Genomic DNA, 137,053 nt, shown 5'->3' on the forward strand with positions numbered 1-137,053 from the left:
CCTGAAGGACGAGCTCGATGAGATGGAAGGGGCCGAAATCATCGCGAAAGTGACCGAGCCTACAGACTGGGTGAATGCACTGGTGGTAGTAGAGAAGCCACATACAGGTAAACTGAGAGTATGCCTAGATCCCCGCGAGCTAAACAAAGCTATAAAAAGACCTCACTACCCACTCCCCACTCTGGAGGATGTCACCCCAAGACTGGCAGGCGCACAGTTTTTCAGCGTCATGGACGCAAGTTCAGGCTATTGGGCCATTATACTAACCGAGGATTCATCCATGCTTACGACGTTCAACACTGTGTTCGGCCGATACAGGTTCCTCCGCCTTCCTTTCGGCATCGTATCAGCCCAGGATGAGTTTCAGAGAAAAATAGACGAGACGTATGAGGGCCTGAAAGGCGTCGCTGCAATAGTTGACGATATCCTGGTCTACGGGCGAACCAGAGAGGAACACGACGCTAACCTGCGGGCCATGCTGGAGAGGACCAGAGAGAGAGGTGTACGGCTCAACCCCGAGAAGAGCAGGATCTGCGTCACAGAGGTCAAATACTTTGGACACAGGCTCACACGAGAAGGTATCAAGCCAGACCCTGACAAGGTGAAAGCTGTAAAAGAGATGGAGCCACCCCAGAACAAAGCCGAACTGGAGACCATTATGGGGATGGTGAACTACCTGGCTCGATTTGCCCCAAGTCTGTCTGAAATAAACGCACCCCTCCGCCAGCTACTGAAGCAAAGCAGCGAATTTGTGTGGGATGAAACACACAACTCCGCCTTCCAGCAAATGAAGGACCTCATCACACGGGAGCCAGGACCTGTGCTCACCTACTTTGACCCAAGCAAGGAGCTGAGGCTCCAGGTCGACGCGTCTAAAAGTGGTTTGGGGGCTGTGCTCCTGCAAGAAGAAAAGCCCGTCGCCTACGCTTCAAAATCACTCACAGCCACAGAAGAAAACTATGCTCAAATTGAGAAGGAACTGTTCGCTGTTCTCTTTGGATGTAAGCGTTTTCACCAGTATGTCTACGGGCGCCAGGTTGTCGTCGAGTCCGATCACAAGCCATTGGAATCAATTGAGAAAGCCCCTCGCAGCGGCCCCACCACGCTTACAACGGATGATCCTGCAGCTGCAGAAGTATGACATCACCATCATCCACCGCCCAGGTAAACACATCCCTGTCGCAGACACACTCTCCAGGAAGTCATTACCCTGCAACGACCACACTCTGAGTGAGGGCATGGATACGCAAGTCCACACGGTTATCAGCAACCTCCCTGTGAGCGACAGAAAGCTTACAGACATCAGAACAGCCACCGAACAGGATCCTCAGCTCACCATGCTGAAAGAGTATGTACTGTCTGGGTGGCCTGAAACCAGGAAGAAATGCTCACCCACCACTGCCGAATACTGGAACCACAGGGATGAAATATCAGAGATGGACGGAATCCTATTCAAAGGGGAAAAGATCATAGTCCCACACTCTCTCCGAGCCAGCATGCTTACAGCAATACACACTCCGCACCTAGGCATGGAAAAGAGCAAACTACGAGCGAGAGACATCCTTTTCTGGCCAGGAATGGGGAGAGAAATAGAGGCCATGGTGGAAAAGTGCACCATCTGCCTGCAACACAGGAAGTCAAACCCAAAAGAGCCAATGCTATCTCATGAAATCCCCGACAGACCATGGCAGGTCATTGCAACTGACCTGTTTGCATGGAATGGAGAAGACTATGTTGTATCGGTGGATTACTACAGCAGGTACTTCGAAATCGAGAGGCTGTATTCCACTACTTCATCAGCAGTAATCCGAAAACTGAAAGCCATGTTCTCCCGTAATGGCATCCCCGAGAAGGTGATCTCGGATAATGGCCCACAATACAGCTCACAGGACTTTAAGAACTTTGCAAACACATGGGATTTCAAACACACAACGACAAGCCCGCACTACCCCCAAAGCAATGGGCTCGCAGAAAAAACTGTCCAGACAGCCAAGATTATACTGGACAAGGCACGGGCAGAAAAGAAGGACCCGTACCTCAGCCTACTGGAATACCGGAACACTCCAGTGGACGGTTTCAAATCACCGGCCCAGCTGCTCAACAGCCGCAGGCTGAGATCCATCCTTCCTACCACAGCAGCGCAACTACAACCCCAGGTCATCAGCCCAACCGCCGCCAGAAGGAGGCGGGAACACATGCAACACCAGCAACGCCGGTACTACAACCGGAGCGCCAGGCCGCTGTCGACTCTGCAGGCTGGGGACAATATACATTACCGGCAGGATAATGGACTGTGGAGACCTGCAACCATCATGCAACCGGCACATACTGACAGATCGTACCACATCAGCACTAGTGAGGGTCAGACCTACCGCCGCAACCGCCGCCACCTCCTACCGACCAAGGAACCTACACCAGAACACACCGCTGAAGTGAGTGACAGGTCTGATACTCCTGCGCCAGAACACACAGCTGTAATGAATGACAGGCCAGACACTCCGGTGTCAGAGAACCTACCTACGGACACCACTAACACTGGGGGCCTTGCCAGTGATGGGCCAGCGCCATATGCCCACACTAGGTCTGGGCGTCTGGTGAAGCCGAGACAAGTGATGGACCTGTGATATTAAAGTGTAGCGTTAAAAAAAAAAAAAAAAAAAGGAAACATGTATGTAAAGTGAACACTGAAGTTACCTGTTGATAACCTACCTGTTGATAACCTACCTTTTACTTATAGGATATGTCTGAAAAGCTTACTTACCTGTTATTACCTCTGGTATTTGTTATGGAGCCACTGTTATGCGTGTTAGTTATGTTCATTGTTTATTACAAAACAATAACCTTGATAACCTACCTTTTAATTATAGGATATGTCTGAAAAGCAGTTATTACAGTTACTGGACTTACCTGTTATTACCTCTGGTATTTGTTTATGAGCCACTGTTAGGCGTGTTAGTTATGTTCATTGTTTATTACAAAAGAAGGGAGATGTAATATCCTACAGATAGATGGGTTACTGTGATTGGTCAGATGACACCTCATTTGCATATGTGAAGGGTGAGGCGCGAGATGTATCGTTTTGTGTGTCACAAGGAAATGGACGCTCGAATAAAGTACCCGTCATGTTAAATCGGTCCCGTCATTTAACAGCTACAACATAAGAATATTACAGCCCTGTTTTAGAAACAGTGACATATAAGACAACTCTATTTAGTTTACCCAAAAATCTGTCGGTAGTATTTGCTCATTGTCACATAATTTCTGCTGCTTGATCTGAGGGAGGAGGGATTATGAAATTACTAAACCAGTACTGGCCCACAGACTAGTGAGAGACAACTATGCATTTTGAGTGAACTATTCCTTATTCCTGGAATGACACCTATTCTCTCACTTGGCAAGTCAGTAATTTATTTGGTAAACTGTGTCTTTGAACAGCTGATTTGCAACACATAGCATGGGCCAGAGTGTGCCACTATTATAAAATTAACATGACCTGATCAGGAGCAGTTTGTAGGTATTACTGGTCACACAGGCAGCCTGCATGAATGTAAAATATAGATAAGGCAAACATGGTGTTTCAGTAATTTTTTGAACATTTATTTAAATAAAATACTTCAGATCTGAATTTGACAATGCATCCTTGTTCATATTTCACCTTAGATTAAAAAAAACGCACATCATTCCACATCAATCATCTTGTTAGATATATATAACATCAATATATATATAAATATCATATGATGATTGAACATCATCATTGAAATTATTCAACAAAACAATATGTAACAAAACAACAATATTTAGTTTACAAAGAAAAAAAAAATGCATTTACAACACATCAACAGTGATATACTCTCTGAACCCAGTACTGGGTTTCGAACCTTGCTCATACCACAGTATTTTCCAGACAGACTTGCTTTCTGCAGGAGTTTTCACACTGCACTGTCTAGAACGCACAGAAGAGGCAGCACGATAGCCCTTCAACCAGGTCCTTGTGTACTTTCTAGGATCAAACTTGGAAGTAGGCGGGCCATTGATATTAATCATCATCAAGTTTGATATGTTTGAGATCAGTAGGACAGCCCATTTGTCTGAGCTTATATTGTTCATAAGGCTAAATTTCCTCTCAAACTCTGCTGCACTGACAGGGAATGTTTTCATACAGTTCATGAGTGGTTTCAGGTCCTTGGGCTCACTAGTGGGCTGTTCCAGTAGGTCCCGCATCCCATTCAGTGCTTGGTCTGTGCACAGGTTAAATCACTTGCACAGTCGCTTAATTTGTTCTTCACCATGGCGGATGCTGGGCTTTGATGGCCATTTACTCTGATCAAGGATGCTGAGGTCCTTGATGGTCTCATCCTCAAAAGACAAGCATTTCTCCAGATTGTTCACAAGGCTTTGTAAGAACTGGCCTGGATTGATAGAATTCAGCTTTGCCATTGTTTTCAGTGTTGTAGACCGATACTCCCCAGTCTTTTTTGCTTCTAAAGCCTCACTATATTTCTCACCTGGACTCTCTTTGAATGACTGGATCACTCTGATTGAGCGTTTCAGCAGATGCTCAGCTCTGAGCAGAGTTATCGAACGAGACTGAAGCTCCTGTGACAGGAGACTTAGTTCATGGAGTGTGTCATACATGAGCCCAAGGTCACAAATAAATTCTGGACTTTGAACACGGTCTAGTAAACCTCTGTACATTTGCCTGTCTTTGGTGGACCTCGTCTCATCACAGCAAGCATTTTTAAAGTGCTGCACAAGAGCTCCCAGGGATGTCCAAACAGCACGAACAGTCCAAAAGCTACTGGCCACCCAGCGTACATCCAAGATTCTGCCAATGCGAAGAAGTTGTGAGCCTACTTCAACTGCTGCATTTATGAGTTCACGCTCTCGAGGTCAGCCTGGTTGCTACTCCTGACTTCTTTCCTAACATGACACTGGCTCCATCAGATACAAATGTTACCCAGTTTTCATGTAGCCACTGTTCTGTAAAGCCAGCATTAGTTAAACAGGTGACTAACGCCTGTTCTATGCCATCTGCTCTCTGATTTTCCAGTTCAACAAGTTCAATGAATATGAACTCAGGGCTTTCTTCTTGAATTGATGCTTTAATTGAAACTGTCATGACAGCTTTGTGACTTAAAGAAGATGCCTTGTCAATTAGGACAGCCAACTGACTGGATGATGCTATAATGTTACTGACAATTTTACTCTGCATCTCACTGGCAACATGTTGTATTATTTGTGTTGCACTGTAACGTGAATGAAGTATTGTGCCCATTTTTAGACCATTAAGTTCCTGCAGCTCGATGAGGCTCTCATGGTCAGAAAAGGGTCGGTTTTTTTTGGCAATATGGTAGGCTGTTCGAAACACGGCTTCAGTTTCCTTCATGTAGGACTCAGTCAAAGCCTCCATTGCATTCTCAATGGCAGCTTTGTCCTGTTGCTCTGCCACGTTCACTGCCTGAGTGTGGGCCTTGGACAAAGCATGTTTACTCACCTTCTTTCTCAAGGCAGACAGACTTGTTGTTCTACTTCCCTGGCCAGACACTTGAATTTCAAAGTTCATCCATTCTCTTGAGAGTGATACACCTTGCTCCTTGTTGATCCAAATGGAGTACACACTTCTACAGACCAGACATCCTGTGAAGCATAAACAAACAATGCAAAATTACATACAGACAGTACAAAAATGTGGTAACACTTTATATTAAGGTACACCTATTAACCATTAATTAGTTGCTTATTAGCATGCAAATTAGTAACATATTGGCTCTTCATTAGTCATTATTAAGTACTTATTAATGCCTTATTCTGCATGGCCTTATTATACAACCAGTAAGCCATTAACTAAGAGTTTTCCCTCAATAACCTCAGAATTATTGCTTATTAGCAGTAAGTAAGGAAGTTGTTGCATATGAATTATGATCTCAATATGCTTTGCTTAGTATGGACTTTATAAGGTGGTAGTACCACAAGAATAGTTATTCTCCCTTAATAACACTTAATGAATATGGTCTGTTCTTACATAAAAAATACACAAAACTACAAGTGTTAATAGTGTCCAAATAACTCTAAATTAAGTCTTTGTTACTTAGAATATGTTCCCCATACTAAAGTGACATCTTGATCATTACTAATTCACTAGTAATTGAACACTTATTAACCAACACATGTTCCCTAATCTAAAGTTGCCTCCTTTTTACACTTAGTTAATATATTATAGCACATAACTACTGCAATGAACAAGCGATGGGTTACACCTTTGAAAAAAATGGATCTATCTATAGGTTCCCTCTCATTCAGTGGTAGAATAACAAAGACAGCACAAGTACAAATACCTCATTTATTAAACCACTGGTTCAGGTTTTCCCAAGGCTGACAACAAATACTGCCTGAAAATTCAAACACTGACAAGTATCAATGTTTATAAACATGTCATACAATATGGTATCAAATGTATAAGCAGGTCATACTGTATGATAATACAGGTACTCTATTGTTGAACATCTGTGTGATCCTTTAACCAAAATCTGCCTGCTTAAAAAAAACACAATATAAAATACTGCACAATATTAAGTACAAAAATACAATAAATTGCACAATCTAAAAAATATAAAACCTGCACAGCTCAACACGAACTTGCTCTTCATCAGCTAAACTACACTTGTCAAAGCTTAGAACAAATGTACTGAACTGTACAAACATTGCACTTTCACAGCCTAAACTTGCTCTATAATTACTGCATCAGGTGATTTATTTCCCCTGTGCACTAACAAGGATATAACTAAATCTGCACAGGTTAATATTTCACGTTTCCAATACAATACAACCGATCTTTAACTGAACAAAGCAGATCACTTAAGTCTTTCATATTTCATCAACAAGGGGAGGAGTTGGCCTTTGGCCTTCATGTCCTCTATAATGCTCTTCTTCTCAGGGGTAATGTGCGTTGCACACCTCTTAGCAAAGGACTGCAGGGTCTCAGTTGCAGGATCATACTTCAGGGTCTTGAAGGTTTCAGGATCCACAATGCTGAGCCCATTGATTCTGAAGGCTTCAGTCATGGTGCGGACTTTGCTTAAGCTTTTCAAGACTTTTTTATATCTGCTGATAACCTCAGCTGGTCCTTTTGCTGAAAAATATATAAAACAAAAACAAAAGAACACGAGAAATGAGCACAAACAACGGCTTAAGGTCAGCTGAAATTGCTCAAACCGGTCACTTCTCTTTTGATAAAAGTATGAAGCATATTCTAGGAATGGGACAATCTGCTCATCTACTGATATGATTACATGCACAATATGTGGTTCAGAATTCAATACAAAAATGATACTCTAAGATCTGTTTAGTTGGTAAGTCTTACGGTTCAGAATTATGTTTACTTCTGAGAGACAAATCTTTCTAGCAATACATTTGATGTTGAATAATAATTAGTGTGAATGCTGCAAAATAAAATGAAGCTTTATTCGTGATGAAAGCCACATTTTTTACTTTAGACATTTAATTTTTATTTATCATCAAATTCCTAGTATATTCAGACTCTAGAACTGAAGATCTGTATTTTTGCCTCATAATTACTTCAGAACATATATTTTTAACAGCTCTTCCAATGCTTTTATTAATAATTACTTTTCATGACCACTTGTTGCTAACAGGGCAGGTGGTTCAAGTTATGCCATTCTTACCTCTCACATGAGCTTTTCCAAGCACAGCCACAGTTGCAGATGCAGGTGGCTGTGTCCAACGTTTCTTCCGTCTTTGGATGACAACATCACTGTCCGAGGACTCACTGATGTTTGGAGAAGATGGGGGAATGACGTCATCTTCATCCATGTTACCATCGTCATCCTCGTCGTCGTCCTCCAAAGTAAATACTTTTGGTTGAGCTTTGATCAAATAGGAGGATAGATGAGACAAAGATCAGATTGTTATGAAGACATATCACACCTTTCATTACAATTACATTACATTTTGCAGATACAAGTTGCTCCCAAATCACTCACATGATTTCTTCTTTCCCATGATTTGCTCACGCAAGAAATTGCGCTCTTGCTCAAGATCCTTTATTATTTTTTCTTGCCATTGGATCCTTGCTTCTAGGAACTCCACTTTGGAGATTGATCCTTAAAAACAAAAATGAGAGCAGGATACAAAAAATATTATGATTTGACAGTATTGAGTGAGTGAGTGAGTGAGTGAGAGAGAAAGAGAGAATGACATGCATGTAACAAAGGTAGTGGACCAGATATGGTGTGTGCGGCTGCCTCAACTTGATTTGTAAGCACATGTATACTGACAAAATCTGCCAACAACTTTAATCTCAGGCAGGAAAAATCCCTAGCAAAAAATCAAACTCTGCTAAGATACACTGCTAGAAAATGAGAAATCATTACCTGATCCAATGCTGCTTATGCTGCTGCGACTTGGAGCAGAGCTTCCTTCAACTTCAGGACCTACAGTATGGCATAGGTACAACAAAATCAACATATGAATAGAGGACTTTCAATGGACTTTCAAAACACATTTGGACAAGCTAATTATTTAGGTATTAAAGTTACTTGAAAGTTGACAAAGAAAAATTTACCATCCAAATCATTTTTGGTCACCTCTGTCATCGAGCCATTTTTAGGGACTTTTAGGGACATTTTCTTCTTGGCCTTAGGCTGTAAAAATATAAATAAATTCATGTCACTATAACCGGCAAAATGTAACTTAAATAATCTACACAAGATTCAAAAGCTCTTCTTGTTCGAATGACTGCATAGTGCATCATTTATTTTTCATTACAAAATATGGTTCATACTAAAGCATTACATATGCACCTACTTTCACATTTTATGTTAATGTTAGTTTCTTTCCTAATATTCACCCAGCTCACGTGCACACTCACGCACTCAGCTAGCTTAACGTTACATTAGCTAATTAGCCTACACACTGCAGATAAATAGGAGGGTTTACTACTCTTTAACTATGTAAACGGCCCGAGGACGGGCGTTATGATGTGCTTACAAAACTCAGGGGGAGTTTCAATTAACAGGCTAGCGCTTAACTTACCATTTTTGTCACACGAATTTCCCTCTTCACTCTCCAAACTGTGAACGAAACGGCAAATACCCACCTTCTCCGAATCTTTGACGTGACTGGTGGCTCCCTTTGGATGATTGGATGAGGATGTCACATGACAGCATAGTAACAGTCAATGATTGGATGAGAGCAACGGCGAACACGGCTACGGATTGGTAGATTGTTATGTCAATTACTGTAATGGCACTTCGCGCCATTCTTTGATGCAGGACTGCGAGACTGTTTACACATTTAGACATCAAAGAAGACGGGTGCGCGGGGCAATATTATGAGCTTTGAATCTAATATTATTCCATAGGTATAGGTTTAACAAATATGTTGTTGGGTTACGAGTTTTTGAGTCGAATACATTTTAGACGGTGCCCCAAGGAAAACTACAAGTTCACCAGATGGTTAATGAAAGAAGGCCTACTTCGAAAATGGATGAAATGCCCCTCTTGCTCTCATGTTATGAAGTTGAAACGGTCCTACGGCAAAAAGGAGGCAGCATGGTGAGTAGAACAACTAGACATGTGCCTTATTTATTAATTCTTTCTTTGTGTGTAAGCATAGGGGAGTGTGCAGCATGCAGCCATCCAATTATATCTGCTAGAATTCAGTGGCAAATCCTATATTTTACGACAATTTTTTTAATACAGAAGTTATGAGTGGTGTACACACAAAATATGCTAAGTCACATCTAGACAGTCACAATACAAATCACACACACAGCTGTAAATTTAAATTTTTAAGTAAGCTACTGTTTATTTGGTAGAGATAGGGGTGTTAATGTTTCCACAAAGTTCTATATGTGTACAAAATCTGAAATGAAAAATGCCTTTTTACCAATTTTAGATCACATTCCTGGTCATATTGTTCACCTATTTAACAATACATGCCACCAATCAGCTTGACTTTAAACTTGTACATGCACAGGGATTAATTGATTGATATCACCCTTTTCATGCTGCGTGGCACGTAAGCACAAGTGGTGACAAGTAGAGTAGAGTAGACACAGCTAAATTTACTCAAATGTCCCAATTTAAGGTGTAACAGTTGTAGATATTACTTGTCAAGTAGGCCTAGAAATGGGACTGTTCTGTTGTGCTTTGAGATTGCATGGGGGGAGGGAATCACAAGGACTACTACCTTGTTCAATCCCAATCTTAGCTGTTTCAACACTTATACATAAACATCTATGTCCCCCTCTCCATCTTCATTTATGTTACATTTTTATTAAGTGAAATCAGCACAGTATCATAGGTTTTTATTTTGTTACATTAACCTTTGGATTTAATCATCAGGACATGCCGAGATTCCTGTCACAAAGGGAAAACGGTGTCGAGGTCCATCCGAAGTGGCTCAATGTTTGAGAATTCTCACATTCGACTGCATACGTGGATGCATTACATCTACAGGTGCGTGGTTTTACATTGTATAATAACAAAAGCCATCAAAGACAAACTCGGACCATATTGTTTTCTTTGAATGTTCTCACTATACTGTTGGTTGGGATGGGTCCTATAAGAGCCAATGCTTACGAGACATGAGTTTATACATTAAATGGGAAGAATTCTGAACATTGGTCGAATTTATCAACTATGTGTAATTGTATAAGTACTGGGTTGTGAAGAGTCCAATGTAGTACAAAGGTCTTGTGGATTTTTAGGTTTTAGGTGGTTCCCGGAAATTGTCTCAAAATAACTTAATTCATTGGCGAGAAAAAAACCCACACAAGTTCAAAATAACTTAACTTTTCTAAACAGACACTTCACTGTGCTAATTTACTCAGTATCCATTTTTTCGGTTGTTTCTTAAAACTCTTCAAAGATACAGCAGATTTAATTTGTTTTGGGATTTTATTCCATTCCTCCCCTCATACAGGGAATGTTCTTCACCCTACTTTGCTTTTGAGATTTGTTGTTTCCGGTTAAATACACTCTTGTATTCAGGCTATGAGTATCTGCTGTGTCTGCAAGTGGGACTGCAAATGAGAAATTATGGTTATAATTATGACAACTTAAGAAATTGGTTTTAACCCCCCACTTCTAAATTGTGTCATTGAAATATTTATCTGGTTGATCTATTACAGATTCGCCCAAGGCCTTCGACTGAGACAAGTGGACATGCTGCAGGAAGGAATTACTCGGAGTTCTGCAACTCTGAGTAAACTTGCAGACAAGCTGCGGAGAGTTTGCAAATCAGGAATGAAAAGAATGAGAAGAAGAGGCAAGCAGACTGTTGGACAAAGAGCAGAGATTGTTATGATAGATGAAAGCAAATTTGGCCATAAAAGAAAGGTATGAAAGTTACTTAAACAATTATGAGTATTACTTTGATGCCAAATACATGATTTTGTGTCTAAAAACATGTATTCGATGTTGGTTAAGTCTGAGCTAAACTCAGCTACTGAAAGTAGAGACAATACATACATTTAAAACCTGTTTTTGCCTGAGGTGCTTGGAGGTGTATCTGCTGTATCTCGAGAAGTAACTACTGCATTATGAAATAAGATACATTGTAGTTCATTGATGCAATAGAGGGGAATGTCAGTTTTAAGAAACCACATTATTCCTACACCCCAGAACAGTTCAATATTTGTAAACATGCACCACTACTCCAAAGCTAGAGAGAACTTTTGAATTTTTGACTTATGATTTATTCTCTCCCATTTCCCACCATTATTGCAGAATCATTGTATTGTGAGTGCCATTGTCCTCATTTTGAAATATTTGCTCTTGTGAATTTCAGTACAACAGAGGACGGGCAAGCAACAGGAGTTCCTGGGTGTTCGGAATGCTAGGGATTAAGAATGACAGGAGGAGACCCATTCTTAAGATTGTGCATCACCGTTCAGTCAGGCATCTCTTGCCTCTAATAAAGAAGTATGTTCGTCGTGGAAGCTCTGTCATTTCAGATGGGTGGAGGTCTTACCGCCGTCTTCAGGATGAAGGGTACAATCACCTGACTATCAACCATCAAGATTTTTTTGTCGACCCTGTTACAGGTGCACATACACAAAACCTGGAGAGATTTTGGGTTATTTGCAAGTCAACTATCTGGAGACAAAGAGGGAACCGCACACAAAAACTGTTGAGGGATCACTTAGATGTAATTGAGTGGACTTATTGGCATGGAAAACATCACAATAACGGAACACTTGGAATGCTTTTGCATGACATTAGGAAAAAATATCCAGTATGAAACCTGTCTGAAATGTAGATGCAGATATCAAGTTGATATTTATACTACCAGTCAAAAGTTTCGACACACTAAATGTACTGTTACCTCTGAGAAAAATACTATTATCATGGACATGAAGGCCAAAGGCCAACTCCTTCCCTTGTTAAAGTATTAAAATGCAAGTGAGCTTCTTTGTTCAGTTAAAATTCTGTTATATTGTATTGGAAAAGTGAAATATTTGTGCACGGGAAATAAATCAACCTGATGCAGTAATTATAGAGCAAGTTTAGGCTGTGAAAGTGCAATGTTTGTACAGTTCAGTACATTTATTCTAAGCTTTGACATGTGTAGTTTAGCTGATGAAGAGCAAGTTCATGTTGAGCTGTGCACGTTTTATATTTTTTAGATTGTGCAGTTTATTGTATTTTTGTACTTAATATTGTGCAGTATTTTATATTGTGTTTTTTTTAAGCAGGCAGATTTTGGTTAAAGGATCACACAGATGTTCAACAATAGAGTACCTGTATTATCATACAGTATGACCTGCTTATACATTTGATACCATATTGTATAACATGTTTATAAACATTGATACTTGTCAGTGTTTGAATTTTCAGGCAGTATTTGTTGTCAGCCTTGGGAAAACCTGAACCAGTGGTTTAATAAATGAGGTATTTGTACTTGTGCTGTCTTTGTTATTCTACCACTGAATGAGAGGGAACCTATAGATAGATCCATTTTTTTCAAAGGTGTAACCCATCGCTTGTTCATTGCAGTAGTTATGTGCTATAATATATTAACTAAGTGTAAAAAGGAGGCAACTTTAGATTAGGGAACATGTGTTGGTTAATAAGTGTTCAATTACTAGTGAATTAGTAATGATCAAGATGTCACTTTAGTATGGGGAACATATTCTAAGTAACAAAGACTTAATTTAGAGTTATTTGGACACTATTAACACTTGTAGTTTTGTGTATTTTTTATGTAAGAACAGACCATATTCATTAAGTGTTATTAAGGGAGAATAACTATTCTTGTGGTACTACCACCTTATAAAGTCCATACTAAGCAAAGCATATTAAGATCATAATTCGTATGCAACAACTTCCTTACTTACTGCTAATAAGCAATAATTCTGAGGTTATTGAGGGAAAACTTAGTTAATGGCTTACTGGTTGTATAATAAGGCCATGCAGAATAAGGCATTAATAAGTACTTAATAATGACAAATTAAGAGCCAATATGTTACTAATTTGCATGCTAATAAGCAACTAATTAATGGTGAATAGGTGTACCTTAATATAAAGTGTTACCAAAAATGTATTACTACAGTTACTATTGTCACTGCTTTTTGTCCCTACAATTAGGGCATTTGCCAGACGCTTTTATCCAAAGCGACTTACATCGGTTAATACACACATTGACACACCGATGGCAGAGTCAACCATGCAAGGCGACAGGCAGCTCGACAGGAGCAGGTAGGGTTAAGTGTCTTGCTCAGGGACACATCTAACACTCAGCTAGGAGGAGCTGGGGGTCGAACTAGCAACCTTTCGGTTACAAGACAACTGCTCTACCTCCTGAGCTAAGCCGACCCCCTCGCAACAAGTGTAGTTGTTGCTAGTGTCGTTGCTATGCAACTCTCTCTCTCTCTCTCTCTGTCTCTCTCTCTGTCTCTCTCTCTGTCTCTCTCTCTCTGTCTCTCTCTCTCTGTCTGTCTCTCTCTGTCTCTCTCTCTCTCTCTCTCTCTCTCTCTCTCTCTCTCTCTCTCTCTCTCTCTCTCTCTCTCCCACCTAGAGCCAAAGGATCTGTCCTAGGTTTCTGGCTCTTAAAAGGCAGTTTTTCCTTGCCCCTGTTGCCAAGTGCTTGCTCATAGTGGTACTGTTGGGTCTCTGTAAATGTTATAAGGAGTTTGGGCTAGACCTTCTCTATTCAAATAGTGTCCTGAGATAACTTGAAGTACTTTATCCACAGCTGTATGTGTGCATGGTCCATTTCTTCCACATACATCCAAGGACACACACACAGACACACAGACACACAGACACACACACACACACACACACACACACACACACACACAATATTTCTCTGTGTCCACTGTTTCAGAAGTTACCCAAACTAGCAATCTACCTAAACTTACCCATTTTTTGGTATTTGGATCCCAACCAGGGGTTCTTGGATTTAAAATCTTCTTTTTGTTTGGCAGTCCACAAGTCTGGCCAGTCATTATTAATGTCTACAGAAAAACAACAAAAGTGATTGAATTACAGGTTATAAAATAACTAAAGTGATTGAATAACAGGCTATAAATTTAACAAGGGAAACAATGACCACAACCCAATCGAAAGTGTAAAGTTGCATAATCCCTTTCGTTTTATTTATTATCCCCCCCCCCCCCCCCCCCCACCCTAAACAGTCAACTACTATGGAGCCCTGGAGGTGACATGGATGCTGTCTTCATGTAACTTACACATGAAGCTGATGAAGCACATGATAGCCGTAGCTATATCCGTGAGTGTCGAGCCCTGATATGTTATTAACATAATTTACAAGGTCCAGCAATAAAAAAAGGGCCCATGCCCACCTACCTTAGTTAACGACTTCATCCGAAGTTGTTCCGGCATCTTTGGCCATGGGCCGAGAGGCAGCATCTCCTTCACTGACAGCATCCTCTCCGACGGGGGTGGGGGGCAGAGCGGGCGTCGACGTTAACTGTACCGGTGTAGCATCGCTAACATTAGCTGAGCTGCTGGCTGATATTGAATCGCGAGGACGTTTGAAATTGTCAAATTAAATTTTTGTTTGGATAGCTTGCTTCATCTTACCGGATTATTATAGCAAATCATTTAAAGTAAACTTGTAAAAGTAAATTTGTCTTTTGCAATATTTACCTCGGCATGACCCGCCCTTCTCTCCCTCCGATTGGCTCATTCGTCGTCATGCCTACAGTTAACCAATCTAATCAGTAAAGGCAGCGAGTATTAGCCAGTAAGAGGCAAAGTAGCGTGGGTCATGGCTTCACCATCCTAAGGAATAAGTGGGCGATTTGGCTTGCAGATACTACTGAATGGTGCGCATCTGGGGGGATTTAGAAGTGGGTATACGCAATGCTGACTGAAAAATAAGTGGGTATACGCCGTATACCCTAGACTACACCAGTGCTTGGGAGACGAACCCCGCACACAGAAGTTCAAGACTGACGCGCTACCTCCAGTCTACCACTCTCTCACGGAGACACACTGCGCAACAGTAAGCTACATAAGGTCCAACAAGGACGATCAAATAGTGAATACCCTCTGATGAGAACCTATAACTCTCTTAAAGAATATTCTCAGGCAATGCCAAGGTATTGAATCTGTCCCGAAAGACACTCTGTCTCCGGAGAGACCCCTGTACGATAAGGAGGTGCTAGGAAGCTGCGCACCCCGATCTAACCCGAAAGTCTTAGCTGATTCCCTGCTCCCGACCATGTTTGGTTGGCAGCATAAGTCACCATGGTGATACAGCGACACTAAAAGAGAGCGACTTTCGTGTCACAGCTAACCCAGGCTTTGAGCGCAACATACCTCGCTTACCCACTAATCGATGTTCGTAGTAGGTGGACCCCACTGTTCACCCAGAACTGAACAGAGCCTTATTCACAAACATATTCTAAACAATACTTCTCGAAATAGATGTGTAACCACAGAATAAAGTCAACGCTGTAAATTTGATTACGTTTATTCATTTTGGTACACTGGTTTACATCAAGGTTCTACATATTTTAGAGCAGACCTTTGATAAACATAAAGAAGAAGGGTAAACAAACAGCAGTTCTGATGGTCATTTTCAGAGTTGGTCCTCCTGAGGTGGTAGCGTCACTCGATGTTGGTCCTGTTGTACTTTGTCCTTGAGTAGAAGGGGGTCCTGCAGTGGGTGCTTGTCCTGAAGTTATTGTAGTTGGTCCTACTGAGATTGGTCCTACCAAGGCAGGTCATGCAGAGGGTATGATTTTATATTTAAGTATATTATCTTGAGATGAATTAAAACTTTTACAGTACTTTTTTACAATCCACCCAACTTGCTTTGCTAACGAAGTGTTTAAACTAGCAATAGATGTAGAATTGTAATTTACATAATTGATGTAAAATGTATAAGTTATGGTTACCTGCAGCAATAGTAGTAGTGTCCACATCGAGGAAGGTGATTTGATCTTTAATTGCATCCTTCAACACCTGCACTGCACGGCTTTCAGTGGGAACAGCAGATTCTTTGTTGAAGATCAGCATCATTTCCACAAAGACTGATCCCTTACTAGAAATGTAAAAATGAAAATGAAACGAAAACATCACAATTAGGAAAAACTAGTTTCAATGCTTTTTTTTTTACCTGTATCATATTGATTGGCTATCATCTATGTGATTTTCATAAAGGTATTCATTAATAAATAATGAAAGTAATTCAATAAAATTAGTTGTGCTTACGCAAAAATAATTCAATAAAATTGGTTGCACTTACGCAAAATAGTTGATTGTACTCCTGGAATATGTTCCAGGAAAATTAGGTTTGAAGCCATTGTTAACCTATGATAAAAAACAAATACTCAACATGTTTTATGTTTTTAATGTCCAAATACAGGAATTCAATGTTTTTCATAATTCAAACTGAATTTAATCTTCATAACATTATCTCACCTCTGTTGTAACATTAGCAGCCAACTCCTGATAGGCAGTCGAGCTTGGATCTAAGTAGTCTTCTATAAACGTACGTCTCATGCTGAATCTCAAATCAATCGTCCATTCATTTCCTGTAGATGGCTCAGTAGGCTCTGAGGGGATGGTAGTTTCTGTTACAGTAATTCTGACTGAGGAAGAGGAAGTCGTGGGAGCTATAGCATGACTCGTTTGTCCAGCTATAGTAGTTGTAGAAAATGTGGTCCCCAACATAGATGTGGGCCCTACTCTGATAGCAGTAGATCCTTCATTTGTAGATATGAGTCCTGATTGGCATGGTGTAGACCTTCTAGTTGTAGCTGAAGATACTGATGTCATTTTTGTGCTTGTTGTTCTAGCTGTTCCTTTTGTTGTTGTAGCAGAAGTGGGTCTGACATTGGTAGTCATTTTTGTTGTCGTTGTTGGTCCTGCGGTTGTTGACCCTATATTTGTTGTTGCTGGTCCTCCCATTGTAGTTGTGGGTCCTGCTGTAGTAATTGTTGGCCCTGTAATTGCTATTGTTGACCCTGCGGTTGTTGTATTTGGTTCCGCAATTGTCATTGTTGTAGATCCTGCTATATTAGTTGTTGGTCCTACAGTTGATTCTGTGTTTCTCAGAATAGTAGTTAGTGGTTCTACAATAGACGTTGTAGGTCCTGGAGTTGTTGTTACTTCAGAGATTGTCGTTGTTGGTCCTACAGTTGTTGTTGTGGGTCCTGCGGTAGTAGCTCTTGGTCCAGCAATTGTTGTGTTTGGTTCAGGAGTTGTCAATGTTGAAACTGTTGATGATCTTACAGTTGTTGTTATTGGTTGTCCTGCAGTTGTTTCTCTTGGTCTATCAATTGTTGTTGTTGGATCAGCATTTGGCGTTGTTGGTTCAGCAGTTGTCGTTGAAGACACTGCAGTTGCTGATGATCCTGCAGTTGCTGTTGTGGGTTCTGCAGTTGTAGCCCCAGATCCATGAATTGTTGTTGGTTCAGGATTTAGCGTTGTAGGTCCTGCAGTGGTTGTTGTTGGTCCTGCAGTTGTTGTTGATCCAGCGGTAGTTGTTAATGTTGTTGTTGATGGTCCTGCACATGGTGTTAGTAAAGCAGTTGTCATTATTGGTTCTGCAGTTGTTGTTGTTGGTTCAGAATTTAACGTTGTTGGTCCTGCAGTTTTTATTGGTCCTGCAGTTGTAGCTTTTGGACCATTAGCTGTTGTTGGTTCAGCAGTTGGCGTTGTTGGTCTGGCAGTTGTTGCTGTGGGAACCGTCATAGTAGTTAATGGTCCTGCATTCCTTGTTTCTCTTTCTGCAGTTCTTGATCCTACAGATGTTGTTGGTCCTACAGTTGTTGCTTTGGATACAGCTGTAGTAGTTGTCGGTCCTGCAGCCGTTGGTTTTGTTTTTTCAGCAGTTGCTGTTGTCGGTCCTGCAGTTGTTGTTATTGGCAATGCAGTTGTTGGTTCTGCAGTTGGTGTTGTTTTTTCAGCAGTTGGCGTTGTTGGTCCTGCAGTTGTTGATGTTGGTCCTGCACTTGTTGTTGGTCCCCCAATATAAGTTAATGGTGCTGTTGTAGCAGTGGCAGGTACTGCAGTTGTTGTTGGTTCAACAGTTGTAGTTGTTGGTTTTGTAATTGTTATTGGTTCAGCAGTTGTCGCTGTTGGTCCTGCAGTTTTTGCTGTTGGTCCTGCAGTTGTGGATCTTTCTCCAGCAGTTGTTGTTCGTTCAGCAGTTTGCGTTGTTGGTCCTGCAATTGTTGTTTTTGGCACTGCAGTAGTTGGTACTGCGGAAGCTGTTGTTTGTTCAGGAGTTGTCGTTGATGGTCCTGCAGTTTTTATTGGTCCTGCAGTCATAGCTTTTGGGCCATTAGCTGTTGTTGGTTCAGCATTTGGCGTTGTTGGTCCTACAGTTGTTGCTTTTGGTACAGCTGTAGAAGTTGTAGGTCCTGCAGTCGTTGTTTTTGGCAATGCAGTCGTTGGTTCTGTAGTTGGGGTTGTTTTTTCAGGAGTTGACGTTGTTGGTCCTGCAGTTGTGGATGTCGGTCCGGCAGTTGTTGGTCTCTCCATAGAAGTTAATGGTGCTGTTATAGCAGTGGCAGGTACTGCAGTTGTTGTTGGTTCAACAGTTGTAGTTGTTGGTTTTGTAGTTGTTGTTGGTTCAGCAGTTGTCGCTGTTGGTCCTGCAGTTTTTGCTGTTAGTCCTGCAGTTGTGGATATTTGTCCAGCAGTTGTTGTTCGTTCAGCAGTTTGCGTTGTTGGTCCTGCAGTTTTTATTGGTCCTGCACTCGTAGCTTTTGGACCATTAGCTATTGTTGGTTCAGCAGTTGGCGTTGTTGGTCCGGCAGTTGTTGCTGTGGGAACCGTGATAGTAGTTAATGGTCCTGCAATGTTTGTTTCTCGTTCTGCAGTTCTTGATCCTGCAGATGTTGTTGGTCCTACAGTTGTTGCTTTTGGTACAGCTGTAGAAGTTGTAGGTCCTGCAGTCGTTGTTTTTGGCAATGCAGTCGTTGGTTCTGCAGTTGGTGTTGTTTTTTCAGCAGTTGGCGTTGTTGGTCCTGCAATTGTTGTTTTTGGCACTGCAGTAGTTAGTACTGCGGATGCTGTTGTTTGTTCAGGAGTTGTTGTTGTTGGTCCTGCAGTTTTTATTGGTCCTGCAGTCGTAGCTTTTGGGCCATTAGCTGTTGTTGGTTCAGCATTTGGCGTTGTTGGTTCCGCAGTTGTTGCTGTGGGAACCTTGATAGAAGTTAATTGTCCTGCGATACTTGTTTCTCGTTCTGCAGTTCTTGATCCTGCAGATGTTGTTGGTCCTACAGTTGTTGCTTTTGGTATAGCTGTAGAAGTTGTAGGTCCTGCAGTCGTTGTTTTTGGCAATGCAGTCGTTGGTTCTGCAGTTGGTGTTGTTTTTTCAGCAGTTGGCGTTGTTGGTCCTTTAGTTGTTGATGTTGGTCCTGCAGTTGTTGGTCTCTCCATAGAAGTTAATGGTGCTGTTGTAGCAGTGGCAAGTACTTCAGTTGTTGTTGGTTCAACAGTTGTAGTTATTGCTTTTGTAATTGTTGTTGGTTCAGTAGTTGTCGCTGTTGGTCCTGCAGTTTTTGCTGTTAGTCCTGCAGTTGTGGATCTTGGTCCAGCAGTTGTTGTTCGTTCAGCAGTTTGGGTTGTTGGTCCTGCAGTTTTTGTTGGTCCTGCTGTCGTAGATTTTGGACCATTAGCTGTTGTTGGTTCAGCAGTTGGCATTGTTGGTCCGGCAGTTGTTGCTGTGGGAACCGTGATAGTAGTTAATGGTCCTACAATACTTGTTTCTCGTTCTGCAGTTCTTGATCCTGCAGATGTTGTTGGTCCAACAGTTGTTGCTTTTGATACAGCTGTAGCAGTTGTAGGTCCTGCAGTCGTTGTTTTTGGCAATGCAGTCGTTGGTTCTACAGTTGGTGTTGTTTTTTCAGCAGTTGGCGTTGTTGTTCCCTCCATATAAGTTAATGGAGCTGTTGTAGCAGTGGCAGGTACTGCAGTTGTTGTTGGTTCAACAGTTATAGTTGTTGGTTTTGTAATTGTTGTTGGTTCAGCAGTTGTCGCTGTTGGTCCTGCCATTTTTGTTGTTAGTCCTGCAGTTGTTGCTCTTTGTCCAGCAGTTGTTGTTCGTTCAGCAGTTTGCGTTGTTGGTCCTGCAGTTTTTATTGGTCCTGCTGTCGTAGCTTTTGGACCATTAGCTGTTGTTGGTTCAGTAGTTGGCGTTGTTGGTCCGGCAGTTGTGGCTGTGGGAACTGTGATAGCAGTTAATGGTCCTGCAATACTTGTTTCTCGTTCTGCAGTTCTTGATCCTGCAGATGTTGTTGGTCCTACAGTTGTTGCTTTTGATACAGCTGTAGCAGTTGTAGTTCCTGCAGTCGTTGTTTTTGGCAATGCAGTCGTTGGTTCTGCAGTTGGTGTTGTTTTTTCAGCAGTTGGCGTTGTTGGTCCTATAGTTCTTGATGTTGGTCCTGCAGTCGTTGGTTTCTCCATCGAAGTTAATGGTGCTGTTGTAGCAGTGGCAGGTACTGCAGTTGTTGTTGGTTCAACAGTTGTAGTTGTTGGTTTTGTAATTGTTGTTGGTTCAGCAGTTGTCGCTGTTGGTCCTGCAGTTTTTGCTGTTAGTCCTGCAGTTGTTGCTCTTTGTCCAGCAGTTGTTGCTCTTTGTCCAGCAGTTTGCGTTGTTGGTCCTGCAGTTTTTATTGGTCCTGCAATCGTAGCTTTTGGACCATTAGCTTTTGTTGGTTCAGCAGTTGGCGTTGTTGTTCCTGCAGTTGTTGGTCCCGCCATATAAGTTAATGGTGCTGTTGTAGCAGTGGCAGGTACTGCAGTTGTTGTTGGTTCAACAGTTGTAGTTGTTGGTTTTGTAATTGTTATTGGTTCAGCAGTTGTCGCTGTTGGTCCTGCAGTTTTTGCTGTTGGTCCTGCAGTTGTGGATCTTTCTCCAGCAGTTGTTGTTCGTTCAGCAGTTTGCGTTGTTGGTCCTGCAATTGTTGTTTTTGGCACTGCAGTAGTTGGTACTGCGGAAGCTGTTGTTTGTTCAGGAGTTGTCGTTGATGGTCCTGCAGTTTTTATTGGTCCTGCAGTCATAGCTTTTGGGCCATTAGCTGTTGTTGGTTCAGCATTTGGCGTTGTTGGTCCTACAGTTGTTGCTTTTGGTACAGCTGTAGAAGTTGTAGGTCCTGCAGTCGTTGTTTTTGGCAATGCAGTCGTTGGTTCTGTAGTTGGGGTTGTTTTTTCAGCAGTTGACGTTGTTGGTCCTGCAGTTGTGGATGTTGGTCCGGCAGTTGTTGGTCCCTCCATAGAAGTTAATGGTGCTGTTATAGCAGTGGCAGGTACTGCAGTTGTTGTTGGTTCAACAGTTGTAGTTGTTGGTTTTGTAGTTGTTGTTGGTTCAGCAGTTGTCGCTGTTGGTCCTGCAGTTTTTGCTGTTAGTCCTGCAGTTGTGGATATTTGTCCAGCAGTTGTTGTTTGTTCAGCAGTTTGCGTTGTTGGTCCTGCAGTTTTTATTGGTCCTGCACTCGTAGCTTTTGGACCATTAGCTATTGTTGGTTCAGCAGTTGGCGTTGTTGGTCCGGCAGTTGTTGCTGTGGGAACCGTGATAGTAGTTAATGGTCCTGCAATGCTTGTTTCTCGTTCTGCAGTTCTTGATCCTGCAGATGTTGTTGGTCCTACAGTTGTTGCTTTTGGTACAGCTGTAGAAGTTGTAGGTCCTGCAGTCGTTGTTTTTGGCAATGCAGTCGTTGGTTCTGCAGTTGGTGTTGTTTTTTCAGCAGTTGGCGTTGTTGGTCCTGCAATTGTTGTTTTTGGCACTGCAGTAATTAGTACTGCGGATGCTGTTGTTTGTTCAGGAGTTGTTGTTGTTGGTCCTGCAGTTTTTATTGGTCCTGCAGTCGTAGCTTTTGGGCCATTAGCTGTTGTTGGTTCAGCATTTGGCGTTGTTGGTTCCGCAGTTGTTGCTGTGGGAACCTTGATAGAAGTTAATGGTCCTGCGATACTTGTTTCTCGTTCTGCAGTTCTTGATCCTGCAGATGTTGTTGGTCCTACAGTTGTTGCTTTTGGTATAGCTGTAGAAGTTGTAGGTCCTGCAGTCGTTGTTTTTGGCAATGCAGTCGTTGGTTCTGCAGTTGGTGTTGTTTTTTCAGCAGTTGGCGTTGTTGGTCCTTTAGTTGTTGATGTTGGTCCTGCAGTTGTTGGTCTCTCCATAGAAGTTAATGGTGCTGTTGTAGCAGTGGCAAGTACTGCAGTTGTTGTTGGTTCAACAGTTGTAGTTATTGCTTTTGTAATTGTTGTTGGTTCAGTAGTTGTCGCTGTTGGTCCTGCAGTTTTTGCTGTTAGTCCTGCAGTTGTGGATCTTGGTCCAGCAGTTGTTGTTCGTTCAGCAGTTTGGGTTGTTGGTCCTGCAGTTTTTGTTGGTCCTGCTGTCGTAGATTTTGGACCATTAGCTGTTGTTGGTTCAGCAGTTGGCATTGTTGGTCCGGCAGTTGTTGCTGTGGGAACCGTGATAGTAGTTAATGGTCCTGCAATACTTGTTTCTCGTTCTGCAGTTCTTGATCCTGCAGATGTTGTTGGTCCAACAGTTGTTGCTTTTGGTACAGCTGTAGCAGTTGTAGGTCCTGCAGTCGTTGTTTTTGGCAATGCAGTCGTTGGTTCTACAGTTGGTGTTGTTTTTTCAGCAGTTGGCGTTGTTGTTCCCTCCATATAAGTTAATGGAGCTGTTGTAGCAGTGGCAGGTACTGCAGTTGTTGTTGGTTCAACAGTTATAGTTGTTGGTTTTGTAATTGTTGTTGGTTCAGCAGTTGTCGCTGTTGGTCCTGCCATTTTTGTTGTTAGTCCTGCAGTTGTTGCTCTTTGTCCAGCAGTTGTTGTTCGTTCAGCAGTTTGCGTTGTTGGTCCTGCAGTTTTTATTGGTCCTGCTGTCGTAGCTTTTGGACCATTAGCTGTTGTTGGTTCAGTAGTTGGCGTTGTTGGTCCGGCAGTTGTGGCTGTGGGAACTGTGATAGCAGTTAATGGTCCTGCAATACTTGTTTCTCGTTCTGCAGTTCTTGATCCTGCAGATGTTGTTGGTCCTACAGTTGTTGCTTTTGATACAGCTGTAGCAGTTGTAGTTCCTGCAGTCGTTGTTTTTGGCAATGCAGTCGTTGGTTCTGCAGTTGGTGTTGTTTTTTCAGCAGTTGGCGTTGTTGGTCCTATAGTTCTTGATGTTGGTCCTGCAGTCGTTGGTCTCTCCATCGAAGTTAATGGTGCTGTTGTAGCAGTGGCAGGTACTGCAGTTGTTGTTGGTTCAACAGTTGTAGTTGTTGGTTTTGTAATTGTTGTTGGTTCAGCAGTTGTCGCTGTTGGTCCTGCAGTTTTTGCTGTTAGTCCTGCAGTTGTTGCTCTTTGTCCAGCAGTTGTTGCTCTTTGTCCAGCAGTTTGCGTTGTTGGTCCTGCAGTTTTTATTGGTCCTGCAATCGTAGCTTTTGGACCATTAGCTTTTGTTGGTTCAGCAGTTGGCGTTGTTGTTCCTGCAGTTGTTGGTCCCGCCATATAAGTTAATGGTGCTGTTGTAGCAGTGGCAGGTACTGCAGTTGTTGTTGGTTCAACAGTTGTAGTTGTTGGTTTTGTAATTGTTACTGGTTCAGCAGTTGTCGCTGTTGGTCCTGCAGTTTTTGCTGTTGGTCCTGCAGTTGTGGATCTTTCTCCAGCAGTTGTTGTTCGTTCAGCAGTTTGCGTTGTTGGTCCTGCAATTGTTGTTTTTGGCACTGCAGTAGTTGGTACTGCGGAAGCTGTTGTTTGTTCAGGAGTTGTCGTTGATGGTCCTGCAGTTTTTATTGGTCCTGCAGTCATAGCTTTTGGGCCATTAGCTGTTGTTGGTTCAGCATTTGGCGTTGTTGGTCCTACAGTTGTTGCTTTTGGTACAGCTGTAGAAGTTGTAGGTCCTGCAGTCGTTGTTTTTGGCAATGCAGTCGTTGGTTCTGTAGTTGGGGTTGTTTTTTCAGCAGTTGACGTTGTTGGTCCTGCAGTTGTGGATGTTGGTCCGGCAGTTGTTGGTCCCTCCATAGAAGTTAATGGTGCTGTTATAGCAGTGGCAGGTACTGCAGTTGTTGTTGGTTCAACAGTTGTAGTTGTTGGTTTTGTAGTTGTTGTTGGTTCAGCAGTTGTCGCTGTTGGTCCTGCAGTTTTTGCTGTTAGTCCTGCAGTTGTGGATATTTGTCCAGCAGTTGTTGTTCGTTCAGCAGTTTGCGTTGTTGGTCCTGCAGTTTTTATTGGTCCTGCACTCGTAGCTTTTGGACCATTAGCTATTGTTGGTTCAGCAGTTGGCGTTGTTGGTCCGGCAGTTGTTGCTGTGGGAACCGTGATAGTAGTTAATGGTCCTGCAATGCTTGTTTCTCGTTCTGCAGTTCTTGATCCTGCAGATGTTGTTGGTCCTACAGTTGTTGCTTTTGGTACAGCTGTAGAAGTTGTAGGTCCTGCAGTCGTTGTTTTTGGCAATGCAGTCGTTGGTTCTGCAGTTGGTGTTGTTTTTTCAGCAGTTGGCGTTGTTGGTCCTGCAATTGTTGTTTTTGGCACTGCAGTAATTAGTACTGCGGATGCTGTTGTTTGTTCAGGAGTTGTTGTTGTTGGTCCTGCAGTTTTTATTGGTCCTGCAGTCGTAGCTTTTGGGCCATTAGCTGTTGTTGGTTCAGCATTTGGCGTTGTTGGTTCCGCAGTTGTTGCTGTGGGAACCTTGATAGAAGTTAATGGTCCTGCGATACTTGTTTCTCGTTCTGCAGTTCTTGATCCTGCAGATGTTGTTGGTCCTACAGTTGTTGCTTTTGGTATAGCTGTAGAAGTTGTAGGTCCTGCAGTCGTTGTTTTTGGCAATGCAGTCGTTGGTTCTGCAGTTGGTGTTGTTTTTTCAGCAGTTGGCGTTGTTGGTCCTTTAGTTGTTGATGTTGGTCCTGCAGTTGTTGGTCTCTCCATAGAAGTTAATGGTGCTGTTGTAGCAGTGGCAAGTACTGCAGTTGTTGTTGGTTCAACAGTTGTAGTTATTGCTTTTGTAATTGTTGTTGGTTCAGTAGTTGTCGCTGTTGGTCCTGCAGTTTTTGCTGTTAGTCCTGCAGTTGTGGATCTTGGTCCAGCAGTTGTTGTTCGTTCAGCAGTTTGGGTTGTTGGTCCTGCAGTTTTTGTTGGTCCTGCTGTCGTAGATTTTGGACCATTAGCTGTTGTTGGTTCAGCAGTTGGCATTGTTGGTCCGGCAGTTGTTGCTGTGGGAACCGTGATAGTAGTTAATGGTCCTGCAATACTTGTTTCTCGTTCTGCAGTTCTTGATCCTGCAGATGTTGTTGGTCCAACAGTTGTTGCTTTTGGTACAGCTGTAGCAGTTGTAGGTCCTGCAGTCGTTGTTTTTGGCAATGCAGTCGTTGGTTCTACAGTTGGTGTTGTTTTTTCAGCAGTTGGCGTTGTTGTTCCCTCCATATAAGTTAATGGAGCTGTTGTAGCAGTGGCAGGTACTGCAGTTGTTGTTGGTTCAACAGTTATAGTTGTTGGTTTTGTAATTGTTGTTGGTTCAGCAGTTGTCGCTGTTGGTCCTGCCATTTTTGTTGTTAGTCCTGCAGTTGTTGCTCTTTGTCCAGCAGTTGTTGTTCGTTCAGCAGTTTGCGTTGTTGGTCCTGCAGTTTTTATTGGTCCTGCTGTCGTAGCTTTTGGACCATTAGCTGTTGTTGGTTCAGTAGTTGGCGTTGTTGGTCCGGCAGTTGTGGCTGTGGGAACTGTGATAGCAGTTAATGGTCCTGCAATACTTGTTTCTCGTTCTGCAGTTCTTGATCCTGCAGATGTTGTTGGTCCTACAGTTGTTGCTTTTGATACAGCTGTAGCAGTTGTAGTTCCTGCAGTCGTTGTTTTTGGCAATGCAGTCGTTGGTTCTGCAGTTGGTGTTGTTTTTTCAGCAGTTGGCGTTGTTGGTCCTATAGTTCTTGATGTTGGTCCTGCAGTCGTTGGTCTCTCCATCGAAGTTAATGGTGCTGTTGTAGCAGTGGCAGGTACTGCAGTTGTTGTTGGTTCAACAGTTGTAGTTGTTGGTTTTGTAATTGTTGTTGGTTCAGCAGTTGTCGCTGTTGGTCCTGCAGTTTTTGCTGTTAGTCCTGCAGTTGTTGCTCTTTGTCCAGCAGTTGTTGCTCTTTGTCCAGCAGTTTGCGTTGTTGGTCCTGCAGTTTTTATTGGTCCTGCAATCGTAGCTTTTGGACCATTAGCTTTTGTTGGTTCAGCAGTTGGCGTTGTTGTTCCTGCAGTTGTTGGTCCCGCCATATAAGTTAATGGTGCTGTTGTAGCAGTGGCAGGTACTGCAGTTGTTGTTGGTTCAACAGTTGTAGTTGTTGGTTTTGTAATTGTTACTGGTTCAGCAGTTGTCGCTGTTGGTCCTGCAGTTTTTGCTGTTGGTCCTGCAGTTGTGGATCTTTCTCCAGCAGTTGTTGTTCGTTCAGCAGTTTGCGTTGTTGGTCCTGCAATTGTTGTTTTTGGCACTGCAGTAGTTGGTACTGCGGAAGCTGTTGTTTGTTCAGGAGTTGTCGTTGATGGTCCTGCAGTTTTTATTGGTCCTGCAGTCATAGCTTTTGGGCCATTAGCTGTTGTTGGTTCAGCATTTGGCGTTGTTGGTCCTACAGTTGTTGCTTTTGGTACAGCTGTAGAAGTTGTAGGTCCTGCAGTCGTTGTTTTTGGCAATGCAGTCGTTGGTTCTGTAGTTGGGGTTGTTTTTTCAGCAGTTGACGTTGTTGGTCCTGCAGTTGTGGATGTTGGTCCGGCAGTTGTTGGTCCCTCCATAGAAGTTAATGGTGCTGTTATAGCAGTGGCAGGTACTGCAGTTGTTGTTGGTTCAACAGTTGTAGTTGTTGGTTTTGTAGTTGTTGTTGGTTCAGCAGTTGTCGCTGTTGGTCCTGCAGTTTTTGCTGTTAGTCCTGCAGTTGTGGATATTTGTCCAGCAGTTGTTGTTCGTTCAGCAGTTTGCGTTGTTGGTCCTGCAGTTTTTATTGGTCCTGCACTCGTAGCTTTTGGACCATTAGCTATTGTTGGTTCAGCAGTTGGCGTTGTTGGTCCGGCAGTTGTTGCTGTGGGAACCGTGATAGTAGTTAATGGTCCTGCAATGCTTGTTTCTCGTTCTGCAGTTCTTGATCCTGCAGATGTTGTTGGTCCTACAGTTGTTGCTTTTGGTACAGCTGTAGAAGTTGTAGGTCCTGCAGTCGTTGTTTTTGGCAATGCAGTCGTTGGTTCTGCAGTTGGTGTTGTTTTTTCAGCAGTTGGCGTTGTTGGTCCTGGAATTGTTGTTTTTGGCACTGCAGTAGTTAGTACTGCGGATGCTGTTGTTTGTTCAGGAGTTGTTGTTGTTGGTCCTGCAGTTTTTATTGGTCCTGCAGTCGTAGCTTTTGGGCCATTAGCTGTTGTTGGTTCAGCATTTGGCGTTGTTGGTTCCGCAGTTGTTGCTGTGGGAACCTTGATAGAAGTTAATGGTCCTGCGATACTTGTTTCTCGTTCTGCAGTTCTTGATCCTGCAGATGTTGTTGGTCCTACAGTTGTTGCTTTTGGTATAGCTGTAGAAGTTGTAGGTCCTGCAGTCGTTGTTTTTGGCAATGCAGTCGTTGGTTCTGCAGTTGGTGTTGTTTTTTCAGCAGTTGGCGTTGTTGGTCCTTTAGTTGTTGATGTTGGTCCTGCAGTTGTTGGTCTCTCCATAGAAGTTAATGGTGCTGTTGTAGCAGTGGCAAGTACTGCAGTTGTTGTTGGTTCAACAGTTGTAGTTGTTGCTTTTGTAATTGTTGTTGGTTCAGTAGTTGTCGCTGTTGGTCCTGCAGTTTTTGCTGTTAGTCCTGCAGTTGTGGATCTTGGTCCAGCAGTTGTTGTTCGTTCAGCAGTTTGGGTTGTTGGTCCTGCAGTTTTTGTTGGTCCTGCTGTCGTAGATTTTGGACCATTAGCTGTTGTTGGTTCAGCAGTTGGCATTGTTGGTCCGGCAGTTGTTGCTGTGGGAACCGTGATAGTAGTTAATGGTCCTGCAATACTTGTTTCTCGTTCTGCAGTTCTTGATCCTGCAGATGTTGTTGGTCCAACAGTTGTTGCTTTTGGTACAGCTGTAGCAGTTGTAGGTCCTGCAGTCGTTGTTTTTGGCAATGCAGTCGTTGGTTCTACAGTTGGTGTTGTTTTTTCAGCAGTTGGCGTTGTTGTTCCCTCCATATAAGTTAATGGAGCTGTTGTAGCAGTGGCAGGTACTGCAGTTGTTGTTGGTTCAACAGTTATAGTTGTTGGTTTTGTAATTGTTGTTGGTTCAGCAGTTGTCGCTGTTGGTCCTGCCATTTTTGTTGTTAGTCCTGCAGTTGTTGCTCTTTGTCCAGCAGTTGTTGTTCGTTCAGCAGTTTGCGTTGTTGGTCCTGCAGTTTTTATTGGTCCTGCTGTCGTAGCTTTTGGACCATTAGCTGTTGTTGGTTCAGTAGTTGGCGTTGTTGGTCCGGCAGTTGTGGCTGTGGGAACTGTGATAGCAGTTAATGGTCCTGCAATACTTGTTTCTCGTTCTGCAGTTCTTGATCCTGCAGATGTTGTTGGTCCTACAGTTGTTGCTTTTGATACAGCTGTAGCAGTTGTAGTTCCTGCAGTCGTTGTTTTTGGCAATGCAGTCGTTGGTTCTGCAGTTGGTGTTGTTTTTTCAGCAGTTGGCGTTGTTGGTCCTATAGTTCTTGATGTTGGTCCTGCAGTCGTTGGTCTCTCCATCGAAGTTAATGGTGCTGTTGTAGCAGTGGCAGGTACTGCAGTTGTTGTTGGTTCAACAGTTGTAGTTGTTGGTTTTGTAATTGTTGTTGGTTCAGCAGTTGTCGCTGTTGGTCCTGCAGTTTTTGCTGTTAGTCCTGCAGTTGTTGCTCTTTGTCCAGCAGTTGTTGCTCTTTGTCCAGCAGTTTGCGTTGTTGGTCCTGCAGTTTTTATTGGTCCTGCAATCGTAGCTTTTGGACCATTAGCTTTTGTTGGTTCAGCAGTTGGCGTTGTTGTTCCTGCAGTTGTTGGTCCCGCCATATAAGTTAATGGTGCTGTTGTAGCAGTGGCAGGTACTGCAGTTGTTGTTGGTTCAACAGTTGTAGTTGTTGGTTTTGTAATTGTTATTGGTTCAGCAGTTGTCGCTGTTGGTCCTGCAGTTTTTGCTGTTGGTCCTGCAGTTGTGGATCTTTCTCCAGCAGTTGTTGTTCGTTCAGCAGTTTGCGTTGTTGGTCCTGCAATTGTTGTTTTTGGCACTGCAGTAGTTGGTACTGCGGAAGCTGTTGTTTGTTCAGGTCCTGCAGTCGTTGTTTTTGGCAATGCAGTCGTTGGTTCTGTAGTTGGGGTTGTTTTTTCAGCAGTTGACGTTGTTGGTCCTGCAGTTGTGGATGTTGGTCCGGCAGTTGTTGGTCCCTCCATAGAAGTTAATGGTGCTGTTATAGCAGTGGCAGGTACTGCAGTTGTTGTTGGTTCAACAGTTGTAGTTGTTGGTTTTGTAGTTGTTGTTGGTTCAGCAGTTGTCGCTGTTGGTCCTGCAGTTTTTGCTGTTAGTCCTGCAGTTGTGGATATTTGTCCAGCAGTTGTTGTTCGTTCAGCAGTTTGCGTTGTTGGTCCTGCAGTTTTTATTGGTCCTGCACTCGTAGCTTTTGGACCATTAGCTATTGTTGGTTCAGCAGTTGGCGTTGTTGGTCCGGCAGTTGTTGCTGTGGGAACCGTGATAGTAGTTAATGGTCCTGCAATGCTTGTTTCTCGTTCTGCAGTTCTTGATCCTGCAGATGTTGTTGGTCCTACAGTTGTTGCTTTTGGTACAGCTGTAGAAGTTGTAGGTCCTGCAGTCGTTGTTTTTGGCAATGCAGTCGTTGGTTCTGCAGTTGGTGTTGTTTTTTCAGCAGTTGGCGTTGTTGGTCCTGGAATTGTTGTTTTTGGCACTGCAGTAGTTAGTACTGCGGATGCTGTTGTTTGTTCAGGAGTTGTTGTTGTTGGTCCTGCAGTTTTTATTGGTCCTGCAGTCGTAGCTTTTGGGCCATTAGCTGTTGTTGGTTCAGCATTTGGCGTTGTTGGTTCCGCAGTTGTTGCTGTGGGAACCTTGATAGAAGTTAATGGTCCTGCGATACTTGTTTCTCGTTCTGCAGTTCTTGATCCTGCAGATGTTGTTGGTCCTACAGTTGTTGCTTTTGGTATAGCTGTAGAAGTTGTAGGTCCTGCAGTCGTTGTTTTTGGCAATGCAGTCGTTGGTTCTGCAGTTGGTGTTGTTTTTTCAGCAGTTGGCGTTGTTGGTCCTTTAGTTGTTGATGTTGGTCCTGCAGTTGTTGGTCTCTCCATAGAAGTTAATGGTGCTGTTGTAGCAGTGGCAAGTACTGCAGTTGTTGTTGGTTCAACAGTTGTAGTTGTTGCTTTTGTAATTGTTGTTGGTTCAGTAGTTGTCGCTGTTGGTCCTGCAGTTTTTGCTGTTAGTCCTGCAGTTGTGGATCTTGGTCCAGCAGTTGTTGTTCGTTCAGCAGTTTGGGTTGTTGGTCCTGCAGTTTTTGTTGGTCCTGCTGTCGTAGATTTTGGACCATTAGCTGTTGTTGGTTCAGCAGTTGGCATTGTTGGTCCGGCAGTTGTTGCTGTGGGAACCGTGATAGTAGTTAATGGTCCTGCAATACTTGTTTCTCGTTCTGCAGTTCTTGATCCTGCAGATGTTGTTGGTCCAACAGTTGTTGCTTTTGGTACAGCTGTAGCAGTTGTAGGTCCTGCAGTCGTTGTTTTTGGCAATGCAGTCGTTGGTTCTACAGTTGGTGTTGTTTTTTCAGCAGTTGGCGTTGTTGTTCCCTCCATATAAGTTAATGGAGCTGTTGTAGCAGTGGCAGGTACTGCAGTTGTTGTTGGTTCAACAGTTATAGTTGTTGGTTTTGTAATTGTTGTTGGTTCAGCAGTTGTCGCTGTTGGTCCTGCCATTTTTGTTGTTAGTCCTGCAGTTGTTGCTCTTTGTCCAGCAGTTGTTGTTCGTTCAGCAGTTTGCGTTGTTGGTCCTGCAGTTTTTATTGGTCCTGCTGTCGTAGCTTTTGGACCATTAGCTGTTGTTGGTTCAGTAGTTGGCGTTGTTGGTCCGGCAGTTGTGGCTGTGGGAACTGTGATAGCAGTTAATGGTCCTGCAATACTTGTTTCTCGTTCTGCAGTTCTTGATCCTGCAGATGTTGTTGGTCCTACAGTTGTTGCTTTTGATACAGCTGTAGCAGTTGTAGTTCCTGCAGTCGTTGTTTTTGGCAATGCAGTCGTTGGTTCTGCAGTTGGTGTTGTTTTTTCAGCAGTTGGCGTTGTTGTTCCCTCCATATAAGTTAATGGAGCTGTTGTAGCAGTGGCAGGTACTGCAGTTGTTGTTGGTTCAACAGTTATAGTTGTTGGTTTTGTAATTGTTGTTGGTTCAGCAGTTGTCGCTGTTGGTCCTGCCATTTTTGTTGTTAGTCCTGCAGTTGTTGCTCTTTGTCCAGCAGTTGTTGTTCGTTCAGCAGTTTGCGTTGTTGGTCCTGCAGTTTTTATTGGTCCTGCTGTCGTAGCTTTTGGACCATTAGCTGTTGTTGGTTCAGTAGTTCGCGTTGTTGGTCCGGCAGTTGTGGCTGTGGGAACTGTGATAGCAGTTAATGGTCCTGCAATACTTGTTTCTCGTTCTGCAGTTCTTGATCCTGCAGATGTTGTTGGTCCTACAGTTGTTGCTTTTGATACAGCTGTAGCAGTTGTAGTTCCTGCAGTCGTTGTTTTTGGCAATGCAGTCGTTGGTTCTGCAGTTGGTGTTGTTTTTTCAGCAGTTGGCGTTGTTGGTCCTATAGTTCTTGATGTTGGTCCTGCAGTTGTTGGTCTCTCCATAGAAGTTAATGGTGCTGTTGTAGCAGTGGCAGGTACTGCAGTTGTTGTTGGTTCAACAGTTGTAGTTGTTGGTTTTGTAATTGTTGTTGGTTCAGCAGTTGTCGCTGTTGGTCCTGCAGTTTTTGCTGTTAGTCCTGCAGTTGTTGCTCTTTGTCCAGCAGTTGTTGCTCTTTGTCCAGCAGTTTGCGTTGTTGGTCCTGCAGTTTTTATTGGTCCTGCAATCGTAGCTTTTGGACCATTAGCTTTTGTTGGTTCAGCAGTTGGCGTTGTTGTTCCTGCAGTTGTTGGTCCCGCCATATAAGTTAATGGTGCTGTTGTAGCAGTGGCAGGTACTGCAGTTGTTGTTGGTTCAACAGTTGTAGTTGTTGGTTTTGTAATTGTTATTGGTTCAGCAGTTGTCGCTGTTGGTCCTGCAGTTTTTGCTGTTGGTCCTGCAGTTGTGGATCTTTCTCCAGCAGTTGTTGTTCGTTCAGCAGTTTGCGTTGTTGGTCCTGCAATTGTTGTTTTTGGCACTGCAGTAGTTGGTACTGCAGAAGCTGTTGTTTGTTCAGGAGTTGTCGTTGATGGTCCTGCAGTTTTTATTGGTCCTACAGTCAAAGCTTTTGGGCCATTAGCTGTTGTTGGTTCAGCATTTGGCGTTGTTGGTCCTACAGTTGTTGCTTTTGGTACAGCTGTAGAAGTTGTAGGTCCTGCAGTCGTTGTTTTTGGCAATGCAGTCGTTGGTTCTGTAGTTGGGGTTGTTTTTTCAGGAGTTGACGTTGTTGGTCCTGCAGTTGTGGATGTCGGTCCGGCAGTTGTTGGTCTCTCCATAGAAGTTAATGGTGCTGTTATAGCAGTGGCAGGTACTGCAGTTGTTGTTGGTTCAACAGTTGTAGTTGTTGGTTTTGTAGTTGTTGTTGGTTCAGCAGTTGTCGCTGTTGGTCCTGCAGTTTTTGCTGTTAGTCCTGCAGTTGTGGATATTTGTCCAGCAGTTGTTGTTCGTTCAGCAGTTTGCGTTGTTGGTCCTGCAGTTTTTATTGGTCCTGCACTCGTAGCTTTTGGACCATTAGCTATTGTTGGTTCAGCAGTTGGCGTTGTTGGTCCGGCAGTTGTTGCTGTGGGAACCGTGATAGTAGTTAATGGTCCTGCAATGCTTGTTTCTCGTTCTGCAGTTCTTGATCCTGCAGATGTTGTTGGTCCTACAGTTGTTGCTTTTGGTACAGCTGTAGAAGTTTTAGGTCCTGCAGTCGTTGTTTTTGGCAATGCAGTCGTTGGTTCTGCAGTTGGTGTTGTTTTTTCAGCAGTTGGCGTTGTTGGTCCTGCAATTGTTGTTTTTGGCACTGCAGTAGTTAGTACTGCGGATGCTGTTGTTTGTTCAGGAGTTGTTGTTGTTGGTCCTGCAGTTTTTATTGGTCCTGCAGTCGTAGCTTTTGGGCCATTAGCTGTTGTTGGTTCAGCATTTGGCGTTGTTGGTTCCGCAGTTGTTGCTGTGGGAACCTTGATAGAAGTTAATGGTCCTGCGATACTTGTTTCTCGTTCTGCAGTTCTTGATCCTGCAGATGTTGTTGGTCCTACAGTTGTTGCTTTTGGTATAGCTGTAGAAGTTGTAGGTCCTGCAGTCGTTGTTTTTGGCAATGCAGTCGTTGGTTCTGCAGTTGGTGTTGTTTTTTCAGCAGTTGGCGTTGTTGGTCCTTTAGTTGTTGATGTTGGTCCTGCAGTTGTTGGTCTCTCCATAGAAGTTAATGGTGCTGTTGTAGCAGTGGCAAGTACTGCAGTTGTTGTTGGTTCAACAGTTGTAGTTGTTGCTTTTGTAATTGTTGTTGGTTCAGTAGTTGTCGCTGTTGGTCCTGCAGTTTTTGCTGTTAGTCCTGCAGTTGTGGATCTTGGTCCAGCAGTTGTTGTTCGTTCAGCAGTTTGGGTTGTTGGTCCTGCAGTTTTTGGTGGTCCTGCTGTCGTAGATTTTGGACCATTAGCTGTTGTTGGTTCAGCAGTTGGCGTTGTTGGTCCGGCAGTTGTGGCTGTTGGAACTTTGATAGCAGTTATTGGTCCTGCAATACTTGTATCTCGTTCTGCAGTTCTTGATCCTGCAGGTGTTGTTGGTCCTACCGTTGTTGCTTTTGGTACAGCTGTAGCAGTTGTAGGTCCTGCAGTCATTGTTTTTGGCAATGCAGTCGTTGGTTCTGCAGTTGGTGTTGTTTTTTCAGCAGTTGGCGTTGTTGGTCCTATAGTTCTTGATGTTGGTCCTGCAGTTGTTTGTCTCTCCGTTGAAGTTAATGGTGTTGTTATAGCATTTGCAGGTACTGCAGTTGTTGTTGGTTCAACAGTTGTAGTTGTTGGTTTTGTAATTGTTGTTGGTTCAGCAGTTGTCGCTGTTGTTCCTGCAGTTTTTGCTGTTAGTCCTGCAGTTGTGGATATTTGTCCAGCAGTTGTTGTTCGTTCAGCAGTTTGCGTTGTTGGTCCTGCAGTTTTTATTGGTCCTGCAGTCGTAGCTTTTGGGCCATTAGCTGTTGTTGGTTCAGCATTTGGCGTTGTTGGTCCGGCAGTTGTTGCTGTGGGAACCGTGATAGTAGTTAATGGTCCTGCAATACTTGTTTCTTGTTCTGCAGTTCTTGATCCTGCAGATGTTGTTTGTCCTACAGTTGTTGCTTTTGGTACAGCTGTAGAAGTTGTAGGTCCTGCAGTCGTTGTTTTTGGCAATGCAGTCGTTGGTTCTGCAGTTGGTGTTGTTTTTTCAGAAGTTGGCGTTGTTGGTCCTGCAATTGTTGTTTTTGGCACTGCAGTAGTTGGTACTGCGGATGCTGTTGTTTGTTCAGGAGTTGTTGTTGTTGGTCCTGCAGTTTTTATTGGTCCTGCAGTCGTAGCTTTTGGGCCATTAGCTGTTGTTGGTTCAGCATTTGGCGTTGTTGGTCTGGCAGTTGTTGCTGTGGGAACCATGATAGTAGTTATTGGTCCTGCGATACTTGTTTCTCGTTCTGCAGTTCTTGATCCTGCAGATGTTGTTGGTCCTACAGTTGTTGCTTTTGGTACAGCTGTAGAAGTTGTAGGTCCTGCAGTCGTTGTTTTTGGCAATGCAGTCGTTGGTTCTGCAGTTGGTGTTGTTTTTTCAGCAGTTGGTGTTGTTGGTCCTACAATTGTTGTTTTTGGCACTGCAGTAGATGGTACTGCGAAAGCTGTTGTTTGTTCAGGAGTTGTCGTTGTTGGTCCTGCAGTTTTTATTGGTCCTGCAGTCGTAGCTTTTGGGCCATTAGCTGATGTTGGTTCAGCATTTGGCGTTGTTGGTCCAGCAGTTGTTGCTGTGGGAACCGTGATAGTAGTTAATGGTCCTGCGATACTTGTTTCTCGTTCTTCAGTTCTTGATCCTGCAGATGTTGTTGGTCCTACAGTTGTTGCTTTTGGTACAGCTGTAGAAGTTGTAGGTCCTGCAGTCGTTGTTTTTGGCAATGCAGTCGGTGGTTCTGCAGTTGGTGTTATTTTTTCAGCAGTTGGCGTTGTTGGTCCTGCAGTTGTTAGTCCCTCCATATAAGTTAATGGAGCTGTTGTAGCAGTGGCAGGTACTGCAGTTGTTGTTGGTTCAACAGTTGTAGTTGTTGGTTTTGTAATTGTTGTTGGTTCAGCAGTTGTCGCTGTTGGTCCTGCAGGTTTTGCTGTTAGTCCTGCAGTTGTTGCTCTTTGTCCAGCAGTTGTTCTTCGTTCAGCAGTTTGCGATGTTGCTCGTGTAGTTTTTATTGGTCCTGCTCTCGTAGCTTTTGGACCATTAGCTGTTGTTGGTTTAGCAGTTGGCGTTTTTGGTCCGGCAGTTGTTGCTGTGGGAACCGTGATAGTAGCTATTGGTCCTGCAATACTTGTTTCTCGTTCTGCAGTTCTTGATCCTGCAGATGTTGTTGGTCCTACAGTTGTTGCTTTTGGTACAGCTGTAGAAGTTGTAGGTCCTGCAGTCGGTGGTTCTGCAGTTGGTGCTGTTTTTTCAGCAGTTTTTGTTGTTGGTCCTGCAGTTTTTATTGGTCTTGCAGTCGTAGCTTTTGGACCATTAGCTGTTGTTGGTTTAGCAGTTGGCGTTTTTGGTCCGGCAGTTGTTGCTGTGGGAACCGTGATAGTAGCTATTGGTCCTGCAATACTTGTTTCTCGTTCTGCAGTTCTTGATCCTGCAGATGTTGTTGGTCCTACAGTTGTTGCTTTTGGTACAGCTGTATAAGTTGTAGGTCCTGCAGTCGGTGGTTCTGCAGTTGGTGTTGTTTTTTCAGCAGTTTTTGTTGTTGGTCCTGCAGTTTTTATTGGTCCTGCAGTCGTAGCTTTTGGGCCATTAGCTGTTGTTCGTTCAGCATTTGGCGCTGTTGTTCCGGCAGTTGTTGCTGTGGGAACCGTGATAGTAGTTAATGGTCCTGCGATACTTGTTTCTCGTTCTGCAGTTCTTGATCCTGCAGATGTTGTTGGTCCTACAGTTGTTGCTTTTGGTACAGCTGTAGAAGTTGTAGGTGCTGCAGTCGGTGGTTCTGCAGTTGGTGTTGTTTTTTCAGCAGTTGGCGTTGTTGGTCCTTTAGTTGTTGATGTTGGTCCTGCAGTTGTTGGTCTCTCCATAGAAGTTAATGGTGCTGTTGTAGCAGTGGCAGATACTGCGGTTGTTGTTGGTTCAACAGTTGTAGTTGTTGCTTTTGTAATTGTTGTTGTTTCAGCAGTTGTCGCTGTTGGTCCTGCAGTTTTTTTTGCTAGTCCTGCAGTTGTGGATCTTTGTCCAGCAGTTGTTGTTCGTCCAATAGTTTGCGTTGTTGGTCCTGCAGTTTTTATTGGTCCTGCACTCGTAGCTTTTGGACCATTAGCTGTTGTTGGTTCAGCAGTTGGCATTTTTGGTCCGGCAGTTGTGGCTGTGGGAACTGTGATAGCAGTTAATGGTCCTGCAATACTTGTTTCTTGTTCTGCAGGTCTTGATCCTGCAGATGTTGTTGGTCCTACAGTTGTTGCTTTTGGTACAGCTGTAGCAGTTGTAGGTCCTGAAGTCGTTGTTTTTGGCAATGCAGTCGTTGGTTCTGCAGTTGGTGTTGTTTTTTCAGCAGTTGGCGTTGTTGGTCCTATAGTTCTTGATCTTGGTCCTGCAGTTGTTGGTCTCTCCGTAGAAGTTAATGGTGCTGTTATAGCAGTGGCAGGTTCTGCAGTTGTTGTTGGTTCAACAGTTGTAGTGGTTGGTTTTGTAATTGTTGTTGGTTCAGCAGTTGTCGCTGTTGGTCCTGCGGTTTTTGCTGTTGGTCCTGCAGTTGTGGATATTTGTCCAGCAGTTGTTGTTCGTTCAGCAGTTTGCGTTGTTGGTCCTGCAGTTTTTATTGGTCCTGCACTCGTAGCTTTTGGACCATTAGCTGTTGTTGGTTTAGCAGTTGGCGTTGTTGGTCCGGCAGTTGTGGCTGTGGGAACTGTGATAGTAGTTAATGGTCCTGCAATACCTGTTTCTCGTTCTGCAGTTCTTGATCCTGCAGATGTTGTTGGTCCTACAGTTGTTGCTTTTGGTACAGCTGTAGAAGTTGTAGGTCCTGCAGTCGTTGTTTTTGGCAATGCAGTCGTTGGTTCTGCAGTTGGTGTTGTTTTTTCAGCAGTTGGCGTTGTTGGTCCTCCAAATGTTATTTTTTGCACTGCAGTAGTTTGTACTGCGGATGCTGTTGTTTGTTCAGGAGTTGTTTTTGCTGGTCCTGCAGTTTTTATTGGTCCTGCAGTCGTAGCTTTTGGGCCATTAGCTGTTGTTGGTTCAGCATTTGGCGTTGTTGGTCCGGCAGTTGTTGCTGTGGAAACCGTGATAGTAGTTAATGGTCCTGCGATACTTGTTTCTCGTTCTGCAGTTCTTGATCCTGCAGATGTTGTTGGTCCTACAGTTGTTGCTTTTGGTACAGCTGTAGAAGTTGTAGGTCCTGCAGTCGTTGTTTTTGGCAATGCAGTCGTTGGTTCTGCAGTTGGTGTTGTTTTTTCAACAGTTGGCGTTGTTGTTCCTATAGTTCTTGATGTTGGTCCTGCAGTTGTTGGTCTCTCCATATAAGTTAATGGTGCTGTTATAGCAGTGGCAGGTACTGCAGTTGTTGTTGGTTCAACAGTTGTAGTTGTTGGTTTTGTAATTGTTGTTCGTTCAGCAGTTGTCGCTGTTGGTCCTGCAGGTTTTGCTGTTAGTCCTGCAGTTGTGGATCTTTGTCCAGCAGTTGTTGTTCGTTCAGCAGTTTGCGATGTTGCTCCTGCAGTTTTTATTGGTCCTGCACTCGTAGCTTTTGGACCATTAGCTGTTGTTGGTTTAGCAGTTGGCGTTTTTGGTCCGGCAGTTGTTGCTGTGGGAACCGTGATAGAAGCTAATGGTCCTGCAATACTTGTTTCTCGTTCTGCAGTTCTTGATCCTGCAGATGTTGTTGGTCCTACAGTTGTTGCTTTTGGTACAGCTGTAGAAGTTGTAGGTGCTGCAGTCGTTGGTTCTGCAGTTGGTGTTGTTTTTTCAACAGTTGGCGTTGTTGGTCCTATAGTTCTTGATGTTGGTCCTGCAGTTGTTGGTCTCTCCATAGAAGTTAATGGTGCTGTTATAGCAGTGGCAGGTACTGCAGTTGTTGTTGGTTCAACAGTTGTAGTTGTTGGTTTTGTAATTGTTGTTGGTTCAGCAGTTGTCGCTGTTGGTCCTGCAGGTTTTGCTGTTAGTCCTGCAGTTGTGGATGTTTGTCCAGCAGTTGTTGTTCGTTCAGCAGTTTGCGATGTTGCTCCTGCAGTTTTTATTGGTCCTGCACTCGTAGCTTTTGGACTATTAGCTGTTGTTGGTTTAGCAGTTGGCGTTTTTGGTCCGGCAGTTGTTGCTGTGGGAACCGTGAGAGAAGCTATTGGTCCTGCAATACTTGTTTCTCGTTCTGCAGTTCTTGATCCTGCAGATGGTATTGGTCCTACAGTTGTTGCTTTTGGTACAGTTGTAGAAGTTGTAGGTGCTGCAGTCGTTGGTTCTGCAGTTGGTGTTGTTTTTTCAGCAGTTTGCATTGTTGGTCCTTTAGTTGTTGATGTTGGTCCTGCAGTTGTTGGTCTCTCCATATAAGTTAATGGTGCTGTTGTAGCAGTGGCAGGTACTGCAGTTGTTGTTGGTTCATCAGTTGTAGTTGTTGCTTTTGTAATTGTTGTTGGTTCAGCAGTTGTCGCTGTTGGTCCTGCAGTTTTTGCTGTTAGTCCTGCAGTTGTGGATGTTTGTCCAGCAGTTGTTGTTCGTTCAGCAGTTTGCGTTTTTGGTCCTGCAGTTTTTACTGGTCCTGCACTCGTAGCTTTTGGACCATTAGCTGTTGTTGGTTTAGCAGTTGGCGTTTTTGGTCCGGCAGTTGTTGCTGTGGGAACCGTGATAGTAGTTAATGGTCCTGCAATACTTGTTTCTCGTTCTGCAGTTCTTGATCCTGCAGATGTTGTTGGTCCTACAGTTGTTGCTTTTGGTACAGCTGTAGCAGTTGTAGGTCCTGAAGTCGTTGTTTTTGGCAATGCAGTCGTTGGTTCTGCAGTTGGTGTTGTTTTTTCAGCAGTTGGCGTTGTTGGTCCTATAGTTCTTGATCTTGGTCCTGCAGTTGTTGGTCTCTCCGTAGAAGTTAATGGTGCTGTTATAGCAGTGGCAGGTTCTGCAGTTGTTGTTGGTTCAACAGTTGTAGTGGTTGGTTTTGTAATTGTTGTTGGTTCAGCAGTTGTCGCTGTTGGTCCTGCGGTTTTTGCTGTTGGTCCTGCAGTTGTGGATATTTGTCCAGCAGTTGTTGTTCGTTCAGCAGTTTGCGTTGTTGGTCCTGCAGTTTTTATTGGTCCTGCACTCGTAGCTTTTGGACCATTAGCTGTTGTTGGTTTAGCAGTTGGCGTTGTTGGTCCGGCAGTTGTGGCTGTGGGAACTGTGATAGTAGTTAATGGTCCTGCAATACCTGTTTCTCGTTCTGCAGTTCTTGATCCTGCAGATGTTGTTGGTCCTACAGTTGTTGCTTTTGGTACAGCTGTAGAAGTTGTAGGTCCTGCAGTCGTTGTTTTTGGCAATGCAGTCGTTGGTTCTGCAGTTGGTGTTGTTTTTTCAGCAGTTGGCGTTGTTGGTCCTCCAAATGTTATTTTTTGCACTGCAGTAGTTTGTACTGCGGATGCTGTTGTTTGTTCAGGAGTTGTTTTTGCTGGTCCTGCAGTTTTTATTGGTCCTGCAGTCGTAGCTTTTGGGCCATTAGCTGTTGTTGGTTCAGCATTTGGCGTTGTTGGTCCGGCAGTTGTTGCTGTGGAAACCGTGATAGTAGTTAATGGTCCTGCGATACTTGTTTCTCGTTCTGCAGTTCTTGATCCTGCAGATGTTGTTGGTCCTACAGTTGTTGCTTTTGGTACAGCTGTAGAAGTTGTAGGTCCTGCAGTCGTTGTTTTTGGCAATGCAGTCGTTGGTTCTGCAGTTGGTGTTGTTTTTTCAACAGTTGGCGTTGTTGTTCCTATAGTTCTTGATGTTGGTCCTGCAGTTGTTGGTCTCTCCATATAAGTTAATGGTGCTGTTATAGCAGTGGCAGGTACTGCAGTTGTTGTTGGTTCAACAGTTGTAGTTGTTGGTTTTGTAATTGTTGTTCGTTCAGCAGTTGTCGCTGTTGGTCCTGCAGGTTTTGCTGTTAGTCCTGCAGTTGTGGATCTTTGTCCAGCAGTTGTTGTTCGTTCAGCAGTTTGCGATGTTGCTCCTGCAGTTTTTATTGGTCCTGCACTCGTAGCTTTTGGACCATTAGCTGTTGTTGGTTTAGCAGTTGGCGTTTTTGGTCCGGCAGTTGTTGCTGTGGGAACCGTGATAGAAGCTAATGGTCCTGCAATACTTGTTTCTCGTTCTGCAGTTCTTGATCCTGCAGATGTTGTTGGTCCTACAGTTGTTGCTTTTGGTACAGCTGTAGAAGTTGTAGGTGCTGCAGTCGTTGGTTCTGCAGTTGGTGTTGTTTTTTCAACAGTTGGCGTTGTTGGTCCTATAGTTCTTGATGTTGGTCCTGCAGTTGTTGGTCTCTCCATAGAAGTTAATGGTGCTGTTATAGCAGTGGCAGGTACTGCAGTTGTTGTTGGTTCAACAGTTGTAGTTGTTGGTTTTGTAATTGTTGTTGGTTCAGCAGTTGTCGCTGTTGGTCCTGCAGGTTTTGCTGTTAGTCCTGCAGTTGTGGATCTTTGTCCAGCAGTTGTTGTTCGTTCAGCAGTTTGCGATGTTGCTCCTGCAGTTTTTATTGGTCCTGCACTCGTAGCTTTTGGACCATTAGCTGTTGTTGGTTTAGCAGTTGGCGTTTTTGGTCCGGCAGTTGTTGCTGTGGGAACCGTGAGAGAAGCTATTGGTCCTGCAATACTTGTTTCTCGTTCTGCAGTTCTTGATCCTGCAGATGGTATTGGTCCTACAGTTGTTGCTTTTGGTACAGTTGTAGAAGTTGTAGGTGCTGCAGTCGTTGGTTCTGCAGTTGGTGTTTTTTTTTCAGCAGTTTGCATTGTTGGTCCTTTAGTTGTTGATGTTGGTCCTGCAGTTGTTGGTCTCTCCATATAAGTTAATGGTGCTGTTGTAGCAGTGGCAGGTACTGCAGTTGTTGTTGGTTCATCAGTTGTAGTTGTTGCTTTTGTAATTGTTGTTGGTTCAGCAGTTGTCGCTGTTGGTCCTGCAGTTTTTGCTGTTAGTCCTGCAGTTGTGGATGTTTGTCCAGCAGTTGTTGTTCGTTCAGCAGTTTGCGTTGTTGGTCCTGCAGTTTTTACTGGTCCTGCACTCGTAGCTTTTGGACCATTAGCTGTTGTTGGTTTAGCAGTTGGCGTTTTTGGTCCGGCAGTTGTTGCTGTGGGAACCGTGATAGTAGTTAATGGTCCTGCAATACTTGTTTCTCGTTCTGCAGTTCTTGATCCTGCAGATGTTGTTGGTCCTACAGTTGTTGCTTTTGGTACAACTGTAGAAGTTGTAGGTGCTGCAGTCGTTGGTTCTGCAGTTGGTGTTGTTTTTTCAGCAGTTGGCGTTGTTGGTCCTTTAGTTGTTGATGTTGGTCCTGCAGTTGTTGGTCTCTCCATAGAAGTTAATGGTTCTGTTGTAGCAGTGGCAGGTACTGCAGTTGTTGTTGGTTTAACAGTTGCAGTTGTTGCTTTTGTAATTGTTGTTGGTTCAGCAGTTGTCGCTGTTGGTCCTGAATTTTTTTCTGTTAGTCCTGCAGTTGTGGATCTTTGTCCTGCAGTTGTTGTTTGTTCAGCAGTTTGCGTTGTTGGTCCTGCAGTTTTTATTGGTCCTGCACTCGTAGCTTTTGGACCATTAGCTGTTGTTGGTTCAGCAGTTGGCGTTGTTGGTCCGGCAGTTGTTGCTGTGGGAACCGTGATAGTAGTTAATGGTCCTGCAATACTTGTTTCTCGTTCTGCAGTTCTTGATCCTGCAGATGTTGTTGGTCCTACAGTTGTTGCCTTTGGTACAGCTGTAGAAGTTGTAGGTCCTGCAGTCGTTGTTTTTGGCAATGTAGTCGTTGGTTCTGCAGTTGGTGTTGTTTTTACAGCAGATGGCGTTGTTAGTCCTATAGTTCTTGATGTTGGTCCTACAGTTGTTGGTCTCTCCATAGAAGTTAATGGTGCTGTTAGAGCAGTGGCAGGTACTGCAGTTGTTGTTGGTTCAACAGTTGTAGTTGTTGGTTTTGTAATTGTTGTTGGTTCAGCAGTTGTCGCTGTTGGTCCTGCGGTTTTTGTTGTTAGTCCTGCAGTTGTTGCTCTTTGTCCAGCAGTTGTTGTTCGTTCAGCACTTTGCTTTGTTGGTCCTGCAGTTTTTATTGGTCCTGCTGTCGTAGCTTTTGGACCATTAGCTGTTGTTGGTTCAGCATTTGGCGTTGTTGGTCCGGCAGTTGTTGCTGTGGGAACCGTGATAGTAGTTAATGGTCCTGCGATACTTGTTTCTCGTTCTGCAGTTCTTGATCCTGCAGATGTTGTTGGTCCTACAGTTGTTGCTTTTGGTACAGCTGTAGAAGTTGTAGGTCCTGCAGTCGTTGTTTTTGGCAATGCAGTCGTTGTTTCTGCAGTTGGTGTTGTTTTTTCAACAGTTGGCGTTGTTGGACCTATAGTTCTTGATGTTGGTCCTGCAGTTGTTGGTCTCTCCATAGAAGTTAATGGTGCTGTTATAGCAGTGGCAGGTACTGCAGTTGTTGTTGGTTCAACAGTTGTAGTTGTTGGTTTTGTAATTGTTGTTGGTTCAGCAGTTGTCGCTGTTGGTCCTGCAGGTTTTGCTGTTAGTCCTGCAGTTGTGGATCTTTGTCCAGCAGTTGTTGTTCGTTCAGCAGTTTGCGATGTTGCTCCTGCAGTTTTTATTGGTCCTGCACTCGTAGCTTTTGGACCATTAGCTGTTGTTGGTTTAGCAGTTGGCGTTTTTGGTCCGGCAGTTGTTGCTGTGGGAACCGTGAGAGAAGCTAATGGTCCTGCAATACTTGTTTCTCGTTCTGCAGTTCTTGATCCTGCAGATGTTATTGGTCCTACAGTTGTTGCTTTTGGTACAGTTGTAGAAGTTGTAGGTGCTGCAGTCGTTGGTTCTGCAGTTGGTGTTGTTTTTTCAGCAGTTGGCGTTGTTGGTCCTTTAGTTGTTGATGTTGGTCCTGCAGTTGTTGGTCTCTCCATAGAAGTTAATGGTTCTGTTGTAGCAGTGGCAGGTACTGCAGTTGTTGTTGGTTTAACAGTTGCAGTTGTTGCTTTTGTAATTGTTGTTGGTTTAGCAGTTGTCGCTGTTGGTCCTGAATTTTTTTCTGTTAGTCCTGCAGTTGTGGATCTTTGTCCTGCAGTTGTTGTTTGTTCAGCAGTTTGCGTTGTTGGTCCTGCAGTTTTTATTGGTCCTGCACTCGTAGCTTTTGGACCATTAGCTGTTGTTGGTTCAGCAGTTGGCGTTGTTGGTCCGGCAGTTGTTGCTGTGGGAACCGTGATAGTAGTTAATGGTCCTGCAATACTTGTTTCTCGTTCTGCAGTTCTTGATCCTGCAGATGTTGTTGGTCCTACAGTTGTTGCCTTTGGTACAGCTGTAGAAGTTGTAGGTCCTGCAGTCGTTGTTTTTGGCAATGTAGTCGTTGGTTCTGCAGTTGGTGTTGTTTTTACAGCAGATGGCGTTGTTAGTCCTATAGTTCTTGATGTTGGTCCTACAGTTGTTGGTCTCTCCATAGAAGTTAATGGTGCTGTTAGAGCAGTGGCAGGTACTGCAGTTGTTGTTGGTTCAACAGTTGTAGTTGTTGGTTTTGTAATTGTTGTTGGTTCAGCAGTTGTCGCTGTTGGTCCTGCGGTTTTTGCTGTTGGTCCTGCAGTTGTGGATATTTGTCCAGCAGTTGTTGTTCGTTCAGCAGTTTGCGTTGTTGGTCCTGCAGTTTTTATTGGTCCTGCACTCGTAGCTTTTGGACCATTAGCTGTTGTTGGTTCAGCAGGTGGCGTTGTTGGTCCGGCAGTTGTTGCTGTAGGAACCGTGATAGTAGTTAATGGTCCTGCAATACTTGTTTCTCGTTCTGCAGTTCTTGATCCTGCAGATGTTGTTGGTCCTACAGTTGTTGCTTTTGGTACAGCTGTAGAAGTTGTAGGTCCTGCAGTCGTTGTTTTTGGCAATGCAGTCGTTGGTTCTGCAGTTGGTGTTGTTTTTTCAGCAGTTGGCGTTGTTGGTCCTCCAAATGTTGTTTTTGGCACTGCAGTAGTTTGTACTGCGGATGCTGTTGTTTGTTCAGGAGTTGTTGTTGCTGGTCCTGCAGTTTTTATTGGTCCTGCAGTCGTAGCTTTTGGGCCATTAGCTGTTGTTGGTTCAGCATTTGGCGTTGTTGGTCCGGCAGTTGTTGCTGTGGGAACCGTGATAGTAGTTAATGGTCCTGCGAGACTTGTTTCTCGTTCTGCAGTTCTTGATCCTGCAGATGTTGTTGGTCCTACAGTTGTTGCTTTTGGTACAGCTGTAGAAGTTGTAGGTCCTGCAGTCGTTGTTTTTGGCAATGCAGTCGTTGGTTCTGCAGTTGGTGTTGTTTTTTCAACAGTTGGCGTTGTTGGTGCTATAGTTCTTGATGTTGGTCCTGCAGTTGTTGGTCTCTCCATAGAAGTTAATGGTGCTGTTATAGCAGTGGCAGGTACTGCAGTTGTTGTTGGTTCAACAGTTGTAGTTGTTGGTTTTGTAATTGTTGTTGGTTCAGCAGTTGTCGCTGTTGGTCCTGCAGGTTTTGCTGTTAGTCCTGCAGTTGTGGATCTTTGTCCAGCAGTTGTTGTTCGTTCAGCAGTTTGCGATGTTGGTCCTGCAGTTTTTATTGGTCCTGCACTCGTAGCTTTTGGACCATTAGCTGTTGTTGGTTTAGCAGTTGGCGTTTTTGGTCCGGCAGTTGTTGCTGTGGGAACCGTGAGAGAAGCTAATGGTCCTGCAATTCTTGTTTCTCGTTCTGCAGTTCTTGATCCTGCAGATGTGGTTGGTCCTACAGTTGTTGCTTTTGGTACAGCTGTAGAAGTTGTAGGTGCTGCAGTCGTTGGTTCTGCAGTTGGTGTTGTTTTTTCAGCAGTTTGCATTGTTGGTCCTTTAGTTGTTGATATTGGTCCTGCAGTTGTTGGTCTCTCCATATAAGTTAATGGTGCTGTTGTAGCAGTGGCAGGTACTGCAGTTGTTGTTGGTTCAACAGTTGTAGTTGTTGCTTTTGTAATTGTTGTTGGTTCAGCAGTTGTCGCTGTTGGTCCTGCAGTTTTTGCTGTTAGTCCTGCAGTTGTGGATGTTTGTCCAGCAGTTGTTGTTCGTTCAGCAGTTTGCGTTGTTGGTCCTGAAGTTTTTACTGGTCCTGCACTCGTAGCTTTTGGACCATTAGCTGTTGTTGGTTTAGCAGTTGGCGTTTTTGGTCCGGCAGTTGTTGCTGTGGGAACCGTGATAGTAGTTAATGGTCCTGCAATACTTGTTTCTCGTTCTGCAGTTCTTGATCCTGCAGATGTTGTTGGTCCTACAGTTGTTGCTTTTGGTACAACTGTAGAAGTTGTAGGTGCTGCAGTCGTTGGTTCTGCAGTTGGTGTTGTTTTTTCAGCAGTTGGCGTTGTTGGTCCTTTAGTTGTTGATGTTGGTCCTGCAGTTGTTGGTCTCTCCATAGAAGTTAATGGTTCTGTTGTAGCAGTGGCAGGTACTGCAGTTGTTGTTGGTTCAACAGTTGCAGTTGTTGCTTTTGTAATTGTTGTTGGTTCAGCAGTTGTCGCTGTTGGTCCTGCAGTTTTTGCTGTTAGTCCTGCAGTTGTGGATCTTTGTCCTGCAGTTGTTGTTTGTTCAGCAGTTTGCGTTGTTGGTCCTGCAGTTTTTATTAGTCCTGCACTCGTAGCTTTTGGACCATTAGCTGTTGTTGGTTCAGCAGTTGGCGTTGTTGGTCCGGCAGTTGTTGCTGTGGGAACCGTGATAGTAGTTAATGGTCCTGCAATACTTGTTTCTCGTTCTGCAGTTCTTGATCCTGCAGATGTTGTTGGTCCTACAGTTGTTGCTTTTGGTACAGCTGTAGAAGTTGTAGGTCCTGCAGTCGTTGTTTTTGGCAATGTAGTCGTTGGTTCTGCAGTTGGTGTTGTTTTTTCAGTAGTTGGCATTGTTGGTCCTGCAGTTGTTGGTCCTGCAGTTGTTGGTCCCTCCATATAAGTTAATGGTGCTGTTGTAGTAGTGGCAGGTACTGCAGTTGTTGTTGGTTCAACAGTTGTAGTTGTTGGTTTTGTAATTGTTGTTGGTTCAGCAGTTGTCGCTGTTGGTCCTGCCGTTTTTGTTGTTAGTCCTGCAGTTGTTGCTCTTTGTCCAGCAGTTGTTGTTCGTTCAGCACTTTGCGTTGTTGGTCCTGCAGTTTTTATTGGTCCTGCTGTCGTAGCTTTTGGACCATTAGCTGTTGTTGGTTCAGCAGTTGGCATTGTTGGTCCGGCAGTTGTGGCTGTGGGAACTGTGATAGCAGTTAATGGTCCTGCACTACTTGTTTCTCGTTCTGCAGTTCTTGATCCTGCAGATGTTGTTGGTCCTACAGTTGTTGCTTTTGGTACAGCTGTAGCAGTTGTAGGTCCTGCAGTCGTTGTTTTTGGCAATGCAGTCGTTGGTTCTGCAGTTGGTGTTGTTTTTACAGCAGATGGCGTTGTTAGTCCTATAGTTCTTGATGTTGGTCCTACAGTTGTTGGTCTCTCCATAGAAGTTAATGGTGCTGTTAGAGCAGTGGCAGGTACTGCAGTTGTTGTTGGTTCAACAGTTGTAGTTGTTGGTTTTGTAATTGTTGTTGGTTCAGCAGTTGTCGCTGTTGGTCCTGCGGTTTTTGCTGTTGGTCCTGCAGTTGTGGATATTTGTCCAGCAGTTGTTGTTCGTTCAGCAATTTGCGTTGTTGGTCCTGCAGTTTTTATTGGTCCTGCACTCGTAGCTTTTGGACCATTAGCTGTTGTTGGTTCAGCAGGTGGCGTTGTTGGTCCGGCAGTTGTTGCTGTAGGAACCGTGATAGTAGTTAATGGTCCTGCAATACTTGTTTCTCGTTCTGCAGTTCTTGATCCTGCAGATGTTGTTGGTCCTACAGTTGTTGCTTTTGGTACAGCTGTAGAAGTTGTAGGTCCTGCAGTCGTTGTTTTTGGCAAAGCAGTCGTTGGTTCTGCAGTTGGTGTTGTTTTTTCAGCAGTTGGCGTTGTTGGTCCTCCAAATGTTGTTTTTGGCACTGCAGTAGTTTGTACTGCGGATGCTGTTGTTTGTTCAGGAGTTGTTGTTGCTGGTCCTGCAGTTTTTATTGGTCCTGCAGTCGTAGCTTTTGGGCCATTAGCTGTTGTTGGTTCAGCATTTGGCGTTGTTGGTCCGGCAGTTGTTGCTGTGGGAACCGTGATAGTAGTTAATGGTCCTGCGAGACTTGTTTCTCGTTCTGCAGTTCTTGATCCTGAAGATGTTGTTGGTCCTACCGTTGTTGCTTTTGGTACAGCTGTAGAAGTTGTAGGTCCTGCAGTCGTTGTTTTTGGCAATGCAGTCGTTGGTTCTGCAGTTGGTATTGTTTTTTCAACAGTTGGCGTTGTTGGTCCTATAGTTCTTGATGTTGGTCCTGCAGTTGTTGGTCTCTCCATAGAAGTTAATGGTGCTGTTATAGCAGTGGCAGGTACTGCAGTTGTTGTTGGTTCAACAGTTGTAGTTGTTGGTTTTGTAATTGTTGTTGGTTCAGCAGTTGTCGCTGTTGGTCCTGCAGGTTTTGCTGTTAGTCCTGCAGTTGTGGATCTTTGTCCAGCAGTTGTTGTTCGTTCAGCAGTTTGCGATGTTGCTTCTGCAGTTTTTATTGGTCCTGCACTCGTAGGTTTTGGACCATTAGCTGTTGTTGGTTTAGCAGTTGGCGTTTTTGGTCCGGCAGTTGTTGCTGTGGGAACCGTGAGAGAAGCTAATGGTCCTGCAATACTTGTTTCTCGTTCTGCAGTTCTTGATCCTGCAGATGTTGTTGGTCCTACAGTTGTTGCTTTTGGTACAGCTGTAGAAGTTGTAGGTGCTGCAGTCGTTGGTTCTGCAGTTGGTGTTGTTTTTTCAGCAGTTTGCATTGTTGGTCCTTTAGTTCTTGATGTTGGTCCTGCAGTTGTTGGTCTCTCCATATAAGTTAATGGTGCTGTTGTAGCAGTGGCAGGTACTGCAGTTGTTGTTGGTTCAACAGTTGTAGTTGTTGCTTTTGTAATTGTTGTTGGTTCAGCAGTTGTCGCTGTTGGTCCTGCAGTTTTTGCTGTTAGTCCTGCAGTTGTGGATGTTTGTCCAGCAGTTGTTGTTCGTTCAGCAGTTTGCGTTGTTGGTCCTGCAGTTTTTACTGGTCCTGCACTCGTAGCTTTTGGACCATTAGCTGTTGTTGGTTTAGCAGTTGGCGTTTTTGGTCCGGCAGTTGTTGCTGTGGGAACCGTGATAGTAGTTAATGGTCCTGCAATACTTGTTTCTCGTTCTGCAGTTCTTGATCCTGCAGATGTTTTTGGTCCTACAGTTGTTGCTTTTGGTACAACTGTAGAAGTTGTAGGTGCTGCAGTCGTTGGTTCTGCAGTTGGTGTTGTTTTTTCAGCAGTTGGCGTTGTTGGTCCTTTAGTTGTTGATGTTGGTCCTGCAGTTGTTGGTCTCTCCATAGAAGTTAATGGTTCTGTTGTAGCAGTGGCAGGTACTGCAGTTGTTGTTGGTTCAACAGTTGCAGTTGTTGCTTTTGTAATTGTTGTTGGTTCAGCAGTTGTCGCTGTTGGTCCTGCAGTTTTTACTGTTAGTCCTGCAGTTGTGGATCTTTGTCCTGCAGTTGTTGTTTGTTCAGCAGTTTGCGTTGTTGGTCCTGCAGTTTTTATTGGTCCTGCACTCGTAGCTTTTGGACCATTTGCTGTTGTTGGTTCAGCAGTTGGCGTTGTTGGTCCGGCAGTTGTTGCTGTGGGAACCGTGATAGTAGTTAATGGTCCTGCAATACTTGTTTCTCGTTCTGCAGTTCTTGATCCTGCAGATGTTGTTGGTCCTACAGTTGTTGCTTTTGGTACAGCTGTAGAAGTTGTAGGTCCTGCAGTCGTTGTTTTTGGCAATGTAGTCGTTGGTTCCACAGTTGGTGTTGTTTTTTCAGTAGTTGGCGTTGTTGGTCCTGCAGTTGTCGGTCCTGCAGTTGTTGGTCCCTCCATATAAGTTAATGGTGCTGTTGTAGCAGTGGCAGGTTCTGCAGTTGTTGTTGGTTCAACAGTTGTAGTTGTTGGTTTTGTAATTGTTGTTGGTTCAGCAGTTGTCGCTGTTGGTCCTGCCGTTTTTGTTGTTAGTCCTGCAGTTGTTGCTTTTTGTCCAGCAGTTGTTGTTCGTTCAGCACTTTGCGTTGTTGGTCCTGCAGTTTTTATTGGTCCTGCTGTCGTAGCTTTTGGACCATTAGCTGTTGTTGGTTCAGCAGTTGGCATTGTTGGTCCGGCAGTTGTGTCTGTGGGAACTTTGATAGCAGTTAATGGTCCTGCAATACTTGTTTCTCGTTCTGCAGTTCTTGATCCTGCAGATGTTGTTGGTCCTACAGTTGTTGCTTTTGGTACAGCTGTAGCAGTTGTAGGTCCTGCAGTCGTTGTTTTTGGCAATGCAGTCGTTGGTTCTGCAGTTGGTGTTGTTTTTACAGCAGTTGGCGTTGTTAGTCCTATAGTTCTTGATGTTGGTCCTACAGTTGTTGGTCTCTCCATAGAAGTTAATGGTGCTGTTAGAGCAGTGGCAGGTACTGCAGTTGTTGTTGGTTCAACAGTTGTAGTTGTTGGTTTTGTAATTGTTGTTGGTTCAGCAGTTGTCGCTGTTGGTCCTGCAGTTTTTGCTGTTAGTCCTGCAGTTGTGGATCTTTGTCCAGCAGTTGTTCGTTCAGCAGTTTGCGTTGTTGGTCCTGCAGTTTTTATTGGTGCTGCACTCGTAGCTTTTGGACCATTAGCTGTTGTTGGTTCAGCAGTTGGCGTTGTTGGTCCGGCAGTTGTTGCTGTGGGAACCGTGATAGTAGTTAATGGTCCTGCAATACTTGTTTCTCGTTCTGCAGTTCTTGATCCTGCAGATGTTGTTGGTCCTACAGTTGTTGCTTTTGCTACAGCTGTAGAAGTTGTAGGTCCTGCAGTCGTTGTTTTTGGCAATGCAGTCGTTGGTTCTGCAGTTGGTGTTGTTTTTTCAGCAGTTGGCGTTGTTGGTCCTGCAGTTGTTGGTCCCTCCATATATGTTAATGGTGCTGTTGTAGCAGTGGCAGGTACTGCAGTTGTTGTTGGTTCAACAGTTGTAGTTGTTGGTTTTGTAATTGTTGTTGTTTCAGCAGTTGTCGCTGTTGGTCCTGCAGTTTTTGCTGTTAGTCCTGCAGTTGCGGATGTTTGTCCAGCAGTTGTTGTTCGTTCAGCAGTTTGCGTTGTTGGTCCTGCAGTTTTTATTGGTCCTGCACTCGTAGCTTTTGTACCATTAGCTGTTGTTGGTTCAGCAGTTGGCATTGTTGGTCCGGCAGTTGTTACTGTGGGAACGGTGATAGTAGTTAATGGTCCTACAATCCTTGTTTCTCGTTCTGCAGTTCTTGATACTGCAGATGTCGTTGGTGCAGTTGTAGGTCCTGCAGTCGTTGTTTTTGGCAAGGCAGTCATTGGTTCTGCAGTTGGTGTTGTTTTTTCAGCAGTTGGCATTGTTGGTCCTTTAGTTGTTGATGTTGGTCCTGCAGTTATTGGTCCCTCCATAGAAGGTAATGGTGCTGTTGTAGCAGTGGCAGGTACTGCAGTTGGTGTTGTTTTTTCAGTAGTTGGTGTTGTTGGTTCAGCAGTTGGCATTGTTGGTCCTACAGTTGTTATTGTTCCTGCAGTTGGAGGTCTTGGACCAGCAGTTGTTTTTTGTTCAGTAGTTGGCGTTGTTGGTACTGCAGTTTTTGTTGAGAGTTCTGCAGTTGTAGCTCTTGTTCCAGCAGTTGTTGTTGTTGGTTCCACAGTTGGTGTTGGTCGTACTGCATTTGCTGTTGTGAGTCCCTCAGTATTAGTTAATAGTCTTGCAGTAGTAGTGGCAGGTCTTGCAATTTTTTTTGCTTCAAAAGTTGTTGTTGTTGGTATTGCAGTTGTTGATGCTCCTGCAGTTGTAGCTCTTGTTCCAGCAACTGTAGTTGTGGGTTCAGAAGTTGACATTGTTGGTCCTGCAGTTTTTGTTGTGAGTCTTTCAGCTGTTGTCGTTCCCCCCGTAGTAGTTAATGGTCCTGCAATAGAAGAAGTATGTCCTTCTTTTGTTTTTGGTTCTGCAGTTGGTGTTGTAGGTGCTGCAGGTGTTGTTGTGGGTCCCTCACTTTTAGTTAGTAGTCTTGCAGTAGAAGCCGTAGGTCCTGCAATTGTTTTTGGTTCAACAGTTGTCGTTGGCCCCGCAGTTGTTGATGTTCCTGCAGTTGTAGCTGTTGTTCCAGCAATTAAGGTTATTGGTTGAGAAGTTGTCGTTATTGGTCCTGCTGTTTTTGTTGCGGGTCCTGCAGTTGTAGCTCTTGTTCCAGCAGTTGTTGTTTTTGGTTCAACAGTTGGCGTGATTGGAACCGCAGTGGTTGTTTTCAGGACTGCAGTCGTAGGTCCTCCGGATGGTGTTGTTTGTTCAACAGTTGGCGTTGTTGGTCCTGCAGTTGTGGTCAATAGTCCTGCAGTAGCAGTGCTGGGTCCTTCTTTTGTTGCTGGTTCTGCAGTTGGCGTTGTTAGTACTGCAGTTTTTGTTGAGAGTCCTGCAGTTGTAGCTATTGTTCCGGCAGTTATTGTTGGTTCAACATTTGGCGTGATTAGTACTGCAGTTGTTGTTTTTGGCAGTGAAGGTGTTGGTCCTGCGGATGGTGTTGTTTGTTCAATAGTTGGCGTTGTTTGTCCTGCAGTTGTTTTTATGCGTCCCGCAGTTGTGGTGAATATTCCTGCAGTAGCAGTGATTGTTCCTTCTTTTGTTGCTGGTTCTGCAGTTGGCGCTATTGGTGCTGCAGTTTTTGTTGTGAGTCCTGCATTTGTAGCTCTTGTTCCAGCAGTTGTTGATGTTGGTTGTGCAGTTGGCGATGTTGGTACTGCAGTTGCTGTTGTGGGTCCCGCAGTAGTAGTTAATAGTCTTGCAGTAGTTGTGGTAGGTCCTGCAATTGTTTTTAGTTCAACAGTTGTCATTTTTGGTCCTACAGTTTTTCTTGCAGGTCCTGCAGTTGTAGCTCTTGCTCCAGCAGTTGTTGTTGTTTGTTCAACAGTTGGCGTTGTTGGTCCTGCAGTAGGTCCTTCTTTTGTTGTTTTTTCTGCAGTATGTGCTGTTGGTCCTGCAGATGTTCTTTTTTTTCCTGCTTTTGTTGTGGCTCCACCCGTAGTAGATAATTTTCGTACATTAGCAGTGGTCGGTCCTACTTTTGTTGTTGGTTCTGCAGTAGTATTTAATAGTCTTGCAGTCATAGTTGTAGTTCCTGCAATTTGTTTTGGTTCATCATTTGTCGCTGTTGGTATTGCAGTGGTTGATGTTCCTGCAGATCTAGCTCTTGTTCCAGCAATTAATTTTGTTGGTTCAGAAGTTATCGTTGTTGGTCCTGCAGTTTTTCTTGTGAGTCCATCAGTTGTTGTTGGTCCACACGTATTAGTTGATAGTCCTGCAGTAGCAGTGGTAGGTCCTTCTTTTGTTTTTGGTTCTGCAGTTGGCGTTGTTGGTACTGCAGTTGTTTTTCTGCGTCCCGCAGTTGTGGTGAATATTCCTGCAGTAGCAGTGATTGTTCCTTCTTTTGTTGCTGGTTCTGCAGTTGGCGCTATTGGTGCTGCAGTTTTTCTTGTGAGTCCATCAGTTGTTGTTGGTCCACACGTATTAGTTGATAGTCCTGCAGTAGCAGTGGTAGGTCCTTCTTTTGTTTTTGGTTCTGCAGTTGGCGTTGTTGGTACTGCAGTTTTTTTGGTGAGTCCTGCAGTTGTAGCTCTTGCTCCAGGAGTTACTGTTGTTGGTTCTGCAGTTGGCGTTGTTGGTACTGCAGTAGCTGTTGTGGGTCGCGAAGTAGTAGTAAATAGCCTTGCAGTAGTAGTGGTAGGTCCTTCAATTGTTAAAGGTTCAACAGTTGTCGATATTGGTCCTGCAGTTGTTATTGTTCCTGCAGTTGTTGTTTTTGGCAAAGCAGTCGTTGGTCCTGGGAAGGGTGTTGTTTGTGCAACATTTGGCGTTGTTTGTCCTGCAATTGTTGCTGGTTCAGAAGTTGTTGTTGTTGGTCCTGCAGTTTTAGTTGTGAGTCTCGCAGTTGTAGCTCTTGTTCCAGCAATTGTTCTTGTTGGTTCAACAGTTGATGTTGTTGCTACTGCAGTTGTTGTTATGGGTCCTGTAGTAGTAGTTAACAGCCTTGCAGTTGTAGTGGTAGGTCCCACAATTGTTGTTGGTTCAACAGTTGTCATTGTTGGTATTGCAGTTGTTGATGTTCCTGGAGTTGTATCGCTTGTTCCAGCAGTTGTTGTAAGTTCAGAAGTTGTCGTTTTTGGTCTTGCCGTTTTTCTTGCAGGTCCTGTAGTTGTAGCTCTTGTTCCAGCAGTTGTTCTTGTTGGATCAACAGTTGAAGTTGTTGGTCCAGCAGTTGTTGTTTTTGGCACTGCAGTTGTTGGTCCTGCGGATGGTGTTCTTTGTTCAACAGTTGGCATTGTTGGTCCTGCAGTTGTTCTTGTTGTTCCTCCTGTTGTTGTGTGTTCCCCCGTAGCAGATAATTGTCCTGCAGTAGAAGTGGAAGGTCCTGCTTTTGTTGTTGGTTCTGCAGTTGGCGTTGCTTGTCCAGCAGTAGTTGTTGTGGCTCCCGCAGTAGTGGTTAATAGTCTTGCAGCAGCAGGGGTATGTCCTGCAATTGTTGTTGGTTCGGAAGTTGTCATTGTTGGTCCTGCAGTTTTTGTTGTGAGTTCTGCAGTTTTAGCTCTTGTTCCAGCAATTGTTCTTGTTGGTTCATTATTTGGCGTTGTTGGTCCTGCAATTGTTGTTTTTGGCACTGCAGCAGTTGGTACTGCGGATGCTATTGTTTGTTCAGCAGTTGTCGTTAGCCGTCCTGCAGTCGTTGTTTTTGGCAATGCAGTCGTTGGTACTGCAGTTGGTGTTGTTTTTTCAGCACTTGGCGTCGTTGATTCAGTCATTGGTGTTTTAGCAGTTGGTGTTTTAGGGTCAGCAGTTGCCGTTGTTGGTCCTGCCATTGCTATTGGTCCTGAAGTTGTTGTTGTGGGTCCCGTGATAATAGTTAATGGTACTGCAGTTGTTATTGCTGGTCCTGCAGTGGTTGGTTGTCCTGAAGTTGTTGTAGTTGGTCCTATCAAGGTAGGTCATGCAGAGGGAGTGATTTTATATTTATGTATATTATCTTGAGATGAATGAAACCTTTTATAATACTTTTTACAACCCACCCATCTTGCTTTGATAATGGAGTATTTAAACTTGCAATTGATTTGAAATTATAATTGTACTGTTACAATTACCTGCAGCAATAGTTGTAGTGTCCACATCGAGGAAGGTGATTTGATCATCTATTGCGTCCTTCAATACCTGCACTGCACGGCTTTCAGTAGGAACAGCAGATTCTTTGTTGAAGATCAGCATTATGTCCACAAAGACTGATCCCTTACTGTAAACGTAAAAATTAAAATGAAACGAAAGCACCAGAATTAGGATAAACAAGTTTCAGAGCTCCTTTTCTTTTTCATCAGTATCATATTGATTGGCAATCTTCTATGTTATGTAAATAAAGGTATTCATTAATAGATAAATAGTAGGAAAGTAATTTAATAAAACTGGGTTTACTTGCACAAAAAGTTATGCAATAAAATTGGTTGTACTTACGCAAAAGAGTTGATTATACTCCTAGAATATGTTCCTGGAAAACTATGTATGAAGCCATTGCTAACCTTTTATAAGAAATAAAATCAATTAATAATCAACATGTTTCTTGTTTTTCATGTTAAAATGCAGGAAGACAATGTTTTTCATAATTCAAACAGAATTAAATCTTCATAACATTATCTCACCTCTGTTGTAACATTAGCAGCCAGCTCCTGCCAGGCTGTTGAGCTTGGATCTAAGTAGTCTTCTATAAACGTACGTCTCATGCTGAATCTCAAATCAATAGTCCCTTCGTTTTCTGTAGGGGGATCAGCAGTTTTCGTTGTTGACACTACAGTTGTCGCTGTTGCTGTTGTGGTTCCTGCAGTTGTAGCTCCTGATCCATGAATTGTTGTTGGTTCAGGATTTGACGATGTAGGTCCTGCAGTGGTTGTTGTTGGTCCTGCAGTTGTTGTTGATCCAGCGGTAGTAGTTAATGTCGTTGTTGATGGTCCTGCACATGGTGTTAGTAAAGCAGTTGTCATTATTGGTCCTGCAGTTGTTGTTGTTGGTTCAGAATTTGACGTTGTTGGTCCTGCAGTTTTTATTGGTCCTGCGGTCGTAGCTTTTGGACCATTAGCTGTTGTTGGATCAGCAGTTGGCTTTGTTGGTCCAGCAGTTGTTGCTGTGGGAACCGTGATAGTAGTTAATGGTCCTGCAATACTTGTTTCTCGTTCTGCAGTTCTTAATCCTGCAGATGTTGTTGGTCCTACGGTTGTTGCTTTGGGTACAGATGTAGTAGTTGTCGGTCCTGCAGTCGTTGGTTTTGTTTTTTCAGCAGTTGTTGTTGTTCGTTCAGCAGTTGGCATTGTTGGTCCTACAGTTGTTGAAGAGGGACCCTTGATAGCACTTGTCGGTCCTCCAGTTGTTTTTGGCAATGCAGTTGTTGGTTCTGCAGTTGGTGTTGTTTTTTCAGCAGTTGGCGTTGTTGGTCCTGCAGTTGTTGATGTTGGTCCTGCACTTGTTGTCGGTCCCTCCATGTAAGTTAATGGTGCTGTTGTAGCAGCGGCAGGTACTGCAGTTGTTGTTGGTTCAACAGTTGTAGTTTTTGGTTTTGTAATTGTTGTTGGTTCAGCAGTTGTCGCTGTTGGTCCTGCAGTTTTTGTTGTTAGTCCTGCAGTTGTTGCTCTTCGTTCAGGAGTTTGCGTTGTTGGTCCTGCAGTTTTTATTGGTCCTGCAGTCGTAACTTTTGGACCATTAGCTGTTGTTGGTTCAGCAGTTGGCGTTGTTGGTCCGGCAGTTGTTGCTGTGAGAACCGTGATAGTAGTCAATGGTCCTGCAATTCTTGTTTCTCGTTCTGCAGTTCTTGATCCTGCAGATGTTGTTGGTCCTACAGTTGTTGCTTTTGGTACAGCAGTTGTTGGTCCCTCTATATAAGTTAATGGTGCTGTTGTAGCAGAGGCAGGTACTGCCGTTGTTGTTAGTTCAACAGTTGTAGTTTTTTGGTTTGTATTTGTTGTTGGTTCAGCAGTTGTCACTGTTGGTCCTTCAGTTGTTGTTGGCCCTGCCGTTGAAGATGCAGATTTTGCTGTCAAAGTTGTTGGTCCTGCAGTTGTTAATATCAGTCCAGCAGTTGTCATTATTGGTGCTGTTGTTGTTGTGGGTCCTGCCTTAGTAGTTCTTGGTACAGAAGTTGATGTTTTTGGTATTGCAGTCGTTTTTGTTATTCCTGCAGTTGTTGTTATTTTTGGTTCAGCAGTTTCCCTTGTTGGTCCTGCAGTTGTTCTTGCAGGCTTTGCTGTCGTTGTAGTGGATCTTTCCGTTTTTATTGGTCCTACAATTGTTGTTGGTCCTGCAGTTGATGTTGCTGGTTTTGCTTTCAAAGTTATTGGTTCTGCAGTTGTTGATGTCAGTTCAGCAGTTGTCATTATTGGTCGAGTTGCTGTTGTGTGTCCTGCTTTAGTAGTTGTTGGTACAGCATTTGATGTTGTTGGTACTGTAGTCATTTTTATTATTCCTGCAGTTGTTTTTTTTGTTGGTTCAGCAGTGGTCGATTTTTGAGCAGCACTTTTAAGTTCAGAATTTCTCGTTGTTGGTCCCCTAACTGCTGATTTTGGCTCAGCAGTTGCCGTTGATACCGCAGTCAGAGCTGCGGTTGATGCAATTGTTGATATTGCAGATGCTGTGGCTGGTCCATTGGTTGTCGATTTTTGTCCTGCCGTTGATGATGTTCCTGAAGTTGTTGTTATGGGTCTTGCAGTAAAAATAAACAATCCTACAGTTGATGATGTTCCTGCAGTTGTTCTTGGTCCTGCAGTTGTTGTGGCAGGTTTTGCTGCAGTAGTATTTGGTCCTACCATTGTTGATGTTGGTTCAGCAGTAGTTGTTGCCAGTCCTGCAGTTTTTCTGGCCGCTTTTTCTGTTGTAGTTGTCGTTACTGCAGTTGTTGATGTTGTTTCAGCAGTTGTCCTTGTTGGTCCTACAGTTTTTTGTATTGCAGCTGTAGTTGAGGGTCTTGCATTTGTTGTTATTGGTCCAACAGTTGACGTTGGTCGTCCTGCAGTTGTTTGTCCTCCTGTTGTGGATGTGGGTCCTTTTGTTGTGGATGTAGTTCTTGCAGTTGTTGTTGTTGCTCCTGCACTTGTTGGATGTTCGGCAGTTGTTGTTTTTCGCCCAGTTGATGATGGTCCTGCAGTAGTTTTTGTTAGTACACCAGTTGTCGTTTTTGGTCCTGCTGTTGTTGTTGTGGTTCCTGCTTTATTACTTGTTGGTTGTGGGGCTGTTGTTGTTGTATGTCCTTTAGTTGTTGTTTTGGGTTCTGCAGTAGAAGTGAATGGTCTTGCAGTTTTTGTGTTTGGTCTTCCTGTTGTTATTGGTCCTGAAGACGATGTTGCAGGTTTTGCTGTCGTAGTTGTTGGATATGCAATTGTTGATGTTGGTTCAGCAGTTGCCGTTGTCGATCCCGCAGTCAGAGCTGCTGTTGCTGCAATTGTTGATATTGCAGATGGTGTTGCTGATCCATTGGTTGTCGTGGTTTGTCCTGCTGTTAATGATGTTCGTGAAGTTGTTCTTATGGGTCTTGCAGTGAAAGTAAAGTGTCCTGAATTTGATGATGTTCCTGCAGTTGTTCTTGGTCCTGCAGTTGTTGGAAGTTGGGCAGTTGTTGTTTTTCGTCCAGTTGTTGATGGTCTTGCAGTGGTTCCTGTTAGTACACCAGTTGTCGTTATTGGTCCTGCTGTTGTTGGTGTTGGTCTTGCTTTACTACTTTTTGGTTCTTTGGCTGTTGTTGTTGGTCCTTCAGTTGTTGTTTTGGGTACTGCAGTTGAAGTGACTGGTCTTGCAGTTCTTGTGTTTGGTCTTCCTGTTGTGGTTGGTCCTTGCAGTTCTTGTGTCCTAGGTCCTGCAGTTGTTGATGTTGTTTCAGCAGTTGTCGTTGTTCGTCCTGTTGTTGTTGATGTTCCTTCAGCAGTTGTCCTTTTTGGTCTTGCATTTGTTGTTATTGGTCCTGCAGTTGTCGTTGTTCGTCCTGCAGGTGTTTGTCCTCCTGTTTTGGATGTGGTTCTTTCTGTTGTGGATGTAGATTGTGCAGATTTTGTTGTTGCTCCTGCAGTTGTCACACGTTCGGCAGTTGTTGTTTTTCCTCCAGTTGTTGATGGTCCTGCAGTAGTTTTTGTTAGTCCACCAGTTGTCGTTATTGGTCCGGTTGTTGCTGTTGTGGGTCCTGCTTTAGTAGTTGAAGGTTCTGAGGCTGTTGTTGTTGGTCCTTTAGTTGTTGTTTTGGGTACTGCAGTAGAAGTGAATGGTCTTGCAGTTTTTGTGTTTGGTCTTCCTGTTGTTATTGGTCCTGAAGACGATGTTGCAGGTTTTGCTGTCGTAGTTGTTGGTCCTGCAATTGTTGATGTTGGTTCAGCAGTTGTCGTTGTCGATTCCGCAGTCAGAGCTGCTGTTGCTGCAATTGTTGATATTGCAGATGGTCTTTCTGATCCATTGGTTGTCGTGGTTTGTACTGCTGTTAATGATGTTCGTGAAGTTGTTGTTATGGGTCTTGCAGTGAAAGTAAAGTGTCCTAAATTTGATGATGTTCCTGCAGTTGTTCTTGGTCCTGCAGTTGTTGGAAGTTGGGCAGTTGTTGTTTTTCGTCCAGTTGTTGATGGTCTTGCAGTGGTTTCTGTGAGTACACCAGTTGTCGTTATTGGTCCTGCTGTTGTTTTTGTTGGTCTTGCTTTACTACTTTTTGGTTCTTTGGCTGTTGTTGTTGGTCCTTCAGTTGTTGTTTTGGGTACTGCAGTTGAAGTGACTGGTCTTGCAGTTCTTGTGTTTGGTCTTCCTGTTGTGGTTGGTCCTTGCAGTTCTTGTGTCCTAGGTCCTGCAGTTGTTGATGTTGGTTTAGCAGTTGTCGTTGTTGGTCCTGTTGTTGTTGATGTTCCTTCAGCAGTTGTCCTCTTCGGTCTTGCATTTGTTGTTATTGGTCCTGCATTTGTCGTTGTTCGTCCTGCAGGTGTTTGTCCTCCTGTTGTGGATGTGGCTCTTTCTGTTGTGGATGTAGATTGTGCAGATTTTGTTGTTGCTCCTGCAGTTGTCACACGTTCGGCAGTTGTTGTTTTTCCTCCAGTTGTTGATGGTCCTGCAGTGGTTTTTGTTAGTCCACCAGTTGTCGTTATTGGTCCGGTTGTTGCTGCTGTGGGTCCTGCTTTAGTAGTTGATGGTTCTGAGGCTGTTGTTTTTGGTCCTTTAGTTGTTGTTTTGGGTACTGCAGTAGAAGTGAATGGTCTTGCAGTTTTTGTGTTTGGTCTTCCTGTTGTTATTGGTCCTGACGACGCTGTTGCAGGTTTTGCTGTCGTAGTGGTTGGTCCTGCAATTGTTGATGTTGGTTCAGCAGTTGTCGTTGTTGATCCCGCAGTCAGAAATGCTGTTGCTGCAATTGTCGATATTGCAGATGGTCTTTCTGATCCATTGGTTGTCGTGGTTTGTCCTGCTGTTAATGATGTTCGTGAAGTTGTTGTTATGGGTCTTGCAGTGAAAGTAAAGTGTCCTGAATTTGATGATGTTCCTGCAGTTGTTCTTGGTCCTGCAGTTGTTGGAAGTTTGGCAGTTGTTGTTTTTCGTCCAGTTGTTGATGGTCTTGCAGTGGTTTCTGTTCGTACACCAGTTGTCGTTATTGGTCCTGCTGTTGTTTGTGTTGGTCTTGCTTTACTACTTTTTGGTTCTTTGGCTGTTTTTGTTGGTCCTTCAGTTGTTGTTTTGGGTACTGCAGTTGAAGTGACTGGTCTTGCAGTTCTTGTGTTTGGTCTTCCTGTTGTGGTTGGTCCTTGCACTTCTTGTGTCCTACGTCCTGCAGTTGTTGATGTTGTTTCAGCAGTTGTCGTTGTTCGTCCTGTTGTTGTTGATGTTCCTTCAGCAGTTGTCCTTTTTGGTCTTGCATTTGTTGTTATTGGTCCTGCAGTTGTCGTTGTTCGTCCTGCAGGTGTTTGTCCTCCTGTTGTGGATGTGGCTCTTTCTGTTGTGGATGTAGATTGTGCAGATTTTGTTGTTGCTCCTGCAGTTGTCACACGTTCGGCAGTTGTTGTTTTTCCTCCAGTTGTTGATGGTCCTGCAGTGGTTTTTGTTAGTCCACCAGTTGTCGTTATTGGTCCGGTTGTTGCTGCTGTGGGTCCTGCTTTAGTAGTTGATGGTTCTGAGGCTGTTGTTTTTGGTCCTTTAGTTGTTGTTTTGGGTACTGCAGTAGAAGTGAATGGTCTTGCAGTTTTTGTGTTTGGTCTTCCTGTTGTTATTGGTCCTGACGACGCTGTTGCAGGTTTTGCTGTCGTAGTGGTTGGTCCTGCAATTGTTGATGTTGGTTCAGCAGTTGTCGTTGTTGATCCCGCAGTCAGAGCTGCTGTTGCTGCAATTGTCGATATTGCAGATGGTCTTTCTGATCCATTGGTTGTCGTGGTTTGTCCTGCTGTTAATGATGTTCGTGAAGTTGTTGTTATGGGTCTTGCAGTGAAAGTAAAGTGTCCTGAATTTGATGATGTTCCTGCAGTTGTTCTTGGTCCTGCAGTTGTTGGAAGTTTGGCAGTTGTTGTTTTTCGTCCAGTTGTTGATGGTCTTGCAGTGGTTTCTGTTAGTACACCAGTTGTCGTTATTGGTCCTGCTGTTGTTTGTGTTGGTCTTGCTTTACTACTTTTTGGTTCTTTGGCTGTTTTTGTTGGTCCTTCAGTTGTTGTTTTGGGTACTGCAGTTGAAGTGACTGGTCTTGCAGTTCTTGTGTTTGGTCTTCCTGTTGTGGTTGGTCCTTGCAGTTCTTGTGTCCTAGGTCCTGCAGTTGTTGATGTTGGTTCAGCAGTTGTCGTTGTTGGTCCTGTTGTTGTTGATGTTCCTTCAGCAGTTGTCCTCTTTGGTCTTGTATTTGTTGTTATTTGTCCTTCAGTTGTCGTTGTTCGTCCTGCAGGTGTTTGTCCTCCTGTTGTGGATGTGGCTCTTTCTGTTGTGGATGTAGATTGTGCAGATTTTGTTGTTGCTCCTGCAGTTGTCACACGTTCGGCAGTTGTTGTTTTTCCTCCAGTTGTTGATGGTCCTGCAGTGGTTTTTGTTAGTCCACCAGTTGTCGTTATTGGTTCGGTTGTTGCTGTTGTGGGTCCTGCTTTAGTAGTTGAAGGTTCTGAGGCTGTTGTTGTTGGTCCTTCAGTTGTTGTTTGGGGTACTGCAGTAGAAGTGAATGGTCTTGCAGTATTTGTGTTTGGTCTTCCTGTTGTTATTGGTCCTGAAGACGCTGTTGCAGGTTTTGCTGTCGTAGTTGTTGGTCCTGCAATTGTTGATGTTGGTTCAGCAGTTGCCGTTGTAGATCCCGCAGTCAGAGCTGCTGTTGCTGCAATTGTTGATATAGCAGATGTTGTTTCTGATCCATTGGTTGTCGTGGTTTGTCCTGCTGTTAATGATGTTTGTGAAGTTGTTGTTATGGGTCTTGCAGTGAAAGTAAAGTGTCCTAAATTTGATGATGTTCCTGCCGTTGTTCTTGGTCCTGCATTTGTTGGAAGTTGGGCAGTTGTTGTTTTTCGTCCAGTTGTTGATGGTCTTGCAGTGGTTTCTGTTAGTACACCAGTTGTCGTTATTGGTCCTGCTGTTGTTGGTGTTTGTCTTGCTTTACTACTTTTTGGTTCTTTGGCTGTTGTTGTTGGTCCTTCAGTTGTTGTTTTGGGTACTGCAGTTGAAGTGACTGGTCTTGCAGTTCTTGTGTTTGGTCTTCCTGTTGTGGTTGGTCCTTGCAGTTCTTGTGTCCTAGGTCCTGCAGTTGTTGATGTTGGTTCAGCAGTTGTCGTTGTTGGTCCTGTTGTTGTTGATGTTCCTTCAGCAGTTGTCCTCTTCGGTCTTGCATTTGTTGTTATTGGTCCTGCATTTGTCGTTGTTCGTCCTGCAGGTGTTTGTCCTCCTGTTGTGGATGTGGCTCTTTCTGTTGTGGATGTAGATTGTGCAGATTTTGTTGTTGCTCCTGCAGTTGTCACACGTTCGGCAGTTGTTGTTTTTCCTCCAGTTGTTGATGGTCCTGCAGTGGTTTTTGTTAGTCCACCAGTTGTCGTTATTGGTCCGGATGTTGCTGCTGTGGGTCCTGCTTTAGTAGTTGATGGTTCTGAGGCTGTTGTTTTTGGTCCTTTAGTTGTTGTTTTGGGTACTGCAGTAGAAGTGAATGGTCTTGCAGTTTTTGTGTTTGGTCTTCCTGTTGTTATTGGTCCTGAAGACGATGTTGCAGGTTTTGCTGTCGTAGTTGTTGGTCCTGCAATTGTTGATGTTGGTTCAGCAGTTGTCGTTGTCGATACCGCAATCAGAGCTGCTGTTGCTGCAATTGTTGATATTGCAGATGGTCTTTCTGATCCATTGGTTGTTGTGGTTTGTACTGCTGTTAATGATGTTCGTGAAGTTGTTGTTATGGGTCTTGCAGTGAAAGTAAAGTGTCCTAAATTTGATGATGTTCCTGCAGTTGTTCTTGGTCCTGCAGTTGTTGGAAGTTGGGCAGTTGTTGTTTTTCGTCCAGTTGTTGATGGTCTTGCAGTGGTTTCTGTGAGTACACCAGTTGTCGTTATTGGTCCTGCTGTTGTTTGTGTTGGTCTTGCTTTACTACTTTTTGGTTCTTTGGCTGTTGTTGTTGGTCCTTCAGTTGTTGTTTTGGGTACTGCAGTTGAAGTGACTGGTCTTGCAGTTCTTGTGTTTGGTCTTCCTGTTGTGGTTGGTCCTTGCAGTTCTTGTGTCCTAGGTCCTGCAGTTGTTGATGTTGGTTCAGCAGTTGTCATTGTTGGTCCTGTTGTTGTTGATGTTCCTTCAGCAGTTGTCCTCTTCCGTCTTGCATTTGTTGTTATTGGTCCTTCAGTTATCGTTGTTCGTCTTGCAGGTGTTTGTCCTCCTGTTGTGGATGTGGCTCTTTCTGTTGTGGATGTAGATTGTGCAGATTTTGTTGTTGCTCCTGCAGTTGTCACACGTTCGGCAGTTGTTGTTTTTCCTCCAGTTGTTGATGGTCCTGCAGTGGTTTTTGTTAGTCCACCAGTTGTCGTTATTGGTCCGGTTGTTGCTGTTGTGGGTCCTGCTTTAGTAGTTGAAGGTTCTGAGGCTGTTGTTGTTGGTCCTTTAGTTGTTGTTTTGGGTACTGCAGTAGAAGTGAATGGTCTTGCAGTTTTTGTGTTTGGTCTTCCTGTTGTTATTGGTCCTGAAGACGATGTTGCAGGTTTTGCTGTCGTAGCTGTTGGTCCTGCAATTGTTGATGTTGGTTCAGCAGTTGTCGTTGTCGATACCGCAGTCAGAGCTGCTGTTGCTGCAATTGTTGATATTGCATATGGTCTTTCTGATCCATTGGTTGTCGTGGTTTGTACTGCTGTTAATGATGTTCGTGAAGTTGTTGTTATGGGTCTTGCAGTGAAAGTAAAGTGTCCTAAATTTGATGATGTTCCTGCAGTTGTTCTTGGTCCTGCAGTTGTTGGAAGTTGGGCAGTTGTTGTTTTTCGTCCAGTTGTTGATGGTCTTGCAGTGGTTTCTGTTAGTACACCAGTTGTCGTTATTGGTCCTGCTGTTGTTGGTGTTTGTCTTGCTTTACTACTTTTTGGTTCTTTGGCTGTTGTTGTTGGTCCTTCAGTTGTTGTTTTGGGTACTGCAGTTGAAGTGACTGGTCTTGCAGTTCTTGTGTTTGGTCTTCCTGTTGTGGTTGGTCCTTGCAGTTCTTGTGTCCTAGGTCCTGCAGTTGTTGATGTTGGTTCAGCAGTTGTCGTTGTTGGTCCTGTTGTTGTTGATGTTCCTTCAGCAGTTGTCCTCTTCGGTCTTGCATTTGTTGTTATTGGTCCTTCAGTTGTCGTTGTTCGTCCTGCAGGTGTTTGTCCTCCTGTTGTGGATGTGGCTCTTTCTGTTGTGGATGTAGATTGTGCAGATTTTGTTGTTGCTCCTGCAGTTGTCACACGTTCGGCAGTTGTTGTTTTTCCTCCAGTTGTTGATGGTCCTGCAGTGGTTTTTGTTAGTCCACCAGTTGTCGTTATTGGTTCGGTTGTTGCTGTTGTGGGTCCTGCTTTAGTAGTTGAAGGTTCTGAGGCTGTTGTTGTTGGTCCTTTAGTTGTTGTTTTGGGTACTGCAGTAGAAGTGAATGGTCTTGCAGTTTTTGTGTGTAGTCTTCCTGTTGTTATTGGTCCTGAGGACGCTGTTGAAGGTTTTGCTGTCGTAGTGGTTGGTCCTGCAATTGTTGATGTTGGTTCAGCAGTTGTCGTTGTTGATCCCGCAGTCAGAGCTGCTGTTGCTGCAATTGTCGATATTGCAGATGGTCTTTCTGATCCATTGGTTGTCGTCGTTTGTCCTGCTGTTAATGATGTTCGTGAAGTTGTTGTTATGGGTCTTGCAGTGAAAGTAAAGTGTCCTAAATTTGATGATGTTCCTGCAGTTGTTCTTGGTCCTGCAGTTGTTGGAAGTTGGGCAGTTGTTGTTTTTCGTCCAGTTGTTGATGGTCTTGCAGTGGTTTCTGTTAGTACACCAGTTGTCGTTATTGGTCCTGCTGTTGTTTGTGTTGGTCTTGCTTTACTACTTTTTGGTTCTTTGGCTGTTGTTGTTGGTCCTTCAGTTGTTGTTTTGGGTACTGCAGTTGAAGTGACTGGTCTTGCAGTTCTTGTGTTTGGTCTTCCTGTTGTGGTTGGTCCTTGCAGTTCTTGTGTCCTAGGTCCTGCAGTTGTTGATGTTGGTTCAGCAGTTGTCGTTGTTGGTCCTGTTGTTGTTGATGTTCCTTCAGCAGTTGTCCTCTTCGGTCTTGCATTTGTTGTTATTGGTCCTTCAGTTGTCGTTGTTCGTCCTGCAGGTGTTTGTCCTCCTGTTGTGGATGTGGCTCTTTCTGTTGTGGATGTAGATTGTGCAGATTTTGTTGTTGCTCCTGCAGTTGTCACACGTTTGGCAGTTGTTGTTTTTCCTCCAGTTGTTGATGGTCCTGCAGTGGTTTTTGTTAGTCCACCAGTTGTCGTTATTGGTCCGGTTGTTGCTGTTGTGGGTCCTGCTTTAGTAGTTGAAGGTTCTGAGGCTGTTGTTGTTGGTCCTTTAGTTGTTGTTTTGGGTACTGCAGTAGAAGTGAATGGTCTTGCAGTTTTTGTGTTTGGTCTTCCTGTTGTTATTGGTCCTGAAGACGATGTTGCAGGTTTTGCTGTCGTAGTTGTTGGTCCTGCAATTGTTGATGTTGGTTCAGCAGTTGTCGTTGTCGATACCGCAATCAGAGCTGCTGTTGCTGCAATTGTTGATATTGCAGATGGTCTTTCTGATCCATTGGTTGTTGTGGTTTGTACTGCTGTTAATGATGTTCGTGAAGTTGTTGTTATGGGTCTTGCAGTGAAAGTAAAGTGTCCTAAATTTGATGATGTTCCTGCAGTTGTTCTTGGTCCTGCAGTTGTTGGAAGTTGGGCAGTTGTTGTTTTTCGTCCAGTTGTTGATGGTCTTGCAGTGGTTTCTGTGAGTACACCAGTTGTCGTTATTGGTCCTGCTGTTGTTTGTGTTGGTCTTGCTTTACTACTTTTTGGTTCTTTGGCTGTTGTTGTTGGTCCTTCAGTTGTTGTTTTGGGTACTGCAGTTGAAGTGACTGGTCTTGCAGTTCTTGTGTTTGGTCTTCCTGTTGTGGTTGGTCCTTGCAGTTCTTGTGTCCTAGGTCCTGCAGTTGTTGATGTTGGTTCAGCAGTTGTCGTTGTTGGTCCTGTTGTTGTTGATGTTCCTTCAGCAGTTGTCCTCTTCCGTCTTGCATTTGTTGTTATTGGTCCTTCAGTTATCGTTGTTCGTCCTGCAGGTGTTTGTCCTCCTGTTGTGGATGTGGCTCTTTCTGTTGTGGATGTAGATTGTGCAGATTTTGTTGTTGCTCCTGCAGTTGTCACACGTTCGGCAGTTGTTGTTTTTCCTCCAGTTGTTGATGGTCCTGCAGTGGTTTTTGTTAGTCCACCAGTTGTCGTTATTGGTCCGGTTGTTGCTGTTGTGGGTCCTGCTTTAGTAGTTGAAGGTTCTGAGGCTGTTGTTGTTGGTCCTTTAGTTGTTGTTTTGGGTACTGCAGTAGAAGTGAATGGTCTTGCAGTTTTTGTGTTTGGTCTTCCTGTTGTTATTGGTCCTGAAGACGATGTTGCAGATTTTGCTGTCGTAGCTGTTGGTCCTGCAATTGTTGATGTTGGTTCAGCAGTTGTCGTTGTCGATACCGCAGTCAGAGCTGCTGTTGCTGCAATTGTTGATATTGCATATGGTCTTTCTGATCCATTGGTTGTCGTGGTTTGTACTGCTGTTAATGATGTTCGTGAAGTTGTTGTTATGGGTCTTGCAGTGAAAGTAAAGTGTCCTAAATTTGATGATGTTCCTGCAGTTGTTCTTGGTCCTGCAGTTGTTGGAAGTTGGGCAGTTGTTGTTTTTCGTCCAGTTGTTGATGGTCTTGCAGTGGTTTCTGTGAGTACACCAGTTGTCGTTATTGGTCCTGCTGTTGTTTGTGTTGGTCTTGCTTTACTACTTTTTGGTTCTTTGGCTGTTGTTGTTGGTCCTTCAGTTGTTGTTTTGGGTACTGCAGTTGAAGTGACTGGTCTTGCAGTTCTTGTGTTTGGTCTTCCTGTTGTGGTTGGTCCTTGCAGTTCTTGTGTCCTAGGTCCTGCAGTTGTTGATGTTGGTTCAGCAGTTGTCGTTGTTGGTCCTGTTGTTGTTGATGTTCCTTCAGCAGTTGTCCTCTTCGGTCTTGCATTTGTTGGTATTGGTCCTTCAGTTGTCGTTGTTCGTCCTGCAGGTGTTTGTCCTCCTGTTGTGGATGTGGCTCTTTCTGTTGTGGATGTAGATTGTGCAGATTTTGTTGTTGCTCCTGCAGTTGTCACACGTTCGGCAGTTGTTGTTTTTCCTCCAGTTGTTGATGGTCCTGCAGTGGTTTTTGTTAGTCCACCAGTTGTCGTTATTGGTTCGGTTGTTGCTGTTGTGGGTCCTGCTTTAGTAGTTGAAGGTTCTGAGGCTGTTGTTGTTGGTCCTTTAGTTGTTGTTTTGGGTACTGCAGTAGAAGTGAATGGTCTTGCAGTTTTTGTGTTTGGTCTTCCTGTTGTTATTGGTCCTGAAGACGCTGTTGCAGGTTTTGCTGTCGTAGTTGTTGGTCCTGCAATTGTTGATGTTGGTTCAGCAGTTGCCGTTGTAGATCCCGCAGTCAGAGCTGCTGTTGCTGCAATTGTTGATATAGCAGATGGTGTTTCTGATCCATTGGTTGTCGTGGTTTGTCCTGCTGTTAATGATGTTCGTGAAGTTGTTGTTATGGGTCTTGCAGTGAAAGTAAAGTGTCCTAAATTTGATGATGTTCCTGCCGTTGTTCTTGGTCCTGCAGTTGTTGGAAGTTGGGCAGTTGTTGTTTTTCGTCCAGTTGTTGATGGTCTTGCAGTGGTTTCTGTTAGTACACCAGTTGTCGTTATTGGTCCTGCTGTTGTTTGTGTTGGTCTTGCTTTACTACTTTTTGGTTCTTTGGCTGTTGTTGGTGGTCCTTCAGTTGTTGTTTTGGGTACTGCAGTTGAAGTGACTGGTCTTGCAGTTCTTGTGTTTGGTCTTCCTGTTGTGGTTGGTCCTTGCAGTTCTTGTGTCCTAGGTCCTGCAGTTGTTGATGTTGGTTCAGCAGTTGTCGTTGTTGGTCCTGTTGTTGTTGATGTTCCTTCAGCAGTTGTCCTCTTCGGTCTTGTATTTGTTGTTATTGGTCCTTCAGTTGTCGTTGTTCGTCCTGCAGGTGTTTGTCCTCCTGTTGTGGATGTGGCTCTTTCTGTTGTGGATGTAGATTGTGCAGATTTTGTTGTTGCTCCTGCAGTTGTCACACGTTCGGCAGTTGTTGTTTTTCCTCCAGTTGTTGATGGTCCTGCAGTGGTTTTTGTTAGTCCACCAGTTGTCGTTATTGGTTCGGTTGTTGCTGTTGTGGGTCCTGCTTTAGTAGTTGAAGGTTCTGAGGCTGTTGTTGTTGGTCCTTTAGTTGTTGTTTTGGGTACTGCAGTAGAAGTGAATGGTCTTGCAGTTTTTGTGTTTGGTCTTCCTGTTGTTATTGGTCCTGAAGACGCTGTTGCAGGTTTTGCTGTCGTAGTTGTTGGTCCTGCAATTGTTGATGTTGGTTCAGCAGTTGCCGTTGTAGATCCCGCAGTCAGAGCTGCTGTTGCTGCAATTGTTGATATAGCAGATGGTGTTTCTGATCCATTGGTTGTCGTGGTTTGTCCTGCTGTTAATGATGTTCGTGAAGTTGTTGTTATGGGTCTTGCAGTGAAAGTAAAGTGTCCTAAATTTGATGATGTTCCTGCCGTTGTTCTTGGTCCTGCAGTTGTTGGAAGTTGGGCAGTTGTTGTTTTTCGTCCAGTTGTTGATGGTCTTGCAGTGGTTTCTGTTAGTACACCAGTTGTCGTTATTGGTCCTGCTGTTGTTGGTGTTTGTCTTGCTTTACTACTTTTTGGTTCTTTGGCTGTTGTTGTTGGTCCTTCAGTTGTTGTTTTGGGTACTGCAGTTGAAGTGACTGGTCTTGCAGTTCTTGTGTTTGGTCTTCCTGTTGTGGTTGGTCCTTGCAGTTCTTGTGTCCTAGGTCCTGCAGTTGTTGATGTTGGTTTAGCAGTTGTCTTTGTTGGTCCTGTTGTTGTTGATGTTCCTTCAGCAGTTGTCCTCTTCGGTCTTGCATTTGTTGTTATTGGTACTGCATTTGTCGTTGTTCGTCCTGCAGGTGTTTGTCCTCCTGTTGTGGATGTGGCTCTTTCTGTTGTGGATGTAGATTGTGCAGATTTTGTTGTTGCTCCTGCAGTTGTCACACGTTCGGCAGTTGTTGTTTTTCCTCCAGTTGTTGATGGTCCTGCAGTGGTTTTTGTTAGTCCACCAGTTGTCGTTATTGGTCCGGATGTTGCTGCTGTGGGTCCTGCTTTAGTAGTTGATGGTTCTGAGGCTGTTGTTTTTGGTCCTTTAGTTGTTGTTTTGGGTACTGCAGTAGAAGTGAATGGTCTTGCAGTTTTTGTGTTTGGTCTTCCTGTTGTTATTGGTCCTGAAGACGATGTTGCAGGTTTTGCTGTCGTAGTTGTTGGTCCTGCAATTGTTGATGTTGGTTCAGCAGTTGTCGTTGTCGATACCGCAGTCAGAGCTGCTGTTGCTGCAATTGTTGATATAGCAGATGGTCTTTCTGATCCATTGGTTGTCGTGGTTTGTACTGCTGTTAATGATGTTCGTGAAGTTGTTGTTATGGGTCTTGCAGTGAAAGTAAAGTGTCCTAAATTTGATGATGTTCCTGCAGTTGTTCTTGGTCCTGCAGTTGTTGGAAGTTGGGCAGTTGTTGTTTTTCGTCCAGTTGTTGATGGTCTTGCAGTGGTTTCTGTGAGTACACCAGTTGTCGTTATTGGTCCTGCTGTTGTTTGTGTTGGTCTTGCTTTACTACTTTTTGGTTCTTTGGCTGTTGTTGTTGGTCCTTCAGTTGTTGTTTTGGGTACTGCAGTTGAAGTGACTGGTCTTGCAGTTCTTGTGTTTGGTCTTCCTGTTGTGGTTGGTCCTTGCAGTTCTTGTGTCCTAGGTCCTGCAGTTGTTGATGTTGGTTCAGCAGTTGTCGTTGTTGGTCCTGTTGTTGTTGATGTTCCTTCAGCAGTTGTCCTCTTCGGTCTTGCATTTGTTGTTATTGGTCCTTCAGTTGTCGTTGTTCGTCCTGCAGGTGTTTGTCCTCCTGTTGTGGATGTGGCTCTTTCTGTTGTGGATGTAGATTGTGCAGATTTTGTTGTTGCTCCTGCAGTTGTCACACGTTCGGCAGTTGTTGTTTTTCCTCCAGTTGTTGATGGTCCTGCAGTGGTTTTTGTTAGTCCACCAGTTGTCGTTATTGGTTCGGTTGTTGCTGTTGTGGGTCCTGCTTTAGTAGTTGAAGGTTCTGAGGCTGTTGTTGTTGGTCCTCTAGTTGTTGTTTTGGGTACTGCAGTAGAAGTGAATGGTCTTGCAGTTTTTGTGTTTGGTCTTCCTGTTGTTATTGGTCCTGAAGACGCTGTTGCAGGTTTTGCTGTCGTAGTTGTTGGTCCTGCAATTGTTGATGTTGGTTCAGCAGTTGCCGTTGTAGATCCCGCAGTCAGAGCTGCTGTTGCTGCAATTGTTGATATAGCAGATGGTGTTTCTGATCCATTGGTTGTCGTGGTTTGTCCTGCTGTTAATGATGTTCGTGAAGTTGTTGTTATGGGTCTTGCAGTGAAAGTAAAGTGTCCTAAATTTGATGATGTTCCTGCCGTTGTTCTTGGTCCTGCAGTTGTTGGAAGTTGGGCAGTTGTTGTTTTTCGTCCAGTTGTTGATGGTCTTGCAGTGGTTTCTGTTAGTACACCAGTTGTCGTTATTGGTCCTGCTGTTGTTGGTGTTTGTCTTGCTTTACTACTTTTTGGTTCTTTGGCTGTTGTTATTGGTCCTTCAGTTGTTGTTTTGGGTACTGAAGTTGAAGTGACTGGTCTTGCAGTTCTTGTGTTTGGTCTTCCTGTTGTGGTTGGTCCTTGCAGTTCTGGTGTCCTAGGTCCTGCAGTTGTTGATGTTGGTTCAGCAGTTGTCGTTGTTGGTCCTGTTGTTGTTGATGTTCCTTTAGCAGTTGTCCTCTTCTGTCTTGTATTTGTTGTTATTGGTCCTTCAGTTGTCGTTGTTCGTCCTGCAGGTGTTTGTCCTCCTGTTGTGGATGTGGCTCTTTCTGTTGTGGATGTAGATTGTGCAGATTTTGTTGTTGCTCCTGCAGTTGTCACACGTTCGGCAGTTGTTGTTTTTCCTCCAGTTGTTGATGGTCCTGCAGTGGTTTTTGTTAGTCCACCAGTTGTCGTTATTGGTTCGGTTGTTGCTGTTGTGGGTCCTGCTTTAGTAGTTGAAGGTTCTGAGGCTGTTGTTGTTGGTCCTTTAGTTGTTGTTTTGGGCACTGCAGTAGAAGTGAATGGTCTTGCAGTTTTTGTGTGTAGTCTTCCTGTTGTTATTGGTCCTGAAGACGCTGTTGCAGGTTTTGCTGTCGTAGTTGTTGGTCCTGCAATTGTTGATGTTGGTTCAGCAGTTGCCGTTGTAGATCCCGCAGTCAGAGCTGCTGTTGCTGCAATTGTTGATATAGCAGATGGTGTTTCTGATCCATTGGTTGTCGTGGTTTGTCCTGCTGTTAATGATGTTCGTGAAGTTGTTGTTATGGGTCTTGCAGTTAAAGTAAAGTGTCCTAAATTTGATGATGTTCCTGCCGTTGTTCTTGGTCCTGCAGTTGTTGGAAGTTGGGCAGTTGTTGTTTTTCGTCCAGTTGTTGATGGTCTTGCAGTGGTTTCTGTTAGTACACCAGTTGTCGTTATTGGTCCTGCTGTTGTTGGTGTTTGTCTTGCTTTACTACTTTTTGGTTCTTTGGCTGTTGTTGTTGGTCCTTCAGTTGTTGTTTTGGGTACTGCAGTTGAAGTGACTGGTCTTGCAGTTCTTGTGTTTGGTCTTCCTGTTGTGGTTGGTCCTTGCAGTTCTTGTGTCCTAGGTCCTGCAGTTGTTGATGTTGGTTCAGCAGTTGTCGTTGTTGGTCCTGTTGTTGTTGATGTTCCTTCAGCAGTTGTCCTCTTCGGTCTTGTATTTGTTGTTATTGGTCCTTCAGTTGTCGTTGTTCGTCCTGCAGGTGTTTGTCCTCCTGTTGTGGATGTGGCTCTTTCTGTTGTGGATGTAGATTGTGCAGATTTTGTTGTTGCTCCTGCAGTTGTCACACGTTCGGCAGTTGTTGTTTTTCCTCCAGTTGTTGATGGTCCTGCAGTGGTTTTTGTTAGTCCACCAGTTGTCGTTATTGGTTCGGTTGTTGCTGTTGTGGGTCCTGCTTTAGTAGTTGAAGGTTCTGAGGCTGTTGTTGTTGGTCCTTTAGTTGTTGTTTTGGGTACTGCAGTAGAAGTGAATGGTCTTGCAGTTTTTGTGTTTGGTCTTCCTGATGTTATTGGTCCTGAAGACGCTGTTGCAGGTTTTGCTGTCGTAGTTGTTGGTCCTGCAATTGTTGATGTTGGTTCAGCAGTTGCCGTTGTAGATCCCGCAGTCAGAGCTGCTGTTGCTGCAATTGTTGATATAGCAGATGGTGTTTCTGATCCATTGGTTGTCGTGGTTTGTCCTGCTGTTAATGATGTTCGTGAAGTTGTTGTTATGGGTCTTGCAGTGAAAGTAAAGTGTCCTAAATTTGATGATGTTCCTGCCGTTGTTCTTGGTCCTGCAGTTGTTGGAAGTTTGGCAGTTGTTGTTTTTCGTCCAGTTGTTGATGGTCTTGCAGTGGTTTCTGTTAGTACACCAGTTGTCGTTATTGGTCCTGCTGTTGTTGGTGTTTGTCTTGCTTTACTACTTTTTGGTTCTTTGGCTGTTGTTGTTGGTCCTTCAGTTGTTGTTTTGGGTACTGCAGTTGAAGTGACTGGTCTTGCAGTTCTTGTGTTTGGTCTTCCTGTTGTGGTTGGTCCTTGCAGTTCTTGTGTCCTAGGTCCTGCAGTTGTTGATGTTGGTTTAGCAGTTGTCTTTGTTGGTCCTGTTGTTGTTGATGTTCCTTCAGCAGTTGTCCTCTTCGGTCTTGCATTTGTTGTTATTGGTACTGCATTTGTCGTTGTTCGTCCTGCAGGTGTTTGTCCTCCTGTTGTGGATGTGGCTCTTTCTGTTGTGGATGTAGATTGTGCAGATTTTGTTGTTGCTCCTGCAGTTGTCACACGTTCGGCAGTTGTTGTTTTTCCTCCAGTTGTTGATGGTCCTGCAGTGGTTTTTGTTAGTCCACCAGTTGTCGTTATTGGTCCGGATGTTGCTGCTGTGGGTCCTGCTTTAGTAGTTGATGGTTCTGAGGCTGTTGTTTTTGGTCCTTTAGTTGTTGTTTTGGGTACTGCAGTAGAAGTGAATGGTCTTGCAGTTTTTGTGTTTGGTCTTCCTGTTGTTATTGGTCCTGAAGACGATGTTGCAGGTTTTGCTGTCGTAGTTGTTGGTCCTGCAATTGTTGATGTTGGTTCAGCAGTTGTCGTTGTCGATACCGCAGTCAGAGCTGCTGTTGCTGCAATTGTTGATATAGCAGATGGTCTTTCTGATCCATTGGTTGTCGTGGTTTGTACTGCTGTTAATGATGTTCGTGAAGTTGTTGTTATGGGTCTTGCAGTGAAAGTAAAGTGTCCTAAATTTGATGATGTTCCTGCAGTTGTTCTTGGTCCTGCAGTTGTTGGAAGTTGGGCAGTTGTTGTTTTTCGTCCAGTTGTTGATGGTCTTGCAGTGGTTTCTGTGAGTACACCAGTTGTCGTTATTGGTCCTGCTGTTGTTTGTGTTGGTCTTGCTTTACTACTTTTTGGTTCTTTGGCTGTTGTTGTTGGTCCTTCAGTTGTTGTTTTGGGTACTGCAGTTGAAGTGACTGGTCTTGCAGTTCTTGTGTTTGGTCTTCCTGTTGTGGTTGGTCCTTGCAGTTCTTGTGTCCTAGGTCCTGCAGTTGTTGATGTTGGTTCAGCAGTTGTCGTTGTTGGTCCTGTTGTTGTTGATGTTCCTTCAGCAGTTGTCCTCTTCGGTCTTGCATTTGTTGTTATTGGTCCTTCAGTTGTCGTTGTTCGTCCTGCAGGTGTTTGTCCTCCTGTTGTGGATGTGGCTCTTTCTGTTGTGGATGTAGATTGTGCAGATTTTGTTGTTGCTCCTGCAGTTGTCACACGTTCGGCAGTTGTTGTTTTTCCTCCAGTTGTTGATGGTCCTGCAGTGGTTTTTGTTAGTCTACCAGTTGTCGTTATTGGTTCGGTTGTTGCTGTTGTGGGTCCTGCTTTAGTAGTTGAAGGTTCTGAGGCTGTTGTTGTTGGTCCTCTAGTTGTTGTTTTGGGTACTGCAGTAGAAGTGAATGGTCTTGCAGTTTTTGTGTTTGGTCTTCCTGTTGTTATTGGTCCTGAAGACGCTGTTGCAGGTTTTGCTGTCGTAGTTGTTGGTCCTGCAATTGTTGATGTTGGTTCAGCAGTTGCCGTTGTAGATCCCGCAGTCAGAGCTGCTGTTGCTGCAATTGTTGATATAGCAGATGGTGTTTCTGATCCATTGGTTGTCGTGGTTTGTCCTGCTGTTAATGATGTTTGTGAAGTTGTTGTTATGGGTCTTGCAGTGAAAGTAAAGTGTCCTAAATTTGATGATGTTCCTGCCGTTGTTCTTGGTCCTGCAGTTGTTGGAAGTTGGGCAGTTGTTGTTTTTCGTCCAGTTGTTGATGGTCTTGCAGTGGTTTCTGTTAGTACACCAGTTGTCGTTATTGGTCCTGCTGTTGTTGGTGTTTGTCTTGCTTTACTACTTTTTGGTTCTTTGGCTGTTGTTATTGGTCCTTCAGTTGTTGTTTTGGGTACTGCAGTTGAAGTGACTGGTCTTGCAGTTCTTGTGTTTGGTCTTCCTGTTGTGGTTGGTCCTTGCAGTTCTGGTGTCCTAGGTCCTGCAGTTGTTGATGTTGGTTCAGCAGTTGTCGTTGTTGGTCCTGTTGTTGTTGATGTTCCTTTAGCAGTTGTCCTCTTCTGTCTTGTATTTGTTGTTATTGGTCCTTCAGTTGTCGTTGTTCGTCCTGCAGGTGTTTGTCCTCCTGTTGTGGATGTGGCTCTTTCTGTTGTGGATGTAGATTGTGCAGATTTTGTTGTTGCTCCTGCAGTTGTCACACGTTCGGCAGTTGTTGTTTTTCCTCCAGTTGTTGATGGTCCTGCAGTGGTTTTTGTTAGTCCACCAGTTGTCGTTATTGGTTCGGTTGTTGCTGTTGTGGGTCCTGCTTTAGTAGTTGAAGGTTCTGAGGCTGTTGTTGTTGGTCCTTTAGTTGTTTTTTTGGGCACTGCAGTAGAAGTGAATGGTCTTGCAGTTTTTGTGTGTAGTCTTCCTGTTGTTATTGGTCCTGAAGACGCTGTTGCAGGTTTTGCTGTCGTAGTTGTTGGTCCTGCAATTGTTGATGTTGGTTCAGCAGTTGCCGTTGTAGATCCCGCAGTCAGAGCTGCTGTTGCTGCAATTGTTGATATAGCAGATGGTGTTTCTGATCCATTGGTTGTCGTGGTTTGTCCTGCTGTTAATGATGTTCGTGAAGTTGTTGTTATGGGTCTTGCAGTGAAAGTAAAGTGTCCTAAATTTGATGATGTTCCTGCCGTTGTTCTTGGTCCTGCAGTTGTTGGAAGTTGGGCAGTTGTTGTTTTTCGTCCAGTTGTTGATGGTCTTGCAGTGGTTTCTGTTAGTACACCAGTTGTCGTTATTGGTCCTGCTGTTGTTGGTGTTTGTCTTGCTTTACTACTTTTTGGTTCTTTGGCTGTTGTTGTTGGTCCTTCAGTTGTTGTTTTGGGTACTGCAGTTGAAGTGACTGGTCTTGCAGTTCTTGTGTTTGGTCTTCCTGTTGTGGTTGGTCCTTGCAGTTCTTGTGTCCTAGGTCCTGCAGTTGTTGATGTTGGTTCAGCAGTTGTCGTTGTTGGTCCTGTTGTTGTTGATGTTCCTTCAGCAGTTGTCCTCTTCGGTCTTGTATTTGTTGTTATTGGTCCTTCAGTTGTCGTTGTTCGTCCTGCAGGTGTTTGTCCTCCTGTTGTGGATGTGGCTCTTTCTGTTGTGGATGTAGATTGTGCAGATTTTGTTGTTGCTCCTGCAGTTGTCACACGTTCGGCAGTTGTTGTTTTTCCTCCAGTTGTTGATGGTCCTGCAGTGGTTTTTGTTAGTCCACCAGTTGTCGTTATTGGTTCGGTTGTTGCTGTTGTGGGTCCTGCTTTAGTAGTTGAAGGTTCTGAGGCTGTTGTTGTTGGTCCTTTAGTTGTTGTTTTGGGTACTGCAGTAGAAGTGAATGGTCTTGCAGTTTTTGTGTTTGGTCTTCCTGATGTTATTGGTCCTGAAGACGCTGTTGCAGGTTTTGCTGTCGTAGTTGTTGGTCCTGCAATTGTTGATGTTGGTTCAGCAGTTGCCGTTGTAGATCCCGCAGTCAGAGCTGCTGTTGCTGCAATTGTTGATATAGCAGATGGTGTTTCTGATCCATTGGTTGTCGTGGTTTGTCCTGCTGTTAATGATGTTCGTGAAGTTGTTGTTATGGGTCTTGCAGTGAAAGTAAAGTGTCCTAAATTTGATGATGTTCCTGCCGTTGTTCTTGGTCCTGCAGTTGTTGGAAGTTTGGCAGTTGTTGTTTTTCGTCCAGTTGTTGATGGTCTTGCAGTGGTTTCTGTTAGTACACCAGTTGTCGTTATTGGTCCTGCTGTTGTTGGTGTTTGTCTTGCTTTACTACTTTTTGGTTCTTTGGCTGTTGTTGTTGGTCCTTCAGTTGTTGTTTTGGGTACTGCAGTTGAAGTGACTGGTCTTGCAGTTCTTGTGTTTGGTCTTCCTGTTGTGGTTGGTCCTTGCAGTTCTTGTGTCCTAGGTCCTGCAGTTGTTGATGTTGGTTCAGCAGTTGTCGTTGTTGGTCCTGTTGTTGTTGATGTTCCTTCAGCAGTTGTCCTCTTCGGTCTTGTATTTGTTGTTATTGGTCCTTCAGTTGTCGTTGTTCGTCCTGCAGGTGTTTGTCCTCCTGTTGTGGATGTGGCTCTTTCTTTTGTGGATGTAGATTGTGCAGATTTTGTTGTTGCTCCTGCAGTTGTCACACGTTCGGCAGTTGTTGTTTTTCCTCCAGTTGTTGATGGTCCTGCAGTGGTTTTTGTTAGTCCACCAGTTGTCGTTATTGGTTCGGTTGTTGCTGTTGTGGGTCCTGCTTTAGTAGTTGAAGGTTCTGAGGCTGTTGTTGTTGGTCCTTTAGTTGTTGTTTTGGGTACTGCAGTAGAAGTGAATGGTCTTGCAGTTTTTGTGTTTGGTCTTCCTGTTGTTATTGGTCCTGAAGACGCTGTTGCAGGTTTTGCTGTCGTAGTTGTTGGTCCTGCAATTGTTGATGTTGGTTCAGCAGTTGCCGTTGTAGATCCCGCAGTCAGAGCTGCTGTTGCTGCAATTGTTGATATAGCAGATGGTGTTTCTGATCCATTGGTTGTCGTGGTTTGTCCTGTTGTTAATGATGTTCGTGAAGTTGTTGTTATGGGTCTTGCAGTGAAAGTAAAGTGTCCTAAATTTGATGATGTTCCTGCCGTTGTTCTTGGTCCTGCAGTTGTTGGAAGTTTGGCAGTTGTTGTTTTTCGTCCAGTTGTTGATGGTCTTGCAGTGGTTTCTGTGAGTACACCAGTTGTCGTTATTGGTCCTGCTGTTGTTGGTGTTTGTCTTGCTTTACTACTTTTTGGTTCTTTGGCTGTTGTTGTTGGTCCTTCAGTTGTTGTTTTGGGTACTGCAGTTGAAGTGACTGGTCTTGCAGTTCTTGTGTTTGGTCTTCCTGTTGTGGTTGGTCCTTGCAGTTCTTGTGTCCTAGGTCCTGCAGTTGTTGATGTTGGTTCAGCAGTTGTCGTTGTTGGTCCTGTTGTTGTTGATGTTCCTTCAGCAGTTGTCCTCTTCGGTCTTGTATTTGTTGTTATTGGTCCTTCAGTTGTCGTTGTTCGTCCTGCAGGTGTTTGTCCTCCTGTTGTGGATGTGGCTCTTTCTGTTGTGGATGTAGATTGTGCAGATTTTGTTGTTGCTCCTGCAGTTGTCACACGTTCGGCAGTTGTTGTTTTTCCTCCAGTTGTTGATGGTCCTGCAGTGGTTTTTGTTAGTCCACCAGTTGTCGTTATTGGTTCGGTTGTTGCTGTTGTGGGTCCTGCTTTAGTAGTTGAAGGTTCTGAGGCTGTTGTTGTTGGTCCTTTAGTTGTTGTTTTGGGTACTGCAGTAGAAGTGAATGGTCTTGCAGTTTTTGTGTTTGGTCTTCCTGTTGTTATTGGTCCTGAAGACGCTGTTGCAGGTTTTGCTGTCGTAGTTGTTGGTCCTGCAATTGTTGATGTTGGTTCAGCAGTTGTCGTTGTCGATACCGCAGTCAGAGCTGCTGTTGCTGCAATTGTTGATATAGCAGATGGTCTTTCTGATCCATTGGTTGTCGTGGTTTGTACTGCTGTTAATGATGTTCGTGAAGTTGTTGTTATGGGTCTTGCAGTGAAAGTAAAGTGTCCTAAATTTGATGATGTTCCTGCAGTTGTTCTTGGTCCTGCAGTTGTTGGAAGTTGGGCAGTTGTTGTTTTTCGTCCAGTTGTTGATGGTCTTGCAGTGGTTTCTGTGAGTACACCAGTTGTCGTTATTGGTCCTGCTGTTGTTTGTGTTGGTCTTGCTTTACTACTTTTTGGTTCTTTGGCTGTTGTTGTTGGTCCTTCAGTTGTTGTTTTGGGTACTGCAGTTGAAGTGACTGGTCTTGCAGTTCTTGTGTTTGGTCTTCCTGTTGTGGTTGGTCCTTGCAGTTCTTGTGTCCTAGGTCCTGCAGTTGTTGATGTTGGTTCAGCAGTTGTCGTTGTTGGTCCTGTTGTTGTTGATGTTCCTTCAGCAGTTGTCCTCTTCCGTCTTGCATTTGTTGTTATTGGTCCTTCAGTTGTCGTTGTTCGTCCTGCAGGTGTTTGTCCTCCTGTTGTGGATGTGGCTCTTTCTGTTGTGGATGTAGATTGTGCAGATTTTGTTGTTGCTCCTGCAGTTGTCACACGTTCGGCAGTTGTTGTTTTTCCTCCAGTTGTTGATGGTCCTGCAGTGGTTTTTGTTAGTCCACCAGTTGTCGTTATTGGTTCGGTTGTTGCTGTTGTGGGTCCTGCTTTAGTAGTTGAAGGTTCTGAGGCTGTTGTTGTTGGTCCTCTAGTTGTTGTTTTGGGTACTGCAGTAGAAGTGAATGGTCTTGCAGTTTTTGTGTTTGGTCTTCCTGTTGTTATTGGTCCTGAAGACGCTGTTGCAGGTTTTGCTGTCGTAGTTGTTGGTCCTGCAATTGTTGATGTTGGTTCAGCAGTTGCCGTTGTAGATCCCGCAGTCAGAGCTGCTGTTGCTGCAATTGTTGATATAGCAGATGGTGTTTCTGATCCATTGGTTGTCGTGGTTTGTCCTGCTGTTAATGATGTTCGTGAAGTTGTTGTTATGGGTCTTGCAGTGAAAGTAAAGTGTCCTAAATTTGATGATGTTCCTGCCGTTGTTCTTGGTCCTGCAGTTGTTGGAAGTTGGGCAGTTGTTGTTTTTCGTCCAGTTGTTGATGGTCTTGCAGTGGTTTCTGTTAGTACACCAGTTGTCGTTATTGGTCCTGCTGTTGTTGGTGTTTGTCTTGCTTTACTACTTTTTGGTTCTTTGGCTGTTGTTATTGGTCCTTCAGTTGTTGTTTTGGGTACTGCAGTTGAAGTGACTGGTCTTGCAGTTCTTGTGTTTGGTCTTCCTGTTGTGGTTGGTCCTTGCAGTTCTGGTGTCCTAGGTCCTGCAGTTGTTGATGTTGGTTCAGCAGTTGTCGTTGTTGGTCCTGTTGTTGTTGATGTTCCTTTAGCAGTTGTCCTCTTCTGTCTTGTATTTGTTGTTATTGGTCCTTCAGTTGTCGTTGTTCGTCCTGCAGGTGTTTGTCCTCCTGTTGTGGATGTGGCTCTTTCTGTTGTGGATGTAGATTGTGCAGATTTTGTTGTTGCTCCTGCAGTTGTCACACGTTCGGCAGTTGTTGTTTTTCCTCCAGTTGTTGATGGTCCTGCAGTGGTTTTTGTTAGTCCACCAGTTGTCGTTATTGGTTCGGTTGTTGCTGTTGTGGGTCCTGCTTTAGTAGTTGAAGGTTCTGAGGCTGTTGTTGTTGGTCCTTTAGTTGTTTTTTTGGGCACTGCAGTAGAAGTGAATGGTGTTGCAGTTTTTGTGTGTAGTCTTCCTGTTGTTATTGGTCCTGAAGACGCTGTTGCAGGTTTTGCTGTCGTAGTTGTTGGTCCTGCAATTGTTGATGTTGGTTCAGCAGTTGCCGTTGTAGATCCCGCAGTCAGAGCTGCTGTTGCTGCAATTGTTGATATAGCAGATGGTGTTTCTGATCCATTGGTTGTCGTGGTTTGTCCTGCTGTTAATGATGTTCGTGAAGTTGTTGTTATGGGTCTTGCAGTGAAAGTAAAGTGTCCTAAATTTGATGATGTTCCTGCCGTTGTTCTTGGTCCTGCAGTTGTTGGAAGTTTGGCAGTTGTTGTTTTTCGTCCAGTTGTTGATGGTCTTGCAGTGGTTTCTGTTAGTACACCAGTTGTCGTTATTGGTCCTGCTGTTGTTGGTGTTTGTCTTGCTTTACTACTTTTTGGTTCTTTGGCTGTTGTTGTTGGTCCTTCAGTTGTTGTTTTGGGTACTGCAGTTGAAGTGACTGGTCTTGCAGTTCTTGTGTTTGGTCTTCCTGTTGTGGTTGGTCCTTGCAGTTCTTGTGTCCTAGGTCCTGCAGTTGTTGATGTTGGTTCAGCAGTTGTCGTTGTTGGTCCTGTTGTTGTTGATGTTCCTTCAGCAGTTGTCCTCTTCGGTCTTGTATTTGTTGTTATTGGTCCTTCAGTTGTCGTTGTTCGTCCTGCAGGTGTTTGTCCTCCTGTTGTGGATGTGGCTCTTTCTTTTGTGGATGTAGATTGTGCAGATTTTGTTGTTGCTCCTGCAGTTGTCACACGTTCGGCAGTTGTTGTTTTTCCTCCAGTTGTTGATGGTCCTGCAGTGGTTTTTGTTAGTCCACCAGTTGTCGTTATTGGTTCGGTTGTTGCTGTTGTGGGTCCTGCTTTAGTAGTTGAAGGTTCTGAGGCTGTTATTGTTGGTCCTTTAGTTGTTGTTTTGGGTACTGCAGTAGAAGTGAATGGTCTTGCAGTTTTTGTGTTTGGTATTCCTGTTGTTATTGGTCCTGAAGACGCTGTTGCAGGTTTTGCTGTCGTAGTTGTTGGTCCTGCAATTGTTGATGTTGGTTCAGCAGTTGCCGTTGTAGATCCCGCAGTCAGAGCTGCTGTTGCTGCAATTGTTGATATAGCAGATGGTGTTTCTGATCCATTGGTTGTCGTGGTTTGTCCTGTTGTTAATGATGTTCGTGAAGTTGTTGTTATGGGTCTTGCAGTGAAAGTAAAGTGTCCTAAATTTGATGATGTTCCTGCCGTTGTTCTTGGTCCTGCAGTTGTTGGAAGTTTGGCAGTTGTTGTTTTTCGTCCAGTTGTTGATGGTCTTGCAGTGGTTTCTGTGAGTACACCAGTTGTCGTTATTGGTCCTGCTGTTGTTGGTGTTTGTCTTGCTTTACTACTTTTTGGTTCTTTGGCTGTTGTTGTTGGTCCTTCAGTTGTTGTTTTGGGTACTGCAGTTGAAGTGACTGGTCTTGCAGTTCTTGTGTTTGGTCTTCCTGTTGTGGTTGGTCCTTGCAGTTCTTGTGTCCTAGGTCCTGCAGTTGTTGATGTTGGTTCAGCAGTTGTCGTTGTTGGTCCTGTTGTTGTTGATGTTCCTTCAGCAGTTGTCCTCTTCGGTCTTGTATTTGTTGTTATTGGTCCTTCAGTTGTCGTTGTTCGTCCTGCAGGTGTTTGTCCTCCTGTTGTGGATGTGGCTCTTTCTGTTGTGGATGTAGATTGTGCAGATTTTGTTGTTGCTCCTGCAGTTGTCACACGTTCGGCAGTTGTTGTTTTTCCTCCAGTTGTTGATGGTCCTGCAGTGGTTTTTGTTAGTCCACCAGTTGTCGTTATTGGTTCGGTTGTTGCTGTTGTGGGTCCTGCTTTAGTAGTTGAAGGTTCTGAGGCTGTTGTTGTTGGTCCTTTAGTTGTTGTTTTGGGTACTGCAGTAGAAGTGAATGGTCTTGCAGTTTTTGTGTTTGGTCTTCCTGTTGTTATTGGTCCTGAAGACGCTGTTGCAGGTTTTGCTGTCGTAGTTGTTGGTCCTGCAATTGTTGATGTTGGTTCAGCAGTTGCCGTTGTAGATCCCGCAGTCAGAGCTGCTGTTGCTGCAATTGTTGATATAGCAGATGGTGTTTCTGATCCATTGGTTGTCGTGGTTTGTCCTGCTGTTAATGATGTTCGTGAAGTTGTTGTTATGGGTCTTGCAGTGAAAGTAAAGTGTCCTAAATTTGATGATGTTCCTGCCGTTGTTCTTGGTCCTGCAGTTGTTGGAAGTTTGGCAGTTGTTGTTTTTCGTCCAGTTGTTGATGGTCTTGCAGTGGTTTCTGTTAGTACACCAGTTGTCGTTATTGGTCCTGCTGTTGTTGGTGTTTGTCTTGCTTTACTACTTTTTGGTTCTTTGGCTGTTGTTATTGGTCCTTCAGTTGTTGTTTTGGGTACTGCAGTTGAAGTTACTGGTCTTGCAGTTCTTGTGTTTGGTCTTCCTGTTGTGGTTGGTCCTTGCAGTTCTGGTGTCCTAGGTCCTGCAGTTGTTGATGTTGGTTCAGCAGTTGTCGTTGTTGGTCCTGTTGTTGTTGATGTTCCTTCAGCAGTTGTCCTCTTCTGTCTTGTATTTGTTGTTATTGGTCCTTCAGTTGTCGTTGTTCGTCCTGCAGGTGTTTGTCCTCCTGTTGTGGATGTGGCTCTTTCTGTTGTGGATGTAGATTGTGCAGATTTTGTTGTTGCTCCTGCAGTTGTCACACGTTCGGCAGTTGTTGTTTTTCCTCCAGTTGTTGATGGTCCTGCAGTGGTTTTTGTTAGTCCACCAGTTGTCGTTATTGGTTCGGTTGTTGCTGTTGTGGGTCCTGCTTTAGTAGTTGAAGGTTCTGAGGCTGTTGTTGTTGGTCCTTTAGTTGTTGTTTTGGGTACTGCAGTAGAAGTGAATGGTCTTGCAGTTTTTGTGTTTGGTCTTCCTGTTGTTATTGGTCCTGAAGACGCTGTTGCAGGTTTTGCTGTCGTAGTTGTTGGTCCTGCAATTGTTGATGTTGGTTCAGCAGTTGCCGTTGTAGATCCCGCAGTCAGAGCTGCTGTTGCTGCAATTGTTGATATAGCAGATGGTGTTTCTGATCCATTGGTTGTCGTGGTTTGTCCTGCTGTTAATGATGTTCGTGAAGTTGTTGTTATGGGTCTTGCAGTTAAAGTAAAGTGTCCTAAATTTGATGATGTTCCTGCCGTTGTTCTTGGTCCTGCAGTTGTTGGAAGTTGGGCAGTTGTTGTTTTTCGTCCAGTTGTTGATGGTCTTGCAGTGGTTTCTGTTAGTACACCAGTTGTCGTTATTGGTCCTGCTGTTGTTGGTGTTTGTCTTGCTTTACTACTTTTTGGTTCTTTTGCTGTTGTTGTTGGTCCTTCAGTTGTTGTTTTGGGTACTGCAGTTGAAGTGACTGGTCTTGCAGTTCTTGTGTTTGGTCTTCCTGTTGTGGTTGGTCCTTGCAGTTCTTGTGTCCTAGGTCCTGCAGTTGTTGATGTTGGTTCAGCAGTTGTCGTTGTTGGTCCTGTTGTTGTTGATGTTCCTTCAGCAGTTGTCCTCTTCGGTCTTGTATTTGTTGTTATTGGTCCTTCAGTTGTCGTTGTTCGTCCTGCAGGTGTTTGTCCTCCTGTTGTGGATGTGGCTCTTTCTGTTGTGGATGTAGATTGTGCAGATTTTGTTGTTGCTCCTGCAGTTGTCACACGTTCGGCAGTTGTTGTTTTTCCTCCAGTTGTTGATGGTCCTGCAGTGGTTTTTGTTAGTCCACCAGCTGTCGTTATTTGTTCGGTTGTTGCTGTTGTGGGTCCTGCTTTAGTAGTTGAAGGTTCTGAGGCTGTTGTTGTTGGTCCTTTAGTTGTTGTTTTGGGTACTGCAGTAGAAGTGAATGGTCTTGCAGTTTTTGTGTTTGGTCTTCCTGTTGTTATTGGTCCTGAAGACGCTGTTGCAGGTTTTGCTGTCGTAGTTGTTGGTCCTGCAATTGTTGATGTTGGTTCAGCAGTTGCCGTTGTAGATCCCGCAGTCAGAGCTGCTGTTGCTGCAATTGTTGATATAGCAGATGGTGTTTCTGATCCATTGGTTGTCGTGGTTTGTCCTGCTGTTAATGATGTTCGTGAAGTTGTTGTTATGGGTCTTGCAGTGAAAGTAAAGTGTCCTAAATTTGATGATGTTCCTGCCGTTGTTCTTGGTCCTGCAGTTGTTGGAAGTTGGGCAGTTGTTGTTTTTCGTCCAGTTGTTGATGGTCTTGCAGTGGTTTCTGTTAGTACACCAGTTGTCGTTATTGGTCCTGCTGTTGTTGGTGTTTGTCTTGCTTTACTACTTTTTGGTTCTTTGGCTGTTGTTGGTGGTCCTTCAGTTGTTGTTTTGGGTACTGCAGTTGAAGTGACTGGTCTTGCAGTTCTTGTGTTTGGTCTTCCTGTTGTGGTTGGTCCTTGCAGTTCTTGTTTCCTAGGTCCTGCAGTTGTTGATGTTGGTTCAGCAGTTGTCGTTGTTGGTCCTGTTGTTGTTGATGTTCCTTCAGCAGTTGTCCTCTTCGGTCTTGTATTTGTTGTTATTGGTCCTTCAGTTGTCGTTGTTCGTCCTGCAGGTGTTTGTCCTCCTGTTGTGGATGTGGCTCTTTCTGTTGTGGATGTAGATTGTGCAGATTTTGTTGTTGCTCCTGCAGATGTCACACGTTCGGCAGTTGTTGTTTTTCCTCCAGTTGTTGATGGTCCTGCAGTGGTTTTTGTTAGTCCACCAGTTGTCATTATTGGTTCGGTTGTTGCTGTTGTGGGTCCTGCTTTAGTAGTTGAAGGTTCTGAGGCTGTTGTTGTTGGTCCTTTAGTTGTTGTTTTGGGTACTGCAGTAGAAGTGAATGGTCTTGCAGTTTTTGTGTTTGGTCTTCCTGTTGTTATTGGTCCTGAAGACGCTGTTGCAGGTTTTGCTGTGGTAGTTGTTGGTCCTTTAATTGTTGATGTTGGTTCAGCAGTTGCCGTTGTAGATCCCGCAGTCAGATCTGCTGTTGCTGCAATTGTTGATATAGCAGATGGTGTTTCTGATCCATTGGTTGTCGTGGTTTGTCCTGCTGTTAATGATGTTCGTGAAGTTGTTGTTATGGGTCTTGCAGTGAAAGTAAAGTGTCCTAAATTTGATGATGTTCTTGCCGTTGTTCTTGGTCCTGCAGTTGTTGGAAGTTGGGCAGTTGTTGTTTTTCGTCCAGTTGTTGATGGTCTTGCAGTGGTTTCTGTTAGTACACCAGTTGTCGTTATTGGTCCTGCTGTTGTTGGTGTTTGTCTTGCTTTACTACTTTTTGGTTCTTTGGCTGTTGTTGTTGGTCCTTCAGTTGTTGTTTTGGGTACTGCAGTTGAAGTGACTGGTCTTGCAGTTCTTGTGTTTGGTCTTCCTGTTGTGGTTGGTCCTTGCAGTTCTTGTGTCCTAGGTCCTGCAGTTGTTGATGTTGGTTCAGCAGTTGTCGTTGTTGGTCCTGTTGTTGTTGATGTTCCTTCAGCAGTTGTCCTCTTCGGTCTTGTATTTGTTGTTATTGGTCCTTCAGTTGTCGTTGTTCGTCCTGCAGGTGTTTGTCCTCCTGTTGTGGATGTGGCTCTTTCTGTTGTGGATGTAGATTGTGCAGATTTTGTTGTTGCTCCTGCAGTTGTCACACGTTCGGCAGTTGTTGTTTTTCCTCCAGTTGTTGATGGTCCTGCAGTGGTTTTTGTTAGTCCACCAGTTGTCGTTATTTGTTCGGTTGTTGCTGTTGTGGGTCCTGCTTTAGTAGTTGAAGGTTCTGAGGCTGTTGTTGTTGGTCCTTTAGTTGTTGTTTTGGGTACTGCAGTAGAAGTGAATGGTCTTGCAGTTTTTGTGTTTGGTCTTCCTGTTGTTATTGGTCCTGAAGACGCTGTTGCTTGTTTTGCTGTCGTAGTTGTTGGTCCTGTAATTGTTGATGTTGGTTCAGCAGTTGCCGTTGTAGATCCCGCAGTCAGAGCTGCTGTTGCTGCAATTGTTGATATAGCAGATGGTGTTTCTGATCCATTGGTTGTCGTGGTTTGTCCTGCTGTTAATGATGTTCGTGAAGTTGTTGTTATGGGTCTTGCAGTGAAAGTAAAGTGTCCTAAATTTGATGATGTTCCTGCCGTTGTTCTTGGTCCTGCAGTTGTTGGAAGTTGGGCAGTTGTTGTTTTTCGTCCAGTTGTTGATGGTCTTGCAGTGGTTTCTGTTAGTACACCAGTTGTCGTTATTGGTCCTGCTGTTGTTGGTGTTTGTCTTGCTTTACTACTTTTTGGTTCTTTGGCTGTTGTTGTTGGTCCTTCAGTTGTTGTTTTGGGTACTGCAGTTGAAGTGACTGGTCTTGCAGTTCTTGTGTTTGGTCTTCCTGTTGTGGTTGGTCCTTGCAGTTCTTGTGTCCTAGGTCCTGCAGTTGTTGATGTTGGTTCAGCAGTTGTCGTTGTTGGTCCTGTTGTTGTTGATGTTCCTTCAGCAGTTGTCCTCTTCGGTCTTGTATTTGTTGTTATTGGTCCTTCAGTTGTCGTTGTTCGTCCTGCAGGTGTTTGTCCTCCTGTTGTGGATGTGGCTCTTTCTGTTGTGGATGTAGATTGTGCAGATTTTGTTGTTGCTCCTGCAGTTGTCACACGTTCGGCAGTTGTTGTTTTTCCTCCAGTTGTTGATGGTCCTGCAGTGGTTTTTGTTAGTCCACCAGTTGTCGTTATTTGTTCGGTTGTTGCTGTTGTGGGTCCTGCTTTAGTAGTTGAAGGTTCTGAGGCTGTTGTTGTTGGTCCTTTAGTTGTTGTTTTGGGTACTGCAGTAGAAGTGAATGGTCTTGCAGTTTTTGTGTTTGGTCTTCCTGTTGTTATTGGTCCTGAAGACGCTGTTGCAGGTTTTGCTGTCGTAGTTGTTGGTCCTGTAATTGTTGATGTTGGTTCAGCAGTTGCCGTTGTAGATCCCGCAGTCAGATCTGCTGTTGCTGCAATTGTTGATATAGCAGATGGTGTTTCTGATCCATTGGTTGTCGTGGTTTGTCCTGCTGTTAATGATGTTCGTGAAGTTGTTGTTATGGGTCTTGCAGTGAAAGTAAAGTGTCCTAAATTTGATGATGTTCCTGCCGTTGTTCTTGGTCCTGCAGTTGTTGGAAGTTGGGCAGTTGTTGTTTTTCGTCCAGTTGTTGAAGGTCTTGCAGTGGTTTCTGTTAGTACACCAGTTGTCGTTATTGGTCCTGCTGTTGTTGGTGTTTGTCTTGCTTTACTACTTTTTGGTTCTTTGGCTGTTGTTGTTGGTCCTTCAGTTGTTGTTTTGGGTACTGCAGTTGAAGTGACTGGTCTTGCAGTTCTTGTGTTTGGTCTTCCTGTTGTGGTTGGTCCTTGCAGTTCTTGTGTCCTAGGTCCTGCAGTTGTTGATGTTGGTTCAGCAGTTGTCGTTGTTGGTCCTGTTGTTGTTGATGTTCCTTCAGCAGTTGTCCTCTTCTGTCTTGTATTTGTTGTTATTGGTCCTTCAGTTGTCGTTGTTCGTCCTGCAGGTGTTTGTCCTCCTGTTGTGGATGTGGCTCTTTCTGTTGTGGATGTAGATTGTGCAGATTTTGTTGTTGCTCCTGCAGTTGTCACACGTTCGGCAGTTGTTGTTTTTCCTCCAGTTGTTGATGGTCCTGCAGTGGTTTTTGTTAGTCCACCAGTTGTCGTTATTGGTTCGGTTGTTGCTGTTGTGGGTCCTGCTTTAGTAGTTGAAGGTTCTGAGGCTGTTGTTGTTGGTCCTTTAGTTGTTGTTTTGGGTACTGCAGTAGAAGTGAATGGTCTTGCAGTTTTTGTGTTTGGTCTTCCTGTTGTTATTGGTCCTGAAGACGCTGTTGCAGGTTTTGCTGTCGTAGTTGTTGGTCCTGCAATTGTTGATGTTGGTTCAGCAGTTGCCGTTGTAGATCCCGCAGTCAGAGCTGCTGTTGCTGCAATTGTTGATTTAGCAGATGGTGTTTCTGATCCATTGGTTGTCGTGGTTTGTCCTGCTGTTAATGATGTTCGTGAAGTTGTTGTTATGGGTCTTGCAGTGAAAGTAAAGTGTCCTAAATTTGATGATGTTCCTGCCGTTGTTCTTGGTCCTGCAGTTGTTGGAAGTCTGGCAGTTGTTGTTTTTCGTCCAGTTGTTGATGGTCTTGCAGTGGTTTCTGTTAGTACACCAGTTGTCGTTATTGGTCCTGCTGTTGTTGGTGTTTGTCTTGCTTTACTACTTTTTGGTTCTTTGGCTGTTGTTGTTGGTCCTTCAGTTGTTGTTTTGGGTACTGCAGTTGAAGTGACTGGTCTTGCAGTTCTTGTGTTTGGTCTTCCTGTTGTGGTTGGTCCTTGCAGTTCTTGTGTCCTAGGTCCTGCAGTTGTTGATGTTGGTTCAGCAGTTGTCGTTGTTTGTCCTGTTGTTGTTGATGTTCCTTCAGCAGTTGTCCTCTTCTGTCTTGTATTTGTTGTTATTGGTCCTTCAGTTGTCGTTGTTCGTCCTGCAGGTGTTTGTCCTCCTGTTGTGGATGTGGCTCTTTCTGTTGTGGATGTAGATTGTGCAAATTTTGTTGTTGCTCCTGCAGTTGTCACACGTTCGGCAGTTGTTGTTTTTCCTCCAGTTGTTGATGGTCCTGCAGTGGTTTTTGTTAGTCCACCAGTTGTCGTAATTGGTTCGGTTGTTGCTGTTGTGGGTCCTGCTTTAGTAGTTGAAGGTTCTGAGGCTGTTGTTGTTGGTCCTTTAGTTGTTGTTTTGGGTACTGCAGTAGAAGTGAATGGTCTTGCAGTTTTTGTGTTTGGTCTTCCTGTTGTTATTGGTCCTGAAGACGCTGTTGCAGGTTTTGCTGTCGTAGTTGTTGGTCCTGCAATTGTTGATGTTGGTTCAGCAGTTGCCGTTGTAGATCCCGCAGTCAGAGCTGCTGTTGCTGCAATTGTTGATATAGCAGATGGTGTTTCTGATCCATTGGTTGTCGTGGTTTGTCCTGCTGTTAATGATGTTCGTGAAGTTGTTGTTATGGGTCTTGGAGTTAAAGTAAAGTGTCCTAAATTTGATGATGTTCCTGCCGTTGTTCTTGGTCCTGCAGTTGTTGGAAGTTGGGCAGTTGTTGTTTTTCGTCCAGTTGTTGATGGTCTTGCAGTGGTTTCTGTTAGTACACCAGTTGTCGTTATTGGTCCTGGTGTTGTTGGTGTTTGTCTTGCTTTACTACTTTTTGGTTCTTTGGCTGTTGTTGTTGGTCCTTCAGTTGTTGTTTTGGGTACTGCAGTTGAAGTGACTGGTCTTGCAGTTCTTGTGTTTGGTCTTCCTGTTGTGGTTGGTCCTTGCAGTTCTTGTGTCCTAGGTCCTGCAGTTGTTGATGTTGGTTCAGCAGTTGTCGTTGTTGGTCCTGTTGTTGTTGATGTTCCTTCAGCAGTTGTCCTCTTCGGTCTTGTATTTGTTGTTATTGGTCCTTCAGTTGTCGTTGTTCGTCCTGCAGGTGTTTGTCCTCCTGTTGTGGATGTGGCTCTTTCTGTTGTGGATGTAGATTGTGCAGATTTTGTTGTTGCTCCTGCAGTTGTCACACGTTCGGCAGTTGTTGTTTTTCCTCCAGTTGTTGATGGTCCTGCAGTGGTTTTTGTTAGTCCACCAGTTGTCGTTATTTGTTCGGTTGTTGCTGTTGTGGGTCCTGCTTTAGTAGTTGAAGGTTCTGAGGCTGTTGTTGTTGGTCCTTTAGTTGTTGTTTTGGGTACTGCAGTAGAAGTGAATGGTCTTGCAGTTTTTGTGTTTGGTCTTCCTGTTGTTATTGGTCCTGAAGACGCTGTTGCAGGTTTTGCTGTCGGAGTTGTTGGTCCTGCAATTGTTGATGTTGGTTCAGCAGTTGCCGTTGTAGATCCCGCAGTCAGAGCTGCTGTTGCTGCAATTGTTGATATAGCAGATGGTGTTTCTGATCCATTGGTTGTCGTGGTTTGTCCTGCTGTTAATGATGTTCGTGAAGTTGTTGTTATGGGTCTTGCAGTGAAAGTAAAGTGTCCTAAATTTGATGATGTTCCTGCCGTTGTTCTTGGTCCTGCAGTTGTTGGAAGTTGGGCAGTTGTTGTTTTTCGTCCAGTTGTTGATGGTCTTGCAGTGGTTTCTGTTAGTACACCAGTTGTCGTTATTGGTCCTGCTGTTGTTGGTGTTTGTCTTGCTTTACTACTTTTTGGTTCTTTGGCTGTTGTTGGTGGTCCTTCAGTTGTTGTTTTGGGTACTGCAGTTGAAGTGACTGGTCTTGCAGTTCTTGTGTTTGGTCTTCCTGTTGTGGTTGGTCCTTGCAGTTCTTGTGTCCTAGGTCCTGCAGTTGTTGATGTTGGTTCAGCAGTTGTCGTTGTTGGTCCTGTTGTTGTTGATGTTCCTTCAGCAGTTGTCCTCTTCTGTCTTGTATTTGTTGTTATTGGTCCTTCAGTTGTCGTTGTTCGTCCTGCAGGTGTTTGTCCTCCTGTTGTGGATGTGGCTCTTTCTGTTGTGGATGTAGATTGTGCAGATTTTGTTGTTGCTCCTGCAGTTGTCACACGTTCGGCAGTTGTTGTTTTTCCTCCAGTTGTTGATGGTCCTGCAGTGGTTTTTGTTAGTCCACCAGTTGTCGTTATTGGTTCGGTTGTTGCTGTTGTGGGTCCTGCTTTAGTAGTTGAAGGTTCTGAGGCTGTTGTTGTTGGTCCTTTAGTTGTTGTTTTGGGTACTGCAGTAGAAGTGAATGGTCTTGCAGTTTTTGTGTTTGGTCTTCCTGTTGTTATTGGTCCTGAAGACGCTGTTGCAGGTTTTGCTGTCGTAGTTGTTGGTCCTGCAATTGTTGATGTTGGTTCAGCAGTTGCCGTTGTAGATCCCGCAGTCAGAGCTGCTGTTGCTGCAATTGTTGATTTAGCAGATGGTGTTTCTGATCCATTGGTTGTCGTGGTTTGTCCTGCTGTTAATGATGTTCGTGAAGTTGTTGTTATGGGTCTTGCAGTGAAAGTAAAGTGTCCTAAATTTGATGATGTTCCTGCCGTTGTTCTTGGTCCTGCAGTTGTTGGAAGTTGGGCAGTTGTTGTTTTTCGTCCAGTTGTTGATGGTCTTGCAGTGGTTTCTGTTAGTACACCAGTTGTCGTTATTGGTCCTGCTGTTGTTGGTGTTTGTCTTGCTTTACTACTTTTTGGTTCTTTGGCTGTTGTTGTTGGTCCTTCAGTTGTTGTTTTGGGTACTGCAGTTGAAGTGACTGGTCTTGCAGTTCTTGTGTTTGGTCTTCCTGTTGTGGTTGGTCCTTGCAGTTCTTGTGTCCTAGGTCCTGCAGTTGTTGATGTTGGTTCAGCAGTTGTCGTTGTTGGTCCTGTTGTTGTTGATGTTCCTTCAGCAGTTGTCCTCTTCGGTCTTGTATTTGTTGTTATTGGTCCTTCAGTTGTCGTTGTTCGTCCTGCAGGTGTTTGTCCTCCTGTTGTGGATGTGGCTCTTTCTGTTGTGGATGTAGATTGTGCAGATTTTGTTGTTGCTCCTGCAGTTGTCACACGTTCGGCAGTTGTTGTTTTTCCTCCAGTTGTTGATGGTCCTGCAGTGGTTTTTGTTAGTCCACCAGTTGTCGTTATTGGTTCGGTTGTTGCTGTTGTGGGTCCTGCTTTAGTAGTTGAAGGTTCTGAGGCTGTTGTTGATGGTCGTTTAGTTGTTGTTTTGGGTACTGCAGTAGAAGTGAATGGTCTTGCAGTTTTTGTGTTTGGTCTTCCTGTTGTTATTGGTCCTGAAGACGCTGTTGCAGGTTTTGCTGTCGTAGTTGTTGGTCCTGCAATTGTTGATGTTGGTTCAGCAGTTGCCGTTGTAGATCCCGCAGTCAGAGCTGCTGTTGCTGCAATTGTTGATATTGCAGATGGTCTTTCTGATCCATTGGTTGTCGTGGTTTGTCCTGCTGTTAATGATGTTCGTGAAGTTGTTGTTATGGGTCTTGCAGTTAAAGTAAAGTGTCCTAAATTTGATGATGTTCCTGCCGTTGTTCTTGGTCCTGCAGTTGTTGGAAGTTGGGCAGTTGTTGTTTTTCGTCCAGTTGTTGATGGTCTTGCAGTGGTTTCTGTTAGTACACCAGTTGTCGTTATTGGTCCTGGTGTTGTTGGTGTTTGTCTTGCTTTACTACTTTTTGGTTCTTTGGCTGTTGTTGTTGGTCCTTCAGTTGTTGTTTTGGGTACTGCAGTTGAAGTGACTGGTCTTGCAGTTCTTGTGTTTGGTCTTCCTGTTGTGGTTGGTCCTTGCAGTTCTTGTGTCCTAGGTCCTGCAGTTGTTGATGTTGGTTCAGCAGTTGTCGTTGTTGGTCCTGTTGTTGTTGATGTTCCTTCAGCAGTTGTCCTCTTCGGTCTTGTATTTGTTGTTATTGGTCCTTCAGTTGTCGTTGTTCGTCCTGCAGGTGTTTGTCCTCCTGTTGTGGATGTGGCTCTTTCTGTTGTGGATGTAGATTGTGCAGATTTTGTTGTTGCTCCTGCAGTTGTCACACGTTCGGCAGTTGTTGTTTTTCCTCCAGTTGTTGATGGTCCTGCAGTGGTTTTTGTTAGTCCACCAGTTGTCGTTATTTGTTCGGTTGTTGCTGTTGTGGGTCCTGCTTTAGTAGTTGAAGGTTCTGAGGCTGTTGTTGTTGGTCCTTTAGTTGTTGTTTTGGGTACTGCAGTAGAAGTGAATGGTCTTGCAGTTTTTGTGTTTGGTCTTCCTGTTGTTATTGGTCCTGAAGACGCTGTTGCAGGTTTTGCTGTCGGAGTTGTTGGTCCTGCAATTGTTGATGTTGGTTCAGCAGTTGCCGTTGTAGATCCCGCAGTCAGAGCTGCTGTTGCTGCAATTGTTGATATAGCAGATGGTGTTTCTGATCCATTGGTTGTCGTGGTTTGTCCTGCTGTTAATGATGTTCGTGAAGTTGTTGTTATGGGTCTTGCAGTGAAAGTAAAGTGTCCTAAATTTGATGATGTTCCTGCCGTTGTTCTTGGTCCTGCAGTTGTTGGAAGTTGGGCAGTTGTTGTTTTTCGTCCAGTTGTTGATGGTCTTGCAGTGGTTTCTGTTAGTACACCAGTTGTCGTTATTGGTCCTGCTGTTGTTGGTGTTTGTCTTGCTTTACTACTTTTTGGTTCTTTGGCTGTTGTTGGTGGTCCTTCAGTTGTTGTTTTGGGTACTGCAGTTGAAGTGACTGGTCTTGCAGTTCTTGTGTTTGGTCTTCCTGTTGTGGTTGGTCCTTGCAGTTCTTGTGTCCTAGGTCCTGCAGTTGTTGATGTTGGTTCAGCAGTTGTCGTTGTTGGTCCTGTTGTTGTTGATGTTCCTTCAGCAGTTGTCCTCTTCTGTCTTGTATTTGTTGTTATTGGTCCTTCAGTTGTCGTTGTTCGTCCTGCAGGTGTTTGTCCTCCTGTTGTGGATGTGGCTCTTTCTGTTGTGGATGTAGATTGTGCAGATTTTGTTGTTGCTCCTGCAGTTGTCACACGTTCGGCAGTTGTTGTTTTTCCTCCAGTTGTTGATGGTCCTGCAGTGGTTTTTGTTAGTCCACCAGTTGTCGTTATTGGTTCGGTTGTTGCTGTTGTGGGTCCTGCTTTAGTAGTTGAAGGTTCTGAGGCTGTTGTTGTTGGTCCTTTAGTTGTTGTTTTGGGTACTGCAGTAGAAGTGAATGGTCTTGCAGTTTTTGTGTTTGGTCTTCCTGTTGTTATTGGTCCTGAAGACGCTGTTGCAGGTTTTGCTGTCGTAGTTGTTGGTCCTGCAATTGTTGATGTTGGTTCAGCAGTTGCCGTTGTAGATCCCGCAGTCAGAGCTGCTGTTGCTGCAATTGTTGATTTAGCAGATGGTGTTTCTGATCCATTGGTTGTCGTGGTTTGTCCTGCTGTTAATGATGTTCGTGAAGTTGTTGTTATGGGTCTTGCAGTGAAAGTAAAGTGTCCTAAATTTGATGATGTTCCTGCCGTTGTTCTTGGTCCTGCAGTTGTTGGAAGTTGGGCAGTTGTTGTTTTTCGTCCAGTTGTTGATGGTCTTGCAGTGGTTTCTGTTAGTACACCAGTTGTCGTTATTGGTCCTGCTGTTGTTGGTGTTTGTCTTGCTTTACTACTTTTTGGTTCTTTGGCTGTTGTTGTTGGTCCTTCAGTTGTTGTTTTGGGTACTGCAGTTGAAGTGACTGGTCTTGCAGTTCTTGTGTTTGGTCTTCCTGTTGTGGTTGGTCCTTGCAGTTCTTGTGTCCTAGGTCCTGCAGTTGTTGATGTTGGTTCAGCAGTTGTCGTTGTTGGTCCTGTTGTTGTTGATGTTCCTTCAGCAGTTGTCCTCTTCGGTCTTGTATTTGTTGTTATTGGTCCTTCAGTTGTCGTTGTTCGTCCTGCAGGTGTTTGTCCTCCTGTTGTGGATGTGGCTCTTTCTGTTGTGGATGTAGATTGTGCAGATTTTGTTGTTGCTCCTGCAGTTGTCACACGTTCGGCAGTTGTTGTTTTTCCTCCAGTTGTTGATGGTCCTGCAGTGGTTTTTGTTAGTCCACCAGTTGTCGTTATTGGTTCGGTTGTTGCTGTTGTGGGTCCTGCTTTAGTAGTTGAAGGTTCTGAGGCTGTTGTTGATGGTCGTTTAGTTGTTGTTTTGGGTACTGCAGTAGAAGTGAATGGTCTTGCAGTTTTTGTGTTTGGTCTTCCTGTTGTTATTGGTCCTGAAGACGCTGTTGCAGGTTTTGCTGTCGTAGTTGTTGGTCCTGCAATTGTTGATGTTGGTTCAGCAGTTGCCGTTGTAGATCCCGCAGTCAGAGCTGCTGTTGCTGCAATTGTTGATATTGCAGATGGTCTTTCTGATCCATTGGTTGTCGTGGTTTGTACTGCTGTTAATGATGTTCGTGAAGTTGTTGTTATGGGTCTTGCAGTGAAAGTAAAGTGTCCTAAATTTGATGATGTTCCTGCAGTTGTTCTTGGTCCTGCAGTTGTTGGAAGTTGGGCAGTTGTTGTTTTTCGTCCAGTTGTTGATGGTCTTGCAGTGGTTTCTGTGAGTACACCAGTTGTCGTTATTGGTCCTGCTGTTGTTTGTGTTGGTCTTGCTTTACTACTTTTTGGTTCTTTGGCTGTTGTTGTTGGTCCTTCAGTTGTTGTTTTGGGTACTGCAGTTGAAGTGACTGGTCTTGCAGTTCTTGTGTTTGGTCTTCCTGTTGTGGTTGGTCCTTGCAGTTCTTGTGTCCTAGGTCCTGCAGTTGTTGATGTTGGTTCAGCAGTTGTCGTTGTTGGTCCTGTTGTTGTTGATGTTCCTTCAGCAGTTGTCCTCTTCGGTCTTGCATTTGTTGTTATTGGTCCTTCAGTTGTCGTTGTTCGTCCTGCAGGTGTTTGTCCTCCTGTTGTGGATGTGGCTCTTTCTGTTGTGGATGTAGATTGTGCAGATTTTGTTGTTGCTCCTGCAGTTGTCACACGTTCGGCAGTTGTTGTTTTTCCTCCAGTTGTTGATGGTCCTGCAGTGGTTTTTGTTAGTCCACCAGTTGTCGTTATTGGTTCGGTTGTTGCTGTTGTGGGTCCTGCTTTAGTAGTTGAAGGTTCTGAGGCTGTTGTTGTTGGTCCTCTAGTTGTTGTTTTGGGTACTGCAGTAGAAGTGAATGGTCTTGCAGTTTTTGTGTTTGGTCTTCCTGTTGTTATTGGTCCTGAAGACGCTGTTGCAGGTTTTGCTGTCGTAGTTGTTGGTCCTGCAATTGTTGATGTTGGTTCAGCAGTTGCCGTTGTAGATCCCGCAGTCAGAGCTGCTGTTGCTGCAATTGTTGATATAGCAGATGGTGTTTCTGATCCATTGGTTGTCGTGGTTTGTCCTGCTGTTAATGATGTTCGTGAAGTTGTTGTTATGGGTCTTGCAGTGAAAGTAAAGTGTCCTAAATTTGATGATGTTCCTGCCGTTGTTCTTGGTCCTGCAGTTGTTGGAAGTTGGGCAGTTGTTGTTTTTCGTCCAGTTGTTGATGGTCTTGCAGTGGTTTCTGTTAGTACACCAGTTGTCGTTATTGGTCCTGCTGTTGTTGGTGTTTGTCTTGCTTTACTACTTTTTGGTTCTTTGGCTGTTGTTATTGGTCCTTCAGTTGTTGTTTTGGGTACTGCAGTTGAAGTGACTGGTCTTGCAGTTCTTGTGTTTGGTCTTCCTGTTGTGGTTGGTCCTTGCAGTTCTGGTGTCCTAGGTCCTGCAGTTGTTGATGTTGGTTCAGCAGTTGTCGTTGTTGGTCCTGTTGTTGTTGATGTTCCTTCAGCAGTTGTCCTCTTCTGTCTTGTATTTGTTGTTATTGGTCCTTCAGTTGTCGTTGTTCGTCCTGCAGGTGTTTGTCCTCCTGTTGTGGATGTGGCTCTTTCTGTTGTGGATGTAGATTGTGCAGATTTTGTTGTTGCTCCTGCAGTTGTCACACGTTCGGCAGTTGTTGTTTTTCCTCCAGTTGTTGATGGTCCTGCAGTGGTTTTTGTTAGTCCACCAGTTGTCGTTATTGGTTCGGTTGTTGCTGTTGTGGGTCCTGCTTTAGTAGTTGAAGGTTCTGAGGCTGTTGTTGTTGGTCCTTTAGTTGTTGTTTTGGGCACTGCAGTAGAAGTGAATGGTCTTGCAGTTTTTGTGTGTAGTCTTCCTGTTGTTATTGGTCCTGAAGACGCTGTTGCAGGTTTTGCTGTCGTAGTTGTTGGTCCTGCAATTGTTGATGTTGGTTCAGCAGTTGCGGTTGTAGATCCCGCAGTCAGAGCTGCTGTTGCTGCAATTGTTGATATAGCAGATGGTGTTTCTGATCCATTGGTTGTCGTGGTTTGTCCTGCTGTTAATGATGTTCGTGAAGTTGTTGTTATGGGTCTTGCAGTGAAAGTAAAGTGTCCTAAATTTGATGATGTTCCTGCCGTTGTTCTTGGTCCTGCAGTTGTTGGAAGTTGGGCAGTTGTTGTTTTTCGTCCAGTTGTTGATGGTCTTGCAGTGGTTTCTGTTAGTACACCAGTTGTCGTTATTGGTCCTGCTGTTGTTGGTGTTTGTCTTGCTTTACTACTTTTTGGTTCTTTGGCTGTTGTTGTTGGTCCTTCAGTTGTTGTTTTGGGTACTGCAGTTGAAGTGACTGGTCTTGCAGTTCTTGTGTTTGGTCTTCCTGTTGTGGTTGGTCCTTGCAGTTCTTGTGTCCTAGGTCCTGCAGTTGTTGATGTTGGTTCAGCAGTTGTCGTTGTTGGTCCTGTTGTTGTTGATGTTCCTTCAGCAGTTGTCCTCTTCGGTCTTGTATTTGTTGTTATTGGTCCTTCAGTTGTCGTTGTTCGTCCTGCAGGTGTTTGTCCTCCTGTTGTGGATGTGGCTCTTTCTGTTGTGGATGTAGATTGTGCAGATTTTGTTGTTGCTCCTGCAGTTGTCACACGTTCGGCAGTTGTTGTTTTTCCTCCAGTTGTTGATGGTCCTGCAGTGGTTTTTGTTAGTCCACCAGTTGTCGTTATTGGTTCGGTTGTTGCTGTTGTGGGTCCTGCTTTAGTAGTTGAAGGTTCTGAGGCTGTTGTTGTTGGTCCTTTAGTTGTTGTTTTGGGTACTGCAGTAGAAGTGAATGGTCTTGCAGTTTTTGTGTTTGGTCTTCCTGTTGTTATTGGTCCTGAAGACGCTGTTGCAGGTTTTGCTGTCGTAGTTGTTGGTCCTGCAATTGTTGATGTTGGTTCAGCAGTTGCCGTTGTAGATCCCGCAGTCAGAGCTGCTGTTGCTGCAATTGTTGATATAGCAGATGGTGTTTCTGATCCATTGGTTGTCGTGGTTTGTCCTGCTGTTAATGATGTTCGTGAAGTTGTTGTTATGGGTCTTGCAGTGAAAGTAAAGTGTCCTAAATTTGATGATGTTCCTGCCGTTGTTCTTGGTCCTGCAGTTGTTGGAAGTTTGGCAGTTGTTGTTTTTCGTCCAGTTGTTGATGGTCTTGCAGTGGTTTCTGTTAGTACACCAGTTGTCGTTATTGGTCCTGCTGTTGTTGGTGTTTGTCTTGCTTTACTACTTTTTGGTTCTTTGGCTGTTGTTGTTGGTCCTTCAGTTGTTGTTTTGGGTACTGCAGTTGAAGTGACTGGTCTTGCAGTTCTTGTGTTTGGTCTTCCTGTTGTGGTTGGTCCTTGCAGTTCTTGTGTCCTAGGTCCTGCAGTTGTTGATGTTGGTTCAGCAGTTGTCGTTGTTGGTCCTGTTGTTGTTGATGTTCCTTCAGCAGTTGTCCTCTTCGGTCTTGTATTTGTTGTTATTGGTCCTTCAGTTGTCGTTGTTCGTCCTGCAGGTGTTTGTCCTCCTGTTGTGGATGTGGCTCTTTCTTTTGTGGATGTAGATTGTGCAGATTTTGTTGTTGCTCCTGCAGTTGTCACACGTTCGGCAGTTGTTGTTTTTCCTCCAGTTGTTGATGGTCCTGCAGTGGTTTTTGTTAGTCCACCAGTTGTCGTTATTGGTTCGGTTTTTGCTGTTGTGGGTCCTGCTTTAGTAGTTGAAGGTTCTGAGGCTGTTGTTGTTGGTCCTTTAGTTGTTGTTTTGGGTACTGCAGTAGAAGTGAATGGTCTTGCAGTTTTTGTGTTTGGTCTTCCTGTTGTTATTGGTCCTGAAGACGCTGTTGCAGGTTTTGCTGTCGTAGTTGTTGGTCCTGCAATTGTTGATGTTGGTTCAGCAGTTGCCGTTGTAGATCCCGCAGTCAGAGCTGCTGTTGCTGCAATTGTTGATATAGCAGATGGTGTTTCTGATCCATTGGTTGTCGTGGTTTGTCCTGTTGTTAATGATGTTCGTGAAGTTGTTGTTATGGGTCTTGCAGTGAAAGTAAAGTGTCCTAAATTTGATGATGTTCCTGCCGTTGTTCTTGGTCCTGCAGTTGTTGGAAGTTTGGCAGTTGTTGTTTTTCGTCCAGTTGTTGATGGTCTTGCAGTGGTTTCTGTGAGTACACCAGTTGTCGTTATTGGTCCTGCTGTTGTTGGTGTTTGTCTTGCTTTACTACTTTTTGGTTCTTTGGCTGTTGTTGTTGGTCCTTCAGTTGTTGTTTTGGGTACTGCAGTTGAAGTGACTGGTCTTGCAGTTCTTGTGTTTGGTCTTCCTGTTGTGGTTGGTCCTTGCAGTTCTTGTGTCCTAGGTCCTGCAGTTGTTGATGTTGGTTCAGCAGTTGTCGTTGTTGGTCCTGTTGTTGTTGATGTTCCTTCAGCAGTTGTCCTCTTCTGTCTTGTATTTGTTGTTATTGGTCCTTCAGTTGTCGTTGTTCGTCCTGCAGGTGTTTGTCCTCCTGTTGTGGATGTGGCTCTTTCTGTTGTGGATGTAGATTGTGCAGATTTTGTTGTTGCTCCTGCAGTTGTCACACGTTCGGCAGTTGTTGTTTTTCCTCCAGTTGTTGATGGTCCTGCAGTGGTTTTTGTTAGTCCACCAGTTGTCGTTATTGGTTCGGTTGTTGCTGTTGTGGGTCCTGCTTTAGTAGTTGAAGGTTCTGAGGCTGTTGTTGTTGGTCCTTTAGTTGTTGTTTTGGGTACTGCAGTAGAAGTGAATGGTCTTGCAGTTTTTGTGTTTGGTCTTCCTGTTGTTATTGGTCCTGAAGACGCTGTTGCAGGTTTTGCTGTCGTAGTTGTTGGTCCTGCAATTGTTGATGTTGGTTCAGCAGTTGCCGTTGTAGATCCCGCAGTCAGAGCTGCTGTTGCTGCAATTGTTGATATAGCAGATGGTGTTTCTGATCCATTGGTTGTCGTGGTTTGTCCTGCTGTTAATGATGTTCGTGAAGTTGTTGTTATGGGTCTTGCAGTTAAAGTAAAGTGTCCTAAATTTGATGATGTTCCTGCCGTTGTTCTTGGTCCTGCAGTTGTTGGAAGTTGGGCAGTTGTTGTTTTTCGTCCAGTTGTTGATGGTCTTGCAGTGGTTTCTGTTAGTACACCAGTTGTCGTTATTGGTCCTGCTGTTGTTGGTGTTTGTCTTGCTTTACTACTTTTTGGTTCTTTGGCTGTTGTTGTTGGTCCTTCAGTTGTTGTTTTGGGTACTGCAGTTGAAGTGACTGGTCTTGCAGTTCTTGTGTTTGGTCTTCCTGTTGTGGTTGGTCCTTGCAGTTCTTGTGTCCTAGGTCCTGCAGTTGTTGATGTTGGTTCAGCAGTTGTCGTTGTTGGTCCTGTTGTTGTTGATGTTCCTTCAGCAGTTGTCCTCTTCGGTCTTGTATTTGTTGTTATTGGTCCTTCAGTTGTCGTTGTTCGTCCTGCAGGTGTTTGTCCTCCTGTTGTGGATGTGGCTCTTTCTGTTGTGGATGTAGATTGTGCAGATTTTGTTGTTGCTCCTGCAGTTGTCACACGTTCGGCAGTTGTTGTTTTTCCTCCAGTTGTTGATGGTCCTGCAGTGGTTTTTGTTAGTCCACCAGTTGTCGTTATTTGTTCGGTTGTTGCTGTTGTGGGTCCTGCTTTAGTAGTTGAAGGTTCTGAGGCTGTTGTTGTTGGTCCTTTAGTTGTTGTTTTGGGTACTGCAGTAGAAGTGAATGGTCTTGCAGTTTTTGTGTTTGGTCTTCCTGTTGTTATTGGTCCTGAAGACGCTGTTGCAGGTTTTGCTGTCGTAGTTGTTGGTCCTGCAATTGTTGATGTTGGTTCAGCAGTTGCCGTTGTAGATCCCGCAGTCAGAGCTGCTGTTGCTGCAATTGTTGATATAGCAGATGGTGTTTCTGATCCATTGGTTGTCTTGGTTTGTCCTGCTGTTAATGATGTTCGTGAAGTTGTTGTTATGGGTCTTGCAGTGAAAGTAAAGTGTCCTAAATTTGATGATGTTCCTGCCGTTGTTCTTGGTCCTGCAGTTGTTGGAAGTTGGGCAGTTGTTGTTTTTCGTCCAGTTGTTGATGGTCTTGCAGTGGTTTCTGTTAGTACACCAGTTGTCGTTATTGGTCCTGCTGTTGTTGGTGTTTGTCTTGCTTTACTACTTTTTGGTTCTTTGGCTGTTGTTGGTGGTCCTTCAGTTGTTGTTTTGGGTACTGCAGTTGAAGTGACTGGTCTTGCAGTTCTTGTGTTTGGTCTTCCTGTTGTGGTTGGTCCTTGCAGTTCTTGTGTCCTAGGTCCTGCAGTTGTTGATGTTGGTTCAGCAGTTGTCGTTGTTGGTCCTGTTGTTGTTGATGTTCCTTCAGCAGTTGTCCTCTTCGGTCTTGTATTTGTTGTTATTGGTCCTTCAGTTGTCGTTGTTCGTCCTGCAGGTGTTTGTCCTCCTGTTGTGGATGTGGCTCTTTCTGTTGTGGATGTAGATTGTGCAGATTTTGTTGTTGCTCCTGCAGTTGTCACACGTTCGGCAGTTGTTGTTTTTCCTCCAATTGTTGATGGTCCTGCAGTGGTTTTTGTTAGTCCACCAGTTGTCATTATTGGTTCGGTTGTTGCTGTTGTGGGTCCTGCTTTAGTAGTTGAAGGTTCTGAGGCTGTTGTTGTTGGTCCTTTAGTTGTTGTTTTGGGTACTGCAGTAGAAGTGAATGGTCTTGCAGTTTTTGTGTTTGGTCTTCCTGTTGTTATTGGTCCTGAAGACGCTGTTGCAGGTTTTGCTGTCGTAGTTGTTGGTCCTGCAATTGTTGATGTTGGTTCAGCAGTTGCCGTTGTAGATCCCGCAGTCAGAGCTGCTGTTGCTGCAATTGTTGATATAGCAGATGGTGTTTCTGATCCATTGGTTGTCGTGGTTTGTCCTGCTGTTAATGATGTTCGTGAAGTTGTTGTTATGGGTCTTGCAGTGAAAGTAAAGTGTCCTAAATTTGATGATGTTCCTGCCGTTGTTCTTGGTCCTGCAGTTGTTGGAAGTTGGGCAGTTGTTGTTTTTCGTCCAGTTGTTGATGGTCTTGCAGTGGTTTCTGTTAGTACACCAGTTGTCGTTATTGGTCCTGCTGTTGTTGGTGTTTGTCTTGCTTTACTACTTTTTGGTTCTTTGGCTGTTGTTGGTGGTCCTTCAGTTGTTGTTTTGGGTACTGCAGTTGAAGTGACTGGTCTTGCAGTTCTTGTGTTTGGTCTTCCTGTTGTGGTTGGTCCTTGCAGTTCTTGTGTCCTAGGTCCTGCAGTTGTTGATGTTGGTTCAGCAGTTGTCGTTGTTGGTCCTGTTGTTGTTGATGTTCCTTCAGCAGTTGTCCTCTTCGGTCTTGTATTTGTTGTTATTGGTCCTTCAGTTGTCGTTGTTCGTCCTGCAGGTGTTTGTCCTCCTGTTGTGGATGTGGCTCTTTCTGTTGTGGATGTAGATTGTGCAGATTTTGTTGTTGCTCCTGCAGTTGTCACACGTTCGGCAGTTGTTGTTTTTCCTCCAATTGTTGATGGTCCTGCAGTGGTTTTTGTTAGTCCACCAGTTGTCATTATTGGTTCGGTTGTTGCTGTTGTGGGTCCTGCTTTAGTAGTTGAAGGTTCTGAGGCTGTTGTTGTTGGTCCTTTAGTTGTTGTTTTGGGTACTGCAGTAGAAGTGAATGGTCTTGCAGTTTTTGTGTTTGGTCTTCCTGTTGTTATTGGTCCTGAAGACGCTGTTGCAGGTTTTGCTGTCGTAGTTGTTGGTCCTGTAATTGTTGATGTTGGTTCAGCAGTTGCCGTTGTAGATCCCGCAGTCAGATCTGCTGTTGCTGCAATTGTTGATATAGCAGATGGTGTTTCTGATCCATTGGTTGTCGTGGTTTGTCCTGCTGTTAATGATGTTCGTGAAGTTGTTGTTATGGGTCTTGCAGTGAAAGTAAAGTGTCCTAAATTTGATGATGTTCCTGCCGTTGTTCTTGGTCCTGCAGTTGTTGGAAGTTGGGCAGTTGTTGTTTTTCGTCCAGTTGTTGATGGTCTTGCAGTGGTTTCTGTTAGTACACCAGTTGTCGTTATTGGTCCTGCTGTTGTTGGTGTTGGTCTTGCTTTACTACTTTTTGGTTCTTTGGCTGTTGTTGGTGGTCCTTCAGTTGTTGTTTTGGGTACTGCAGTTGAAGTGACTGGTCTTGCAGTTCTTGTGTTTGGTCTTCCTGTTGTGGTTGGTCCTTGCAGTTCTTGTGTCCTAGGTCCTGCAGTTGTTGATGTTGGTTCAGCAGTTGTCGTTGTTGGTCCTGTTGTTGTTGATGTTCCTTCAGCAGTTGTCCTCTTCGGTCTTGTATTTGTTGTTATTGGTCCTTCAGTTGTCGTTGTTCGTCCTGCAGGTGTTTGTCCTCCTGTTGTGGATGTGGCTCTTTCTGTTGTGGATGTAGATTGTGCAGATTTTGTTGTTGCTCCTGCAGTTGTCACACGTTCGGCAGTTGTTGTTTTTCCTCCAGTTGTTGATGGTCCTGCAGTGGTTTTTGTTAGTCCACCAGTTGTCGTTATTTGTTCGGTTGTTGCTGTTGTGGGTCCTGCTTTAGTAGTTGAAGGTTCTGAGGCTGTTGTTGTTGGTCCTTTAGTTGTTGTTTTGGGTACTGCAGTAGAAGTGAATGGTCTTGCAGTTTTTGTGTTTGGTCTTCCTGTTGTTATTGGTCCTGAAGACGCTGTTGCAGGTTTTGCTGTCGTAGTTGTTGGTCCTGTAATTGTTGATGTTGGTTCAGCAGTTGCCGTTGTAGATCCCGCAGTCAGATCTGCTGTTGCTGCAATTGTTGATATAGCAGATGGTGTTTCTGATCCATTGGTTGTCGTGGTTTGTCCTGCTGTTAATGATGTTCGTGAAGTTGTTGTTATGGGTCTTGCAGTGAAAGTAAAGTGTCCTAAATTTGATGATGTTCCTGCCGTTGTTCTTGGTCCTGCAGTTGTTGGAAGTTGGGCAGTTGTTGTTTTTCGTCCAGTTGTTGAAGGTCTTGCAGTGGTTTCTGTTAGTACACCAGTTGTCGTTATTGGTCCTGCTGTTGTTGGTGTTTGTCTTGCTTTACTACTTTTTGGTTCTTTGGCTGTTGTTGTTGGTCCTTCAGTTGTTGTTTTGGGTACTGCAGTTGAAGTGACTGGTCTTGCAGTTCTTGTGTTTGGTCTTCCTGTTGTGGTTGGTCCTTGCAGTTCTTGTGTCCTAGGTCCTGCAGTTGTTGATGTTGGTTCAGCAGTTGTCGTTGTTGGTCCTGTTGTTGTTGATGTTCCTTCAGCAGTTGTCCTCTTCTGTCTTGTATTTGTTGTTATTGGTCCTTCAGTTGTCGTTGTTCGTCCTGCAGGTGTTTGTCCTCCTGTTGTGGATGTGGCTCTTTCTGTTGTGGATGTAGATTGTGCAGATTTTGTTGTTGCTCCTGCAGTTGTCACACGTTCGGCAGTTGTTGTTTTTCCTCCAGTTGTTGATGGTCCTGCAGTGGTTTTTGTTAGTCCACCAGTTGTCGTTATTGGTTCGGTTGTTGCTGTTGTGGGTCCTGCTTTAGTAGTTGAAGGTTCTGAGGCTGTTGTTGTTGGTCCTTTAGTTGTTGTTTTGGGTACTGCAGTAGAAGTGAATGGTCTTGCAGTTTTTGTGTTTGGTCTTCCTGTTGTTATTGGTCCTGAAGACGCTGTTGCAGGTTTTGCTGTCGTAGTTGTTGGTCCTGCAATTGTTGATGTTGGTTCAGCAGTTGCCGTTGTAGATCCCGCAGTCAGAGCTGCTGTTGCTGCAATTGTTGATTTAGCAGATGGTGTTTCTGATCCATTGGTTGTCGTGGTTTGTCCTGCTGTTAATGATGTTCGTGAAGTTGTTGTTATGGGTCTTGCAGTGAAAGTAAAGTGTCCTAAATTTGATGATGTTCCTGCCGTTGTTCTTGGTCCTGCAGTTGTTGGAAGTTGGGCAGTTGTTGTTTTTCGTCCAGTTGTTGATGGTCTTGCAGTGGTTTCTGTTAGTACACCAGTTGTCGTTATTGGTCCTGCTGTTGTTGGTGTTTGTCTTGCTTTACTACTTTTTGGTTCTTTGGCTGTTGTTGGTGGTCCTTCAGTTGTTGTTTTGGGTACTGCAGTTGAAGTGACTGGTCTTGCAGTTCTTGTGTTTGGTCTTCCTGTTGTGGTTGGTCCTTGCAGTTCTTGTGTCCTAGGTCCTGCAGTTGTTGATGTTGGTTCAGCAGTTGTCGTTGTTGGTCCTGTTGTTGTTGATGTTCCTTCAGCAGTTGTCCTCTTCGGTCTTGTATTTGTTGTTATTGGTCCTTCAGTTGTCGTTGTTCGTCCTGCAGGTGTTTGTCCTCCTGTTGTGGATGTGGCTCTTTCTGTTGTGGATGTAGATTGTGCAGATTTTGTTGTTGCTCCTGCAGTTGTCACACGTTCGGCAGTTGTTGTTTTTCCTCCAGTTGTTGATGGTCCTGCAGTGGTTTTTGTTAGTCCACCAGTTGTCGTTATTGGTTCGGTTGTTGCTGTTGTGGGTCCTGCTTTAGTAGTTGAAGGTTCTGAGGCTGTTGTTGTTGGTCCTTTAGTTGTTGTTTTGGGTACTGCAGTAGAAGTGAATGGTCTTGCAGTTTTTGTGTTTGGTCTTCCTGTTGTTATTGGTCCTGAAGACGCTGTTGCAGGTTTTGCTGTCGTAGTTGTTGGTCCTGCAATTGTTGATGTTGGTTCAGCAGTTGCCGTTGTAGATCCCGCAGTCAGAGCTGCTGTTGCTGCAATTGTTGATATAGCAGATGGTGTTTCTGATCCATTGGTTGTCGTGGTTTGTCCTGTTGTTAATGATGTTCGTGAAGTTGTTGTTATGGGTCTTGCAGTGAAAGTAAAGTGTCCTAAATTTGATGATGTTCCTGCCGTTGTTCTTGGTCCTGCAGTTGTTGGAAGTTTGGCAGTTGTTGTTTTTCGTCCAGTTGTTGATGGTCTTGCAGTGGTTTCTGTGAGTACACCAGTTGTCGTTATTGGTCCTGCTGTTGTTGGTGTTTGTCTTGCTTTACTACTTTTTGGTTCTTTGGCTGTTGTTGTTGGTCCTTCAGTTGTTGTTTTGGGTACTGCAGTTGAAGTGACTGGTCTTGCAGTTCTTGTGTTTGGTCTTCCTGTTGTGGTTGGTCCTTGCAGTTCTTGTGTCCTAGGTCCTGCAGTTGTTGATGTTGGTTCAGCAGTTGTCGTTGTTGGTCCTGTTGTTGTTGATGTTCCTTCAGCAGTTGTCCTCTTCGGTCTTGTATTTGTTGTTATTGGTCCTTCAGTTGTCGTTGTTCGTCCTGCAGGTGTTTGTCCTCCTGTTGTGGATGTGGCTCTTTCTGTTGTGGATGTAGATTGTGCAGATTTTGTTGTTGCTCCTGCAGTTGTCACACGTTCGGCAGTTGTTGTTTTTCCTCCAGTTGTTGATGGTCCTGCAGTGGTTTTTGTTAGTCCACCAGTTGTCGTTATTGGTTCGGTTGTTGCTGTTGTGGGTCCTGCTTTAGTAGTTGAAGGTTCTGAGGCTGTTGTTGTTGGTCCTTTAGTTGTTGTTTTGGGTACTGCAGTAGAAGTGAATGGTCTTGCAGTTTTTGTGTTTGGTCTTCCTGTTGTTATTGGTCCTGAAGACGCTGTTGCAGGTTTTGCTGTCGTAGTTGTTGGTCCTGCAATTGTTGATGTTGGTTCAGCAGTTGCCGTTGTAGATCCCGCAGTCAGAGCTGCTGTTGCTGCAATTGTTGATATAGCAGATGGTGTTTCTGATCCATTGGTTGTCGTGGTTTGTCCTGCTGTTAATGATGTTCGTGAAGTTGTTGTTATGGGTCTTGCAGTGAAAGTAAAGTGTCCTAAATTTGATGATGTTCCTGCCGTTGTTCTTGGTCCTGCAGTTGTTGGAAGTTTGGCAGTTGTTGTTTTTCGTCCAGTTGTTGATGGTCTTGCAGTGGTTTCTGTTAGTACACCAGTTGTCGTTATTGGTCCTGCTGTTGTTGGTGTTTGTCTTGCTTTACTACTTTTTGGTTCTTTGGCTGTTGTTATTGGTCCTTCAGTTGTTGTTTTGGGTACTGCAGTTGAAGTGACTGGTCTTGCAGTTCTTGTGTTTGGTCTTCCTGTTGTGGTTGGTCCTTGCAGTTCTGGTGTCCTAGGTCCTGCAGTTGTTGATGTTGGTTCAGCAGTTGTCGTTGTTGGTCCTGTTGTTTTTGATGTTCCTTCAGCAGTTGTCCTCTTCTGTCTTGTATTTGTTGTTATTGGTCCTTCAGTTGTCGTTGTTCGTCCTGCAGGTGTTTGTCCTCCTGTTGTGGATGTGGCTCTTTCTGTTGTGGATGTAGATTGTGCAGATTTTGTTGTTGCTCCTGCAGTTGTCACACGTTCGGCAGTTGTTGTTTTTCCTCCAGTTGTTGATGGTCCTGCAGTGGTTTTTGTTAGTCCACCAGTTGTCGTTATTGGTTCGGTTGTTGCTGTTGTGGGTCCTGCTTTAGTAGTTGAAGGTTCTGAGGCTGTTGTTGTTGGTCCTTTAGTTGTTGTTTTGGGTACTGCAGTAGAAGTGAATGGTCTTGCAGTTTTTGTGTTTGGTCTTCCTGTTGTTATTGGTCCTGAAGACGCTGTTGCAGGTTTTGCTGTCGTAGTTGTTGGTCCTGCAATTGTTGATGTTGGTTCAGCAGTTGCCGTTGTAGATCCCGCAGTCAGAGCTGCTGTTGCTGCAATTGTTGATATAGCAGATGGTGTTTCTGATCCATTGGTTGTCGTGGTTTGTCCTGCTGTTAATGATGTTCGTGAAGTTGTTGTTATGGGTCTTGCAGTTAAAGTAAAGTGTCCTAAATTTGATGATGTTCCTGCCGTTGTTCTTGGTCCTGCAGTTGTTGGAAGTTGGGCAGTTGTTGTTTTTCGTCCAGTTGTTGATGGTCTTGCAGTGGTTTCTGTTAGTACACCAGTTGTCGTTATTGGTCCTGCTGTTGTTGGTGTTTGTCTTGCTTTACTACTTTTTGGTTCTTTGGCTGTTGTTGGTGGTCCTTCAGTTGTTGTTTTGGGTACTGCAGTTGAAGTGACTGGTCTTGCAGTTCTTGTGTTTGGTCTTCCTGTTGTGGTTGGTCCTTGCAGTTCTTGTGTCCTAGGTCCTGCAGTTGTTGATGTTGGTTCAGCAGTTGTCGTTGTTGGTCCTGTTGTTGTTGATGTTCCTTCAGCAGTTGTCCTCTTCGGTCTTGTATTTGTTGTTATTGGTCCTTCAGTTGTCGTTGTTCGTCCTGCAGGTGTTTGTCCTCCTGTTGTGGATGTGGCTCTTTCTGTTGTGGATGTAGATTGTGCAGAGTTTGTTGTTGCTCCTGCAGTTGTCACACGTTCGGCAGTTGTTGTTTTTCCTCCAATTGTTGATGGTCCTGCAGTGGTTTTTGTTAGTCCACCAGTTGTCATTATTGGTTCGGTTGTTGCTGTTGTGGGTCCTGCTTTAGTAGTTGAAGGTTCTGAGGCTGTTGTTGTTGGTCCTTTAGTTGTTGTTTTGGGTACTGCAGTAGAAGTGAATGGTCTTGCAGTTTTTGAGTTTGGTCTTCCTGTTGTTATTGGTCCTGAAGACGCTGTTGCAGGTTTTGCTGTCGTAGTTGTTGGTCCTGTAATTGTTGATGTTGGTTCAGCAGTTGCCGTTGTAGATCCCGCAGTCAGATCTGCTGTTGCTGCAATTGTTGATATAGCAGATGGTGTTTCTGATCCATTGGTTGTCGTGGTTTGTCCTGCTGTTAATGATGTTCGTGAAGTTGTTGTTATGGGTCTTGCAGTGAAAGTAAAGTGTCCTAAATTTGATGATGTTCCTGCCGTTGTTCTTGGTCCTGCAGTTGTTGGAAGTTGGGCAGTTGTTGTTTTTCGTCCAGTTGTTGAAGGTCTTGCAGTGGTTTCTGTTAGTACACCAGTTGTCGTTATTGGTCCTGCTGTTGTTGGTGTTTGTCTTGCTTTACTACTTTTTGGTTCTTTGGCTGTTGTTGTTGGTCCTTCAGTTGTTGTTTTGGGTACTGCAGTTGAAGTGACTGGTCTTGCAGTTCTTGTGTTTGGTCTTCCTGTTGTGGTTGGTCCTTGCAGTTCTTGTGTCCTAGGTCCTGCAGTTGTTGATGTTGGTTCAGCAGTTGTCGTTGTTGGTCCTGTTGTTGTTGATGTTCCTTCAGCAGTTGTCCTCTTCTGTCTTGTATTTGTTGTTATTGGTCCTTCAGTTGTCGTTGTTCGTCCTGCAGGTGTTTGTCCTCCTGTTGTGGATGTGGCTCTTTCTGTTGTGGATGTAGATTGTGCAGAGTTTGTTGTTGCTCCTGCAGTTGTCACACGTTCGGCAGTTGTTGTTTTTCCTCCAATTGTTGATGGTCCTGCAGTGGTTTTTGTTAGTCCACCAGTTGTCATTATTGGTTCGGTTGTTGCTGTTGTGGGTCCTGCTTTAGTAGTTGAAGGTTCTGAGGCTGTTGTTGTTGGTCCTTTAGTTGTTGTTTTGGGTACTGCAGTAGAAGTGAATGGTCTTGCAGTTTTTGAGTTTGGTCTTCCTGTTGTTATTGGTCCTGAAGACGCTGTTGCAGGTTTTGCTGTCGTAGTTGTTGGTCCTGTAATTGTTGATGTTGGTTCAGCAGTTGCCGTTGTAGATCCCGCAGTCAGATCTGCTGTTGCTGCAATTGTTGATATAGCAGATGGTGTTTCTGATCCATTGGTTGTCGTGGTTTGTCCTGCTGTTAATGATGTTCGTGAAGTTGTTGTTATGGGTCTTGCAGTGAAAGTAAAGTGTCCTAAATTTGATGATGTTCCTGCCGTTGTTCTTGGTCCTGCAGTTGTTGGAAGTTGGGCAGTTGTTGTTTTTCGTCCAGTTGTTGAAGGTCTTGCAGTGGTTTCTGTTAGTACACCAGTTGTCGTTATTGGTCCTGCTGTTGTTGGTGTTTGTCTTGCTTTACTACTTTTTGGTTCTTTGGCTGTTGTTGTTGGTCCTTCAGTTGTTGTTTTGGGTACTGCAGTTGAAGTGACTGGTCTTGCAGTTCTTGTGTTTGGTCTTCCTGTTGTGGTTGGTCCTTGCAGTTCTTGTGTCCTAGGTCCTGCAGTTGTTGATGTTGGTTCAGCAGTTGTCGTTGTTGGTCCTGTTGTTGTTGATGTTCCTTCAGCAGTTGTCCTCTTCTGTCTTGTATTTGTTGTTATTGGTCCTTCAGTTGTCGTTGTTCGTCCTGCAGGTGTTTGTCCTCCTGTTGTGGATGTGGCTCTTTCTGTTGTGGATGTAGATTGTGCAGATTTTGTTGTTGCTCCTGCAGTTGTCACACGTTCGGCAGTTGTTGTTTTTCCTCCAGTTGTTGATGGTCCTGCAGTGGTTTTTGTTAGTCCACCAGATGTCGTTATTGGTTCGGTTGTTGCTGTTGTGGGTCCTGCTTTAGTAGTTGAAGGTTCTGAGGCTGTTGTTGTTGGTCCTTTAGTTGTTGTTTTGGGTACTGCAGTAGAAGTGAATGGTCTTGCAGTTTTTGTGTTTGGTCTTCCTGTTGTTATTGGTCCTGAAGACGCTGTTGCAGGTTTTGCTGTCGTAGTTGTTGGTCCTGCAATTGTTGATGTTGGTTCAGCAGTTGCCGTTGTAGATCCCGCAGTCAGAGCTGCTGTTGCTGCAATTGTTGATTTAGCAGATGGTGTTTCTGATCCATTGGTTGTCGTGGTTTGTCCTGCTGTTAATGATGTTCGTGAAGTTGTTGTTATGGGTCTTGCAGTGAAAGTAAAGTGTCCTAAATTTGATGATGTTCCTGCCGTTGTTCTTGGTCCTGCAGTTGTTGGAAGTTGGGCAGTTGTTGTTTTTCGTCCAGTTGTTGATGGTCTTGCAGTGGTTTCTGTTAGTACACCAGTTGTCGTTATTGGTCCTGCTGTTGTTGGTGTTTGTCTTGCTTTACTACTTTTTGGTTCTTTGGCTGTTGTTGGTGGTCCTTCAGTTGTTGTTTTGGGTACTGCAGTTGAAGTGACTGGTCTTGCAGTTCTTGTGTTTGGTCTTCCTGTTGTGGTTGGTCCTTGCAGTTCTTGTGTCCTAGGTCCTGCAGTTGTTGATGTTGGTTCAGCAGTTGTCGTTGTTGGTCCTGTTGTTGTTGATGTTCCTTCAGCAGTTGTCCTCTTCGGTCTTGTATTTGTTGTTATTGGTCCTTCAGTTGTCGTTGTTCGTCCTGCAGGTGTTTGTCCTCCTGTTGTGGATGTGGCTCTTTCTGTTGTGGATGTAGATTGTGCAGATTTTGTTGTTGCTCCTGCAGTTGTCACACGTTCGGCAGTTGTTGTTTTTCCTCCAGTTGTTGATGGTCCTGCAGTGGTTTTTGTTAGTCCACCAGTTGTCGTTATTGGTTCGGTTGTTGCTGTTGTGGGTCCTGCTTTAGTAGTTGAAGGTTCTGAGGCTGTTGTTGTTGGTCCTTTAGTTGTTGTTTTGGGTACTGCAGTAGAAGTGAATGGTCTTGCAGTTTTTGTGTTTGGTCTTCCTGTTGTTATTGGTCCTGAAGACGCTGTTGCAGGTTTTGCTGTCGTAGTTGTTGGTCCTGCAATTGTTGATGTTGGTTCAGCAGTTGCCGTTGTAGATCCCGCAGTCAGAACTGCTGTTGCTGCAATTGTTGATATTGCAGATGGTCTTTCTGATCCATTGGTTGTCGTGGTTTGTACTGCTGTTAATGATGTTCGTGAAGTTGTTGTTATGGGTCTTGCAGTGAAAGTAAAGTGTCCTAAATTTGATGATGTTCCTGCAGTTGTTCTTGGTCCTGCAGTTGTTGGAAGTTGGGCAGTTGTTGTTTTTCGTCCAGTTGTTGATGCTCTTGCAGTGGTTTCTGTTAGTACACCACTTGTCGTTATTGGTCCTGCTGTTGTTGGTGTTGGTCTTGCTTTACTAGTTTTTGGTTCTGAGGCTGTTGTTGTTAGTCCTTCAGTTGTTGTTTTGGGTGCTCTATTTGAAGTTACTGGTCTTGCAGTTCTTGTGTTTGGTCTTCCTGTTGTGGTTGGTCCTTGCAGTTCTTGTGTCCTAGGTCCTGCAGTTGTTGATGTTGGTTTAGCAGTTGTCGTTGTTGGTCCTGTTGTTGTTGATGTTCCTTCAGCAGTTGTCCTTTTTGTTCTTGCATTTGTTGTTATTGGTCCTCCAGTTGTCGTTGTTCGTCCTGCAGGTGTTTGTCCTCCTGCTGTGGATGTGGCTCTTTCTGTTGTGGATGTAGATTGTGCAGATTTTGTTGTTGCTCTTGCAGTTGTCACACGTTCGGCAGTTGTTGTTTTTCCTCCAGTTGTTGATGGTCCTGCAGTGGTTTTTGTTAGTCCACCAGTTGTCATTATTGGTCCGGTTGTTGCTGTTGTGGGTCCTGCTTTAGTAGTTGAAGGTTCTGAGGCTGTTGTTGTTGGTCCTTTAGTTGTTGTTTTGGGTACTCTAGTACAAGTGAATGGTCTTGCAGTTTTTGTGTTTGGTCTTCCTGTTGTTATTGGTCCGGAAGACGCTGTTGCAGGTTTTGCTGTCGTAGTTGTTTGTCCTGCAATTGTTGATGTTGGTTCAGCAGTTGCCGTTGTCGATCCCGCAGTCAGAGCTCCTGTTGCTGCAATTGTTGGTATAGCAGATAGTGTTTCTGATCCATTGGTTGTCGTGCTTTGTCCTGCTGTTAATGATGTTCCTGAAGTTGTTGTTATGGGTCTTGCAGTGAAAGTAAAGTGTCCTAAATTTGATGATGTTCCTGCAATTGTTCTTGGTCCTGCAGTTGTTGGAAGTTTAGCAGTTGTTGTTTTTCGTCCAGTTGTTGATGGTCTTGCAGTGGTTTCTGTTAGTACACCAGTTGTCGTTATTGGTCCTGCTGTTGTTGGTGTTGGTCTTGCTTTACTACTTTTTGGTTCTGAGGCTGTTGTTGTTGGTCCTTCAGTTGTTGTTTTTGGTACTCTATTTGAAGTGACTGGTCTTGCAGTTCTTGTGTTTGGTCTTCCTGTTGTGGTTGGTCCTTGCAGTTCTTCTGTCCTAGGTCCTGCAGTTGTTGAAGTTTGTTCAGCAGTTGTCGTTGTTGGTCCTGTTGTTGATGTTCCTTCAGCAGTTGTCCTTTTTGTTCTTGCATTTGTTGTTATTGGTCCTCCAGTTGTCGTTGTTCGTCCTGCAGGTGTTTGTCCTCCTGTTGTGGATGTGGCTCTTTCTGTTGTGGATGTAGATTGTGCAGATTTTGTTGTTGCTCCTGCAGTTGTCACACGTTCGGCAGTTGTTGTTTTTCCTCCAGTTGTTGATGGTCCTGCAGTGGTTTTTGTTAGTCCACCAGTTGTCGTTATTGGTCCGGTTGTTGCTGTTGTGGGTCCTGCTTTAGTAGTTGAAGGTTCTGAGGCTGTTGTTGTTGGTCCTTTAGTTGTTGTTTTGGGTACTCTAGTAGAAGTGAATGGTCTTGCAGTTTTTGTGTTTGGTCTTCCTGTTGTTATTGGTCCTGAAGACGCTGTTGCAGGTTTTGCTGTCGTAGTTGTTTGTCCTGCAATTGTTGATGTTGGTTCAGCAGTTGCCGTTGTCGATCCCGCAGTCAGAGCTCCTGTTGCTGCAATTGTTGGTGTAGCAGATAGTGTTTCTGATCCATTGGTTGTCGTGCTTTGTCCTGCTGTTAATGATGTTCCTGAAGTTGTTGTTATGGGTCTTGCAGTGAAAGTAAAGTGTCCTAAATTTGATGATGTTCCTGCAATTGTTCTTGGTCCTGCAGTTGTTGGAAGTTTAGCAGTTGTTGTTTTTCGTCCAGTTGTTGATGGTCTTGCAGTGGTTTCTGTTAGTACACCAGTTGTCGTTATTGGTCCTGCTGTTGTTGGTGTTGGTCTTGCTTTACTACTTTTTGATTCTGAGGCTGTTGTTGTTGGTCCTTCAGTGTTTGTTTTTGGTACTGCAGTTGAAGTGAATGGTCTTGCAGTTCTTGTGTTTGGTCTTTCTGTTGTTGTTGGTCCTTGCAGTTCTTGTGTCCTAGGTCCTGCAGTCGTTGAAGTTGGTTCAGCAGTTGTCGTTGTTGGTCCTGTTGTTGTTGATGTTCCTTCAGCAGTTGTCCTCTTCGGTCTTGCATTTGTTGTTATTGGTCCTGCAGTTGTCGTTGTTCGTCCTGCAGGTGTTTGTCCTCCTGTTGTGGATGTGGCTCTTTCTGTTGTGGATGTAGATTGTGCAGATTTTGTTGTTGCTCCTGCAGTTGTCACACGTTCGGCAGTTGTTGTTTTTCCTCCAGTTGTTGATGGTCCTGCAGTGGTTTTTGTTAGTCCACCAGTTGTCATTAGTGGTCCGGTTGTTGCTGTTGTGGGTCCTGCTTTAGTAGTTGAAGGTTCTGAGGCTGTTGTTGTTGGTCCTTTAGTTGTTGTTTTGGGTACTCTAGTAGAAGTGAATGGTCTTGCAGTTTTTGTGTTTGGTCTTCCTGTTGTTATTGGTCCTGAAGACGCTGTTGCAGGTTTTGCTGTCGTAGTTGTTTGTCCTGCAATTGTTGATGTTGGTTCAGCAGTTGCCGTTGTCGATCCCGCAGTCAGAGCTCCTGTTGCTGCAATTGTTGGTTTAGCAGATAGTGTTTCTGATCCATTGGTTGTCGTGCTTTGTCCTGCTGTTAATGATGTTCCTGAAGTTGTTGTTATGGGTCTTGCAGTGAAAGTAAAGTGTCCTAAATTTGATGATGTTCCTGCAATTGTTCTTGGTCCTGCAGTTGTTGGAAGTTTAGCAGTTGTTGTTTTTCGTCCAGTTGTTGATGGTCTTGCAGTGGTTTCTGTTAGTACACCAGTTGTCGTTATTGGTCCTGCTGTTGTTGGTGTTGGTCTTGCTTTACTACTTTTTGATTCTGAGGCTGTTGTTGTTGGTCCTTCAGTGTTTGTTTTTGGTACTGCAGTTGAAGTGAATGGTCTTGCAGTTCTTGTGTTTGGTCTTTCTGTTGTTGTTGGTCCTTGCAGTTCTTGTGTCCTAGGTCCTGCAGTCGTTGAAGTTGGTTCAGCAGTTGTCGTTGTTGGTCCTGTTGTTGTTGATGTTCCTTCAGCAGTTGTCCTCTTCGGTCTTGCATTTGTTGTTATTGGTCCTGCAGTTGTCGTTGTTCGTCCTGCAGGTGTTTGTCCTCCTGTTGTGGATGTGGCTCTTTCTGTTGTGGATGTAGATTGTGCAGATTTTGTTGTTGCTCCTGCAGTTGTCACACGTTCGGCAGTTGTTGTTTTTCCTCCAGTTGTTGATGGTCCTGCAGTGGTTTTTGTTAGTCCACCAGTTGTCATTAGTGGTCCGGTTGTTGCTGTTGTGGGTCCTGCTTTAGTAGTTGAAGGTTCTGAGGCTGTTGTTGTTGGTCCTTTAGTTGTTGTTTTGGGTACTGCAGTAGAAGTGAATGGTCGTGCAGTTTTTGTGTTTGGTCTTCCCGTTGTTATTGGTCCTGATGACGCTGTTGTAGGTTTTGCTGTCGTAGTTGTTAGTCCTGCAATTGTTGATGTTGGTTCAGCAGTTTCCGTTGTCGATCCCGAAGTCAGAGCTGCTGTTGCTGCAATTGTTGATATTGCGGATGGTGTTGCTGATCCATTGGTTGTCGTGGTTTGTCCTGCTGTTAATGATGTTCCTGAAGTTGTTGTTATGGGTCTTGAAGTGAACGTAAAGTGTCCTAAATTTGATGATGTTCCTGCAGTTGTTCTTGGTCCTGCAGTTGTTGGAAGTTCGGCAGTTGTTGTTTTTCGTCCAGTTGTTGATGCTCTTGCAGTGGTTTCTGTTAGTACACCACTTGTCGTTATTGGTCCTGCTGTTGTTGGTGTTGGTCTTGCTTTACTAGTTTTTGGTTCTGAGGCTGTTGTTGTTAGTCCTTCAGTTGTTGTTTTGGGTACTCTATTTGAAGTTACTGGTCTTGCAGTTCTTGTGTTTGGTCTTCCTGTTGTGGTTGGTCCTTGCAGTTCTTCTGTCCTAGGTCCTGCAGTTGTTGAAGTTGGTTCAGCAGTTGTCGTTGTTGGTCCTGTTGTTGATGTTCCTTCAGCAGTTGTCCTTTTTGTTCTTGCATTTGTTGTTATTGGTCCTCCAGTTGTCGTTGTTCGTCCTGCAGGTGTTTGTCCTCCTGCTGTGGATGTGGCTCTTTCTGTTGTGGATGTAGATTGTGCAGATTTTGTTGTTGCTCCTGCAGTTGTCACACGTTCGGCAGTTGTTGTTTTTCCTCCAGTTGTTGATGGTCCTGCAGTGGTTTTTGTTAGTCCACCAGTTGTCGTTATTGGTCTGGTTGTTGCTGTTGTGGGTCCTGCTTTAGTAGTTGAAGGTTCTGAGGCTGTTGTTGTTGGTCCTTTAGTTGTTGTTTTGGGTACTCTAGTAGAAGTGAATGGTCTTGCAGTTTTTGTGTTTGGTCTTCCTGTTGTTATTGGTCCTGAAGACGCTGTTGCAGGTTTTGCTGTCGTAGTTGTTAGTCCTGCAATTGTTGATGTTGGTTCAGCAGTTGCCGTTGTCGATCCCGCAGTCAGAGCTCCTGTTGCTGCAATTGTTGGTATAGCAGATAGTGTTTCTGATCCATTGGTTGTCGTGCTTTGTCCTGCTGTTAATGATGTTCCTGAAGTTGTTGTTATGGGTCTTGCAGTGAAAGTAAAGTGTCCTAAATTTGATGATGTTCCTGCAGTTGTTCTTGGTCCTGCAGTTGTTGGAAGTTCGGCAGTTGTTGTTTTTCGTCCAGTTGTTGATGGTCTTGCAGTGGTTTCTGTTAGTACACCAGTTGTCGTTATTGGTCCTGCTGTTGTTGGTGTTGGTCTTGCTTTACTACTTTTTGGTTCTGAGGCTGTTGTTGTTGGTCCTTCAGTTGTTGTTTTTGGTACTCTATTTGAAGTGACTAGTCTTGCAGTTCTTGTGTTTGGTCTTCCTGTTGTGGTTGGTCCTTGCAGTTCTTCTGTCCTAGGTCCTGCAGTTGTTGAAGTTGGTTCAGCAGTTGTCGTTGTTGGTCCTGTTGTTGATGTTCCTTCAGCAGTTGTCCTTTTTGTTCTTGCATTTGTTGTTATTGGTCCTGCAGTTGTCGTTGTTCGTCCTGCAGGTGTTTGTCCTCCTGCTGTGGATGTGGCTCTTTCTGTTGTGGATGTAGATTGTGCAGATTTTGTTGTTGCTCCTGCAGTTGTCACACGTTCGGCAGTTGTTGTTTTTCCTCCAGTTGTTGATGGTCCTGCAGTGGTTTTTGTTAGTCCACCAGTTGTCGTTATTGGTCCGGTTGTTGCTGTTGTGGGTCCTGCTTTAGTAGTTGAAGGTTCTGAGGCTGTTGTTGTTGGTCCTTTAGTTGTTGTTTTGGGTACTCTAGTAGAAGTTAATGGTCTTGCAGTTTTTGTGTTTGGTCTTCCTGTTGTTATTGGTCCTGAAGACGCTGTTGCAGGTTTTGCTGTCGTAGTTGTTTGTCCTGCAATTGTTGATGTTGGTTCAGCAGTTGCCGTTGTCGATCCCGCAGTCAGAGCTCCTGTTGCTGCAATTGTTGGTATAGCAGATGGTGTTTCTGATCCATTGGTTGTCGTGGTTTGTCCTGCTGTTAATGATGTTCCTGAAGTTGTTGTTATGGGTCTTGCAGTGAAAGTAAAGTGTCCTAAATTTGATGATGTTCCTGCAGTTGTTCTTGGTCCTGCAGTTGTTGGAAGTTCGGCAGTTGTTGTTTTTCGTCCAGTTGTTGATGGTCTTGCAGTGGTTTCTGTTAGTACACCAGTTGTCGTTATTGGTCCTGCTGTTGTTGGTGTTGGTCTTGCTTTACTACTTTTTGGTTCTGAGGCTGTTGTTGTTGGTCCTTCAGTTGTTGTTTTGGGTACTGCAGTTGAAGTGAATGGTCTTGCAGTTCTTGTGTTTGGTCTTCCTGTTGTGGTTGGTCCTTGCAGTTCTTCTGTCCTAGGTCCTGCAGTTGTTGAAGTTGGTTCAGCAGTTGTCGTTGTTGGTCCTGTTGTTGTTGATGTTCCTTCAGCAGTTGTCCTCTTCGGTCTTGCATTTGTTGTTATTGGTCCTTCAGTTGTCGTTGTTCGTCCTGCAGGTGTTTGTCCTCCTGTTGTGGATGTGGCTCTTTCTGTTGTGGATGTAGATTGTGCAGATTTTGTTGTTGCTCCTGCAGTTGTCACACGTTCGGCAGTTGTTGTTTTTCCTCCAGTTGTTGATGGTCCTGCAGTGGTTTTTGTTAGTCCACCAGTTGTTGTTATTGGTTCGGTTGTTGCTGTTGTGGGTCCTGCTTTAGTAGTTGAAGGTTCTGAGGCTGTTGTTGTTGGTCCTTTAGTTGTTGTTTTGGGTACTGCAGTAGAAGTGAATGGTCTTGCAGTTTTTGTGTTTGGTCTTCCTGTTGTTATTGGTCCTGAAGACGCTGTTGCAGGTTTTGCTGTCGTAGTTGTTAGTCCTGCAATTGTTGATGTTGGTTCAGCAGTTGCCGTTGTCGATCCCGCAGTCAGAGCTCCTGTTGCTGCAATTGTTGGTATAGCAGATAGTGTTTCTGATCCATTGGTTGTCGTGCTTTGTCCTGCTGTTAATGATGTTCCTGAAGTTGTTGTTATGGGTCTTGCAGTGAAAGTAAAGTGTCCTAAATTTGATGATGTTCCTGCAGTTGTTCTTGGTCCTGCAGTTGTTGGAAGTTCGGCAGTTGTTGTTTTTCGTCCAGTTGTTGATGGTCTTGCAGTGGTTTCTGTTAGTACACCAGTTGTCGTTATTGGTCCTGCTGTTGTTGGTGTTGGTCTTGCTTTACTACTTTTTGGTTCTGAGGCTGTTGTTGTTGGTCCTTCAGTTGTTGTTTTTGGTACTCTATTTGAAGTGACTAGTCTTGCAGTTCTTGTGTTTGGTCTTCCTGTTGTGGTTGGTCCTTGCAGTTCTTCTGTCCTAGGTCCTGCAGTTGTTGAAGTTGGTTCAGCAGTTGTCGTTGTTGGTCCTGTTGTTGATGTTCCTTCAGCAGTTGTCCTTTTTGTTCTTGCATTTGTTGTTATTGGTCCTGCAGTTGTCGTTGTTCGTCCTGCAGGTGTTTGTCCTCCTGCTGTGGATGTGGCTCTTTCTGTTGTGGATGTAGATTGTGCAGATTTTGTTGTTGCTCCTGCAGTTGTCACACGTTCGGCAGTTGTTGTTTTTCCTCCAGTTGTTGATGGTCCTGCAGTGGTTTTTGTTAGTCCACCAGTTGTCGTTATTGGTCCGGTTGTTGCTGTTGTGGGTCCTGCTTTAGTAGTTGAAGGTTCTGAGGCTGTTGTTGTTGGTCCTTTAGTTGTTGTTTTGGGTACTCTAGTAGAAGTTAATGGTCTTGCAGTTTTTGTGTTTGGTCTTCCTGTTGTTATTGGTCCTGAAGACGCTGTTGCAGGTTTTGCTGTCGTAGTTGTTTGTCCTGCAATTGTTGATGTTGGTTCAGCAGTTGCCGTTGTCGATCCCGCAGTCAGAGCTCCTGTTGCTGCAATTGTTGGTATAGCAGATGGTGTTTCTGATCCATTGGTTGTCGTGGTTTGTCCTGCTGTTAATGATGTTCCTGAAGTTGTTGTTATGGGTCTTGCAGTGAAAGTAAAGTGTCCTAAATTTGATGATGTTCCTGCAGTTGTTCTTGGTCCTGCAGTTGTTGGAAGTTCGGCAGTTGTTGTTTTTCGTCCAGTTGTTGATGGTCTTGCAGTGGTTTCTGTTAGTACACCAGTTGTCGTTATTGGTCCTGCTGTTGTTGGTGTTGGTCTTGCTTTACTACTTTTTGGTTCTGAGGCTGTTGTTGTTGGTCCTTCAGTTGTTGTTTTGGGTACTGCAGTTGAAGTGAATGGTCTTGCAGTTCTTGTGTTTGGTCTTCCTGTTGTGGTTGGTCCTTGCAGTTCTTCTGTCCTAGGTCCTGCAGTTGTTGAAGTTGGTTCAGCAGTTGTCGTTGTTGGTCCTGTTGTTGTTGATGTTCCTTCAGCAGTTGTCCTCTTCGGTCTTGCATTTGTTGTTATTGGTCCTTCAGTTGTCGTTGTTCGTCCTGCAGGTGTTTGTCCTCCTGTTGTGGATGTGGCTCTTTCTGTTGTGGATGTAGATTGTGCAGATTTTGTTGTTGCTCCTGCAGTTGTCACACGTTCGGCAGTTGTTGTTTTTCCTCCAGTTGTTGATGGTCCTGCAGTGGTTTTTGTTAGTCCACCAGTTGTTGTTATTGGTTCGGTTGTTGCTGTTGTGGGTCCTGCTTTAGTAGTTGAAGGTTCTGAGGCTGTTGTTGTTGGTCCTTTAGTTGTTGTTTTGGGTACTGCAGTAGAAGTGAATGGTCTTGCAGTTTTTGTGTTTGGTCTTCCTGTTGTTATTGGTCCTAAAGACGCTGTTGCAGGTTTTGCTGTTGTAGTTGTTGGTCCTGCAATTGTTGATGTTGGTTCAGCAGTTGCCGTTGTAGATCCCGCAGTCAGAGCTGCTGTTGCTGCAATTGTTGATATAGCAGATGGTGTTTCTGATCCATTGGTTGTCGTGGTTTGTCCTGCTGTTAATGATGTTCGTGAAGTTGTTGTTATGGGTCTTGCAGTGAAAGTAAAGTGTCCTAAATTTGATGATGTTCCTGCCGTTGTTCTTGGTCCTGCAGTTGTTGGAAGTTGGGCAGTTGTTGTTTTTCGTCCAGTTGTTGATGGTCTTGCAGTGGTTTCTGCTAGTACACCAGTTGTCGTTATTGGTCCTGCTGTTGTTGGTGTTTGTCTTGCTTTACTACTTTTTGGTTCTTTGGCTGTTGTTGTTGGTCCTTCAGTTGTTGTTTTGGGTACTGCAGTTGAAGTGACTGGCCTTGCAGTTCTTGTGTTTGGTCTTCCTGTTGTGGTTGGTCCATGCAGTTCTTGTGTCCTAGGTCCTGCAGTTGTTGATGTTGGTTCAGCAGTTGTCGTTGTTGGTCCTGTTGTTGTTGATGTTCCTTCAGCAGTTGTCCTCTTCGGTCTTGCATTTGTTGTTATTGGTCCTGCAGTTGTCGTTGTTCGTCCTGCAGGTGTTTGTCCTCCTGTTGTGGATGTGGCTCTTTCTGTTGTGGATGTAGATTGTGCAGAATTTGTTGTTGCTCCTGCAGTTGTCACACGTTCGGCAGTTGTTGTTTTTCCTCCAGTTGTTGATGGTCCTGCAGTGGTTTTTGTTAGTCCACCAGTTGTCGTTATTGGTCCGGTTGTTGCTGTTGTGGGTCCTGCTTTAGTAGTTGAAGGTTCTGAGGCTGTTGTTGTTGGTCCTTTAGTTGTTGTTTTGGGTACTGCAGTAGAAGTGAATGGTCTTGCAGTTTTTGTGTTTGGTCTTCCTGTTGTTATTGGTCCTGAAGACGATGTTGCAGGTTTTGCTGTCGTAGTTGTTGGTCCTGCAATTGTTGATGTTGGTTCAGCAGTTTCCGTTGTCGATCCCGAAGTCAGAGCTGCTGTTGCTGCAATTGTTGATATTGCGGATGGTGTTGCTGATCCATTGGTTGTCGTGGTTTGTCCTGCTGTTAATGATGTTCCTGAAGTTGTTGTTATGGGTCTTGAAGTGAACGTAAAGTGTCCTAAATTTGATGATGTTCCTGCAGTTGTTCTTGGTCCTGCAGTTGTTGGAAGTTCGGCAGTTGTTGTTTTTCGTCCAGTTGTTGATGCCCTTGCAGTGGTTTCTGTTAGTACACCACTTGTCGTTATTGGTCCTGCTGTTGTTGGTGTTGGTCTTGCTTTACTAGTTTTTGGTTCTGAGGCTGTTGTTGTTAGTCCTTCAGTTGTTGTTTTGGGTACTCTATTTGAAGTTACTGGTCTTGCAGTTCTTGTGTTTGGTCTTCCTGTTGTGGTTGGTCCTTGCAGTTCTTCTGTCCTAGGTCCTGCAGTTGTTGAAGTTGGTTCAGCAGTTGTCGTTGTTGGTCCTGTTGTTGATGTTCCTCCAGCAGTTGTCCTTTTTGTTCTTGCATTTGTTGTTATTGGTCCTCCAGTTGTCGTTGTTCGTCCTGCAGGTGTTTGTCCTCCTGCTGTGGATGTGGCTCTTTCTGTTGTGGATGTAGATTGTGCAGATTTTGTTGTTGCTCCTGCAGTTGTCACACGTTCGGCAGTTGTTGTTTTTCCTCCAGTTGTTGATGGTCCTGCAGTGGTTTTTGTTAGTCCACCAGTTGTCGTTATTGGTCCGGTTGTTGCTGTTGTGGGTCCTGCTTTAGTAGTTGAAGGTTCTGAGGCTGTTGTTGTTGGTCCTTTAGTTGTTGTTTTGGGTACTCTAGTAGAAGTGAATGGTCTTGCAGTTTTTGTGTTTGGTCTTCCTGTTGTTATTGGTCCTGAAGACGCTGTTGCAGGTTTTGCTGTCGTAGTTGTTTGTCCTGCAATTGTTGATGTTGGTTCAGCAGTTGCCGTTGTCGATCCCGCAGTCAGAGCTCCTGTTGCTGCAATTGTTGGTATAGCAGATAGTGTTTCTGATCCATTCGTTGTCGTGCTTTGTCCTGCTGTTAATGATGTTCCTGAAGTTGTTGTTATGGGTCTTGCAGTGAACGTAAAGTGTCCTAAATTTGATGATGTTCCTGCAATTGTTCTTGGTCCTGCAGTTGTTGGAAGTTCGGCAGTAGTTGTTTTTCGTCCAGTTGTTGATGGTCTTGCAGTGGTTTCTGTTAGTACACCAGTTGTCGTTATTGGTCCTGCTGTTGTATGTGTTGGTCTTGCTTTACTACTTTTTGGTTCTTTGGCTGTTGTTGTTGGTCCTTCAGTTGTTGTTTTGGGTACTGCAGTTGAAGTGAATGGTCTTGCAGTTCTTGTGTTTGGTCTTCCTGTTGTGGTTCGTCCTTGCAGTTCTTGTGTCCTAGGTCCTGCAGTTGTTGATGTTCCTTCAGCCGTTGTGCTTTTATGTCTTGCATTTGTTGTTATTGGTCCTGCAGTTGTCGTTGTTCGTCCTGCAGGTGTTTGTCCTCCTGTTGTGGATGTGGCTCTTTCTGTTGTGGATGTAGATTGTGCAGAATTTGTTGTTGCTCCTGCAGTTGTCACACGTTCGGCAGTTGTTGTTTTTCCTCCAGTTGTTGATGGTCCTGCAGTGGTTTTTGTTAGTCCACCAGTTGTCGTTATTGGTCCGGTTGTTGCTGTTGTGGGTCCTGCTTTAGTAGTTGAAGGTTCTGAGGCTGTTGTTGTTGGTCCTTTAGTTGTTGTTTTGGGTACTGCAGTAGAAGTGAATGGTCTTGCAGTTTTTGTGTTTGGTCTTCCTGTTGTTATTGGTCCTGAAGACGATGTTGCAGGTTTTGCTGTCGTAGTTGTTGGTCCTGCAATTGTTGATGTTGGTTCAGCAGTTTCCGTTGTCGATCCCGAAGTCAGAGCTGCTGTTGCTGCAATTGTTGATATTGCGGATGGTGTTGCTGATCCATTGGTTGTCGTGGTTTGTCCTGCTGTTAATGATGTTCCTGAAGTTGTTGTTATGGGTCTTGAAGTGAACGTAAAGTGTCCTAAATTTGATGATGTTCCTGCAGTTGTTCTTGGTCCTGCAGTTGTTGGAAGTTCGGCAGTTGTTGTTTTTCGTCCAGTTGTTGATGCTCTTGCAGTGGTTTCTGTTAGTACACCACTTGTCGTTATTGGTCCTGCTGTTGTTGGTGTTGGTCTTGCTTTACTAGTTTTTGGTTCTGAGGCTGTTGTTGTTAGTCCTTCAGTTGTTGTTTTGGGTACTCTATTTGAAGTTACTGGTCTTGCAGTTCTTGTGTTTGGTCTTCCTGTTGTGGTTGGTCCTTGCAGTTCTTCTGTCCTAGGTCCTGCAGTTGTTGAAGTTGGTTCAGCAGTTGTCGTTGTTGGTCCTGTTGTTGATGTTCCTCCAGCAGTTTTCCTTTTTGTTCTTGCATTTGTTGTTATTGGTCCTCCAGTTGTCGTTGTTCGTCCTGCAGGTGTTTGTCCTCCTGCTGTGGATGTGGCTCTTTCTGTTGTGGATGTAGATTGTGCAGATTTTGTTGTTGCTCCTGCAGTTGTCACACGTTCGGCAGTTGTTGTTTTTCCTCCAGTTGTTGATGGTCCTGCAGTGGTTTTTGTTAGTCCACCAGTTGTCGTTATTGGTCCGGTTGTTGCTGTTGTGGGTCCTGCTTTAGTAGTTGAAGGTTCTGAGGCTGTTGTTGTTGGTCCTTTAGTTGTTGTTTTGGGTACTCTAGTAGAAGTGAATGGTCTTGCAGTTTTTGTGTTTGGTCTTCCTGTTGTTATTGGTCCTGAAGACGCTGTTGCAGGTTTTGCTGTCGTAGTTGTTTGTCCTGCAATTGTTGATGTTGGTTCAGCAGTTGCCGTTGTCGATCCCGCAGTCAGAGCTCCTGTTGCTGCAATTGTTGGTATAGCAGATAGTGTTTCTGATCCATTCGTTGTCGTGCTTTGTCCTGCTGTTAATGATGTTCCTGAAGTTGTTGTTATGGGTCTTGCAGTGAACGTAAAGTGTCCTAAATTTGATGATGTTCCTGCAATTGTTCTTGGTCCTGCAGTTGTTGGAAGTTCGGCAGTAGTTGTTTTTCGTCCAGTTGTTGATGGTCTTGCAGTGGTTTCTGTTAGTACACCAGTTGTCGTTATTGGTCCTGCTGTTGTATGTGTTGGTCTTGCTTTACTACTTTTTGGTTCTTTGGCTGTTGTTGTTGGTCCTTCAGTTGTTGTTTTGGGTACTGCAGTTGAAGTGAATGGTCTTGCAGTTCTTGTGTTTGGTCTTCCTGTTGTGGTTCGTCCTTGCAGTTCTTGTGTCCTAGGTCCTGCAGTTGTTGATGTTCCTTCAGCCGTTGTGCTTTTATGTCTTGCATTTGTTGTTATTGGTCCTGCTGTTGTTGGTGTTGGTCTTGCTTTACTACTTTTTGGTTCTTTGGCTGTTGTTGTTGGTCCTTCAGTTGTTGTTTGAGGTACTGCAGTTGAAGTGACTGGTCTTGCTGTTCTTGTGTTTGGCCTACCTGTTGTTGTTGGTCCTGAAGACGATGTTGCATGTTTTGCTGTCATAGTTGTTGGTCCTGCAGTTGTGGATGTTGGTTCGTCAATTTTCGTTGTTGGTCCTGCAGTTGTTCTTGCAGGCTTTGCTGTCGTTGTAGTGGATCTTTCCGTTTTCATTGGTCCTACAATTGTTTTTGGTCCTCTAGTTGATGTTGCAGGTTTTGCTGTCAAAGATGTTGGTCCTGCAGTTGTTAATGTCAGTCCAGCAGTTGTCATTATTGGTCCTGTTGTTGTTCTGGGTCCTGCTTTAGCAGTTGTTGGTACAGCAGTTGATGTTGTTGGTTCTGTTGTCGTTTTTGTTATTCCTGCAGTTGTTATTTTTGTTGGTTCAGCAGTGGTCGATTTTTGAGCAGCACTTTTAAGTTCAGAAGTTCTCGTTGTTGTTCCTCTAGCTGCTGATTTTGGTTCAGCAGTTGCCGTTGTCGATACCGCAGTCAGAGCTGCTGTTGCTGCAATTGTTGATATCGCAGATGCTGTTGCTGGTCCATTGGTTGTCGTTGTTTGTCCTGCCGTTGATGATGTTCCTGAAGTTGTTGTTATGGGTCTTGCAGTAAAAGTAATCAATCCTAAAGTTGATGATGTTCCTGCAGTTTTTCTTGGTCCTCCAGTTGTTATGGCAGGTTTTGCTGCAGCAGTAGTTGGTCCTACAATTGTTGATGATGGTTCAGGAGTAGTTGTTGCCGGTCCTGCAGTTGTTCTGGCTGCTTTTTCTCTTGTAATTGTTAGTGCTGCAGTTGTTGCTGTTGTTTCAGCAGTTGTCCTTGTTTGTTCTACAGTTGTTGATTTTTCTACTGCCGTTGTAGTGAGTCCTGCTGTAGTAGTTGTGGGTCTTGCATGTGTTGTTATTACTCCTGCAGCTGTCGTCGTTCTTCCTGCAGTTGTTTGTCCTCCTGTTGGGGATTGGGGTATGTCTGTTGTGGATGTTGGCCCTGCAGTTCTTGTTGTGGGTACTGGAGTTGTCGGAAGTTCGGCAGTTGTGGTTTTTATTCCAGTTGTTGATGGTCTTGCAGTGGTTTTTGTTAGTAAACCAGTGGTCGTTTTTGGTCTTGCTGTTGTTGATGTTGTTGGTCCTGCTTTGGTACTTGTTGATTCTGAGGCTGTTGTTGTTGTATGTCCGTCAGTTGTTGTTTTGTGTAATGCAGTAGAAGTGAATGGTCTTTCCGTTTTTGTGTTTGGTCTTCCTGTTGTGGTTGGTCCTGCAGTTGTTCTTGCAGGCTTTGCTGTTGTTGTAGTGGATCTTGCGGTTTTTATTGGTCTTACAATTGTTGTTCGTCCTGCAGTTGACGTTGTAGGTTTTGCTGTCAAAGTTCTTGGTCCTGCAGTTGTTAATGTCAGTCCAGCAGTTGCCGTTATTGGTCCTGTTGTTATTGTGGGTCCTGCTTTAGTAGTTGTTGCTACAGCAGTTGATGTTGTTGGTTCTGTCGTCGTTTTTGTTATTCCTGCAGTTGTTGTTTTTGTTGGTCCAGCAGTTGTCGATTTTTTTCCTGGAGTTGTAAGTTCAGAAGCTGTCGTTGTTTGTCCATTAGCTGCTGATTTTGGTTCAGCAATTGCCATTGTCGATCCCGCAGTCAGTGCTGTTGTTAATGCAATTGTTGAATCTTCCGATTTTGATGCTGATCCTGTATTTGTCGTGGTTTGTCCTGCCGTTGATGATGTTTCTGAAGTTGTTGGTATGGGTCTTGCAGTAAAATTAAACAGTCCTCCAGTTGATGATGTTCCTGAGGTTGTTTTTGGTGCTGAAGTTGTTGTTGCAGGTTTTGCTGCAGCAGTTGTTGGTCCTTCAGTTGTTCTTTTTTGTACTGCAGTTATAGTGAGTCCTGCTTTAGTAGTTGTGGGTCTTGGATTTGTAGTTGTTTGTCCAGCAGTTGTTGATTTTGGTTTATCAGTTGTCGTTGTTGGTCCTGCAGTTGTTCTTGCAGGTTTTGCTGTCGTTGATGTTGATCTTGCAGTTTTTATTTGTCCTACAGTTGTTTTTGGTCCTGCGGTTGTTCTTGCAGGTTTTGCTGTCGTAGTTGGCTGTCCTGCAGTTGTTGATGTCAGTTCAGCAGTTATTATTGTTATTGGTCCTTTTGCTGTTGTGGGTCCTGCTTTAGTAGTTGTTGTTTCTAAAGTTTTTGGGGTTTGTCCTGAACTTAATGCTCTTGCTCCGGCAGTTGTTTGTTCAGCAGTTGTCATTGTTTGGCCCGTAGAACCAATTTTTGGTCCTGCTTTCGTAGCTGTGGGTCCTGCAGTAGTAGTTGTGGGTCCTTTAGTTGTTGTTATCAGTCCAGCAGTTGTTGATTGTCCTGCAGTTGCTGATCTTGGTTCAGCAGTTGTTGTAGTTGGTCTTGCAGTTGTCATAGTCAGTCCTGCTGTTGTTGTTGTTGTTTTTGTTCGTCCTGCAGTTGTTGTTGTTGCAGTAGCTGTTGTTGTTGATCCTGCAGTAGTCATTGTTGGTGCAGCAGTTGTATTTGTCTGTCTTTTAATCGTTGATGTGGCCCCGGCAGTTGTTGTTATGCGTCTTGCATTTGTTGTTTTGGGACCTACAGTTTTTGTTTTTGGTCCTGCATTGGTTGTAGTTGGTCCTGCTTTTGTTGTTGTGGATCCTTCAGTTGTCTTTTTCGTTCCTGAAGTTTTTGGTGTTGGTCCGGCAGTTATAGTTGTTGGTCTTGCTGTTGTTGTTTTTGGTCCTACAGTTGTCGTAGATGGTCCTGCTAGTATCGTCGTTGGTCCTGCAGTTATCTTTTTGGGTCCTGTGGTTGTCATTTTTGGTGCTGCAGTTGTTGTTGTTGGTACACCAGTTGTAGTTGTAGGTCTTTTAATTGTTGATGCAGCTCCTGCAGTCATTGTTTTTTGACCTGCAGTTGTTGAGGTTTCTGCTGTCGTAGTTGTTGTACCGGCAGTTGCTGTTTTTGGTCGTGCAGTTGTTGCTGTAGGTCCTTCAGTAATTGTAGTTGGTCCCCCGGTTTTTGTTGTTAGTCTTGCAGTTTTTATTGTGGGTCTTTCAGTTGTTGTTATTGCTCCCACAGTTTTAGTTGAATGTCCTGCAGTGGTAGTTGTTGATCCTTTGTTTGGTGTTGTGGGTCCAGCGGTAGTAGTTGTTGGTATTGCAGTTGTCATTGCTAGGCCTGTAGGACCAATTTTGGGCCCTGCTGTCGTAGTTATGGGTCCTGCAGTAGTAGTTGTGGGTCCTTCAGTTTTTGTTATTAGTCCTGCAGTTGTTGTGGTCAGTCCAGCAATTGTCATTCTTGGTTCTGCAGTATTCATTGTGGGTCCTGCAGATGTTTTAGCTGGTCCTGCTGCTGTTGTTGTTGTTTTTGTTGTTGTTGTTGGTCCTGCAGTTGTTGTTGTCGGTGCAGCAGGTGTGCTTGTTGGTCCTGCAGTAGTCATTGTTGATGCAGCAGTTTTTGTTGTTTTTGGTGCAGCAGTTGTAGGTGTGGGTCTTTTAATCGTTGATGTGGCTCCTGCAGTTGTTGTTATGGGTCTTGCATTAGTTGGTTTGGGACCTACAGGTGTTGCTTTTGGTACTGCAGTTGTTGATGTTTGTACAGCAGTTGTTGTTGAGGGTCCTGTTTTAGTAGTTGTGTGTCCCTTAGTAGTTGTTGTTGGTCTTGCAGTTGTTATCGCAGGTCTTTCAGTTGTCGTTATTGCTCCCACAGTATTAGTTGAACGTCCTGCTCTTGAAGTTGTTGATCTTTTATTTGTTGTTGTGGTTCCAATGGTAGTAGTTGTTGGTATAGCTGTTGTCATTGTTAGGCCTGCAGGACCCATTGTTGGTCCTGCAGTGTTAGTCGTGGGTCCTGCAGTAGTATCGGTGGGTCCTGCAGTTGTCTTTGTTGGTCCTACAGTTTTACATAGTTTTACACATTTACACATACACGTCGTACACATTTTTGGTGCAGCAACTGTTGTTGTGAGTCCTTTAGTTGTTGTTGGTCTTGTAGTTTCGGGTTGGGTTATTTTTGATGGTATTGGGGTGATGATGGGGGTTCCGATTGTAATAGCCTTGGTTTCCTCAGTAGTTGTTGTTGGTCTTTCAGTTCCAGAGGTCAGCCCTACATTAATTGTCGTGGGACCCTCTGCTGTACCATTTGTGATTCCTAAAACTGCATGGGTTGGTAAATGTATGTTTGTTTTAGATTTTTCTTTTTAAAGCAAACTATCAATGTGAAAATATATTCTTTGTTACAAGACTTACCTATAAATATGATTCCGAATGCCTTCATAATTAAACGTATTACTTTGAACCTACAAAAGGACATAAACAAATGTTATTCAATGTTTGTAGAAATATGTATCAATAACGTAACAATCATAAGGCATGTGTTAACAATTAAATTAGTTAAAGTAATGTATTACATTCCCCGTGGATTTTTAACCATTTTGTTCTTTCTGTTAATATGTATCCATTTTACAGCCTATGTTCAGAAAGATTTTAGAATGCTTGTTTTGGCATTAAAATGCGTTTTGGTAACATTTTAGTATATATTATTACACAACACGTATTTCAAACATGTGGAACCATGTGCTACCTTTTTGTTCAGAATTCCCCTGCACGTTGCAAGTTCTCGTATCTATCGATATGAGCTTGTTGGCGACCAATGGCTATTATTTCATTTTCTGCAACATGCACATTTACACAGAGCACAGAGCATTTCCAGGATGTCCCCTGGTTGAATGGTCTCATGGCCAAATTATGATCTCTTGTCTATAAATTTAGATTAATATCTAGCTTGTGTTTCCAATGCATTTCATGATGCTTTTTTTTAACCTTTTCTGTAGGGCTACAGCATCCATATTTATAATTTTAGCAGATTATGCCCTGATTCATATAAAAGAGCGCATGTCTCTATCTTATTCACAAGTCATTCTAGGCTCACATAATGTTTATATCTTCCTATGACCACTAACGGAGGGTTACATCACTCCCGGTTTGGCTGGAACCACCAAACGTATAATAATAGTAATTTTAATGCCCTCATTCACAAAAAAATTCAATAGGAGGACAACGGGCCTGTGAAAAGCGAGGGTCGCATTTACCCAGATCCTACCATTTATCCCCGTTCACCTGTGCATACATGCATAGCACCACACTACAAACAACAACCACACACCACAGTTTAATCCACTTCATTTATTTACATGATACATAATTCACACAGTTAACCATATATTAAGTTGTCTGTCACAACACAATGCTCACAAGTCAACTACCCTTCTTCCTGTCCGTCCGGCAAACTGGTCCCTGGGGAACGCGTGCCGCATGGGAACCAGGGCATTATTTTCTGTCCCGAGACAGTTCATTTGGTTTCCTAATGGCGGGGGTGTTGAGGTACTGTTTGTGCTTCGTTTGTATGGTTGGTGTGATTTATCTATCAAAGACTGTGTTGTGTGTATATATATTTGTATGCATCATTTAATGAATATATAGTGTTTGATTTATTGTTCTGTGGCGTTTGATTGATCATGGTTGTATTGATTTTTCACCTATCCCAGTGGGCTCTCCCAATCGGCCTCTGATTGGTAGGCCTATTTAATGGGGAGACATGGTGTGAGTTGGGGGGGGGCATTTGAGATGCAACAGCTTGAGGAGAGGCTGTATTCTTTTGTTTGCCTTTTGCACGTTCGTGGAAGTTTAAATAAACCGACTGCATTTTCCTTAAACTCTCTGAGCCTCCTCCTGCTTTCAAAAAGTTCACTCCTTGGGTGCGTCCCGTCCCGAATGTGAGTTTGGGGTTTAAAACCTCTTTCTCATAGTTGGTGGCAGTGGTGGGATCGTGGCGCCCTCCAAGAGCACAAAGAGAAGTCCAGGAATATGGACGGGATACGCCAGGTGATGTCGATCCGAAATCTAAACCGGGGCATGCCGCAGCCAGAGGAGGAAGAAGATGAGGAAGCGGAATGACTACAGGGAGGTGTTCCAGTGGCTGAAGATGCCGCAGAGGACACCGGGACGATGAACATGGCATCCCTCTACAGCCTTCTTCAGAAGACTCTCCAGAGCCAAGAGCGTGAGGCCTACAAGCAAGAGCAAAGATGGTGAGCGTACAGGTGCAGCTGAACAACGTCCGAGATGAGTTGGAGGGAGAGCAAATGCGTGGCGGTGATGGACGTCGGCCAGGAGGTGATGGCGTGCGACATCCAGTGGAACCACCACCACCAGCAGCACCTCTGTATCCAGGACCAGGACCAGCAGCCCCACCAGACCCATCAGTGCCGTCTCCAGCCGCCTGGACCAGAGCAGCCGTGCCGAGCCAGCTGGAGGAGGGAGATGATATCGAACAGTATCTCACCACCTTCGAGAGACTGGCAGCAGCCTATCGGTGGCCAAGGGCTGAATGGGCTGTGTACCTGGTACCTTAGCTAATGGGACGGGCTCGGGCTGCATACGTGGCAATGGATGTCCTGGAGGCCATGGAATACAGCAAGGTGAGAGAGGCCATTCTCTCAAAATATGAGATAAGCGAAGAAATCTACAGGCAGCGGTTCTGTGATCCGGACATCCGACCAGGAGAGACGCCGAAAGAGCTGTACAACCTCCTGAAGGATAACTACAGAAAGTGGATCAAGCCAGACAGGAAGACTGTTGAGGAGATCAGAGAGCTCCTCATCCTGGAGCAGTACCTGTGTTCCCTGGCTCCTGATGTGCGTGTGTGGGTGAAGGAGCATAACCCAACCACTGGGCAGCAGGCTGCGGAGCTGGTAGAGGTGTTCCTTGCTGCACGCCCGGGTGCGAAGGCGTTCCGGTTCCAGAGCTTCAACCCATCACCAGCCGGGGATAAGTCTGGGGGATTCGGTATGGGAGTTGATCCTAGGGGCTCTGGTCAGACTAGGACGCCATACACACAGCCTTACACAACACTTACTTCACAGCCTAGACCACCATACAATTCACCCTCTAACTCACAGCCTAGGCAGGCCCCAGCACCCACAGCCACACAAAGCAGAGTGAATGTGGTATGTTACTACTGTAATCACTCAGGTCACCTCAGCAGAGAGTGCCCCGTCAGAAAAGCCAAGGAGATGCTAGGCATGTGTAGTGTACCTAGATCTGCTAGTACATCTAATAATTGTGTGGGAAAAGTTCAGACTGTCCCTGTTACGGTCAATGGTAAAGCTACTGTTGCTCTCCTAGACACAGGATGTCCTCATACTGCCTGAATTGGTGCAATCTACCAAGGCACTTAGTATGGTAGTGACTCGATCACAAGTTAAGGCTAAAGTGGAGGCTAATAAGTCACTGTTGGACATGATGCCCTTCAGTCAGGTAGAAATTAGCCCACCTGGGCATGGCAAGGCGCAAAATAGCCGCGGACAGAGAAGGAGAGAGAACCTGCAGGGCACAGTGCAGAGAATGGGAGATCAGTTGCCAGTTCCTGATGTGCCACGAGAAGCTTTGTGGGAGATTCCCAGTAATATCAGTGAACTGCAGAAAGCAGATGAGTCGTTAAAAGAAACCTTCCGCAAAGTCACAGAGGTAGGTGTGAAGACTGGGGTAGCTGCGGCTTTAACTGGGGATTACTACTTTATCCGGGAGGGCCTATTGTACCACCCACCCGAAGGGACCACAGTGAGCAGTTGGTTGTCCCAAAGGGTCTTAGAGAGAAGGTGTTAACAATAGGCCATGATATCCCTTGGGCAGGGCATCTTGGAGATTTTAAGACTCTTGAGAGGATAGCTGCACGTTTCCACTGGCCAGGGTTATACAGTCAAGTACAAAGGTACTGTAAGTCATGTCCCATATGTCAGCTTACCAGTAGCCACAAAGTCAGACGTTCCCCTCTTCATCCAATCCCAATCATTGGTGTCCCATTCCACAGAATAGCGATCGATATAGTGGGGCCCTTAGAAAGAACACAGTCAGGGCACAGATTTATTTTAGTTATTTGTGATTATGTTCTCGATACCCTGAGGCCTTTCCTCTGCGCAATATCACAGCTAGTGCTATCGCACAAGCTTTATTGCAGCTGATATCTAGGGTCGGCATACCAAACGAAATCCTCACCGACCAGGGAACTGCATTCCTGTCCAAAACACTGAAACAAGTTTACAGTTTACTGGGAACAAGGGGAATAAGGACCCCTATCTACCACCCTCAGACTGATGGGCTGGTAGAGAGGTACAACAGAACTTTGAAGAGCATGCTGAAAAAGCTTTTTGCAGCCAACGGCAAAGACTGGGACCAGTGGCTACCGTACCTCCTTTTTGCCTAGAGGGAGGTGCCGCAGGCATCCACAGGGTTCTCGCCCTTTGAACTATTGTATGGGCGTCAGGTCAGGGGCCCTCTGGATTTGCCGCGGGAAGCCTGGGGGAACCCTAGGCCCACCGAGACCAACAGCATCCTTGCCTACGTCCTGAAGTTGTGAGACAAGATGGATAAGATGACAAGCCTGGTGGAGGACAACATGCATCGGGCCAGGCAGACACAAGCCCGGTAGTACGACCAGTCGGCGAGACAGAGGAGCTTTAAGCCAGGACAGCAAGTTCTCTTGCTGTTGCCGACGACAGAGAACAAGCTTCTGGCCCGCTGGCAGGGGCCCTATCCGATTGCTCGTAAGGTGGGGCCGCTGACCTATGACCTGGAGATGCCAGGTGATGTGAAAGACCAGGCAGGTCTTTCACATCAACCTCCTGAAGGAGTGACACGAGCGGGAGTTGCCGCTCAGCCACCAGCTGATGGTGCGATCTGTGGGGGAGGATGAGGATGCTCTGGAGCAGTTCTTTCCTTCGCAGGTCCCCAACACTGAGCCCGACCTCTCTCACCTGACTGCTCAGCAGGTGCAGGAGCTGCGGGCCATCATCCCGGAGGGGATGTTCTCCGAGCAGCCGGGGCGCACAGCAGTGGTGGAGCACGACATCCAGCTCAAAGACTCCAAGCCGGTGAGACAGCGGATGTACCGGACTCCTGAGGGCTGCCTGCACTCAAGGAGGAGTTGGAGGCAATGAAGCAGCCGGGGGTCGTTGAGCGGTGTGGCTGGAGCAGCCCTGTCGTTCTCGTTCCTAAGAAGGATGGGAGCCTCCGCTTCTGCATTGACTTTAGGCAGCTGAACGCCCAGTCCAGCTTTGACGCCTATCCAATGCCGCGCTTGGAGGACCTCCTAGAGCCTCTGGGAAAGGCGCAGTTTGTGACAACGCTTGACCTCTGCAAGGGGTATTGGCAGGTGCCGTTGGCTGAAGGTGCAAAGCCATACACGGCCTTCCGTACCCCTCAAGGTCTCTACCAGTTCACGGCCATGTCTTTCGGCCTGCAGGGGGCGCCTGCGTGCTTCCAGAGGCTTATGGACCGTGTGCTGGCTGGCACGGACATCTTTGCAGCGGTGTATTTGGACGACGTGGTCGTCTATAGCAGGGGTTCCCAAACTTTTCAACCCGCGACCCCCAAAATAACGGTGCCAGAGACTGGCGACCCCCACTATCCCCGGATGTAACTGAAAAAATTAAATAAAATGTGCGCACAGGCCATACGCACTAGGCTTATCCAAACACGGGCTTAACGACAACACAAAAGAACAGAGCAGCCTGTTATGATTTTACATATAGAAATTTACTGTTTGATAAAAAGCAGAATACCTCAGTCAAAATAATATCCATGTAACATGAGTGCACAGTATTGCTGTCATGTGCAAACTTAACTTTGAAACATTACTTTCATTTCCATTTGAACAGAAGAATATCTCAGTCAGGGTAATATCCACAAACTGTTATAAACATATGTACATTGTTGCTGGCAACTATGTTTCAGCATTAATCTCATCTAATGAGATGGATGCACGCTATGTGCGGAACACAGCAAGTCCATTCTCGGTTTAATTGTTGAGACGTCCGCACGGAGATCATCCTCCACATTTAGACGTGATCTGTATTTATTTTTAATATATGTCAGTGCAGAGAAAGTTTTTTCGCACAGGTATGTGGAGCCAAAATGGCGTGAGTACGTCCATCGCAGCCTTGGACAGCTGTGGATATTCCCTCTCGACTGAAATCCAGAACTCAGCAAGTGTCTTGGAATTAAAATCTGTCTTTAAAGTGCGGTCACAGCTCAATCAGTGCGTCCTCCATGCCGGCTGACAGATGACTTGCGGTGGTTACAGTGAATGGTGATTTTATCCAGTCATATTGTTCTGGAGCCGTTTCCTCAGGGAAATACTTGTCAAAGTGTTCCAGGAGGGCTTGAAGGTGGGTAGTTATAGACGTCTTCACAACGTGAACACTCAGATCATTTTCTTCCATGAATTCGTCCAGATCATTAAACATGTCAATCCTGCCCATTTCAACTCGTGCAGTCCAGCGATCCACTTTTCTCTTGAATGCGCAGATTTTATCACTCATTGACATGATGCTTGTGTTTTCACCTTGCAATGACGGGTTAAGTCCATTCAGTCTGTCAAAAATGCAAGACAGATACGCTAGCCTTGTTAACCAGTCAGGGTCAGTCAGGTGGGCAGCGAGCTGATTCCCATGCTCCGTCAGAAATGAGCGCACCTCGTCCCACAGCTCAAAAAGGCGGCTGAGAACATTTCCCCGCGAAAGCCATCTGACTTCTGTGTGGAACAGCAGGCCCTCGTGCTGCGATCCCAGTTCGTTGCAGAGAGTGGCAAACAGCCTGGTGTTGAGTGGACGCGATTTAATGTGGTTGACATTTTTATTGCAGTCTCAAGAACACCTTTCAGCTCTGGGCCAAGCGTTTTACTCGCAAGAGCCTCTCTGTGGATAATACAGTGCGTGAATTTTATGTGGGGCGCCACTTGTAAGACTCTTGCTTTAAGTCCTTTCTTTTTCCCCAGCATTGCTGCAGCACCGTCTGTACACACACCGATGCATTCATCCCAAGACAGTCCCTCTTCTTTCAGTTTGTTGTCAAGTTTTGTGAAAATGTCCTCGCCTGTGCATGTTTGTGGAAGTTTAAATAAACTGACCAACTCTCTGAGCCTCCTCCTGCTTTCAAAAAGTTCACTCCTTGGGTGTGTCCCGTCCTGCATTTGAGTTCGGGGTTTTAAGAGCATGCTAGACACTCTCCTCCTACAATCTTCTCACAAACTCAATAATGTGGTTGATCATTTAGATAATTTAGGAAGATTCCACATTCCATCATTAGCAATTCAACAACTATTAAAGGGGAACTATGCAAAATGTTTGGCTTAATTTACCTTAATATAACAGGTTAAGGGTCATTGTGATGGTTCTATAACACTTTATGGGTCGATTGGTCGCTGTTTCGACTCCCCCTAGCGCATATTGACGGAGAAAGGTAAGATGCAATTTTCGGCCGGCGACCTGCCGCCCACTCTCGCAGGGGTAGCTCTCGGGTCTTGCGAAGTAATGAATTGCTTTACGGTACTACAGACCTACAAACACGGAACCGGCTCGATATAAACACAAGTAGCGAAGGGATTGTTGCATTCATCATGGCTCAGCCAACTAAAAAGAGATAGAGAAACTCAATGTCGGAGGTACAGAATAAGAAAAAAGGGAGACTGACCGACAGAGAGGCCAGACACGAGTAAACATTGGGCGAGCTTCTCAGGAATAGCGTGAACTGAAAGAAAAAGGCAGCAAATCGGGTGCCGACTTGGCCGTGTTGCTCTTGGATTTGTAAGTACCCTCGGGTGAACCTTGTCCTCCTTTTATTGAGGCTTTCTTGATGTTGATAGTCTCTGTAAAAATGTGTTTGCTCAACCATTTTGTTGTGAGCCTTGTATATTTCTACCTTGCTTGCTTGCTGGGGTGTTAGCGTAGTCGCTACCAAACACGTCTGTTTCCATGGTTGTTTTGCTGTTCGTCTGTCTCGTCCCCCAGATAGAGGCTAAATCCCTGAATCCAGGTCCTTGTTTATTTACATCATTAGACTGCTATTCGAATGCCTCAGATTTTCCTAAGAGTGTATAGCCTATATCATGTGATATGTCCGGCTGGGCATATAATGTAGTACCCTGCACAAGAGCTGCTAGTTAGCACATATTCGTCGTAACAGAACTTTTAAATGTTACCTTTATAGCTTTGCCCATGTTATACCTTTGGTGTAGTTCCCCACTTGTAAACATGTTTGTAAAACGATTGCTTTGTATTTTTTCTTAGTTACAAGCGTTGGCAAACAGCATTGTTATGAGACACGTTACGAGGCTTGATGACCCAAGACGGCTCGGCCTGCTTGCCCCGGTACAGCCACCACCCACATCCGAACTTGTGCGGGTACAAGTATCACGAAGAAATCCTGAGAACCCTCAAGAAGATGCTACACAATAGCCCTAAGGCCAAAAACAAACCATGAAGAACTGTCACTTGCAATTTTTTCAATATCTCAAATAAATATTTATCTAACCAAACAGTGTGTATTATTGAACAAATGACAAATGAAAGAAAGGTGGTGCAAACATCTGTTATATTATGAAAGGGAAACATTTTAAAATCATATACAATAATATTTATTTAAAATGTTTATTTGCAAACATTTACACGTAAACATAAATGTGTCCCTAATT

At 44.4% G+C, this 137,053-nt stretch overlaps 3 protein-coding genes across 3 annotated transcripts; all 3 read right to left on the reverse strand.

The window, feature by feature from the left end:
- Positions 1 to 6,854: 6,854 nt before the first annotated feature.
- On the reverse strand, positions 6,855 to 8,615 carry LOC307071330 (uncharacterized protein; the record flags this gene model as incomplete). The annotated part of the gene is made up of 5 exons (XM_079730316.1): positions 6,855 to 7,132; positions 7,686 to 7,886; positions 8,004 to 8,123; positions 8,394 to 8,453; positions 8,585 to 8,615. 5 exons carry the CDS (start codon positions 8,613 to 8,615, stop codon positions 6,855 to 6,857), a joined length of 690 nt encoding a protein of 229 aa, XP_079586442.1.
- Positions 8,616 to 16,012: 7,397 nt separating this feature from the next.
- Positions 16,013 to 51,038, reverse strand: LOC307071331 (uncharacterized protein; the record flags this gene model as incomplete). Its single annotated transcript, XM_079730317.1, has 5 exons — positions 16,013 to 16,209; positions 16,397 to 16,542; positions 16,747 to 16,811; positions 16,923 to 18,091; positions 51,008 to 51,038. The coding sequence occupies 5 exons, from the start codon at positions 51,036 to 51,038 to the stop codon at positions 16,013 to 16,015; spliced, it is 1,608 nt and encodes a 535-aa protein (XP_079586443.1).
- A 1,154-nt stretch (positions 51,039 to 52,192) lies between these two features.
- On the reverse strand, positions 52,193 to 55,119 carry LOC307071332 (uncharacterized protein; the record flags this gene model as incomplete). Its single annotated transcript, XM_079730318.1, has 4 exons — positions 52,193 to 52,240; positions 52,344 to 52,708; positions 53,024 to 53,266; positions 54,999 to 55,119. The coding sequence occupies 4 exons, from the start codon at positions 55,117 to 55,119 to the stop codon at positions 52,193 to 52,195; spliced, it is 777 nt and encodes a 258-aa protein (XP_079586444.1).
- Positions 55,120 to 137,053: the final 81,934 nt, after the last annotated feature.

Source organism: Pollachius pollachius (assembly GCF_949987615.1).
Source record: "Pollachius pollachius genome assembly, chromosome: 2".
Classification (NCBI taxonomy): domain Eukaryota; kingdom Metazoa; phylum Chordata; class Actinopteri; order Gadiformes; family Gadidae; genus Pollachius; species Pollachius pollachius.